We start from the raw sequence: 144,179 nt of genomic DNA on the forward strand, positions 1-144,179 counted from the left end.
TTGATGGAAGCCCTGAGTCTGTCCCATCTACATTCAGACACTGTCTGAAGTATTGTGAGGATTGCAAAGATAAGGATTGGTAAACTTCTGTACATGGCCAAAGGGCAAATATTTTAGATCTTAAGTCGCAACTCCTTAACTCTGCCACAGTAGCATGACAGCAGCCACAGATGACGTTCAGATATGTACATGAGCACGGCCAGGTCCCATAAATACTTCACTTAAAAAATCAGGCAATGGGGTGGTACCCGTAGCTCAGTGGGTAGGGCGCTGGTCCTGTACACGGAGGCTGGTGGGTTCGAACCCAGCCCAGACCAGCTAAACCAATGGCAAAAAAAATAGCCAGGCATTGTGGCAGGCGCCTGTAGTCCCAGCTTCCTGGGAGGCTGAGGCAAGAGAATTGCTTAAGCCCAAGTATTTGAGGTTGCTGTGAGCTGTGATGCCATAGCACTCTACCCAGGGCGACAGCTTGAGACTGTCTCAAAAAAAAAAAAAAATCAGGCAGTGGGCAGGATTTGGCCTGGGGGGTATAGCCTGCCGACCTCTGGCACAGATGGCCTCTCTGTTAAGATAGAGAGGGTACAGAGGAAACTCAGGGCAGGGCTAAGCTGAAGACTCACACACAGCACTTGCTAAGTGCATCTGCCGAGGCACAGAGCCCTACAGGAGCCCAGAAGAGGTGGGTTTTGGCTGGGGCAGGCAGAGAAGGCTTCACTGACAGGCTTTTGAAGTTGGCCTTGAAATGACAGAAGAATTTGTACAAGTAAAGGAAAGGCGCACCCAGGAGCACACAGAGACTGGTGGTGCGTGTGGGGAGTGGGGCACATTCAGAGGATGAGGATGAAGTGAACCTTGAACCCAGATAAGGGAGAAGAGAGGTGGAAAGCTGTGCTTCTCTCATGCTGTGAAGAAGGGTTAACTATGGGTATTTTTTTCCCCATCTTTTAATTTGACAGATGTCTACAAGGCACAGTTCTAGGCCTGACAGGACAGATCTAACATTCATACTTGCATTTTTATTAAACCGTCAACACAAAGAGCTTTAGGAGCTACGACTATCTCATTCTCAGAAATAGAGGTTCAGTGATTTGCCGAACTTGTACCGTCAATTAACAGCAGGTGCTCACGATTCCAGACACAAACTGCTCTGCAGAGCGCTGAGCCCTGGTTTCTAGTCGTTTACTGAGCATCTCCACCAGCTGTGGGAAGCTCTGTCCTGTACTTCCCCACTATCAGGGTGCTCAGACTGCTGTACCCTACTGCCTCAAACTGGGTGGCCTGGAAAAGACACAGATTTTTCCGGAAGCTAGAAGTCCAAGACCACGATGCCAGCAGGGTTGGCTCCTTCAGGGCTGAGGAAGCGCTGGCTTCACACGGCTCCCCTTGCTGGTGGTTTGCTGGATTTCTTTGGTGACCCCCAATTTCGGCCTTCAATTTCACATGGCATTCTCCCTGTCTGTTTGTCTCCCTGTTTGTCTGCGTCAAAATTTCTTTTTATAAAGACTTCAGTCATTGAATTAGGGTTCCCACTAATAACCTCATTTTAACTTGATTATCTCTGTAAAGACCCTTTTTACAAATTAAGGTCACATTCTGGGCGGCGCCTGTGGCTCAGTCAGTAAGGCGCGGGCCCCATATACCGAGGGTGGCGGGTTCAGACCCAGCCCCGGCCAAACTGCAACCAAAAAATAGCCGGGCGTTGTGGCGGGCGCCTGTAGTCCAGCTGCTCGGGAGGCTGAGGCAGGAGAATCGCATAAGCCGAGGAGTTGGAGGTTGCTGTGAGCTGTGTGATGCCATGGCACTCTACCGAGGGCCATAAAGTGAGACTGTCTCAATAAAAAAAAAAAAAAGGTCACATTCTGAGGTACTTTTTGGTGGGACAAGATAAAACCTATAACACCTCCCCCAAGACTCGGGGCCCATATTCCATTGCTGCTAAAATAAAATCCTTGGCTGGGTGTGGTGGCTCACGCCTATACTCCTAGCACTCTGGGAGGCAGGGGCAGGAAGATTGCTTGAACCAGCTCAAGTGAGAGTGAGACTTTGTCTCTGTCTCTACTAAAAATAGAAAAATTAGCCAGAAATAGTGGTACTTAACTGTAGTCTCAGCTACTCAGGAGACTGAGGTAGGAAGATCGCTTGAGCCCAGGAGTTGGAGGTTGCTATGAATATCACAGCACTCTAGCCTGTGGACAACAGAGTGAGACTCTGTCTTAAAAAAATTAAATAAGTAGGGTGGCACCTCTGGCTCAGTGAGGTGAGTGAGGCCCCATATACCGAGGACAGCGGGTTCAAACCCGGCTCTGGCCAAACTGCAACAAAAGAATAGCCAGGAGTTGGAGGTTGCTGTGAGCCACAGCACTCTACTGAGGGCAACAAAGTGAGACTCTGTCTCTAAAAATAAATAAATAAAATCTACTTCTCAAGTTTCTCACAGCCAGTTCTCTTCCTTCACTAGTAGGGCCAGGCAAGGCTACATCCAATGACTCCATCAAAGACAGTCCCGTTACCCTGGAAGGCGGCTGAAGGAGAGTCCAGATTACAGGGTCAGGGGACGTTTAGGGAGGATGTGTGACAATTGCAGGAACCACTGGCTATTAGCAAGGCAACTGCACAGTTAGGGATGTGAGAGGCAGTTGTGGCAGAACGAGTAGTCAGGAAGCAGGTACAAAGTTGGCAGCAAAGAGGGTCTGCGTTGGAAAGCTGTGGTCAAGTTGGAGAGGAGGTGGCAGAGGGAACAAAGTAGCTAGGAATGGGACTGTGCATCTGAGTCGAGTGTGGGAGAAGAGCCCTGAGGCCTGTGAGCCTGCAGACCAGCCCCCGCAGGAAATGAGACGGTGTGAGACAGATACATGGGAGATGGCAAATCTTGGCAGATATGAGCATCAAGAGCTCAGGAGAGAGGCAGGGGCTAGAAGTACATTTTGAGACTCCTGAGGGGTTAGACTGCCCTGGGGAAGTACGCCGTAGAATTGAGTGGAGGCTTGCTGAAGAGCGGGTCACGGGCCAAACCCTAGGAAGAACGATGTTCTAGATGGGGTACAGATGCAAGGAAAAGGAGGTCAAGAAGGGTCCAAGAGGCAGGGGGAGAACCAAGAGAGAAAGGCGGTTCCTGTGAGCAAGAAGGTTCAGCAAGTCCAACAGCAGCGACTGCAGCAGAGGCCCCTGTGCTGCTGCAGGACTGTTGCTCACCAGGGCAAACTGCCGGGCTCCGGTCAGAAGAAAAGTGCAAGCATGCCTCTCTCATCTTTTAACTGTTTATTGTATAATATAAAACTACAAAAGTAAGACTGCTCATTTCCATGTACATTTAATCTGTCCAATTGTTTAGATTACAGCCCAAACCTACATGTGAATACAGCCATCTGGGTTCCGATGTAACGTCTGTAATATTGCATAGAAAAGGCACAGCTCTCAGGTCTGTGGGGAAAAGGTTATACCTCCTTTCTGACAAAAAGCCCTCCTTAAAAACCATGCACCAGACACGGTACTATGTACATCTTTTTCAAAAATCTCGGTCGTTCAAACATATGGTCTGCACTTCTCTTCCAAACTTCTAATCCCCAAAAGAAGTCCAACATTTTTTACTGGCTTTGTCTGCAATAGCATTTGATCCTGGCTAATTTTCAAGAACCATTCAGATTCGCTCTTAGAAACATTGAAAACAATTGTACATAAGCAGGACGCACACAACTCTATGCCTCCAAGTGCAGGGCAGTTACAGGAAGTTAACCATTTACAGCCAGAACAGGTTAAACATACTCTTTTCAATATTTTCAGAAATGTATAAAGATCCAATTTGTAATAGCAAGGTTTTCAAATTAAGACAATTCATATAGAGTAAGAATCGCTGCACAAAGTAGAGTCTCTCTCTCTTTTTTTTTTAACATCTGTCATTTAAGAAGGCCTCCCTGTGGTATTCATAATTCATTGTTTACCACAAAGGTGGTTAATAAATTTAAGCTTTAAAAATGATCTGTAAGTTGATACTTTGGCTTTCTGGAGCTTATTTAGTTAATACATGTACCTTGATTGACCTTAGGGCCATTGGGGCAATCCAAAGGGCTATGGCGATAAAAAGCTCAAATTGATAAAAGACACTCCAGAGGTGCAGAGGAGGCTTGGGCCATTTCTCACCCTTTAGTATGAATGAGGGTGCCCGTGTGGTTGCCCCTTCTGTCATCCAGAAAAAGTGCTACTAAAAAGACTTTTAAAAATATCAACCCTTTGATGATTGGTTTTCTTAAAAATTTGGAGGTATTAAAACATTGCTCATCCATACCTTTTGCATATTTCAAATAGACCCATATTAGAGAAGAGAGTAAAAATGAATGTGGACTGTGCATACGGTGAGAAGACCAGGGGTCCTGGTGTGGACCCCCTTTAAATACAGATTTACATTCCTACAAGAGAATACATTCCTACCATACATTCTGCACATGTTACGATCCAGATGTTGTTAGAGCTCCACAGTAAAATAAATATATTTACACAGAAAAAAAGGAATAAATAACTTATGGGGGAAAAATCACTTCAAATTCAAAGCTCTTATGATTCTGCTCTCATCTTGTCACTTCATTGCACATCACTGTCAATAATTGTCCTCACCCAGCGCCAGCCCCCAGCATGTCTTTCTCATAAAGGCACCTCAAGCTGCCCACCTGGCTTTAGATGCCACGCAATGTCTTTTACAGAGGAGAAGGCACCGCGGCCAGGTGGCATCTGGAAGCACACCCCATACTCAAACTGGGACTTGGAGATCCCACTCTGGCTCCTACGCTTCTTTGTTGGGACATTACTTTGTAAGAACAGGGCACAAAGACAATCTGACCCCTTGATGGTTTTGTTCTTTCTGAAAATGGGCCACTCATTTTCCATGTCTTTCTCGTTAGACTCTGAATCAAGAATTTATAGCAAGGGTATCAGAGTTAAAAAGCATTTGCCTGCTGTTGTTGAGAATTTTTGTTTTGATTTTGAAGCCCAGCCTTACAAATACATGGGAGTCAGAGAACCAAGTTTGGGCAACACTTCTCTGTGCGCATTTGAACTGTTGCCCAACATATGGGATTTGTTTAAACACACAGGATTTGCTAATCCAACGAAAGTACAGTTGTTCTAAGTTACTGTAAATCGGTTTCCACAATGGCAAATCAACTGCTTTACTCGGTTATTGTTCGGAATAATCAACACCATTGTATATGCGTACGTATGTAGACGTGTGCAGCATGTGGTGATTCTCTGGGTACTCCAGTTATAAAAAGCATAGAGTCCGGGCAGACTTGTTCCTACAAGAAAGGGAAGCTCTTAATATGGACAGGCACAGTGACACTGGAAGCATCTACAACAACCCTCACCTTAATTATATGGTCCCTGGTCCTATCAAAGGCAAACAACACATCTGTGGCGGTCAGAAGTGTCTGTGTGGAGGTTGCTTGTAGGAGAACAAGCACAATTTGATCAGTTTCTCAGTGCTCTACTGAGTTGATAATTAGCCATTAAAACACATTCAAGTGGGGTAAAAAAGTAAATCAGAATGTAGAAAGATTTTTATCATATCATACAAGAACCTTTTGCTTTGACGAGCAGTTCCTTCATCACAAACGTATTTGCTTTTGCCATGTGCATTACAAAAATAAGACTATCTATGGCTTGTTTAAAGTGCCATTTTTATAAAGTTGTCTTTTTTAATTAGCCAGAAAGACCCAATTTTATCCATGGCAAGACGTGAGCAGAATTGGTGACTGAATAGTGACAAATGACCAACAACAAAGACAACAACAAGAACAACAACAAAAATCCCATAATTTAAAAATTTTAAATAAATATAAAAGTTATTCCTAGAGAAGCCATCTGCATAACAATATAGGTTGTAACCTGCACTCAACAGCTAAAGTACCATTGGAAGAAAGAAAAAACTGAAACGAAAAGGCCATAAACAATTTCAGCAGTAAGCATGATACACTGCAAACGTTTTAAAATAAATGTACACAGTTAGGAATAAAAAGCTAGTTACTTCTCAAGTGTGTCTTGGGAGTGGGAGGCGGGGGAAGGAGGGGAAACATGCATAGAAAGTCCTGTGTTTGGGGGTAAAGTGTAGTTAAAGCAGTCGATTTAAGAAAGCAACCAGATGACAAGCTGTCACAGAAGGTGAGGAACTCCAGGTTCAAGAGTCAGGGATGTCGTAAGAGTGCATCCCGGGCACGCCGAGGTGAGCAGAGCTCACTGTGGTGATCACAGAGATGCCATTTTCAGCACTTAGCAACAGAGTGAACAAAAGCTCTAGGGAAAGGAAGCTGCAAAAGACAATTTAGCAACATGATGGATGCCTTCTGGGGAGATTTTCTTCTTTAAGAGCCCTGAGCATTGCACTAGGGGCTTAGTTCCATGAAGAGGTTGGTTGCTTATTACAAAATTTTGTTCAGATGTAAATAAAATTTCAGATCATTGTAAAAATTATGCCAAAAAGGAAATATTTGGATTTCCATTTAGAAATTAAGAACAATTAAAAGCGCAAACTTGGCATAAATACACTTAAAGTAAGACTGGTAGCCTTCCCCTCAAAAAAAAAGGGAGTTAGAGAGAACCATCACTTAAACCCCAAGCTCTGAGGCCTTCTCTGCCAACTGCTTAATGCAAGTTTGATGAGCAGACGCGGCTCTGGCTTTGGAAGTCACAGTACTGGCAGGTGTTTGTGCCAGGGGTCAGTGCTTGTGAAATTTGGGTGTGATTATCACCTGGCCCTTTCTTAAAGCGCTGTGTGTGTATATGTATGTGTGGCTGTGTGTGCCTGTGTGTGTTTGCATTTGGGGATATCAACTGCAGATTGATTTGATCCAATTTTTTCTTGCACCATACACATATAAAACATCACAACTCTATATAAAAGTACAAGTGCAACTTGTACATCTGAAGTTTGCAGGAACTATGTGAGCAAATCCTATCAAAATAGCTATCTCATATGTATAAACAGCATTTGTTTTTAGAAAAACAATATCATAAACTGCAGAATCTGTACAAAAATATAAAATAAATTTGGGCAGCAGTTTTCTAAACAGCCATGTAAATGCAACACTTACGAGGAGTAGTTAATGCCTCTAAAAAGGCTGAATTGCCAAGTCAACCTATACAGGGCGAAAATGCCAAAAAAGGTACTGAGATTATCTAAATAATATATATATATTTTTTTCTTTACCTCTTGCAATAAAACTTATAGAAAAAATAGACAAATATGCACATGCAATGTACAGCTTTTCCAACTTAATCCTTGTGCTTCACTTGAACTGTTTATTTTTGTCATTCAACATAGCAACATTGTCTTCAAATATATTCTTTCCTATACCAGGGTAGTAGGTTTCTGAGGAACCACTCAAAAAAGCATATTAAAAGTGGTCGTACTTGGATGAAGGCACTCCAACTCTGCTCAAAGCAAAAACTAGTGTGATCCTTTTGTAAAATTTTCTGTTTCTCTGAAAAAGGCAAGCAAGGGTGCATGCACAGTGCGGAGAACTGTCAGGGTTGTGGGAATACTCCAGGATCCCTGGGTCTTAGGACCCAACAAGCACCTCCATGATGTGGTCCAGCTCTGTGAGGTCCATTTTGAAAGGCTGACTCGGGGTGACAGGCTGACTGCTATAAGGAGCCAGAGTTTTGAGGAGGTCGTCGGCTGACACAGGGGCCATTTTTGAGGCTGCTCCTGATGAGGATGTGCAGGGGTCAAAATCATACATGGACGTATCAATGTCGGCAAATAGGATGTCATCCAGGGTCAAGTCTGTCAGGAAACCCGTGGGTGTGGTTATTTCGAAGTTCCCAGGCAGAGAGTCTATCAGTTTTGCATCCTCTGTGCGGCTCTCTTGGGGCCCCTCGGGTTTCTGGAAGCTGGACTCACTGGAGGACCCTTTCGAGCTGTCAGTCACTGCCGCTGCAGCCTCTGTGGAGGTAGATGTGGGACAGAGCTCCTCTATCTCGTCCAAGGCGGAGGAGAAGCTGTCCTTTTCTGCCGGGAGGGCTGGAGGTGAGAGTTTGGTAGGAGCCGTGGGCTGCACGGTCTGGGAAGTGCAAAAAGTGTCATCGTCATCCTCGAGCAGGGAGGCTGGGGTGAGGCAGGCCTCCAGGGGCGTAGTGCTTCCGAGGTCACAGGGGTGGGCAGAAGGGGACCCAAGGTGACTGAAGGCGGGTGGGGCCTCTCGGTAGCTGTCACTCAGCCCCTCAGCAGGCTGGGAAGAGGGGGTGAATGTGGGCCTCAAGCTGCCTTCCTGTTTGAGTTCCTCCTGAATCCGCCTCAACATGTTGTTAATTAAAACGGTCTTTTGCAAGCTGGGCTCTGTCAGGGGCCTGTGGTTATAGAGTTTCATAAGGGAAATGTTGAAGATAGTCTGGCGCTGTAAGGTGTAAGACACCTTGGATGGACCGTCAGAGGCAGACACGATTTTGCCTTCCAGCCCATCTTCATGCTCATCAAACTTCCGTTTTCCTCCTTTACCCAACATATATCTGCAAAGGAGAGAGGGGAGGAAACAGCATTAATCACATGAAAACTGACTTCTGCCATTGCAAAAAAAGAAAAAAAAGAGGTTAAGACTTTAGTTTCTTGCCCAGGGTTATTTAGAAGAACAGGAGGATTAATTGTGGGGTGGAGGAGACCTTTTAGGAGAAGAGATAATTACCTTTGTATGCCTGTGGAGTAATTTTTTATCACTAGGTAGTCTGGCGAATGTATTTCTTGAGAAATGTGTACAACACAGAGAAGTTAACAGTTACCATGGAAACCATGATTTTGACTTTCTCAGCTCATGTGCTTGCCTTCACATGCAGGTTCAATTCCTTCCCCCAAATGGATTTATTTTTAAAATCCAAGAAAACACAATGCTATGACCTAAACAGATACAGGTGTCATGAATTACAATTTGAACACATCTTGAAGGATTAAAAGAACTAAGTTAAAGGAGGGGGAACATGTATAATTTTGTTAGAACCGCTTGTGTTTTCAAAATCCTTTTTCCTTCCTCATAATGCATGGAGTCTTTCTGCCTGTTTGGTGACATATGGCCTGTGGCACTTGGCCTGTGTTAAATGACCACAGTGACTGCGCCAGCACCGCTTTTCATTTTAGAATCAAGTGGAGGAATACGTATTTTCCAGCCTAAGTTTTTCCTTGGCTCAATCCATCGCACTGTTATGTCTGAATGCAACTGGATTAAAGTAACTTGTTCTGAATATAAGCATTTTTGTTTGTATATTTGATACATTTCATAACAAAATATCTACTGTAATTCCAGAGATACATATGTAATCTAAAGAATTAACCACCTCAGGTCTCAGGCCTTGGGAATTTAGTAATGAGTTGAATTTTAAGACTGCAGTGAAGAACGGGCCCATTTCCCTACGCTCAAGCCCAGGCTGTGTCTTCTCTTGCTCTGGCCTTAGTGAATACTGATCTTCTTCTGGTTGTCACCTTCCGGAGCATGGTCCTTCTGACTCTTGGTCCAAGGTCAGGTTACCTGGTCATCACTTACTTTCAGAATTTCTATTGTTTAAACAAAGCAATTTCAGGTCCACTAGCCCTTCTCTCACAGACTTCACATTCTAACCATTTAATCAAGAAATTTGTCCTTTTGCTGTTCAGACAGGATATGTGGTTCTAATTAAGTCAGGCCTATGTTTGCTCCCTCGCCCCCTCTCTAACACTCTCAGACACATATTACTCCTATCCTCAATGTGGCTCACTATTTCTGGTATTTTCATACATAAGCAATTGCTCTGTAGCAATTTTTCTTCTAATTGCTCCTTACCTTTTACTGAATTGCTTCAGCTGATTGATCACGTCTCATTCAATCCTTTATTAACCCACCCCACGCCTACACTATTAGACACTCTTCCATGCATAGTGGGGAGCCCCACGTGAATAGAGTATGGTCTACAAGAGGCTAAGCATCTTTTCCTATACTTTATCCTAAAGGATGTTGGTCTTTGAATTTCAAGTCTCATCCTAGAGGAATAAGGATAAATGGAATATAAATTTCACAGAACTTTCTTCCAATACTTTGTTAGAAAGAAGGTCATGCTGCCCCTCAAGACACATGTACAGGTGGCCACAGAGCGTGGCACCCAAGTCCTGCTTAAGGTGACTGACTTTACTGCTTCAGTCTCCAGAAGAGATGGCTGAAGAAGCTGCAAACTATCAACGTTATGTGGCGCCTGTAGCTCAGTGGGTGGGGCACTGGCCACATACACAGAGGCTGGTGGGCTCAAGCCTGGCCGGGCCTGCGAACGACAATGATAACTGCAACCAAAAAAACAGCCAGGCATTGTGACAGGTGCCTGTAGTCCCAGCTACTTGGGAGGCTGAGGCAAGAGACACGCTTAAGTCTGAGAGTTTTAGGTTGCTGTGAGCTGTGATGTCACAGCACTCTACTGAGGTTGACATAGGTAAGACTGTCTCAAAAAAATAAAATGACCTCTCGCCTCAGCCTTCAGCGGGTCCGAGCTGAGCTGCCATTTTGTGAGAATTCCTGACTGCGGCAGGGCAGGGCATCCTGGGCACCAAGGGCAGGCAGACTGACAGTCTGTCTCCACAGCCAGATACCTTTTCCCCCTAAAATCCTTTTTTTTTTTAACTCCGTTTGCTCGCTCTCCTCTTCTCCCCTTACCCTTCCCTTGCTCCATTGCCCGCGGCCCGTGCTAATTACACCCAACCACCCACCAGTGTCTGTCTCCCGGGTCTCCCGCCCCAGCCCCGCGGAGGTGTGGGGGGTTCTCGCCCCAATAAGGGCCCTGCGCCAGTGAGCAAGTGACCGCAGGGGCGGGCTGCAGAAACCAGGCAGCAAGCGGCCTGCGGAGGCCTAGGCGGAGCTCCGTGCAGAGGTGATGCCTAATTAAAAAATAAATAAATAAAACAATAAGGCAAACGACCAGTAAACTGTCAAAAATAAATAAATAAAAGTTCCATTATAAAAAAAAACTATCAATGTCAGAACCAGCTTGAGCTTTGTTCATACAAAGAGTGGAGTTACTTGTATGAAACATTTCCTCTCATGTAAACATTAAGTGGCAGTCAATCACTAGGACCAAAGACCAGTCCTGCGACTAACTATTCTCCAAGACAAGGAAAGTATGACAGTTACTGACAACTGGCTTATCTAATACTTCATATGACAAATGTTTCCTGCTGTTTAGTGCTAAAAGTCTCATTTATTTATCTGCTTTGCACGGAACATTTCCCATCTAAAATATTCATACCCATTTAAACTTCAGAGTGAATCAGAGGGAAGGTGGTTTCATTCACATTGAAAAATACTTTCTACTTCACAGATCAGAAGTGTTACTGGACATCTGGATTTTAAACACATAATCATATTCACAATTATAATCTGTATGTGCTTACAATTTGAGCATTTAGATACTTCCAGAAAACTTTCACTTTTCTAAAAAGCTTACTAAGTGCATTAAATTCTATGTGCATTTAATTTTCATATAAAGTTGCTAGATGACCTGATCAATCATGGCAGCACATATACACATGTGTATGAGTACACAAATCCATGTATGCACACTCTAAGGCAGTGTTTCTAAAAGTGTGGTCCATAGATGGTGCCGGTCTGTGAACTGTTACTGGTCCACAAGGAGGTCAGTAGAGATAATGCGCTATTTAGAAACTTCTGCAAATTTGCAGAGTAACTATAAATCTAATTTTTAAAAACTAAACCTCCTATTTTCTATACCTCTGTATTTTAATTTTATTTCTCTAGTAATTATTTTTATTGTTTTTCTAAAGTCCATGAAGGACTCGGGGAGGGAGGAGCCAAAATAAGACAGTCCCTCATCACAGAAAGCTTGAGAAGCACTGTCACAACCAAAGTGTAACTAAAAAGGAATTAGTGAGCTCATGGCCACTTTGAATTCTTACTGGTTCATTGGAGGAGAGGTAACATTTAGTCAAGATGGTATAGACTTTTCTTTGTTATCAAAGTAGAACTGTCTTTTTTAGACTTGTTACCAGAATAAACAGAACTTTTTCAGTAACATATTTTTCTAGAAACAATCACTAACTGCACAGAATTCACTAAGCACACAGGCCATTTGATACTACAGGCATTTAGCAGGATTCCCATAGCTGAAAGAGATCGGTGAGATACTTTCAGAGACATGCCAATGTGAGAAGCACCTAATTTCCAATTAGAATGATCCAGCTGGTCATAGCTGTGTGCTAATCCTAATGATTTAGGGAAAGCCTTATAAGACATCAGTAATGCTGCCTGAAAGGGGAGGGCGAAGGGCTAGTACAGGCAAAATCTGTGAACAGAAACAGAGACACAAACTGAATCTTGGATGTGCTTCAAATGTGTTAAATAAGGAGCCCTAATACAGTATGTCTCAAAGCAGATTTGCCTTCATTTCTCTATTTCATATCATGAGTCAAAACTGAATCCACACACTCGGTAATAACTGAAAAATGCACACAATCCTAATTTTTAATCCTATCTAAATTGTCATAGAAAGGAATAAAATGAAACACAATAAAACTGACTTCACATTTGTACCTAAAAGTTTTCCCAGTTTTCCTACACTGCAGTAACATTACGATTAGCAAGATCAGGAGAGGCCTCCAAATCTAGGAGGGGGGAGGGTGAGAACTTTCACTCTCAGGGCTTTGTGTAACAACCACGTCCTTAAGAAGAATGGGATGTGAAGAAGAAAAGACCAGACAAGCTCTCAAGAACCTGAGGGCAAGAAGCCAGGCCCAGCCTCTCAGGGCCTGGTGCAAGCTGCCCAAGGCCAGGGTCAGCTCAGCTCCTCAGAAGCCTCTTTTTCCTCCGGCAGTTTAAGAAAATAACAATAGCTCTTTAAGCGCCATTGGAGAGGCACGTGACCTTTCAAAAGGCCCCACCAGGCTCTAACTTGAAGATGAAGCAGTAGCAGGAGCTCATTAAGGGCTTCTAGGTAACTCCAGGGAAGGGGGGGAGGTCCTTTGTGGGGGGAGTGCTGGAGCTCCCTGAAAGGAGAGACTTGTGACTCCCTTGCTTCTGAGGCCACCACAAAGTAACCCTGGGCTTTGGCATACCACTTTATCGCCTTCCTTGGCTGTAAAGACAGACCCACGTCTGAGCCTTCTACCCAGTTTTTCAGACAAAGACCCAAAGGGAACCTGAGCCTCAGGGTGGGTTAGACGTCCACGTGGGGGAATGGAGGGCTGCTCCTTCCCTCTGTCTACCCTAATCACAGACACTTCTCTACTGAATATTAGCTGGCTCCTCCTAGGAGGTTTGAGATAAAATACTTTGCTTCCCCAATAAACTTAGAAATAAATTCCTAACGTTCTGGTTTTCTTGAATAAATTTTAGCAACTATGAAATGCAGTAAACTAAGTTTCAAAAACAAAGAAAAAAACTCACTGGTAGCTACATAAACAAAAACTTCTCTCTGGAGTTTTTTTTTTTTTGAGACAGAGTCTCACTTTGTTGCCCTAGTACTGTGGCATCACAGCTCACAGCAACCTCCAGCTCTTGGGTTTAGGCGATTCTCTTGCCTCAACCTCCCCAGTAGCTGGGACTACAGGAGCCCACCACAACATCCAGATATTTTTTGTTGCAGTTTGGCTGGGCTGGGTTTGAACTGCCACCCTTGGTATATGGGGCCGGTGCCCTACTCACTTAGCCACAGGCACCACCCCTCTTTTGGAGTTTTGCAGGAAGTTTAATACTGAATAAAATTCTATAAGCCAAATCTGGCTTTCAATTGTGCAGCTTTTCATTAGGAAGGACCCTAACCTCAAAAGCTACAATCTGTTAGAACAGATGCTCAAATTGAACAAAGGCTGTCAGGGCGTGGTGGTATTTGCCTGTAATCCCAGCTACTTGGGAAGCTGAGGCAGGATGGTTGCTTGAAGCCAGGAGTTGGAGACCCTGCCTTATTATTTTTTTTTTATTAAATTTAAAATCTAAAAAAAAAAAAAAGTAACCAATGCACTAGGAGTTTCCTTGGAAGAGAAAACACACCAAGCTGTGTACATTTTCAAGAGCTTGAGTCAACTTCCTTTTCAACTTGTAAATAGCAACTAGAAATTTTTCACCATTCAGTGACATGTTTTAAAACTCGGTTAACAAGGCAAAACTAAACTACAGTATCTGCAGTTGGGTTAGGGTATTTGCTAGTGGAGCAAACGACTTTGGTGAGCTAGTCATCATGCTCTATTTCCTCACCAGGGTAGAGAATAAACCCAGGAGTTTGCTTTGTGAGAAGTCACTGGCCTGTGCACTTAGGGTCTTGTACATCATTCTCCACATTAGTGAAAAGCCCTCAAGAAAATGGCTCCTAACTGGCATGAGTGGCAAACTCGGGGCCTCGGGGTCACATGTGGCTTTTTGACTGAATCCAAATTTTACAGAATAAATCTCTTTAATAAAGGGATTTGTTTTGTGAAGGTAGGATTTGGTCAATGGGCCACACTTGGTGATCTGAAGGACCACCTGTGGCTCTAGTACTGCAGGTGCCCTACCCCTACATGACTACTGCTGTGACCACTGGTTGCTTATAAGCACAGCAGTGCCGATGCTGACACTAAAATCCATAAAAAAAGGAAGAGCCAAGGTGGCTCATGCCTGTAATCCTAGCATTCTGAGAGGCCAAGGCCGGTGGATTGCCTGAGCTGCCAGGTGTGAGACCAGCCTGAGCTACAGTGAGACCTGGCCTCTTAAAAAATAGCTGGGCTTTGTGGTGGGCGCCTGTAGTCCCAGCTACTTGGGAGGCTGAGGCAAGAGAATCGTTTGGCCCCAAGAGTTTGAGGTTGCTGCGAGGTGTGATGTCACAGCACTCTACTGAGGGTGACAAAGTGAGACTGTCACCAAAATAAAACAAAACAAAAAAACATAAAAAGGGGGCCTTTATTACACTAATGTCCACAATTCAGAGTGTGATCTGTCCTCTTTAGAAGAAAAAGGAAGAGATTTGTGTGGCCAGTGTCTTAAGCAGAAGTTATTCCCTCCCTTGACATTTTGTGCCACCCAAACCCACAGCCTTTGAGTGGAAACACACCCCCTTTCAGTTACTTTCAGTTCTAGTAGAAGAGGAAAGGAATGCCCCTGGCAGAATTAATTGTGTACGTGACAGATCTCTGAGTTGAAAAGGGGCTGGATCAAAGTTGGGCCAGAAATTGTTGAGACAATTTCTAAAACATAGAATATTCCCATTTCTCCTTTCCTCACTCCATACACTTGCCTTAAGATGCATTTCGGATCCTGCCTTTGAGGTGGTCCAAATGGAACCATCTCTAATAAGGACAAAAGGACACTTCCCACTACCCCTGGGGGCCCAGCAGCAGAGACCTGGAGCCCTCTCTCCAGGTTGCCCTCACAGAGACACAGCAGCTCCCAAGCAGGAAGGGGGGCCTATCCTATAGGGGCAGAGGGGCCACCTCTGCTTAGACAACTTTCTACCCTTAAAAACACTCTTGACTAAAGAAATTTGATAACACCTCAGCTTTTAATACCCACTCCCCAACCCCCAAGTAAGGATAACACACACCAGTGAGAACAAAAAGGCTGCCTGGAGAAGGACTGGCAGTTGGTGATGCTGGCAGGGTCAGAAAGGGAAACCCAAAGAAACCGGCAAGCCCTCAGCTGGGCCTCAAGTATCCTGGCCTGCAGCTGGCACAAGAGGAGTGACAGTCCCCTCCTGCAGGGTGTGTGGAGGTGATGGGGTATCCACACATCAAAGGTAGACGTAAGACCCCTAAGCGACTATCTCTGGCCCAGGGAAGTGATAGGAATAAGGGCAAAATTCCAATGGGGAGCAAGCCTCCCATGGCTTATTTCCAGACAGGATAGGGACTCCCAGAAGACATGGGAGAGTGTTCCTAACAGAACCCTTAAAGCTGCCTGGAATAGGAAGCTTTTTTTTTTTTTCTTGAACCAAAGCTCATCCAGGATTTCTGAGGTTCCTGCAGTAACATCCATGTTAATTGCTAAGTAAGACAAAGCCTTCCCTAACAAATCAGCAATGTAATTATAAAGCCAGTTACTAGATCAAGCCAGTTACGAGTGCCCCTGCGATATTCTAAACCTGTAACTTGATACCACTGTTCTCGGTGCCTCCTCCAGGCTCTCCCCTGCTGTGCACAGGGCAGCCGGGCTGCTGTTTGTTCCGGATCACACCCTGCATGGCACCAAGACCCATGGGAACAATCCTCTCTGGGCTTTCCTGACAGTGTCTTGAAGCCTGGAGATAAACCAAATTCTGCCAGGAAGTCAACTTTAAGAAACAACTCTTAAGGTGTGGCGTCATTTTCTAAGTCCACATTTTACAAAATTCTAGCATTCCTTCTCAGATATTTACATGCTCCTACTAAAGACTAGTATTAAAAAATACTGGTGGTTTGACAAATACAATCTTTTCTCCTGGAAAAAGAAAGATTTTAAATGCTGACAACTGCATTTAATAAGCAAAATACAATCAAACTCTGGGAAGTAATGTTTCAAGCAAACATTTCTTTAGAATAAATTATGGCCTTGTTAATAAACATCTGGAAAAAAATAGGCTTTTTAGAATGAATATAAAGGTCAAACAGTATGAAATGTTTCTAATAGCCTTTTTTATTAGTTCCTCCCTCAGCTGAGAATGTTAGGTTTTAATCCTAACTCTTATGAAACTAAGGACACCAGTTACCTCCTTTCAAGGATAACAGAAATGCTAACAATTTTTTATTTTACCTAAGTATTCTGGTTCAAAGTACAGCACACTTAACTTTTTTAAAATATTATTTTGTAAAGTATTTTTTTAATTTGTAAAGAAAAAACATTTAAAAAAAATTTATAAACAAAAAAGGTTTATTTGGGAATGGTATACTTCAAGTAAAAGGCTGAATTTAGTTTTAACAAAAACATACTCATTATAATGTGATGCCTGGAATTTGCTTTAAAAAACTACAAAAAAAAATTGCCCACGTATATGAAACAAGGATCAACAAAGTGATAACTGTTGAAGCCAGGTGATAAGAACAAGGTGGTACTCTTCGTTTTACTTTTGTGTATGTTTGGAATTTTCCATAATAAAATGTTAAAAAAAAAAAACAAACATGCCAATACATAGTTTTTAAATTTCTCAAATTAAAAACATCAATAAGCATGATAAATTACTCACACCCTGAATGAGGATTATTACATTAACTTGACCGGTTTTTTTTCCACACAGAGTAAAGTTATTAATGCTCCATGCCCAATGCAAGTAACAACTTTTAAACTCTGAAAGAAAGCTTTTCACATTCAGCCACAAGAGGGCAGCAGAGAGTAACAAGGAAACCCAGAAAGTCTAATTCTTCGCCGCAAGGCAATTTCTACCTGTAGATACCTGAAATGTGTATAACATTTCCAAGACTGTCCCCAAATTTAGGTATCCACAGATGCAAGCAAGCTGGGAGCTTTGCCAAGCCCAAACTCAATTATATTATGCTATTGTTCAAACTCTGGAAATACTAGGAGTAGAGGAGAGGTTGTTGCCTGTAAGTTAACACTCATGTTTCAAAAACCATCCTTAAAATCCCTGGCCCCTAAAGAACACACACACATCAACAAATACAAACTCAAGTCATGAGATGTGAACTTGGGAGAAACCAATGGTTTAGAATTTCCAGTGGAAGTTCTAACATGGACTCCCAATAAATGACTCTGAGAACATTTAGCATTAAGGATATTACCATCAATCTTTCCATTTGAAAATTAGAAACTATAAATATATATATCATATATTATAATCATTTAAATTATTATGTTACTTCAATAATCTGGAGTCAGGAGTACATTTCAGCATTCTGAATTAAAAACCTCATTAAGGGAAGGAACTCTCAGATTTGAGGAGAAACTAAAGGTTAAGTCAGTCTTGCCCAGCCCCCCATTCCTGTGCATAATGAAAATATTTCTTTGTAGCATTTATAATTGCTTGGATGAGATTCTGGTTTCATCCCTCCTGTAGTATATCTTTTCCCCAAAGATACCTTGTTTTTCCCCTCACACCAGAGAGATTATTAAACAATGTCAGGGGGAAAAAGGCCTAGGGTAGGTAGAAACCAAAGGCTTTGCCAAAAATATAAGACAGTTTTTGTTTACAAAAGAGATATAAAACTCACACTAAAACAGGTAAATGGAATTTTTTTTTTTATTGTTGGGGATTCATTGAGGGTACAATAAGCCAGTTACACTGATTGCAATTGTTAGGTAAAGTCCCTCTTGCAATCATGTCTTGCCCCCATAAAGTGTGACACACACTAAGGCCCCACCCTCCTCCCTCCATCCCTCTTTCTGCTTCCCCCAGGTAAATGGAATTTGAAAAAAGAAATCTGTGAAAAATAAAATTGGATCTTTGTTAAAACCAAAGGTTGCCTTCTAGGTTTTATTAATTAGCCAACTGTTTGCCACTGAATAAAACTAAGGAATGAATAAAAAATATGCTACCTCAGGAAGTTTATTTATAGAATTGTTTCCTAAAAGTTAAACATATAAAGTTAGTCATGCTTTTATATTTGGATGCTTCATTACTATGAAAGAATCACTTAAAATATTCCTCACAAATACAGAGCATATTTCATCTTTTAATTTCCACATGTAGTCTGAAGAGGAAAACCAAAGGAATAAAGGAAATGTTATTCCTTTATTTACTGACTAAACCTGAACATTGTTTTGTATGGCCTAGACCTGAGTTTCTTCAGAAAAATATCACATTTCTACAACATGACATGAGCTCAGAAATTTGAGGTTTAGGATAATGGAAGTATACATACTCACGAGACATGTAAAAGGAAGGAAGTAACTATTCTAATGTGTAAATACCACGAAAGTAACCTACATATTTGGAATATTTATTTTAGGTGCCTCTAAGAATTAGGTAGGCTTATGATAAGGTTTTCATATACTTGAATAATTCACACAATAGAAAAAGGCGAGGAGGATATAAACAAAAGTATAGCGAGTGACACTTTGTCAACGGGGGCACCCATTTTTACAAATAACTACTTTGGGACTATCTTGAGATAACAAAGACTGCTGTGTGTTGATAATGAATGACTCATTGAACTTTAAGCAAAGTCATTTAGTTAAATATAATAAAAATAATCACAGTACCACACTATTATGTAATAAATATTTATTTTCTAAGGAAAATACTTCTTAATGCTTTAATTACCTTTAATTTGTGGAAAGCCTACTCTACCCTGTCCAGCTTGCTACCCCTTAACCTTCTACTCATCCTACCTATCCTTGGGAGCTTTCTAAGGAGGCAGGAATCACCTGAGGAATCACATTTTTTAATTTGTAAGTCAACTACTGTCAAACTACTAAGAATCATTATCAGGTAAAACCTATTTTATATTTCTGTACATGGTAAAACTTTTTTTAAAAAAATTAGTCTGCCTTGGTTGGGTACAGTGGCTCATGCCTGTAATCTAGCACTCTGGTAGGGTGATGCGGGAAGACTGTCAGGCCAGGAGTTTGAGACTAGCCTGGGCAAGTGTGAGAGCCCATCTCCATCAAAAATAGAAAAAAAAAAAAATAGCCGGGGTTTGTGGCAGGTGCCAGTAGTCCCGGCTATTCAGGAGGCTGAGGCAGGAGGACTGCTTGAGCCCAGGAGTTTGAGGTTGTACTGAGCTGTGATGCATGGCACTCTACCCAGAGCAACAGAGTGAGACTCTCTCCAAAAACAAAGTTAGTCTGTTCAGAAAAGGCCATCCACCAGTTTCCTGATTAAAGAAAGAGGGAGAGCAAAAATTCTGCTGCTGCTGAAGATCACAGCACCCAAATTCCTCAGCCAGATTGGTTTTCTCCAACAGCATGGAAGACACAAAAGTAGTACACATGCACAGGGAGACAGACGCTCCCCTCAAAAAAGGGGAAGGAAATCCAAAAAGCAAATGTGTATGCCATAACCACTCAGGGGAGATTTGTTTAAAACAGTTGCCACCTTGTTATCTCATTAGCTCTCATTAGCATGGTTAGGATTTTATGCAAACCTATTCTAGTGTAGAGATGACCTTGGGACTTGCAGATTCCCTGAGTTTAACCCCAGCAATGCTTCTAAACACAAGGGTGGTGTATTCCAGCAGGCCTGCTTCAAGCCCAAGAGCTGCAGTGTATGGTGTGCAAAGATAAGCAGCAGGCCAGAGTAGAGGTGAGCAAAAAAAAAAGGTTGATCTGCAGCAAGGAGTTTCTGCCTGTTTAGGGTTTTTAACTGTAGTCCATTCGAGGGTACGTTTTACTTTTGTTCAACAGGTTCACTTAGCCCACTGTAAACCAGAGTGACTATATACATATGGATAGACATAATATACACGTATATCACGCCCATAAGAGCCTTCACTCTTCCCCTTCAGTATTATGTGAAACTCCTTAGAAGGATAAAAATGCTTGGATTAGCTGCTTTTCAGTAAACTGCCTAAAAAAACAGCTTAGAATTAACTAATAACTCTACAAAGATACAGGGTTTTGCAAAGTGACAAAAAGATAGTAATGCAGACATGGATGAGTTTTAAGACTTCAGTTTGCTGCTACCTGGAGTTCCAAGAGAAACAAAGCTGCCTTTGGGCAACTCAAACTAGTCAGACCTGCTGTAGCAGTTACACAGTTGCTCCAGATCTGTCCTCCAGCCCCCACCCCACGCATCTGCATAGCTCAGTCCACTTGCCACGCAGGGAGGTGTGGGGCCAGGCACACTCACCCCTCATTCTGCCTGGTCCCTGCAGGGAGGCAGGGCCAGCTCTGGCCAGACAGCAAGCCAGCCCAAGAGGAGGCCAGACAAGAGCGTAGATGCCGACTCCATTCTGGGCTGAAAACTGCAATGGGTGCAGAGTAGGCTTAGGTGATCCTGGGTTCCTAAAATAGATCAATCAAATTGTGGTGTCTGCTGCAAGTGAATTCTGGCAGGTATTTCCAATTAAGTTCAGATGAGGGACAAGGGAATCCCAAAACAAATGGGTCTTCCCAGCTTTAGGATCCCTCAGACCACAAAGAAGGCAAAATTTTCCAAAGGGTGTTGGCATTGTCTGTATGTGGTGTTTGTTGAAATTATGAGTATCTGGTTTGTCCTATTAGAAGTTATATATTTTAAAAGACTGTGATGGTTTTATTTTGAATTTTATTTGTATTTCAAAGAAAATTTTTAGACAGCTAACCATGTTTTGTTTGTCCCGTAATCTTCAAGAAAAAAAAAAAACATAAAAAACAAGGCTTCTATTTATTACCCAGAATAGGAATGTCGTCTTGTTGGGCTGACATATGCCATTCACAGATTCATACAAAGAATGAACTGCCACACAGTGCTAATGGAGAAAGACACTGCTCCACACAATGAGTGATGGACGCTCCAGGGGACAGTTCTGTTCATAAGGGTTTTCCAGCATCTGCACACAGGGCAGAAGTTTGCCTTTAATACCAAATGCTTTGGCCATCCGAGACAATAATTTTATAAAAAGATATGCCAGTTTAGTTAGTAGATTGTTTCCTTCCAAAATATTAAAACTAAATATTCACACATTTCTTAAACAGGAGCCTGAGCTTGTGGGTTTCCACCAATTGTTTAAGGAATATTAATGGTAGGTAGAAAATATATAATTTGTGCCTATGTAGTGGCCATAGCATTTTTAGATTTTCATGTTTTGCTAGTCAGTATTAATTAATGGAAAGACCCATGAGAGCTGGTGTTCTTATTGTGAAGCCATGTTCACTTAAATTGGAGATTGCCCTCTGATGCCTTTAGCATACACCTGATCTTTGGACTCAGTAATCAGAGACAGTTTACACACACACACACACACACACCCTCCCCCTTTACTCCCTGCCCTTTCCCTTCCTTTTCTCTCTCTCCTCCCCACCTCCAAGAAAGCATGGCAACTAGAGCTATCTCCTATAGGATAAGCCATGACAGTAAATGCAAAATTTCTTTCACCATAAAGGTTTAAAAATTCTACAAGTAAATTAAAGTTCACATTCTTAAATACTGTTATCTATACATATTTATCTCTGTATATAATATTGAGAATGTAGTTTTTATTCTGAGATAATTGGAATATAAAATAAAACTTCATACTTTTACCAGTGCTCTTTAACGAGAAATCATAACAAAAGAAACTTTTAAAAGTTTCGGTTGTAGCTTTCTTAGTTACTAAAGTGTAAAATATTTTGACTGAGGGTAAACTACTGTAACTGGATACTGATAATTTGTAGAACGCTACTTTATTTATTGACAGAAAAGAGTTTCATATATTTGCATTGGAGCATCTTCAGCATTCCCTCACATTTTTTATTTCATCTGGTTTTTGTGTGCGCATTTCTAAAAGTAGTGTTGTACCTTTTATTCACTGTTTAAAATAGCAGATGCCATTAGCTATCAGTTGCCACACAAATTTGAATGAGTTTTAAAAAGTCAAAATATATGCCATTTTATTATCCTCATTATTAAAAATAATTCAGTGTGTAGAAACTGGGTAAAATTTGTATTTCAGCTTTTCAATTAAATAAAAAAGCTTTAAAAGGGGGCAATGCAGTAATTAGGAGAGTAAAGATTTTCTAAATCTGAGTTAATATCCTTCTCTTAGTTCTTTAAGGGAAACAAGCCTGAGCAGCTGTTACCTAAGAAGCTGTGACATTGGGCTGACAATAAAACTGTTCCCTAGGACACCTCCTGTTATACACTTGGTTGGCAGCATAAAATGTTGTGTCCTCTCCCCTACCTGTCTTAATGAAGTTAAGGAACAGAGCCCAGTGCTTTTTAAAAAAGGCAGGGAGGAGGGGCTGTCAAATCCATTTCGCAACACTTCTCACCTGAGAACAAGATTGTGCACCTTTTAATTATAAGAAGGGAAAGACGTAAAAATTATTTTAAAAGGTTCCAAACTTGGTGATCAATGTAAACAATTTCACATTAACATATACTAACTCTAAGTCAGTCAATGAAGCTAAAGGAAAATTTTTAAGCACGAGTCTCTCTCTCTTTTTTAAATGACAAAAACTTAATAAAATGAACAGGAAAGCATAGATCTACTAACAAGCTATTCTTGCTCATGCCAGAAGCTGGGATCTTAGGAAGGGTATTTTCATCTTCACAGACACCCTAGCACACTCATGTCAGAATAGACTGCTATAAAAAGGGGGAGGGATGAGAGTTGCCAGGGTCAGACATGCCTTTTGCTGACCCAAGCAACTACATACCCCCCAGCAAAAAGGAGGCTCTCAGGTGGACAGTCCTCCAGGGGTTGAGTGGAACCCAAAACCCACTTCACTCTTGTCAGCGACTAGTCTCTAACTTAAAAAGGTACTTTGACCTCAGTAATCCTATTGGTGACTACAACTTCTAGGCTCTGCACACGCATTATGGATATTAACATATATTGGTAAATCAAAAAGCATATTTCATGAACAAAGCTCCAAAACATTTCATCTCTCCCTCAAGATCAAATGGGGCTGCCCAGTTCGATTCAAATAAAAACTGCTGTAGTCTGAGCCTGGATGTCTCAACCCAGCTGACTGCCCTGCGCCATTCAGTGTCCGTGAAAACTTACTTTCTACCTCCTGAAACTGCCCAGTTTACAAGCAAAAAGTTATTTCTAAGAAAAACTTTATCTGATCTTTTTGTGAAACTTAAAACTAAAACTCTGCTCCCATCTCAATCTATTACTACCACTTCTGCTCAAGGTAAGATAATCTAAGGCCAAGAAGGAAAAAAAAGAACACCTTATTTTCTCTCGAAGCAGAGGCCCTCTGTCGACACCCCCTGTCTAACTGGTACAAAGTCTAGCGCTTGGGACAGCTGGCTCCCCTCAGCCCCCTCCCTTTCCGTCACAGGAGGTTACCACGAAGATGACTCGTAGCTTCTTAACTTAAAGACCAACGAGACGTTAAGTATAGTACACATACAGATCCAAAATCAATTCACTCGGGTATGGACGAAAAGAGGGTGGCGAGGGATTTTTTAAAAATCGAAAATAACGAAAAACTCACAAGAACACACCATAACAAGTTGGACGCAAACCCAGCCACGGAACTCAAAAGTGAAGCAGCCTTCGCGCCAGCAATCCGAGCCTTAAAAAAAAGAAAAAGTCTCACACGTTCACAACACCACAACCGTCACAACACGCACACACATCCCAGCTGTGAAAGGCGACAGCTCCAAGCTCCCTCGGCCCCCAGGCTCGGCTCTCGTTAGCTGCGACCCCCTCCTGACCCCGGTCCCAGACCGCCCGCCCCGGCCCTTCCCCCCAGGTCTGCCCGAGGACGCCGGGGTCCCCCCGCCCTGGCCGCGGGGGTCCGAGGGCGCGGGGCCGAGAGCGGCGGACCGAGCGCAGCTCCCGGTACCTGCTCCGGCCGCGGTCCCCTCCTCCGCCCTCCGGGCTCTTCCAACCCGGGCCGAGCCCCAGCACTGTCCTCCACCCCCCGGGAGCTCCGCGCGCCGAGGATCCCCTGCAGCCCCGTGCCGGTCCAACTTACCACATGCAGCTCCACCTGGGAACTAACGCATCGGGAGGGGTTTCCGCCCACTCCTCAAGCTATTCTCGCTCCATGCGGAGCGCCCAGCTCCGGGGGCCCGAGGGTGGCGCCGGGGAGCGGGCGGGAGGCGAGACCGAAGCTAAGACTCGGCCGTCCTCTGCCTGCGCGCCCGGAGCATTATACAATGGTGGAGGAGACGGCAGGCGGCGGCGGCGGAGGAAGCGGGAGGCGGGCGGAGGGGGCGCCCTGACCGAGCGAACGGCAGCCCGTGCTCCAGCACTCGCCGTGCAGGAGTGACGTGCGGCCAGCGAGCCTCCCGCGAGCTCCCGGCCCGGCTCCGAAGGCCCCGCCCCCGGCCCCGCCCCGCCCCGCCCCCGCCCCGGCGGCCGGGAGGCGAGATAAATGCGGCGCCGGGCCGCTGCCGCGGAGGAGCAGGAAGGGGCCGGCGGAGCACGCGAGACGCCGGGTGGCAGCGCCGCCCACAGCTCCCTCTGGCCGGCGCGCCCTTTATTTTCTCTTAAGGAATGGCTTAAAGAGGAGGGAAGAGAAAAAGGAGTCACTCTGGCGAGAGGACCACAACTGCCACCAATCCCCCCCACCCACACACACACACTCTCTCAGCAAATGACGAAGCGGCCAGTGACAAAGACGGCGGCGAGTGCAGCGCGCGCACAGCCTGCTGAGTCTCGCGACCGCAAATATGACAAGCATCTGAGCTATTCGGCAACGTGGGGCGGGTCAGCAGGGTCCCTGCGGGGGCCGCGGGGCGAAGACCCGACCCTCAGGGGCTGCGTCCACGTTGCCTGCGGGGTCCCGGGGCAGGCGTCCTCAGCAGGACACTCCCCCGACGCCCGGGTCTCGGGACGCACCCGGGGCCGGTAAAGATGTCCGAACGACAGGGGTGAGGGCTCTAGCAATAGCCGAGGACAGAAAAGTCCCTCGCGCGTGGTGGCACCAGCCCAACGCTCGAATGGGACACCAAATCGACAGTACTTTGGGAGCCGGACAGAACCGAGTGGCGTCCTTTGTGGCAGCCGGAGCTGCGGTGCAGACCCGGAAGCCGGCGGGAGGGACGCCAGGCTTGGAGACGCAGTCCTCGGCCCTCAACTTTCACATTGTTAGCCTTTTCCCTCTCTGCAAGAAAGCTTATGCTTTGAACTACTTAAGTTTAGCTGGGAAATGTATACTAGTTGGAAGAGGGTGTGTGTATACTCAAATAGTGAGAATTTAAGAGCACTAGGAAAAGAGGCCAGAGAGACAGCTCCAGGGGAAAATTAATTATGTTTAAAATTACATGAGCATTCAGTGTAAAGATGTTAAAAGAGGGATTCGGACACCTTAAAATCTTGGCTGCCACCCCAGTCAATATTATCTCAGATCATTTTGGCGTTTAATGGTCCACAATACTAGCTGTAAGTAAGGGTAATAAAGCTTTAAGACGCAGCATAAAGGTGATTAATAAGTCGTTAACATCAGACAAATTTAGACCTGTTCAAACTGTTCTGTAATAATTTATCAATCAAATTGATGATCTTATTGAAATTAAACTTGGGCTAAAATGTTGGTAGAGGAGATGATGTTTCTTGTTTTATCTTTAAGGGGAAAGGAAAAGGTTTTTACTGGGCCCTCGTATAATTAAAATCTTATGCAGATGTTGCTTTAAATATAACCAATGCCAAAATCTCATTATTTGCAGATATCTTTAGAAAGTTTCATTGCAGTAGCTTTCAAAATTAGGTATCGTGGAAGCAGTGCTCAACGGCCCTCTGCAGGTTTTGCTCAGTTTCGGCCTGAGTGCCACAGCATTCAATTTTGCTATGAAGCCAAGATATTTTTCATTTCCAAAGTTCTGCATTTTAGAGACATTAACTAACAGTTTCCTAACCACCCACTCACTTATGCTTTCAGTGCTCACTTTAAGTAAGGAAAAGCCATTGAAATAGAAGCTGCAATAATCTCTTCCTGTGATATCCTTGTAGTGGAGGCCATAGGCGGCGTTAGTTCTGTTGAAATTTAAAATGAATTTAAACTGCTATTCATGAATTGAAGTAAGCAGAAAGTTAGACTTACAGAATTTTTGTGACACTTGGATAATGTCTAGCAAATGGATTACCAAATGTAGTGTTCCTGTAAAAAGACTAAGGATTAAAATCAAAGTGACAATTTTTATGTCTCCAGAGTGGACACACGATTCTGCTAAATTTCATAAAGTATACATTCTCTGCATGCTCAGTAAAGGTTTGAGCTCTTAGGAGAATAACTTAAGTTTTGGGGTAAAATGGTTTCCACCTCTTCATTCTTTTCAAGACTATAACATCTTATCAATACATATTGTTACACATATGTATTGACTCCCACTTCCCCCACTTCTAGAATCTGGCATCTTTGACAAAGAAGTCAAAGCATGAAGCAGCAGTTTCAACAGCTGCTGATGTGATCCAGCACCAGGTGGTTAACTCTTCCCTGACTCCTTCACCCCAACCTACGCTTAGTCACACACAGGCCAGGGCCACAACCTCTGCCCAGCCCTGGAAATTGAAGTCTATGAGGATAAGGAAAGGCCCTCCTTCCAATTAAAAAAAAAAAAGAAAAAAACGTGCTCTCCCCAGAAAAATACCTCTCTGCCCTTTTGAAGTCAACTCTCTTCAGTACACAATAGCATGATTTAAAAAAAATTATTTATTCCTAGCAAATAAGGAAGAAATGATTAGTGAACATGTAATTTGGTTTTCACTCTTTAGAACATTTAAAAGCCCATTTAAAACAATCTTACTTTCAGGGCCTCATCGAGAATTTAGAGTTTCTTCCTGTCAATTTCACATATCTTTAAAACAGTTGTAAAAATTAGGCTAGTCATCCACATTTAAATATCAGGAACATATGTGTTTAGGGAGAAAAGAAATACTCTTTTTTTATGAGTCTAGAACTGTGATGGTAAATTTAAAAAATGCTCATGATTATAATTTCAGAGGGGAACTTCTCAGCATCACTTTGTAGTTCTGGGGACTAGTTTATAGTCCACTGCTTCTCTTTTGAAAGCTTCTGTGCTATCCCATTTTGCAGACAGTGCACTACTGCAGTAACTGAGCCCTTTTAGCACTTAATTAGCATGCACCAAAGAAACCAGGGAGAAGCTGGATATATAAAACTGAAAAATAAAGACTTGAAAACAGGTTTTGAATTTAATTTTTCTTTTGCTTATATTTACCTTTCGGGTTCCACCTTAAGTACCAGTGATAATCATCCATCTATATACCTTGCAAATATTGGTCAGTTTCACAGCCAAATAAATAAATAAATAAATTCTTTACAGTTATTAAATAAAATGTATAGGCTCAGCGCCTGTAGCTCAGTGGCTAGGGCGCCAACCACATATACCGGAGCTGGCAGGTTTGAATTCAGCCGGGGCCTGCCAAATAACAACTATAACCAAAAAATAGCTGGGTGTTGTGGGGGGGCACCTGGAGTCCCAGCTACTTGGGAGGCTGAGGCAAGAGACTTGCTTAAGCCCAAGAGTTTGAGGTTGCTTTGACACCATGGCACTCTCGCAGGGCGACAGCTTGAGACTCTGTCTCAAAATAAATCAATAAAAATAAAATGTATATAGAGTCATCTGGGCTAAATATTTTCATGGAAAATTGGAGCTACAAACTATGGAGTTACATTTGGATAACTGAAAACTTGGAATAAATCTTCAAAACTAAGTTCTGGAAGCCACATCACCTATTAAGGAATTGATATAGGATACAATGATCAGGACAACTAAATATTCTCACAAAGATGGCAGATAGTTCAGTCCTTTTCAGCTACCAACAATTTATATTTCATTCTACCAAAGGAGCAGGTGAACTCATCTGCTGCTGCAAACTTTTCTCCATCTCTTCTTCCCCCTACTTTTGCAGACTTTTGTCTGCTGCTCTCTGAAGTCACAATTTATATGAACTACAACGCCAGCCAAGGACTCCTTTCATAAAGCTTTCCATATGGTTAGGACACCACTTTCCAATAACCACCCCTTATGTTCTGTGGGAGGTTTCATTTGTTTATTAGAGATATACCTTTTTATCTTGAAAAATATCTGACAATATTTAGATCTTAAGTTGAAACACAATCTTATTGTGGCACTATTTATACAAAATGTTTTTAATATCATTTTCTTTTTTTGTAACTTTTTTGATCAGTCCCCTGTAACCATAACTACAGAAGATGGCTTCTGTTGGGCATGAGCTTCCTTCCTATTCCCTTTGCTACTGTTTTCATTTGAAATCTTCAAAAACTTGTAAAGTCCACTGGGATGTAAACACCTTTCTTGGTGACTACGAACTCCAGTGCTCCCTTTCTGCTGGGATGCTACTCCACTAAAACTGGTGGTTGCTTCTCACAAATGCCTTCCCTCATCCCTATATCCTGATATAGCAGTACCTTTGGTCTCTACAACAACTCTGTGTTTCCTCTTGTCTATGAGCCACCTGTCATTCTTGAGGTGTTCACACTCAAGATGCTTAGTGTTTTTAGCTTTCTCAGAAATTTTCAATGAATGCTAGAAACTGCACAACCTCCAGACCTCTCTTGTCCTTGGGAACCAGCTTGGTGTGATGAAGAGTCCTGGACTAGGAGCTGGAAGATCTTGCACAACTTCATTACTTAACTATGATTAATCTATGACTTTAGTTTCTTTATCTACTAGCTCACAGATTTAAAGCAGGACTAGTTCTGGTAAAAAGAGCATAAGGTTGTTGAGCCAGGTGATTTGGGGTCTAGCTCCTCGGCCATATCCAACAAGGAGGTGGAATCAGACCTTCCGCATGACAGAACCTGCTTCTGTACCTGGCAAAAGGAGAGAAGCTCGGACTTAAGGATTTCTAGACCCCCTTTCTAGAGCTAGTAATCTATGAAATGGTGACTGTCCTCATGGAGTATTAGGGTCCCAATGAGATAAAATGTTTTATGACTTGTTCGGCTTATCTGGAAGAACAAAAAATTAAGTTCACATTTACACATTACTAAATGAAAAGACTAGAAATACCAATAGTGATAATGTACTAAATAGGATGACTTTTTGTCTGCAAGATGGATTTGAGCAGTCCTATCCCTATTCTGCTGGAGAGTCACCAAGCTGTGAAGTCTGGAATAACCCTGTTCCCCAAGATTTGTACTGCACCAGGACAATTTACAAGGCATTTTCATATGAATCCCCTGTCTGTTCTTTATGACACTTTCTCTGTGCCACAGACAAGACAAGAACCACCACTCACATCTCATAGAGTAGTAAACAGAGGCTCTGGGAAAGACCTATCAATTGAACGCTTCCCTATATCAAGCTGACTTCCAAGGACAAAGAAAGTCTGGAGGCTGCAGGATCTACATTCATTGAAATTTTCTGTAGAATCCAGGAGTGCTGAGTATCTAGAGAAGAGAACTTCTCAAAAATGGCAGATGGAGGCTCAGCGCCTGTAGCTCTTGTAAATTGTCCTGTTGCTGTACAAATCTTGGGGGACAGGGTTATTCTAGACTTCACAGCTTGGTGACTCTCCAGCAGAATAGGGATAGGACTGCTCAAATCCATCTTGCAGACATAAACCAAATCCATCTTGCCACATACACCAGAGTTGGTGGGTTCGAATCCAGCCCAGGCCTGCCAAACAACAATGACAATTACAACCAAAAATTAGTCAGGCATTGTGGCGGGCACCTGTAGTCCCAGCTGCTTGGGAAGCTGAGACAAGAGAATCGTTTAAGCCCAAGAGTTTGAGGTTGCTGTGACCTTTGACACCACAGCACTCTACCAAGGGCCACAAAGTGAGACTCTGTCTCAAAAAAAAAAGGCAGGTGGCTTATAGCTAGGAAATACAGAATCATCGTGTAGAGACCAATAGGAAAGCAGTGCTGTGCCACCTAGTTCCATCCCTACACTAGGGTCAAAGAATAACAATTCTATTTCTTACACAAAAACTCCAACCCTGCCTGTTCTTAGCTTTGTTAGCACCACATTTTAACCCACAGAATTAACAACCCACAACCACTACAACAAAAAAGAAATAAACTCCTCACATCCTCTAGCCTTTTACTCATTTCCAGTATGGTTCATGAAACCATCACTCTATTTATCACTCTCTAGCCTCTAAAATAGAACCTATCACATTAGGCATTCAATATGTACCAGTGAATGAATGAATGAATAAATTATTGACAAAATGCTAGAGAGCCAAGCATGGTGACTCATGTCTATAATCCTAGCATTCTGGGAGGCTGAGATGGGTGTAATGTCTTGAGTTCAGGAATTGGAGACCAGCCTGAGTAAAAGTGAGACCCTGTCTCTACTAAAAATAGAAAAACTAGCTGGGCGTTGTGGTGGGTACCTGTAGTCCCAGCTTACTTGGGAGGTTGAAACAAGAAGATCTCTTGAGCCTAAGTGTTTGAAGTTGCTAAGATCCATGGCACTCAACCCCAGGACAACAGAATAAAAGTCTGTCAAAATAAATAAATAAATAAAAAGAAAGAGAAAAGGAAAAAGAAAGGAAGAAATGCTGGAGAGCTTACACCAGCTTCATAAACTCAAGAGGTTAATCTTTCCAGTTAAAAATTTCCTCACAAAGTATATGCCATTCAGAGTTAATCTATACAGCTTCACTATGTCCAGAACAACTTTGTAGGTAAATACCAAATTATTACCATAATTTTACCATTTTGTACCTTTTAAAGATGACTTTTCTCTTCCTACTTAGTCAAAAGTCCCTGTTAGGCTCAGCTCCTGTGGCTCAAGCTGGCGGGTTCGAATCCAGCCCAGGCCTGCCAAACAACTATGACCACTGCAACCAAAAAATAGCCAGGCATGTGGCTGGTGCCTATAGTCCCAGCTACTTGGGAGGCGGAGGCAGGAGAATTGCTTGAGCCCAGGATTTGGAGGTTGCTGTAAGCTGTGACGCTATGGCACTCTACCCAGGGGGACAGGTTGAGGCTCTGTCTCAAAAAAAAAAAGTCCCAGTTAAATCTAATTTAAAAGAAATTTATATTTATGGGTAAAAAAGCCAGGTCGAGGCTAGAGAAAACACAAATATATGCTCAGGCCATCAACCTTAAGATAAAAATTAAAAAAAAAAGACTTCTTATCCATATTTTCAAATGATTGCCTCAGTGTTTCAAACAACCATTTATTACTGTCACATTCATTCTCTCTTGTTCATGAAATACAAAAATATGACAATAATCAAACATGTTAAGACTGTAATCAACCAGCATTAATTCTGAGGAAAACTTGGCAAAACGATGTAGGAAAAAGGAAACACCTTTTTTTCAAATGTATTACTCTAATGCCAGATGTCTTTACGTTTCAAAGTCAAACAAATTTATATGACTGGCTAGACTAAATTCTATTTTCTGGAATATATATTTTTATTTGTGTACTTTAAACTACCTTTGATTGAGTAAAGCAGACTTTTAAGAAAAGTATGGTGATTTTTGTAATATAAACAATATATTTACCATCTTTTGAAATCCCAGCTATAAAAATTCTACTTTAAGAAGTTAAAAAAAAGGCTTGGTGCCCGCAGCTCAGTGAGGAGGGCACCAGCCACATACACCGAGGCTGGCGGGTTCGAGCCCAGCCCGGGCCTGCCAAACAACAATGACAACTGCAACCAAAAAAGTAGCCAGGCTTTGTGGCAGGTGCCTGTAGTCCCAGCTACTCAGGAGGCTGAAGCAAGAGAATCACTTAAGCCCAAGAGTTTGAGGCTGTTGTGAGCTGTGATGCCCTGGCACTCTACCGAGGGTGACATAGTGAGACTCCATCTCAAAAAAAAAAAAAAAGTCAAAAAAAATCCAAAGCTTTAATGTGTATAGATGCCTAGGAAATGCCTTTAAGTTTAGGCTATGGGAATCATTAGTAAACAGTTTAAATGTAAATACAGTATACAACTAAAAATGAATAAACTCTTTGCCACTTTGAATTTTTCTTCATTTTGTGAAGGAAACACTTGCGAAGATAGTGTAGAATTTACTTTTTCTTTTAGTCATCATGTAGAATTGTCTTTTAGAGACCTATTGCTAGAATAAACAGGACTTAAAAATTATCCAACTAATAATAGTAGTTCTTTGCTTTAAATAAAAAAAAATTCTATTTCAAAAGTCATAAATTTTTATTTCTAAAATTTCAGAAATGTACAGAGTAAAGTCAAGTAGGAAGAAAATAAAGCAGGCAGCTCAGATAGACACTAAAACCACATGAGGTACACTTGGGTAACCAGGCAATTTTTTTAAAAAACACACTTTAAATATTGAACAAATGATTTAATCTCGTTAAGTAACATTTGTTTCAAAATTGTTTTCTTCGAGAAGTCTCATTTAGGTTATATGAAATTCCCTACATGGGCAATTATCAGAGAAACTGGCTTTAAGGAGAAAATAATAGTGTGAATGATCTATATGCAACTTCCCTTTTTAAAAACAGAAGTTGAATCTGTAACACCAAATTTAGAAAGGAGAGTGGATGGCAGCAAATACCCTAAGAATATCATCTGTAGCATAGACGCCCACTGCTGTTCTGTTCTCTTACAAATAAATATACACTCTATGATCTTGAATCTGCTCAGACAACGTGCATGTATCTAACTGTCCCTAAAGATGATTCATTTAAAAGAAAACATACATCTGAAAGAGTCATATTGAGTCAAAAATCTCACTCAAAATGTGCCGGATTCCCTCACTATGACTGCAGTGATTCATTTGGCCTCATTACACTGAATGCAGCACAATCCAGTACTGGGGCTGCAGAAAAAAAGCTTTCTCATGATCAATACTGGTGATTTCAACACAATTTATACTTGTTTTACTTCTTTTAAGAATTTAAAGCCTAAGTTGCAAAAAGGCATAAAATATTTTAAATCTGACATTCATGCTGACATGTTGCCCCTTCAAAACGCTGGACATCATGCTTTTAGTTTTTTTTTTTTTTTGTAGAGACAGAGTCTCACTTTATGGCCCTCAGTAGAGTGCCGTGGCCTCACACAGCTCACAGCAACCTCCAACTCCTGGGCCCAAGTGATTCTCTTGCCTCAGCCTCCTGAGTAGCTGGGACTACAGGCGCCCGCCACAACGCCCGGCTATTTTTTGGTTGCAGTTTGGCCGGGGCTGGGTTTGAACCCGCCACTCTCGGCATATGGGGCCAGCGCCTTACTGACTGAGCCACAGGCGCCGCCCTATGCTTTTAGTTTTAATGACAAAAATTAACAGCTGTGAGAATAAAGATTCCAGAATTATTATTTTCGTATTAAAGTCAAAAATGAAAAGTGAGAAAATAAACTCTTTTCCAAAAGTTTATCAGATAAAAAGATTAGAATGAATGGGGAGCTATACCATTGTATAGACCATACTTCATATTATATAAATGGCAGTTCTCCCCCAAACTCTTCAACAAATTAAACGCAATTTAGATCCTAATTTTTTTTTCTTCCCACAGAACTTGGCAATCGAATCCTAAAATTCATCTGGAATAGAAAAAGGCCATGGATAACTGTAATAAATTTAAAAGAACAAGATGGGAGCTGCATCCATCAGATATCAGAGCTTGAAGCTCTGATAATTAAAACAGTGGCATTAGCATAGGTGTAGATAAATAGATCACTAGAACAGATTGAGGATGCAGAAATAGACCCATACATATATGGAAGTGTAATATATGATAGAAGTAAGATCCCAGATCAGTAGGGAAAGAATAGACTCATTCAATGAATAGCTCAGGATCACCTAGTTACCTGCCTGAAAAATAAAATTAGGTGCCTAATATCTACCAAAACACACATTTTAAGTGGTTTAAAATCTGAATATGTAAAACAAAACTTTAAAACGTTTAGGAGAGAATACAGGAAAATATATTTATGGCTTTAGGATAAGGAATGTGTGCTGATTATTGTTCATCTCCTGAGATTCACTCTCTACTTGCCTCTGCTTGGCTTCATGCCTTGAAATATTGACCTCTAGAGACTGCCTCATCCAAGCTCTTTTGCTAACTAGATCCAATTAGATTCAGACAAAGAAAGCACCAGAAGAAGATGGGTGGGTCAGGAGGGAAAGGCTGGGGTAGCTCTTCCCTGGTCCCTCCTGCTTTGGGCCCCCACCTGGCAGTTCCCATCTGTCCACAATCACAGCTTCAGCAGTAGCCCCTTCTCCAGGATCCCAACTCCCTCTGGATTCTAGTAACACTATCTCCTCCCCTTTCCCATTCAGGCATAAGGATAGTAACAGCTTCCAACTATTGTTGGTCTTCCACACCTCAACTTTTGTCACATCTCTATAAAATTCCTTTTATTAAGTCTCTTTAGTTCAACCATTTCAGTGAAATTCTGTTGCTTGCATAGACCAAAACTACTAAGAAACAATACACCCAATGCACAAACCGTAAGGACAAAGATCAATAACTTAGATTATATTAAAATTAAACATCTATTAAACATAATACACTATGAACAATTTATAGGCAAGCTAAAGAGTGTTGAATGATATCTATGAGTCATAGAATCAACAAAAGATTAGTATTCAGAATTAGTAACTCTTCTGAGTCAGGTTTTAAAAAGTCACATAAACCCAAGGAAAATGGATAAGAGAGGAAAAACAAATGCTCAATAAACATGTGAAAAGATACTCAATCTCATCAATAATCAGAAAAATAAGCTGGGTGCAGTGGCTCATGCCTATAATCCCAGCACTTTGGTATGCCAAGGGAGGTGGATTGCTTGAGCTCAGGAGTGAGAGACCAACCTGCTGTGGCAGGTGCCTGTAGTTCCAGCTACTTGGGAGGCTATGGCAAGAGGATTGTTTTGAGGCCAGGAGTTTGAGGTTGCTGTGAGCTATGACCCCACAGCACTCTAGTGGGGGTGGGGGGCAGGGGCAAGGAACTGAGTGAGACTCGGTTTCAAAAAAAAAAAAAACAGAAAAGTGAAAATTATAAAGAGGTAGTTTATAGTTATCAAATTGACAAAAACTAAAGTATGACAATAACGGATCTTTTTTTTTTTTTTTTTTGACACAGAGTCTCACTTCGTTGCCCTCAGTAGAATGTTGTGGCATCATAGCTCACAGCAACCTCAAACTCTTGGGCTCAAGCCATTCTCTGGCCTCAGCATCCTGAGTAGCTGTGACTACAGATGTCTGCTGCAACACCAGGGTATTTTTAGAGATGGGGTCTTGCTCTTGCTTCAGCTGGTCTCGAACTCCTGAGCTCAAACGATCTATCTGCCTCAGCCTCCCAGAGTGCTAGGATTACAGGCATGAGCCACTGCGCCTGGTGACGGTAACAAATCTTGATGAGAATAGATTAAAAAAAGGAATTCTCATAAAACATTGGTGGGTATATAAGTTCCAGCTTTGGTGATAATTTGGCATTATCTAGCAAAGTTGAAGATGCCATACAAACTGCAATCTTTCTCAATTGGGGTTCATGAAAAGATAAGCCCTACAGAAAATGATTCAAAAGACTATTTCCTAAGTTCTTCCAAGGTTGGTATAGAGTTAAAATCAGTGTTGTACTGGCAAATGTTTACCAACTAGCTGGGGGGTGGGGTGGGGAAGGAAGCTCTTACTTATAGCATTTGCTGATTTTTGTGGCATTACCACCCCATGGGTATTTCAAGTCTCTCAACTAAACTCTAGAGTTAGGAAGAGGCACATTCATTTGTAGGAGGTGCCATCAATCTCTAGTTCCAGCCCAATATTTGAACCATTCTAGATTTACAAGACAGAAGTGAATTAATTACCTGCAATGGCTATCTTAGGGTATTGGGGCTTCATTCTCCTCAGGAATTCTGGACTAGAAGTGATAAGTCTAGAATAGAGAAACTCTTGTTTTTATCCGCATGGAGACATAGAAGAAGAGTCCTTGTGGCAGCATGGCTTGTAACAGCAAACTATTGGAAGTAACCTTAAGGTTCACCAAGATAAGAATTAATTGATATACTCAAAGGCTATAGAGGTTCAAAAGAACTAAAGGTAACACATATCAACATGTTGATTTAAAAACATAATGTTAAATCTCAAAAACATAATGTTGAGCAAAACAAAGCACGTTGTAAAGTATATGCAATATAATACCATTTATATAAAATATTTTATTTTTATTTTAATTTTTTTAGAGACAGAGTCTCACTTTGTCACCCTCGGTAGCGTGCCGTGGTGTCACAGCTCACAGGAACCTCCAGCTCTTGGGCTTAGGCAATTCTCTTGCCTCAGCCTCCTGAGTAGCTGGGACTACAGGTGCTGGCCACAATGCCCAGCTATTTTTTTTGTTGCAGTTTGGCCGGGGCTGAGTTCGAACCTGCCACCCTTGGTATATGGGGCCAGCACCCTACTCACTGAGCCACAGGCGCCACAGGCACCTATATAAAATATTTTAAACCTGGGAGGCCAAGGCAGATAAATTGCTCAAGCTCAGGAGTTTGAGACCAGCATGAGAAAGAGTGAGACCACATCTCTAAAAATTAGCACGGTGTTGTGATAGGTGCCTATAGTTCAGGCTACTCAGGAGGCTGAGGCAAGAGAATCGCTTGAGCCCAAGAGTTTGAGGTTTCTGTGAGCTATGACACCTTAGCACTCTACCAAGGGCAACAAAAGTGAGACTCTGTCTCCAAAAAAAAAAAAATTTTTTAAACATATAAAACATGGCTGTGCCTTATTCATAGATACATACATATGCCATCACAGGGAATGATTAGAGATAAAAACCATCCAAGAAAGTAGTTACCTCTAAAAAGGGAGGTGGTAAAAGAATCAGAGGGAGACACACAGGTGGCTTTTATTTTTTTTATTTATTTATTTTTTTTTGTAGAGACAGAGTCTCACTTTATGGCCCTCGGTAGAGTGCCGTGGCCTCACACAGCTCACTGCAACCTCCAACTCCTGGGCTTAAGCGATTCTCTTGCCTCAGCCTCCCGAGTAGGTGGTACTACAGGCACCCGCCACAACGCCTGGCTAAGGTGGCTTTTATTTTATCTAGAATGTTTAATTTCTTTTTAAAAAGTATCAAGTCTGGGTGCCCATAGCTCAGTGGTTAGGGTGCCAGTCACATACTCTGGGGCTGGTGGGTTCAAACCTGGCCAGGGCCTGCTAAACAACAACAACAAAATAGCTAGGTGTCATGGTGGCTGCCTGTAGTCCCAGCTACTAGTAAGGCTGAGGCAAGAGAATCACTTGAGTCCAAGAGTTTCAGGTTGCTGTGAGCTATGACACCACGACACTCTACTGAGGTTGACAAAATGAGACGCTGTCTCGATTAAAAAAAAAAGTATCAAGCAAATAAATATGTTGTAATAAATAATTTTAATTTATTGTTTCCGAATTTATTAGGTTAAATAAATACATTTTCTTTTTTTTCTTCCTTATGGTTCCAGTTCCCATGAAGTAAAACTTTGTAAGATTGTTATTTACAACATTTTGAATCTGTTAATAAATATTCAACAATTATTTTTATTTCAAGCATTCATTTGTTCTCCATGATTCCAGTAATAAAGAATTATCCCCCTCGTTTTCATATATTATCCTTCTTCCCTCCTCTCTTAATATTAGACTGTAAAACTCAATGATAATGCCAAAACAACCTAAACTTCTTAAACAGGAAGAGTACAAAGAAGAGAGTAACTGCTTTAAAGCCTGTGTTTAGGGTATATTTCTTATCTATCAGACTAAGTTCTACCATGCTAGCAGGCATAAAAGTTTCATCACAAAATATGGTACTTACAATACCAAACAACTCATTTAACACTAAAAAGTAAAATCGTGTTTTTTTAAAGAATGAGAAATGGAAGCACACTTTCTCCATAAGCTATCTTTCGCTAAGTGCTCAGGTGACCACCAACTGCTACAGCAAACAGATTTAGGCACTTCCTTATTGTGTCTCTCAGCATTGGAGATCCTGACCTTTGAGTACAAGATGTGGTCTCAGTGCATGCGTAGTGTGACTTCTTTCAAAGAGATTGTCTTGAAATTGGCCTGTGTTTTAAGTATACACTTTTCTGCAAGCTAGCAGGCATTCTGAAGCTAGGTGGTTCTAAATAAAGAACTCTAGTCAACAACAGGAAATAACTCCCACAGAAAAAAGGGGCAGAATACAAACTCTCACCAACTCTTGTACACAGCTCACAACGGCCTTTTGTTCCATGCACATTAAGCCCGAAATCTTTACTTTTCAGAGCATGTTGAGACCTTTGCAGAGAAATTAAACATTGCTTTTCCTTTTGTGAGTGTCCTTGCCTTCTTCCCTCTGAGGAAGTTAACCTTACAACTAACTTCTGACTATGAGATAGCAAATCAGAAAACAGAACCAGTTTCTATTATTTTAACATCTTTTTTCTTAATGGAGCTTCTCAAGAAAAAACAACTTTAAAAACTCACTTTTCCATCTAATACATATGACACCATGAAACACACATAAACATATTCTAAAGGAATTTTTTTGTATAGCGTGTTTGTAAATCTATCAAAAAGGATGCATCCTATTAACCCATAAATGCAGATTTACAGGTTATCAACACTTTACCAGTGACATATCAGCAAATCAATGTAACCAGAGACAAAGTTATTATACTTTTCAAAGAATCCCACCTACAGTCTTTAGAAAAAAAGGAAGAAATATCTAATCCCAAACCAACCAAACAGACATCTGGATGGTGGTTTTGAAAGCGACCCCTACTAGAATGAACTGGTGCCATTCAACTATGATACAGAACAGGTACTCCTGACAGGACAGTGGGACTCAGAAAAAAAGCTTAACTATAACTCCAGATTGGTATTTCTTACTCTCTTGCGAATGCAGCCTTGCCCTCTCTACTGGCTCCCTCCTGCAGGCAATACATTAATTAGGCTCACTGTGCTCCATCTTCACTTCTGAAAGAGGATGCAATCCTCCCCACCTCAGTGCTGCAGGAATGCCGGTGGTTACTTGCATCTACCTTTCACAGCTTTAATCTTCCTCCGCCTACTACAGGACAACTGTATTGGCCACCCGAGAAAAGGGCAGCAGTGCCTCCTAAATGCCATGGTCAATGGCACCCCTCAGTTCCCCATATTACTCAGCCTCTCTGCAGCATTCCACGTTGCTGACCACTTCCACCGGTTTCTTTTAAGTTGAACTGTAGTCTCCTGGTTCTTATCTCTCTGGCCACTTGTAGTTTCCTTTGTTAGCAGCTCTTCCTCTGGCCTCCCTATAAACCTGTAGTTTAAGATTTTTAAAAAATCGCTTCCGGCTGCATTTTGGGGCCAGAAAGGGTTACAGTACCTGGGGTGGGGTGGGCTGAGAGACAGGGATGGTTGGTTGGAGGATGAAGGAGATGTGGGAATGGTTAGTTAAGGATATCAAAATCTTCAGGAAAGTTTGGGGATACGAGTACTTTGAAAAATACTTTCTTATTTGATAATTACTACATAAATGTTAGCATTCCCTATGGTTTTGTCTTGCCCCTATTCTCTTCTCCTTATCCTGTAAACTCTTCCTAGGTAACTTTCCCCACTCTCTGAGCACCTATAAGCTAATAATTCATAAATCATTAACTACATTCCAGACCTTTCTCTTTGAGCTTCAGATCTGATCTTCATATAGGAAGACTATAAAGCCCAGTTAGTTTGCGTCATTCCTGGTTTATGTTTGTTGTCCAGGCATAATTTTTTTTTTTTTTGTAGAGACAGAGTCTCACTCTGTTGCCCTCCGTAGAGTGCCGTGGCGTTACACAGCTCACAGCAACCTCCAACACCTGGGCTTACGCAATTCTCTTGCCTCAGCCTCCCGAGTAGCTAGGACTACAGGCACCCACCACAACACCCGGCTATTTTTGCTTTTGTTTTTTTTTTTGCAGTTTTTGGCCAGGGCTAGGTTTGAACCCGCCACCTCCAGCATATGGGGCCGGCGCTCTACTCCTTTGAGCCACAAGGCGCTGCCTGCCTGGCTATTTTTTTGTTGCAGTTTGGCTGGGGCTGGGTTTGGACCTGCCATCCTCTGTATATGGGGCCGGTGCCCTACCCGCTGAGCCCCAGGCGCTGCCTCAGGCACAATTATTAACAATGCCTCTTTAATTCTCAAAAAGCTCCTGCTTTGAACAATAAAAATGTATAATAACCTATTTATATCACATTACCTATTAGACATCACCACTGAGTATCATAAAGACATGTCCATCTCATAGCACATCTAAAATTGTCCTAGTTACAATTCTCCTTAAATCTGCCCCTCCCCAAATGTCTAAATATGATTCAGGCATTAACATCCCCTTGGTGTCTAAGTTGGAAATCTAAGATCGAAAGCATATTCTTTCTCTCTTACCCTCACATTCATCAAGACACAAAGCCCTGTCAATTTTCCAAACATATCCCATTTCTCCCACCACTGCTGTAGTCAAGACACTAATTATCATTCACTTTGATTACTGCAAAAATCTATTTCCCTATTTCCAGTCTTGAATATTCTCCTCTAATCCATCCACACCACCTACTGTATGACCCGTACTAGATACTAGTAGATACTAGAAATACAAAATGAGTAAGAGATGCTCCTACTGAGATCGCTGGAAGGATTAACTCATCACTGCTCTGCAATGGGTTCTATGGTGAAAGAGACATATACATTAGTGGCCACAGAGCCTGGTCAGTGTGAAAGTAGGCTAGGAGGTGGCAATAAATTTTTAGGGTCAATAGGAATTAATTAAGGCCATAATCTAATCAAAGGTAATTAAAGGCAGATGGAAAGGTGAGAAATAGCATATGATATGGGTGCAGACCGGAAGTGTAAATTTTAAGCAGGGAGCAGCACTACGTAAGACTAGAAGTTTGGCTGGGGCAGGTCTAGAAAGGCTTTGGAGGTGACATTAAGGAGTGTGGCCTTTATATGCTGAAGCCGTGAGGAGTCATTACAAGTTTCCATGGGATAGTGGCATGATCTGACTTTCATTTTAGGAAGTTAACTCCCCATCTATTCTAGAATTTGACAGAATGATCCTAAAATTTATTTAGAATAACCAACAAATGAGGAAAAATTAAAAGGAGATATAAAAACATTAAAATGCTATAATAATTAAGAATTGGATTCTAGCGAAAAATATGTACTTAAGTGAATCGGAATTGAAAACTTTGGAATAGACCTTAGTAAAACATAAACATTAGAAAACACTAAAACTAAATTTTAAAAATAAGCAAAGGACACAAGCTAGTCAATACTGAAGGAAGAAATGAATGAAAAAAACAAATACAAATTCACTTAATAGGGTCAGGTGAGGTAGTGGCTCATACCTGTAATTCCAGTACTTTGGGAGGATTGTGTGAGCCTAAGAGTTCAAGACCAGCTTGGGCAATACAGCAAGATCCTATCTCTGCAAAAAAATTTTTACAATAATTATCTAGGTTGTGGTGGCCCATAGTACCAGCTACTTGGGAGGCTGAAGTGGGAGTATCATTTGAACCCAGGAGTTTGAGGTTACAGTGAGCTACAACAGAGTTATTACGCTACCGCCTACGTGACAAAGCAAGGTCCAGTCTCTAAATAAATACATAAACATATTAATTAATCGATTCACTTAAAGCAATACAAATTTGAAAAAATTTTAATTTTCACATATCAAGCTGGCTAACATTTCCAAACTGAAAACAACATGAAGGTACAGTGGACAGGGCTGTCTCGTAGCTACTGGTAGGAGTATAAACTGATTCAACCTTGGGAAGGACAAGGTTTAAGGTCATGTGTATCACTTTAAAAAATCCATATCATAGAACCCAAATCTTCTGATTCAAGATCAGAAGATTTCATTTTCGAATTTATATTATTATAAATATCATTTAATTGTCAAATGAAGACTCTTTGCCAAAGCCCATTTCTAAAAACAAACTCAGATGGGAAAAAATTTAAGTACGGTGCTCTCTTTATTTTACCTATGAAGCAGCAGGAATCAGAAAAATTTCAATATATATTTTAATATACCCTATTTTTTTCTTTTTAATGTGCCCATACGCTCAGTTTCTAAAAACAGCTTTAGCTTAGAGTAAAATTTATGACTGAATCTTAAACACTTAAATAGAAAATGCTAAGATGATGGTCTTAGCTAGTAAACAAAAGCATTAGCTCTAAAAACAAAAAGCTCAAAATGTAAAGACATCAGGAGCATTTGCTGTTCTATGAAAAACTACAGGTATTCCAATGGTTTATTTTACTTTTATGTATATTTCTAGAGGACTATGATGCTTCTGTGTTAGTTCAACCCACACGCATTGCTGACATGTGCAGGGCCTAAAATACCACGACTCATGCAAGGCTGCCATAGCTGAGCAGCACAGAACTGCACCCATCAGATGTGAGGCTGCACGCGTGCAACGCATTCACGCTCTTCTGCCCCCATCACGCACCGCAAACAACTCCAGCAAAACATTCTCACCCACTTCTGACCCCCCGACCTTGAGGGAGACTGAAGTAAATAAAAAAGGTACTCTCAGTCAGGAATCAGCTTTCCTACGCTAACAGTATGTTAGCTTTTCTAACATTTACTGAATGTCCACTGTGTCAGGCCCTGGGCTCAGCTTAAGAAAAGATTCTCTCAAAAATAACTAAAAGAGTGTTAAACCTCTGGATTGTTAATTATCTGTGATTCACTCTTCCTTGTCCCCTTGATGTAATTATATTCTGATGAGATAATATAATAAAGATTGGGAAAGATCAGCTACTTTCTTCAATGACTTTATAACACAAGTAACGGGAGCAATTGGCATTCCTCTTCCTACTTTCATTTTTATAATTGGGCCACAATACTTTTTATGCCACCTTAAAAAAAAAAAAAATGCCAGCAATGAGTCTACAATCCCAGCTACTTATGAAGCTGAGGTGGCAGGATCACTTGACCCTGTGAGTTTGAGTTCAGGCCGGGCAACACAGTGAGACCCTGTCTCAAAAAAAAAAAAAAAAGAAAAGAAAAAGTCAGTATGTTTGCCGAGTGAACCCAAATAAACAGAATGTTTGCAAAAAAAAAAAAGTAGGGGGTTTTAAGCTTCATTTGGAGTAGAAGAACCCATCTTCCTTTAGTTAGTAGCCTCAAATCTTAGTCTCTGAGTTGCTCTGAAAAATACTGGTGCCAATCACAGATACAAATATTTCCTTTAGCCCCAGGATGATGGCTTAGGGGGCTTGAATGGTATATCAGGATTTACATTTGGCTATGAGTAAAGAAATAATGACTAACTTTAGCTTAAATTTTTATTTTTTCTCTTTGTGTCCCACACTGTCTCACAAAGTGTCTGAAATAGAGAAGAAGATGCCCAATAAATGTTGGTTGAATGAAAAAAAAAATGTTTTTTTCCACACAAAATAAGAAGTATGGGGTCAAGCAGTCTAGGACCAGAAAGTGGCTCAAAGGTACCTGTTCCATCATCCTCATTATCCTCAAGGCCATAAGAAGGCTGCTACCCACCAGGTGTTTCATCTACATTCCAGGTAACAATAAAGCCAAAAGTATTGTCTTTGTGAGACTTGTTTTTTTGTTTTTTAATTCAAGAAAGAATGTCCACCATCATAGGCCAAAACAGAGTGAGAATGTAGTCACTTCAGCTATAAGAGTGTTAGGAAGTCACATTTTTTAGCTTAGTACAAAGCTATCCCAAATAAAATCAAGGTTGTCTTAAAACAGGATGGAATAACTGGGAGAACAGATATAACATGGATAGTTAATAGAATTTGCTGTATGTGGTAAGAGACTGTGGCTTGAATTTATGATTTTATGGTGGAAAAAATGAATTAGGATGTTAGATGACTACTAGCAATTGAAATGGCTTAGTATTAGCTGGTAATTAATAGTAATAACCACAGAGGCATCCTGGACTTGCAGCACTTTTTTTATTTTTATTTTTTTTGAGACAGAGTCTTACTACATCACCCTCGGTAGCATGCCAGGACATCACAGCTCATAGCAACCTCAAACTCTTGGGTTTAAGTGATTCTCTTGCCTCAGCCTCCCAAGTAGCTGGGACTAAAGGCACCCGCCACAATGCTCAGCTGTTTTTCTGCTGTTGTTTTGTTTTGCTGGTTCGGGCCGGGTTCAAACCTACCAGCCCTGGTGCATGTGGCTGGCACACTAACCCTGAGTTATGGGTGCGGAGCCAACTTGCAGCACTTTTCTCTGAGGTGTTCCATATGCTTTCTACACATTCCAACTTCTCTCACAAAGACTAAATATTGCGTAAGGTCAAGGGAAGAAACAGGGTGTCCCAAGGGTCACCCATACAGTCACCATACATAGGAAAAAATGGGAAATTGTAGCTAAATGTACCTTTATTCACAAAATATTCATTATGAAATTTCATTGCAAAATATTTACAAAACATTCTCTATGTGTTGGCCTCCTCTTTGTAAAATTTTGTAGTGAGTATATTACAAATATAATAGGAACTGTAAGTTCCTATTTTCCCCATGTATGTGACTTTACGGTTGACCTTTGGGACACCCTGTAGATATGGAACTACAGAAGGAACGCTCATGCCAAAGACTGTGCTCCTGTACACTCTGCAAGCTGTGTCACCTACACTGCCTCCTATCCCTCCAGCTGCCCTGTGAGGACAACACTTGGGCTCTCCCTGAGCAGGGGTGAAAGGCCCCACACTGACCCTCTTTTCACTATCTGTTCTTAACATCTCTTTCAAGATAGATAAGGGTCAGATCTCTGGTAGAAAAAGAAGTAAAATGGACCCGAAGAATTACATAAATTCAGAGATTATGGAAGGTTCAATAAGCTTTTAAAGGCTGTTCAAGAGAAAGGCAATCTGAGTCACTAGTCAGGTTTACAAAACTGAACCTAGTGCGCTGAACCTAGCAGACTCTTCTTTAACCCAATGCTCACCTCTTATCAAAGAGGTTTATAAGAACAGCCCTGAGAGTAGCGTGCACAGTCTAACGAAAGAGAGGCCGCAATATTTAGGTCAATGTGGACAAGCTATTACCGTGAGACCAAAAGAGGAATGGAAGGACAACAGAAGGGAGGGAGAGGTTTGATCACTATGAAATATTTTAGAGGAAGTCAAACCATGTCCCCTGAGATATTATTGATATCATTCCACTATATCAATTATATTGATATAATTCCAACATAACTCACAGGTAGCTCTGCACCAAGGAAACTGAAATTTCAGAGAACATGTATGCAATATATGTATATTTAAGCCCAGAATATAGTCAAACCCAGTAGCCATTAATTAACATTATAATTTGCTCTTGAATGTATACAATTTCTAATTCAGAGTTTATTTCCAAATCTTTAACCATTCTATAGACTTTTTAAAAAACCAGTAATACAACATTATTACTAAGCAAAACACCTAATATATTAAAACACAATGGTAACTATTCTCTAAGCACGTATACAACTCCCATTGTTACTACGAGAGGTGAACATATAAAAATTTGGAAGGGAAAAAATACTGTGTGATGCCTCAGAGCTATTGAAAGTGATGCATTAGCTTCTCCTAAGACTAAACAAAAGCAGCAAAAGCAGCAACTGGTTAGATTTACAATTTTCAAATATGTATAAATCCAATAATTACTTATTTTGTGTTAATTTTAATGAAAAAAAATCACCTCACATGAAATGGTTGCATCACTGATGAATTAGATCATAACACTCTTCTCAGAAAAGCAAAGATAAGTTTAGTAAGTGTAAATAATATACTAAATAAAGGTTCCTTTTCTCAGATGAGAAAACACGTGAATTGAAATCTAGTATGGGGAGTTCTGATGTCAGTTTCATAACTACTTATGATGCCACAAGTAGTTGGAGCAAAAATCCTTTATAGGAACATTAAAAAAAAGTTCACAGTTATGTGGTTGGGTACATATTTACTTACCACTAGCTATGCAGATCATAAGGTCTTAAAAACAAATAAGTGTACTCTCTCTGTGTTGAGACTTCTGTCTTTCCTCAGAAAAGAATGGGCGTGGCTGTGGTGAAGAAGGGAGAACTTTAAAGTTGGAAGAGGCCAGGAAAGCTCCTCTAAGACATTCGTTTTAAGAAAGATAAACAAACAAACATTGTTCTACTTATTGAGGAATATTGGCCTGGCTGCAATAATGAAAGTGCTTCTTTTACTGTGGTATGGATGTTGGGGAAGCTGACCAGATTTTCAGTTGTATGTTACTGAAATAGGTTTAAAATACTTTTTTTTTGTTTGTTTTAAAACTAAACCCTCCTCCTCCCCACAAAAAGCAAAACTTTTTTCCTCCAGTGGACAAAGACTTGGGCCCTCTAATGGCTTCATGTGAGTTGGTCTTTTAAAACCTGGAAACTGATTGGGTGACATTTAATCTCTGAGATTAAAATCACTTGGTGAATATTGTATTGTTCCACTGTTCTCACTGTCATTTTGGCATTTGGGGCCTCGCTCTGCTGCTTCTGCTGGCGCACTTACCAGCTAATGAAACCTAGCCCAGGAGCAGCTGCCTGAATCTATGTCAAACTGCATCTGGCACCCATCTATCTTCCAGCCATCTAAATTCACCTCGGAAATCATACAAAAGCAGCCACACCAACACACCAGTCTTTGTTTCATCAAGGCTGTAAAGCAATTTCAGACCTTTAAAAAAAATATTTCTTTTGTTTTTACTACATATTTTAGAGTGGCAGCTTTTCAAAAAAAATAAGAGAAAGTATTTTTTAAATCCTGAGAATATCAAGACTTAAAAATATCCTGTAAAAATCTGGTAGGCCATCATTAGCATGGTTTTGGCTGAAACAGTATATTTAGGAGCTGCCAGTAGAGACACAATGCTGCCGACAGATCCCAGACAGGGAGGCAAGTCTGCTTAAAATTCTAGAGTTGTCACGGTTATTAAATATGCCGCACCACAAAACCTTCCAGTACTCAAGGTTTCTCCATATCAGCTCTGTAGAATTATCAATAACACTGGTTTTAACAGGAGAATTATTTACATGTGCATTCAAGAAACATTATTTTCAAGAACTATTATATAAGAGAAAATGATTTTCCTGAATGAGTATGTGTGTGGATACACATACATATAATCTTTTAAATGTATAACTTAAAAGATGTACTCTTTTCCAAAAATTATAATTAATTGGATCACTCTGTAGTAACTTTTCTCCTGCCCTTTTGATGATAATGACCTCTATATGGGGATACTGTTCTTTCTTTTTTAAACAGCAATGGCTAAGGCTTGAACCTTTAAGAAAGAAGTATAACAAACATGAACAAAAGTATCTACAAGGAAAGCCAAGTCACAGATAATGTCTAAAGCAAACTTAGTTCTTAGATCAGCAATAAGTGAAAGCTTTCCTTTTACTCATTCATTGATTTTAGTTCTAATACCTGTTATCCATTTCCCCGCACCTAGACAATGTTTCACCTGCATCCTATACTTTTTTTTATTGTGGTATTTACACTTACCAATTTTACTTTTTACTTTTTTTAGTTGCCTAGGCTAGAGTGCAGTGGCATCATCCCAACTCACAACAACCTCAGACTTCTGGGTTCAAGTGACCCTCCTGCCTCAGCCTCCTGAGTAGCTGGGATTAAAGGCACCCACTCTTGCTTGGGCTGATCTCAAAGTTCTGAGCTCAAGGGATCCACCTGCCTTCACCTTCCAGAGTGCTAGGATTATAGGCATGAGCCACAGCATCTGGTCCCATTTTAACTTTTTTCAAGTATCCAATTCAGTGGCATTGAATTCCTTCACAATGTTGTACAACTATCACTATTATTATTATTATTATTATTATTATTATTATTATTATTTGCAGTTTTTGGCCCAGGTTGTGTTGGAACCTGCCACCTCTGGCATATGGGGCCAGCGCCCTACTGCGTTGAGCCACAGGCGCCGCCCACTATTACCATTATTCATTTCCAGAATTTTTTCAATACCCAAACAGAAACTCTATACCCATTAAAAGATTCTTCATTCCCTTCTGCCCCACTCTTTGGTAATTGCTATTATACATTTTGTTTGGCTTGGTGCCTGTAGCTCAGTGGTTAGGGCACTGGCCACAGACACCGGGGCTGGCAGGTTTGAATGTGGCGCAGGCCTGCTAAACAACAGTGACAACTACAACAACAAGAAAAAAAATAGCTGGGGGCTCGGCACCTATAGCTCAGCGGCTAGGGCGCCTGTCACATACAATGGAGCTGACGAGTTCAAACTCGGCTGCGCCTGCCAAACAACAATGACAACTACAACTACAGGCGCTGTGGTGGGTGCCTGTAGTCCCAGCTACTTGGGAGGATGAGGCAAGAGAATTGCTAATGTCCAAGAGTTTGAGGTTGCTATGAGCTGTGATGCCACCGCACCCTACCAAGGGCAACATAGTGAGACTCTTGTCTCAAAAAAAAAAAAAATAATAATAATAGCTAGGCATTGTGATTAGTGCCTGTAGTCCCAGCTACTTAGAAGGCTGAAGCAAGGAATCACTTAAGCCCAGCCTTTGAGGTTGCTGTGAGCACTCTACCAAGGGCAACATAGTGAGACTCAGTCTCCAAAAAAAAAAAAAAAATACATTTTGCTTCTATGAATTTGAGTATTCTAGGGATCTGACATAAATGAATCATACAATACAGTAGAACCTCCATAGCTGACCACCTCCCTACATTGCCCACCTTCTTAAGTTGACCTAATTTTCACAGACTGGACACGCACCACCTGCATGTATCAGTACAGTAGTCCTGGCTCCTTATGTTGACCACCTCCATACACTGACCAGCTTGTTACACAGTCCCCTGGGTGGTCGACTTACAGAGGTTCTACTGTATTTGTTCTTTTGTATCTGGATTATTTCACCGGATTTCAAGGTCCACATGTGTTGCAGCATGTTTTGTTCTTTTTCAAGGCTACTGTCCTACTCCAGGTATATGCCACATTTTGTCTGCCCACTCCTCTGCTGATGCACATGGGGTTGTTTCTATCTTTTGGCTACTGTGAATCATGTTCCTATGAACACTGGCACACAAGTATGTATCTATTTGAGCTCCTGTTTTTGACTCTTTTGGGTATATACCTAGAATTGCTGGATCATAACAGTAATTTTATGTTTAGGTTGTTTTTAGTTTTTCTTCTTTGAGACAAGGTCTCACTCTGTCACCTGGGCCAGAGTACAGTGGCATCATCATAGCTCACTGCAACCTTAAATTCCCGAGCTCAAGCAATTCTCCTTCCAAGAAGCAAATCATGGGTACAGGTGAAACTTACTAAAGGCAGAATACAAATGCCTACATACGATAACTTAGAAAATGCCATGAAGGCTACGTTGAACAGTTTGATGAGAATATTTCAGATTGTATATGAAACCAGCACATTGTACCCCTTGATTGCACTAATGTACACAGCTATGATTTAACAATTAAAAAAAAAAAAAAAAGAAGAAGCAAATCAACCTTCCCGGTAGCTAGGACTAAAGGCATGTGCCACCACACCCAACTAATTTTTCTAATTTTGTAGAGATAGCCTCTCATACTCAGGCTATTCTTGAACTTCTGGCCTCAGGCAATCCTCTGGTCTTGGCCTCCCAAAGTGCTAGGATTACAGATGTGAGCCATTGTGCCTGTGTTTAACTTTTTGAGGAATTAAAAAATAGATCTTTAAAAAATATTTTTAAAAATCATGATTAAAAAACTTAATTATGTTCTTGTAATGAGCCATACATTGGTTTAATGACTAAAATTCTTTCTCTCTGATATGTCAATGTTACCAATTATCTCCACATTGCTAAATTCAATGGTCAATTCTCAGACCTTACTTGATCTACACAGTTGATTAGCTCACAACTCCCTCCTCTGGGGAATACTTTGTTCACATGGCTTCCAGGACCCTGAGAGGTTTCTTCTTCTCCCACTAGAATGGCTCTCTGTCTCTCTCAGCTGATTCCCCACTCTCTCCTTACCCTCCAAATTCTAAAGTGTACCCTGGGCACAGTCCCTGGGCTTCTTTACCATACTCCTTCCTTGGAGATCTTATCTAGTTTCACAGCTTTAAACACCATATAAGTGTTGAAAACTTCCAGATTTACATGTCCCACCTGTAGTTCTCTCCTTTGAACTTCAGATTTCAATCTCTAACTGCCTTCTGTATCTCCAAGTAAATATCTCAAATTCAACATGCACTCCTCAACTTCCCCCAAAGCTGTTCCTCTGCAGTATTCTCCACATCAGTTAACGGTAACATCATTTTTCTAAGTCCTCACCTCCAAAGTCTTGAAGTTATCTTCAATTCCTCACCTCCAATCTGGCAGGAAAACCTGCTGGCTCTGCCTCAAACCTAAACACACATTGGTGACTTCTTAGGATTCTAGTGCTACCAACCCAGCCCAAATTACCATTGCCTCTTAGGCCCAGAGCACCGCAACAGCTTCTGACATTTTCTTCCTTGCTTTTACATGTGTTCCTCTACTGTCTATTCTCCACACAGCAGCCAGAGTGACCCTTTTAAAATGTAAGCTGTCAGGCCACTGCTGCACTCCCAATCCTCCAGTGACTCCCACTTTACTCAGAGCAGAAGCCAAAAACTTCTACACCGTCTGCCCTCAGCGCCCCTCCAACCTCATCACCAACCTCTCTCCCTCACTGTTCTTGTTCCACCAACACTGGCTTCATTCCCTCACCAGTCCTTGAACATGCTGGACACCTTTCTACCTCAAAGCCTTTATACCGGCTGTTCCTTCTGTCTGGAACTTTCTTTCTCCATATATCTGCAAGTCTGCATAATTTTCTCCCTCATTTCCTTCAAGATTTTGTTCAAATGACACTCTTTGTCCTCAAATTCTGTTTAAAATTGCAACCCACCCACTCTTGCAGTCCTTTCAATATACTCAAGACCTAAATACAGCTTTAAAATTTGTTTCCATAACTCTTATCACCTCCTAACATATGGTATAATTTATGTATTATGTTATCATCATCTGCCCCAGTTAAACTGTAAGCTCTATGAGAGCCAGGACTTTCCCCTGACCCCAGTTTTGTTCACTGCTGTATGTCTAGCTGCTGTGGCCTGAATGTTTGCATCCCCCTCTAAATTCTTAGGTTGAAGCCCTAATTCCCAGGGTGATGGTATTGGGAGATGAGCCTTCAGGAGGGAATTAGATTTAGATGAGGTCATAAGGGTGGAGCATCCATGATGGGATTACTACCCTTATAAAAAGAGAAAGCGACCCAAGATCTCCCTGTCCACATGATCAAACCAAGGAAAAGGCCATGTGAGGATGTAACTGTGAAGAGGGCCTTCATCAGGAACCTAACCACGCTAGAACCCTGATCTCACACTTGTGGCCTCCAGAACGGTGCAGATATAAATGTGTATTATTATTATTATTATTTTTTTTATTGTTGGGGATTCATTGAGGGTACAATAAGCCAGGTTACACTGATTGCAATTGTTAGGTAAAGTCCCTCTTGCAATCATATCTTGCCCCCATAAAGTGTGACACACACCAAGGCCCCACCCCCTCCCTCAAATGTGTATTATTTAAGCCACCCAGTCTATGGTAATCTGTTAAAGCAGCCCAAACTGACTAAGACACTATAGCTCTTGAAACCATGTCTACTGTAAGGTAGGTGCTCAATAGATATTTTATTTTATTATTTATGTATTTATTTCTTGAGACAGAGTCTCACTCTGTTGCCCTGGGTAAAGTGCCGTGGCATCAGAGCTCACAGCAACCTCAAACTCTTGGGCTCAAGAGATTCTCTTCCCTCAATCTCCCAAGCAGCTGGAACTACAGTGTCCGCAATAACACCTGGCTAGTTTTTCTATTTTTAGTAGAGACGGGGATCTCGCTTTTGTTCAGGCTGCTCTCAAACTCCTGAGCTCAAGCAATCTACCTTCCTTGGTCTCCCAGGGAGCTAGGACTACGGGCGTGAGCCTCCACACCCAGCAGTAGATAGTTTTTAAACGAATGGGTCAGCAAAGAGATGCCTTTCATTTGGGGAGGTACAGTCAGCTATGGGAGCTTAATATGGTTACAGTCAAATGTTTAGCCTCTTTTATTTACGACAACTCACAAACATTTTTTAAGCATCTTCTACAAGTGAGGCACTGTACTAGCTGTGGGAAAAAACAGATATCCCCCATGGAGCTCACAGCCCAGTGTAGTTTTAAGGAACCTTTTTATTTTGAGATAAATGTATTTTCATACATTTTTTAAGTAACCTTTTTATTTTGAGATAAATGTATTTTCATATGTAGTTGTAAGAAAAATCCTAAGAGATACTATGCACCCCTTTCTTCAGTTTCCTCCAAGGGTAACATCTTGCAAAGTACAGGATGTTGACATTAACAGAGACAAGCTACAAAATTCTGCCATCACCACACAAATCCCTTGCGTTGCCTTTTTACAACTACACCCACTACCTTCCCTCCTGCTCCCTTCTCCCCTATATTCCTTGACTCCTAGAAACCACTACTGTATTTTCCATTTCTACTTGTCATTTCAAGATGCTATGTACACGAAATCATATAGTATGCAACCTTTTGGGACTGGTCTTTTCAATCAGCACAATTCATCCAGTTTGTAATATGAACCATTAGCTGGCTGAGTAAGGAAGGACTCCTGGGTTGTTTCCAGTTTGGAGCTATTATAAATTAAACTACTACATATAAAAACATTAGTGTACAGGGTTGTTTCTTTTTTTTAGGCTTTTATTTCTCTGGAATAAATACCTGGGCATATAATTGCTGGGTCATGTGTTTTGTCATAAAAAAACATACTTTGTTATTTTAGTTTGTATTTCCCTAATGATGTTGAAAGAGTAAATGATGCCCTTTACCCATTTTTTAATTGGATTGTATGGTTGCTTTTACCAGTGAATGTTAAGAGTTCTTTATATATCCTAGATAGTAGTCCTTTTTTAGATGTATGGTTTAAAAATATTTTCCCCAGGTCGTTAGCTTATCTTTCCAGCCTATTAACATGGTCTTTCATAGAATAAACTTTTAAACTTTTGATTGTATCTTTGAATATCACTAATATTTTCAGAAGATGACATAAATTCTTAGTAAACAAATGAATTCCAAATTGAAATATATTTTACATAGCATCTTCGAGAGGAATTTTGTTACAGGCAGCCTCTAAGATGATCTCAGAGATACCTGCCTCCTCTTTTTCCCATCTTTGTGAAATTATTCCTCTTCCTTGAATAGAGGCTAATTTAGTGACTCGCTTCTAACAAAGAGATACAGTAAAGGTTATGGGATGCCACTATTAAGATTAGGTTTACAAAAAGGCTGTAAACCTTTCATCTCACTCATCCTTTCTTGCTTGCTTGCTTGCTCTGATGACAGCCAGGTGCCATGAGCTACTCTAGACAGAAGTCCATATGTCAAAGAATGCCATCCAATAGCCCTTCATTCCAACAGTCTGCAAGGAACCGAATGCCATCCCCAACTATGTGAGTGAGCTTAGAAGTAGATACTCCGTCCTTTGAACCTTCATATGAGACCGTGGCCCTGCCTGACACTGAGACACCCTGTGGCAGAGGCACTCAACTAGTCTGTACTTGGATTCTCAATTCCCAGAAACCAACATAATAAAAGCTCATAGTCTTAATCTGATAAATTTTGAGATAATTTATTAGGCAGCAATAGCCAACAAATATAGATGTTTTAAAACATAAATATTCATGATAAGAAACTATATCTTTTTGTTTTAAGAAACCATAACCTTTAAAAGGCATACATACCTTTCATAATCTTGTTGTTTTTTTTTTTTGTGGTTTTTGGCCAGGGCTAGGTTTGAACCCGCCACCTCCGGCATATGGAACCAGCGCCCTACTCCTTGAGCCACAGGCGCCGCCATAATCTTGTTGTTTTTATACGTACTAGAAACTTGTAGGTAATGATTATGTGAAAACAAAAGGAATACATTATCCAGACTATAAAAATAACTTTGTTTATAGCTATAATTTGGACACTAACTTTGAAAGTACCACAATAATTAATTTTATTTAAATCTTTTAGGACTAATGATTTCATATCAAAGTAATAATCTATACTATAATATAGCCACAAAGATTTCTTATTCTTTTCCATTGAGATAAAATAGTAACTTGATTATATAACTCAGGATGGAATTCTATCTGTGAGATTTATAACATGTTATAAAATTCATGAGGTATCAATAAAAACAAGCAAATTTCTAAATACTCATATTTGGAAATGCTTAAGTATTACTAATTTAAATATTCATACTTCAGTAATTTCAACCTCCAAATAGAGTCTCTCTTACATAGAGAACAACCTTTTTTGTTTTCTTCAGGTTTATGTTTTTAAAACTCAAATACAACAGAGAAAAAATGATTTTTTTTTTTTTTTTTTTAGTTTTTGGCTGAGGCTGGATTGGAACCCACCACCTCCAGCACATGGGGCCGGCACCCTACTCCTTGAGCCACCAGCGCCACCCAGTAGAGAAAAATTTTTAACAGCTTTATTGAGATAGAAGTCACATGACATAAAACTCAATCACTTAAAGTGTACAGTTTGGGGGGCGCCTCTGGCTCAGTGGGCAGGGCACCGGCCCCATATACCGAGGGTGATGGGTTCAAACCCAGCCCCGGACAAACTGCAACAAAAAAATAGCCGGGCTTTGTGGTGGACTCCTGTAGCCCCAGCTACTGGGAGGCTGAGGCAAGAGAATCTCCTAAGCCCAAGAGCTGGAGGTTGCTGTGAGCTGTGTGACGTCATCGCACTCTACTGTGGGCCATAAAGTGAAACTTTGTCTCTAAAAAAAAAAGTGTACAATTCAATGTCTTTTAGTATAAACACAGAGTTATAAAAACCCAACTGCTTTTTGCACTTGGTGTTTTGAGAGGCCAGCATGGAAAGAAAGTAGAAAGGAGGGACTTTTATAGAAACTACCACACTTTCAGAGATTTAAGTCCCATCTTCCAAAGCTAACCTGCAGGATTTTTTTCAAAGCTTACTGTCCTTTGGACAACTGGTTAAAATCCTGAGATTCCTTTCTAGTCTTCATTCTCAAATGACTGTATAGCTTTGCACTCACTCTTGCCCACTGCTCTTTCCTGTTCACTCCAACTATAATCTTCAGATCCACAGACCTCCAAAGCATATGGTTCTCTTTAGTACAGAGCTTCTGCACAGTATGCAAAGTGTCACCAACAGGTGACAGGTATGCTGAGATGCTGATCCTCCAGACTGCAGGGAAGCTACAGAGGGCCTAGGCAGCACCTCTACAGGACCTCTTCAGTACTTTTTAAGGGTCATAACATATAAAAGGCTAGGCAGCATTATTCTAGTTTGATTTACTCAGTGAACAAACATATCGTGACACCAGCTATGTTCCAGTCATTCTGCTAGGCACTGAGATAATGCATATACAAAGATGGTCCCTTACAATCTGTGAAAACCGGACATGTAAGTAATTGCAACATACTGTGATTGGCGCTCTGAGATAATGATGCAACAGAATTTAACAGAGTTTAAGAAAACTCCTGGACTTAGTTTGAGAAATAAAAGAGAAAAGCAACAGGAAAGCAGATGAGAAATGGCTGCCTCTATCTAAGGAACAGCTTTCTCAGGGAACCTGGAAGGCTAGTGTCACAAAGATAGAGACAACTTCTACCCTGATTATACCATATCCCAGCACCAGCACAGTCCCTCATTTATCCAGATTTTAAACACATTCTGTCAAGCGAACAGAGTTTACACTCCTCCTCTTATGCAATGTGACCCAGTAACCAAGTGTTTGCTTCTGTCAGTCTCTGCAGAATTACAAAACCATTGGGAACATTGATCTTTGTCTTTAGTCTGCTGGGATTAATTGATCCCTCTCTGGGGACTCTGATAATCTGGTATTTCTCCATTCTAAATTAAACCTAAACATAAAAATTCATTTAATCAAGTCAATATATATTTATTCTGTGCCCACTATGATAGAAAGATTTTATTATATTTCATAGTATTAATTTAAAAATGCTATCTGCCAAATAAACTCTGGTAAGAAAAGTGAGATTCCAGAAAAGTCATGCCTTTTAAAAGAAAAAAAAAAAAGAAAGAAAGAAAAGACCCAGTTCTCAGAAGAAATAATTAAGAACTGCCTATCCTAGAAAGAGATATATAAATAATAATAAGGAAACAAAGAAAGCTTAAGTTGAGAAGTTGAGCTTAGAAAAGGGAAAAACTCATAATAGCAAATCAAAAGAAAAAAGCAAAGCAAGTGCAGATGGTCACAATTCATTTTATATCTTTCTGATAACATGTGATGGCTTTAGACCTTACCTTCTGCAACAATCAGTCTTAGAATTCATATTTTCCTGGTGTTTTATTTCCTGCTACATTATAAATACAGCTCAAGACAAACAAAAACAAACCTCATACTAGAGAGTAAAAAGAGAGAAAACTATAGAAAACAGAGTTACAGCTTAGCACCTTCAATTTACGTTGAACTATAAAAATGCCACTGACACACAGCTGTCCAATGTAGCAAACTCCAGAAATGTGGAAGGAGGATAAATGTATAGGAAACAAGAGCGCAAACAATACCCAACAAAAGGGTATAATGTTTACCTGTCACACTTACTCCCAGAGATTCATATCCAGAATTCCTGGTAGCTGAAACAATACTCACACAGAAAGAATGCTACTCCTATCCTTAAAACAGGCTCTCTTCCCCTAATCAGAAGTCTCCTTCTTTATGAGCATTGCATCCCATCTAATCAAACCAGCAAAATTCCCTGAATATTTATAAAGTTTTCGTCATGCCTAACCTATATTAGTCTATTAACTCTAAATCTTTTGCTTGGAGTGAAAATTCATACTTCAGAAGGAAGAAAATCAAAAGCAGAAAGAAATGCTTCTTGAGAGGCAGGTGGGCAAGCGTACTACAAACTATGAGGTGACTAAACAAAGCCAAAAATTAGAATTTGAAATTGAATTTCATCTATCATCTAAAAATCCTAATTTTAGTCATTTAATCATTTATATCCTTCCTCCACCTCCACGCTCAACCCTACATGACGAAAGCTCTTAAAAGAACTATTTGAATATAGCAGAACTGACTGGTTTAGTTTTAAGTATTTCTCCCTGTATCTGGGAGGCTCATAATTGGTGAAGTGTTTCAAAAGATGAAAAGCAAAAGGAAATTGAATGAGGGGGCTGGATTATGTTATTTGATTCTAAGATTTTATAAGCAAACAGGACATATGTGTAGTCTATGCACTAAATAATCAGCTAGTGAATCAGCAAGAAAGAATATAAATTTACCAAAATATTCTAGTGATTAAGAGAATTTTAATGAATTTCACTTTTTCCTTGGGCTTGTATTCAGTATTTGTTGAATTGTACAATTAGGTAATTTATTATCTTTTTTTTTTGGCCAGGGCCAGGTTTGAACCCACCACCTCTGGTATATGGGGCCGGTGCCCTACTCACTGAGCCAGGTAATTTATTATCTTACAATTATCTGAATATTTGAGATCACTTTCATTAAGAACAAAATTACTCCTTATACAAACACATTTACTTCACTTCATCTTTATTACAAAATTCTGTCACTGTGATAACACTCAGATAGTGGCACAGATTATCAAGGGGATTGATAACTGAAGAGATCAACTATTAAAATTGTACATGATGGGCAGCAACTGTGGCTCAAAGGAGTAGGGCACCAACCCCATATGCCGGAGGTGGTGGGTTCAAACCCAGGCCTGGCCAAAAACTGCAAAAAAAAAAAAAAAAAAAAAAAAAAAATTGTACATGATTACTTGATATTTTTGTAGTTTTGTCTCTGTACAGTTTTATTTCTTTGGCAGGTAATTTTTTTTTTATAACCAATGGTATCTGAATGACACCTTGAAGTAAATGTTGTGTGTTATGAAAATATGTTTCTCACAAATGGAATCTACAAATGCCCAATATGTTTTTCAACATCTTTAACTGGATTTCCTGGAACATATATTTGCTCATGATCTCAAACTTTTCACTGTCTGCTTTACATACCTTTTTTGTTCAAAACTGAAGACAAAATAGAGAACACAGAAATTGTAGGGCTTTTATTCCAAATACTATTTTTCTATGAGTATAACTATCCTTCAGAGGAAACTTTCTGAAATATTTGGACAAAAATACATACAATTTTCATAACTAAACTTGTAACTGACCCTCGCTTAAGTAAGTTGGTTGTTTTTTTTAACTTAAATAAGTTCTACCATAGCTCAATGCCCCTATCTCAAAACAAGGCCGTGAGTTTCAAAGCACAATTACGGATTCAGTTTGTTGGCTTTCAAAAAGTCATTTTGACAGTGTATAGTGTTTTAAGGGTGCAAAAAGAAATCAGATTCCCTTATTCAATTGTATTATTCTTTGCAAAGAAATAATTTTTGGTTTCATAAGCTTTTTAAAAATATTGGTTGCTCTTTTCTTCTTTTACATATTTCTCTTCATTATTTTCTTCCTTCTACTTACTTTACATTTAATCTGCTCTTCTTTTCCTACTTTCTAAAGGTAAAAACTTAAATCATTGATTTCAAATCTTTTTTCCCTTTTAACATGAGCATTTAAAATTACAAATTTCCCTCAAGTACTGCTTTAACTCCATCCCACAAATTTTGATATGTTGTGATGTAATTTTCATTTAGTTCAAAATATTTTCTATTTTCCTGTGTGATTTCTTCTTTAAAGTATGTCTTATTACAAAAGCATGAAGTTTAATTTCCAAACATTTGGAGAATTTCTTCCATATAGTTCTGTTACTGATTTCTAGTTTGCTTCTACTGTAGTCACAAAACATACTCTCCATGATTTCAATCTTTTTAAATTTACTGAGACTTTTCCTACAGGCCAGAATATGGCCTATTTTGGCAAATGTTCCAAACACACTTTAACAGAATAGATTTTCTGCTACTAAGAGTAGTCTGTAAAAAATCAGTTCAGTCGGGTTGGTTGATACCGTTTTTTAAATCTTCCAATTCCTTTCCAATTTTTTCCTATTCTATCAATTCTGAGCGATGAGAAGTAATGAAATCTTCTACTTCATTATGGATTTATCTATTTGTTTTTAGTTCTTTTATGTTTTGCATTACATATTTTGAAGCTGTTAAGTCTGCACTGATTTAAGATCTGAATGTCCTCTTGATTAATTGACACTTTTAGTGCCATCCCTAAGCCATAGCCACAGACCTGTACGTCTGTGGCCTGTTAAGAACTGGGCCGCACGGCAGGAGATGAGCAGCAGGCAGATGAGTGAAGCTGCACCTATATTTACAGCTGCTCCCCATTGCTAGCATCACCACCTGAGCTCCGCCTACTGTCTCATCACCTGTAGTGTTAGATTCTCATAGCATTGTGAATCCTACTGTAAACTATAGATTCGAGGGATCTAGGTCGCATGCTCATTATGAGAATCTAATGTACCCCCACATCCCCAGACTATGAAAAATTGTCTTCTACGAAACCGGTCTCTGGTGCCATAAAGGTTGGGAGCCAGTGAGCATAGTGGCTCACACCTATAATCCTAGTAGGAAGGCAAAAGCAGGAAGATCACTTGTGCTCAGGAGTTAGAGACCAGCTTCAGCAAAGTGAGAACCTGTCTCTACTAAAAATAGAACAATTAGCTGGGCATTGTGGCCGGTGCCTGTAGTCCCAGCTACTCAGGAGGCCAAGGAAGCAGGATCATTTAAGCCCAGGAGTTTGAGGTTGCTGCGAGCTAGGCTAACACCATGGCACTCTAGCCTAGGGCAAAAGACCGAGACTCTGTCTCCAAAAATAAATAAATAAAAAGTTTGGGGACCATTGCTCTATTAGATATCTACTGCTGTGTATCAAATTACTCCAAAACACAGCAGTTGAAAAAGAACAAAGATTGGGTGGCGTCTGTGGCTCAGCGAGTAGGACACCAGCCCCATAGGGTGGAAGGTTCAAACCCAGCCCCGGTCAAACTGCTACAAAAAAATAGCCAGGCATTGTGGCGGGCACCTGTAGTCCCAGCTACTCGGGAGGTTGAGGCAAGAGAATTGCCTAAGAGCTGGAGGTTGCCGTGAGCTGTAACGCCATGGCATTCTACCGAGGGCGACAGAGTGAGACTCTGTCTCTAAAGAAAAAAAAAGAAAGAAAGAAAAAGAAAAAAGAACAAAGATTTATTGATTCTGAGGGTCAGAAAATTAGGAGTAGCTTAACTGGGCGGTCTGCCTCAGAGTTTCTCATGAGGGGGCCATTAACACATTTGCTGGGGCTGCAGTATCTGCTCCCAAGATGGCTAACACACCGGCTCCAGGTCCGAGGTCTCAGTTCCTCACCATGTGGACCTCTCTTCATGAGATGGCAGCTCACTTCTCCCAGAGCTAATGGCTGAATAAAGAGCAACTAAGTCAGAAGCCACAATATCTTTTATCTCTTCCACCATATTCTGTTCCTGAGTTACAAAGCCCAATCCACATTCAAGGGGAGAAGAATTAGACTCCGTATCTTAAAGAAAAATCAAACTATTTAAACACATGCTTTAAAATCACCACAACCATCATGAAATGCCATCTTTAATGCTGGTTATATTTCTTGCTCTCAAGCTACTTTGTCTGATATTGATACAACCACTAGCCACTACAGCTTCCTTTTAATTAGTATTTGCATAGTTTATGTTTCTTTATCCCTTTAGTTTTAACCTATGTCTTTATATTTTAAATGCATAGGTACCATATAATCGTAGGTGGCAAATAGTTGGGTCCTGCTTGTAGATGGCATAGATAGTTTATTTTTTCCATCCTGACTCCTTTAAATGGATTGGTCAAACCATTTATACTTAACATAAAATTACTGATGAGATAAGCTCAAGTATAGTACCTTGATATTTTTTATTTGTCTCATTTCCCCCTCCTCCCCCATTTTCCCTTGCTCCCTCTCTTCTTTGGGCTGAATATTTTATTATTTCATTTATCCATTTGTGTTTTAAATATACCCCTTGATTTCTCTACTAGTATTTACAATATGCATTTCTAATTTAACACAGTGTATAGGGTGAGCATCCCTAATATAAAGATCCAAAATACTAAATACTCCAAGGTCCAAAACTTTTTGATACCAACTGATTCTCAAAGGAAATGCTCAATGAGGCATTTCAGATTTTGGACTTCAAATTAGGAATGCTCATTTGCTAAGTATACCACAAATATTCCAAAATGCAAAAAAAAAAAAAAAAAAAAATATATATATATATATATATATATACACAAAATCCCAAACACTTCTGGTCCCAAACATTTTGGATAAGGGATGCTTAACTTGTATCTTCAAATAATATAAGATCACTTCACACATATTGCAAGAAATAAGGGGAACCTCCAGGCTTAAGGTAAAACATGGCCTTCTGGGTCCCGAAGTGTGGTCTTTTGACTAAATCAAAATTTTACAGAACAAATCCTTTTATTAAAACGGGTGCAGGAGAGAAAGATGAAGCTTTTCTTGCCTCCTTTGGTGCTTAAAAAAAAGAATCTTGACATCAAAAGGCCATAGGTTCTTTCCTGATGAATAGGGAAAGAAGTCTTTTGTATTTACCCATATATTCACCACTTCCAATGTTCATTATTCCTTTGTATATATCTAAGTTTCCATCTGGGACCTTTTTTCTTCAGCCTAAAAATTTTCCCATTACATTTCTTGGTAGGAAGGTCTGCTGGCCATGAATTCTCTCAGCTTTTATTAGTTTGTAGAGATCTTGGTTCTGTCTTCATCCGGTATATTACTTTATATCAGCTGTTTTTTCCCTTAGCATCTTAAACATGTTATTCCACAGGCTTCTGCCTGTCAAATAATCATGGGAAAATAACATTTATTGAACACTACCTTTATCTGTTACTTAATCCTTGTAGCAAACCCACAAACTAGAAACTATTATTATATCCATTTTACAAATAAGGAAACTGAATACTTGAAGGTTTACAGTATTATCCAAAGTCATTCAGCTGCTATACAGCTAAGATCTAAACCCAGGCAATCTAATTCCAGAGCAATAGAGATTTGCTGGCTCACCATAGCATAGTGGTAAAAAGCCTAAGCTCTGGAATCACAAAAGGAAACACCATTAATTCTGCCTACTGAGGCCAAGGAAGAGATAACATTTGGGTTATGCTTAAAGGATGAATAAAATTTCTCCACGCAGAAATGGGGAAAAGCAACCATGAAATGACCTAATTAAGACAGGGGAATGAAATGGCAATGTGTGTTCAGGGTGCTGAGACTTTCGTGATGAGGTTATAACATAAAATCACTGGAAGCCTGGGAGGGATGAAGCTAGAAGTCAGTTGGGGTCATTTCTAGCACGACCTTCATGGGAATATATATTTTATACTGTATTATAATACTTTCCAAACTTTTTCATGTTATAGCACACAAAGAAAATAATGTTTGTATAGCATACTACAGTGAATAGATGCACCTGCTTGCTGTTGGAGTCTACTGGGGTCTGGAGGAGCCCTCTGGGGATGGAGGAAGCCCAGGATCTAAGCCCAGGATTGGCTATGGAGTGTGATGAAGACAGCAGGGGTTGCAGTTTAGACGTATAAAGGATGAGGAGAGATGCCGTGACAGGAGATGACAGGAGATAGAGAACTGAAGCTAGGGGCTGGGGAGAGAGAATGAGTTTAACACCAGATATGCTGCGTCAGGGGCCTGCAAGACATTTGTAACACTTTGTAATACCTTACTGGAAAGCAGGGGGAAGGTCTTACCTATTACCCGACTCATCAACCCACACTGTCCAAAATCCTTGTTTCCTTATCTTACTTATTACCCCTACTGTTGTTTTCAAGCCATATGCCCAGTATCTTTTGGATGCATGAAAAAGAAACACTGTTGAACATGTCTGGGGAAATGTATCTATAAGTATGGGGAGAAAGTAGAAGGATTAGAAGAAGCTGGAGTGGAAATTATCAAATTTTTATAAAAGGTGACAAGAGGTGCTTCTGGTTGACCTTTATATAAAGCAGTTTTTAAAAGTTAAAGGGAATAGATAGTAGCCAAATAATTGGATTTATGAGGTATTAGGGAAGGTAGAATGCAATTGTGCAACACTGGAATTTGACCAGGCCATTGCAGTCAAGCAGATAAATGTACAAGGCGCTTGCAACTACCTGGAATGTAAAAATGTCTGTTTTCTTGTGCATTAAAGCAGAACTTCAAATCACATTGACTTTCATTTCTCCTATTCCTTAATTCTGAATGTAATCCATTATGACACTTAAGTAAGTGGTACAAGTGGAGGAGAGAAAAGATAATATCCACTAAGTATATAAGAGAAAAATCTTTTAATTAGTGATTTTGAAATAGTTTAACATGTGTATTTACAACTGCAGCTTTGTAAAAAGAAAGCATGTTGAGAATATACCGTTTAGTTTATGTTTTCACAAATATAATCTGACTATCTCATAATTAAGTACACAGAGCTCAAAACAGCCAGCACTACAGAGAGCTTCGCTGACTGTTAAACATTATAGCAGAGGTTGAGAGATATTTGCTAATGACTACCATAAAAGGAGCAGATGACTAAGAACAGAGAGGATGTGTGACTAAAAAGTCCCTCTACGGTTCTTTGAAAATTCCCTGAATAACTAGGCATGCCAAATGTGGTCTGTCATAAAATTATTCAATGTTAAACTCTAGTTAGACAACAAATATCTGCTTTGCCCAAAGGATAAAGCCTTTGTATAAATCATTCAGTTGCAAAGTGCCAAAACAAGACCGTCAATAAGCAAAAGTGTTAATTAAATTAAAGTGTGGCCCAGAGTTCAAACACTGCTGGCTGGATTGGGCTCACTCCACCAATAAATTCAATTCCTAGGAGTAAGATGGCTATGCAGGGACCAGACACACTGAGCCACTACTGTTCCCTCTTACCCTTGAAAATGTACAGAAAGCACCATTTCTCATACATCCTTGGACACTGTGGAATAATCCCAGGTAGCACCTCACAGCCTATCTTTGGCAAATCTGCCTTGTCACGCCACAGGCCAGTAATTCTCAACCAGTGTGCCATGAGAGGATCTTAGGTTGCCCCCAAAATTTTTAAATATCACTGATTAAATTATTTTTGAAAGAAGTTCAAAGCACAGTTAAGTATATTCTTTTTTTAACTCTTTTTTTTTTTTTTGACCAACATACTTTAAGTGTGCCATGCAAGTTTAACTATAGGTTCAAGTGTGCCATAAGATAAAAAAGGTTGAAAAACACTGCCATAGGCTTATCACAGCTACACCAAAACTGCTAGAAAAAGTCTCAGTACACATTTAGAAATGTATCAGACTTCTCTTATATACACAACTGTCTCTGAATCTGCTAACTGGCACAATCGATCTTCCAAAAGTATATTACTTTTCCTCCAAATAGTAATTCCAAATTATGTAATAATGGTAATAGTTACCATAGTTACATAAACAACATCATTTAATCCTCAAACTCCCTTAAGCTCATGAGGTAGGTTTCATTTCAGATGGGGAAATGTAGCAAAGTCAAACCCTTTTATTCATTTATTTTTTGTTTAGGTAAGGTCTCACTCTGTCTCCTTGGCTAGAATGCAGGGGTATCATCATAGCTCACTGCAATGTCAAACTCCTAGGCTTAAGTGATCCTTCTGCCTCAGCCTTCCCAGTAGCTGGGAGTATAGGTCCCCATCACTATGCCCAGCTAATTTTTCTATTTTTTTGTAAAGGTTGGGAGGGGCGGATCTTGCTCTTGTTCAGGTTGGTCTGAAACTCCTGGCCTCAAGCAATCCTCATACTTCAGCCTCCTCGAGTGCTAGTATCACAGGTGTGAGTCACCACATCCAGACCTAAGGTCAAATTCTTTAAGCTCAGATTGAAATTCAAGTTTGTCTAATTCCAAAACCCATGTTTGTTTCACTACACTACATTGTTTTTTGATATTTTTCTGTTTGCTAAAAGATACATTACTGTCATTCGTGGGAGAAAAATGTATTGAGCAACTAGTGACTCAAATGGGGAAACAGTTTTGAATGACTCTAGGACTGTCTCCTAACACATAGCCATGACTTTTTATCCCATGTGACTGAAGGTTGGATTTTTTTTTTTTTTTTTTTTTTTAGTTTTATATTTTTGGCTTTCCTAGTGTATGCTACTATCTAGACCTCTAAGTATGTCTACAACACTCTATCAGATTCCCCAATATATAGTCTCCTTTGTAAAATATACATCTTTACCATGCATGAATCTTGCATACTTTAAGAACCCATGTTCCATGTATATTCAGTCAAAAAGAAACAACTCTTTATTCCTCTATACGGCTTGCTTTAATTCAAGATCATTGAGTTAAAAATGAAGAATGGGTTTGATAACTGTAGCTCAGAGGCTAGGGCACCAGCCACGTACACCAGAACTGGTGGGTTCGAACCCAGCCCAGGCCTGCCAAACAACAACAACTACAACCCCAAAATAGCCAGGTGTTGTGGCAGGCGCCTGTAGTCCCAGCTACTTGGGAGGCTGAGCCAAAAGAATCGCTTAAGCCCAAGAGTTTGAGGTCACTGTGAGCTGTGACGCCACAGCAATCTACCGAGGCCAACATAGACTCTGTCTCAAAAAATAAATAAATAAATACATAAAATAAAATGAAGAATGAAACTTACTTTCCTTATTGGGATTTTATTATTTCTTCTGATATAGTGACTGATATACAGTGAGAAAGAACAGATTAACTAAAAAGGCATTTTAATTTTCTGAAATAATAAAATTAAAAATGGCATTCTGCTTTAGTGAAAGAATGCAGAATCCATTTATATACCATGACCACAGAGGCTTTTGTTCCATCTATTCCCCATTTTTCATACTTTTCTTTGAGGACCAGCCCTCCCTTTTTTCTCAGTACAGATGATTCCATTCTCAGTGCCAGAAATGGCCACATGACCTAGGCCTGGCCAATCAAAGTACTCCATCCCCCTTGCCACAGTGATTGGTTCATAGATATATACACATCCCAGGACAGGCCAATGAGATTCAATGCCAACACTTTGCACAAACTATTAGGGAGGAAGTGCCTTCTTTCTGCCTGGGATGCTAAAACTGTGAGACTATTGAGTCCAGCTGTCTTTGGTACCACATAGGGACAATGCATCTAAGAACGAAGATACCACAGAGTAAACCACGAAGAAAAGTGGGGAAACAACATATTCCTGATACTATCATTTGAGCAGCAGCAGGTTCAGGGACCAGTAAGGTCTTACCAGCCTATCCCTGCCATGTGGCCTTACTTTGACATAAGCCACCCAGCTCCCTTGACTCGTGGTTTCCAGACTTCCTGACAGTGCTGGGAGCATTTGATATCTTTTCTGGTTTAAGAACACCACAGTCAGCTCCTGATTTTGCAAACAAGAACTGTAGCTAGTCTAATGGGCAAATAATTTTAAGATCTTCCAGTGGAGAAGGTCTGCCTAGAAAAAAGATACATCTTTTTTCAAAATAGTAACAAATTAAGAAAAAATAAATTATAGAAATATGAGTATATGAATATATAATTCACTAAAGAAGACTAATAGTCAACATGTACATAAAGGTATTGAAATTAATGAGAGAAAATCAAAATAAAAAACCAAACAACATAGAAAGATACAGCTTCCTAAAACATGGGAAGGCAAAACCATTTCTGTAATGTCTGCCATTAAAACCTTAGCACCTGGTATGTAGTAGACGCTCCATTACTAAATAAATGAGTGAATCAGACCAGGAAAAACAAACAGAACTTCTCATGAATTGTTGGTAGGAGCACACAGTAGCAGGGACATTGGAGAGCAATGCACTTAACCTCCTATAGATACATGTGCAAAGATGTAAATTTACCTGATGTCTCCAGAAGCATACTGCTTAGAAGAGTACAAATGAAAAACAAGACAAATACCAGCAATAATGACTTGTTGAATAAACTATTATACATCCATTCACACTGGAATAATATGCTACCATTTAAAAAGACAATCCATATTAACATGGAAAGATCTCCATGACCGAAAATAACAGAAAGCAAAACAGCATCTAAAGTATGATTTGGTTTATGTGAAGTTATTTCTATATAATCCTAGGAGGCAGTGGGGTCTAGATTCTTGTTCATTATGATTGATGCCAATGGATTCTGAGTGGAGGGGAGGGTTCATACTTATATGGTTTGAATCTGTTGCACAAACATGTATTATCTTTATAATCAGACAGAATCATAATGAAGACCACACAGACACACGCACATGTACATACACAGAGTAAGTGCAATTTCCAAAGGAATTAAATTTAATATGAAGTCAGTTAAGACATAAAATAATTATAAGCTTATTATTATGTCAATATAAGCCTAAAAATTTATAAATTTGACCTAAGAGGGAATAAAATCCCCCCTTTTTATCTCAGAGATGTAAGACCCAAGGGAAAGGCCTAGGCTAGACCAGCAACCAACATGAAGCATCCTAAGAAAATAACTTGTTTTGTATTATAATTGCTGCTTTTCTGAATTTAACCCCAAAAGCAAAAGTATATGAAGAACTATGAGAGCATGAACTAAGGCCATCAAGAATTGTTCAGATGGCTGTTACATCAATTCTAACCAGTCAGAAAAGCTACGCTTGAAAACACATTCAAAATGCAATGGGATTCTTTTTCCAAAATCACTATAATATCTTATTTTGATACACACTCAAACATACTCATCTACTACTTATCCCCAAATCCTCAAACATATAATCGATTTTAAAAGTAGCAAGCCAAATGCTCGGCATGTACAATGAAAGGCTAGACTGATACCAGGAAGAGGTAATGTAATACAAGCTGTCAGTCTAGTACAGTAAATAGTTCAACCAGGGCATTTGAAAGTCTTGTTTCAATGGCCCGTAACATTCTGAGATATTTAAATTGTTAAGCATTCTATCTTTGAAACAGAAACCTCTCTCTCGGATATCATACCGAATACAATTAATTAAGTCTAAGTTAACTTTGTAAATTCTCCTACTTCTTTAAAAATTAAGATATATGGGACTCTAAGCATGTTAAATCCCAATTCAAAAATTACATATTCAGGTATAAACAATCTAGCCTAGTGGTTAAGGCCCTGGAGGAAGAAGGTATGAATACCAATCCTGGCTCTGCCACCTACTAGCTATGAAGTCCCAGGCAAGTGACTTAACCACTCTGTGCCTCAGTTTCTTCACCCATAAAACAGAGGTAATAATAAGACCTACTTCATAGAGTTGTAATAATTAATCTATGTAAGGCACTTAGAACTGGTCCTACCATAAAAAATGCTCTATAAACATCAGCTATGATTTCAGGGCATGGATGTGTCTAGTACTCTAATGCTATGGGACAGCCCCAGAACTAACCAAACTAAGTTTAAATTTTAAGGCACTTATTTTTCAACTCATTGTTGTTCTAACATTTTTTTTTTAAAAAGTAACAAAAAAATGAATTTCACTTCTTTGATGTACTATTAAACTAAGCCCTAAGTAAGTATTATCCATAAGGTTATATAGTACGATTATTTCAAAGAGCTCAGAAGCTTAATCTAGTTACTTATTTTCTGAGCCAAAATGTGGTAATTTTTTTCAGATAGATAATTTCTAAATGTGAACATGTTTATCAGCTGCAAGTTCTGTTCTAAAAAAAAAAAAAAATCTTTGCAAACATGACAGATACACTTCAAAGAAGTGGTAATGAGAAGTTTATGCCAGTAATTACTACAAATTTGAAAGGGACCACTGAAAAATTTGAATACAAAAATTCCAGTAAAGGTTCAGCACCTGTAGCTCAAGCGGCTAAGGCACTAGCTACATATACCAGAGCTGGTGGGTTCGAATCCAGCCCAGGCCTGCCGAACAACAATGACAACTACAACCAAAAAATAGCCAGGCATTGTGGCAGACGCCTGTAGTCCCCGCTAGTTGGAAGGCTGAGGCAAGAGAATCACTTAAACCCAGGAGTTTGAGGTTGCTATGAGCTGTGATGCGACAGCACTCTACCCAGGGCGATAGCTTGAGGCTCTGTCTCAAAAATAAAAAAATAAAAAAATAATAAAAAAATTCCAGTATGAAAAATTGACCACTTTTCAGATGCATTGGTTTTTTGCCCCTACTCTATCAAAATGAAGCTTCTTTCTTCTCATCACTTTATCATCCCATTTTTATTTTTATTTATTTATTTTTTGAGACAGAGTGTCACTCTATCACCCTGTGCGGAGTGTGGGAGCTCAGAGCAACCTCAACTCTTGGGTTCAAGCATTCCTATTGCCTCAGCCTCCTGAATACCTGGGACTACAGGTGCCCACCACAAATGCCTGGCCATTTTTTTAGTAGAAACAGGGTCTCACTCTTGCTCAGGCTGGTCTCCAGCTCCTGAGCGCAAGTAATCCACCTGCCTTGGCCTCCCAGAGAGTTTGCAGAGATTGCAGGCGTTAGCCACCATACTGGGCCTATCACTCCATTTTTAGCCACTGTTTAGTTTCATCGACATACCATCAAATTTCCTTTCATTACACCTTTGAATAGGAATGGTCTTTTAAAACAAATGTCTCTCTCTGTCCCTTTCTACAAAAAATTATGAGGCCTAAAATCTGACAAACTCATGAGAGTCTGCCTTTAACACATTCAGCGCCATTGATTTTGGTAGAGACAATTCACGTAACTTACATTTACTAGGCATCTACCACATCCCAACATATTTACCATTTATCTTAGCCCACAGACCATGATTTTGTGTCTTGATAGGTGCATTTGTTTTGATCTGTGCTTTGAGAGAGACTCCTTTTGGGCAGGCTCATTTTTTTTTTTTTTTTTGCAGTAAAATTTTTAAACAAACAAGCAACTCTTTCATCTGGTCCTTGATTTGAAAGTCAACTAAGGGCTTGGCCTGGTGAATCACAGCTGTAATCCCAGCACTCCGGGAAGCCAAGGCAGGAGGATCCCTTGAGCTCAGGAGTTTAAGACCAGCCTGAGCAAGAGCAAGAATAAGAGCAAGGCCCCATGTCTATTAAAAAAGAAAAAAATTAGGGCGGCGCCTGTGGCTCAGTGAGTAGGGCGCTGGCCCCATTTACCGAGGGTGGCGAGTTCAAACCTGACCCTGACCAAACTGCAACAAAAAATAGCCAGGAGTTGTGGCAGGCACCTGTGGTCTCAGCTACTCGGGAGGCTGAGGCTAGAGAATCGCCTAAGTCCAAGAGCTGGAGGTTGCTGTGAGCTGTGACACCACAACACTCTACCAATGGTGACAAAGTGAGACTCTGTCTCTAGAAAAAAAAAAAGAAAAAGAAAAAAACTTAACTGGGGGTTGTGGTGGGTACCAGTAGTCCCAGCGACTTGAGAGGCTGAGGCAGGAGGATCACTTAAACCTAGGAGTTTTAGGTTGCTGTGAGCTAGGCTGATGCCATGGTACTCTAGCCTGGGCAACAGAGTGAGACTTTGTTGGAGAGGAAAAAAAAAATATATAGTCAATCAAGATCATCTACGGGGCCACAGCCTAAGCTCTAGTAAAAGTTTGACCTTGTGATATAAGTTGTAGTCTAACATATCACATTTGGGATTCATTACAATAACTTCTAACAGTACTGACAAAACTATGAGGTGGACACTATTTTCATGCTGACTTTGCAGATGGGAATTGGAGGAAAAGAGAGAGTTTAAGTAACATGACCAATACAGATATTATTTAAACCGGAGTGGTCTGAGCCAGGTCCATACTGCTAACAACTGAATTATAATTATATTCACTCAAAGATAATTTTGGGCAAGCAAGAAATAACAATACAGTGGTATAAGCTGCACCATCATGCATTTCATTTACTCAAATTCAATTATATGTGCTCAGTTTAAAAAGGAACACTAGAAAATAACAATTTAGCTAGTATATGCCATTTCTTGTTTTATTCATTGTATGCCTACAAGGACAGAGATGGAAAAGTAATTCTTTTGCACCCTCACTCGTTTCAGTACTTAAGTACCCCTCCTTAATGACCCGAGTACTTTTCCTTAATGAGAGTATTTAATTAAGCTGAGTGTGGCTTTAGTGTTTAGCGTCACATTTTTCATATAACATTAATTGTATACAAGTCAACTATTTCATCTAGTGCTCAATTGAAGAAGATTATTGCACTGCTGCCGGGGAAAACTGGCTCTCCGTGGAGATGGAATGTCATTCCCCACTGTGCACCTTCCTAAGAGATTTATAAGAGCAATTTTGACCAAATGCTATTTTTGCCTTACATGCTAAGTTCAAAACCTATCTCAGTCCTTAGAAGCAGCTCCACTGCATGCATCAGCATTACACACGTTACTCCAATAACAGTGAGTAATGGAGACCACATAATTACAGAATGCAGTTCACGCTCTTCTAGGCCATCGCTGTGGCCTTGCAGTCTCTTGTTTTCCTCTTATCAACTCTTCATTTTACCTCCACTCTCCACAAAGTCTCAAATAGACGCATGTCCTATTCATAGCTAACAGATGACAATACCACTTGCTGTATTTTGCCAGATATAATGTGCTCCCATGTATAATGTGCATACACATTTTTGGCCCAAACTTTCAGGAAAAAGGCCCTCAAGAAAGTGGCCAGTTCTCAGCTGGGAGAGACACTTCTGGGGAGTGCTAATGTTTCCCTGGTAAACATACAGATCGCACCACCCTCCCACAGCCACTGGCTCTATGAAGGCTGCTCCTTCCCTCTCTTCTGGGAGCCCTTCCCTCCCTGCAATGTTGGGGGCTGTGGCCTAGATGGCCATGAGTTTGGTCAGTGGGACTGGAGCTTCTGGGGCTGCTGAGCCTATGGACAGGCAGGTGGGCTCCTGAGGTCTCTGCAGGGTTCCTGGTCCCCGCACATAGCTGGGCCTCAGGCCTTTGTCCTTTCCCCACATGTCCATGACCCACCTCACTAGAAAAACCATCATCCTTTCCCCTGAACATGATGCTTGGTAGAGGCTGCTCCAGCCCACTCCCACTGGATCTCAGATCCTCCTAGACTAGAACTTGGTGTATCCTGCAGGCCCAGATGGTAGTGCGTGATGGCCCTAGGAGGCCTGCTGGGCTTCCCAGCTCCCAAGCCATACTAGCCATGTATAATATGCATCCTTATTTTTCCCTCAAAAATTTGGGCAAAAATGTGCATATTATACACAGCAGAAATGTGGTAACTTTATAAGATAGGGGGCGTGCAACATCAGTTCTATTTACTTCATTTTCATCACAAAACCCTGTATCTTTATCCAGCCCCTCCTGCTATAAATTGAAATCTAGTCACCTCTTTACTAAAACTGATTTCTCAAAAGCTACTGATAACCTGCATGCTAGATTCAGTCACTTCTTAGTCTTCATCATTCTCTCCCCCCACCCGCCCCACCCCCCACAGTGATTCTCAACTTTGGCTCCAAATTAGTAAAAGAATTTTACAAAGAAAAATACTGATGCCAGGACCCCATCCACAGATTCCAGTTTAACTGGTCTTAGGCTGGCAGAGGCACAGACACTTGCCTAAAGCTCCCAGAGTGATTCTGATGTGCAGAAGGTCAAGAACCACCACTCTGCAACATGGACTCTACTCATGAACTCACCCGTTCTATTTGAAATTCTTGGTTGCTGTGATACCTCATTTGCTGGGTATTTCTATTTCTTCTTACTGTTCCTCTTCAGTACCCTTGTTGAGAGTCTCCTTCTCTAATTCCACGTGTTCTGTCAGTTGTTCATTTTCCACTCAACCATTAATTAAGGTTTCTAGTAATCCAAATCTTTGCATCTAATCTTGAGCTCACGTGTTGGTGAGGTGTTCTCTCTCTGGAATTCAAATTCCATGCATCCAAAATTATCATACTATGCTAGTTGCTTTTCTCCCCATTCCCCACAGTAGCTATTTCAAACTTTCTGTATTTTTCTCAAATCCCTCATTCTATCACATCTCTGTTTGCAGCAGAAACCCTGCTCTTAGTTCACAGAGAAAACAGAAGCCTCAACTCCATCCCGACCTGACAAAGTTCCTACACATGCACTTTCTCTGTGCCTCAACCCCTTTGGGGCTCTTGTTTTCAGCCTTCCAAGGGACGGGGACTTATCAGTTATTACTTTTCCTCTTCTGGATCCTTCCCATCAATACCTAAGCACGTTGAGGCCTTTCTCTTCTTCAAAAAAGAGACAGAAAACTGTTCAACTCTACATATTCTCTCAAGTGCCACATCTCTCTTTTCATTGTAGCCAAAATTTCTTAACAAGTTGTCTACATTCACTCTTTCCCCTTCTCAGTCTCTGTTTGTTTATTTATTTTTGAGACACAGTCTCACTTTGTTACCCTCTGTAGAGAGTGGTGGCATCACAGCTCACACCAACCTCAAACTCTTGGGCTCATGCGATCCTCTTGTCTCAGCTTCCCAAGTAACTGGGACTACAGGCACCTCCCACAATACCTAGCTATTTTTTAGAGACAGGGTCTTGCTCAAGCTCAGGCTGGTCCCGAACTCATGAGTTCAGGCAATCTACCACCTCGGCCTTCCAGAGTGCTGGGATTACAGGCGTGAGTCACCGCACCCGGCCTTCTTCTCAGTCTCTTGTGGAGGCTCCTGACCCTCAGGTATTCCTAGGGATGCTGTCTGCACCCAGTCACTTACACGCTCTCCCTGTACTCTACTTCTGTGATGCCAACTATGGGCTGTATGCTGATACTGCAGGAATCTACCTCCACTCAGATCTTTCATGAGATTATCAGATTTACAACTTCAAATGCCTAACTCTACTTCTTCTCTGAGAAGTCTTATGAGTATTTTTTTTTTTTTTTGAGACAGAGTTTCACTTTCTCACCCTTAGTAGTGTGCCATGGCATCACATCTCCCAGCAACTTTAAACTCTTGGGCTTAAGTGATCCTCCTGCCTCAACCTCCTAAGCAGCTGGGACTATAGGCATCCACCACAATGCCTGGCTATTTTTTTAGAGATGGAGGGTCTCACTGTTGCTCAGGCTGGTCTTGAACTCCTGAGCTAAAGCAATCCCCCTGCTTCATCCTCCCAGAATGCTAGGATTACAGGTGTGAGCCACTGTGTTCAGCCTCTTAAGAGTAACTCTTTAAATTCAACATGTCTAAACCAAGATTCATCTTCTTCTCCACATCTCTCCTCAAACCTGGTCTGGGTCTTCTCTCTCAGTGAAAGGCATCATCATCATCCAGTTTCCCAAGTCAGAAACAGGACCACATCCTCATCGCCTCCTCTTTACAGACCTATCACATGCCAGCGAGCACCGAGGTCCGCCCACTCCCCCCAACCTGCTTCATTCAGTTCAGGCTGAGAGGATCTCTTACTTGAATTTTCCTGGAACAGAATCCTAACTGGCCAGTGCAACTGCTCTATAGATGCAAATCTGATTATGTCATGCAGCTGCTTAAGACCATGCAAGGCACCGCATTTAACAAAGACAAAAGAATAGACAGATTTATGGACAGAACAGAGTCCAGAAACATAATTTTATATATGATGACATTTAGAGCTGCATTTAAAATCAGTGGGAGAGGATTCAATTAACAGAGTTGGGACGAGAAGCTATTTAGTTAGGAAAAAGAAAAGCTGCATCCTTACCTCATAATGAAAAGTATCAATTCCAAATAAGTCAAAGATCTAAATGTATTTTTTAAAAAAGCATAAAAGAATGTTGAAGAAAATATAAGAGAGTATTTTTACTAATCTGGGATGAATACAGCACTTCGACAGAGGTCTACTCTCTTTCACAGGCACAGGAGGTGTGACTGTCCCCTGCCTCTTTAACATCATCTCTTCACTGCCCCACTCATGCTTTCCAGGCACAGGTATTTCTTGCTCCAAGAGACACTCCAAACATGCCCACTTACCCAAGTCCTTTGCAACGTTATCTTTGTTCTCTCCAATTAACCGAACAGTCTTCTGATTTTAAATGTCGTATTTATCACATATTAAATTTGGTTCTAAGTCTTTTTTCTTCTGAGTTCTATTCTGTTTCAATGATTTGTTTATCTATTTTTATACCAAGGCCATAACGTTTTAGATTTAAGGAATTGCTTTTATATTTGGTAGGACTATTACTCTCATTCTTCTTTATTCAAATTTTGAGGAACCTTGGAATCAGCTTATCAGATCCTATTAAAATTTCACAGAAACTTTTGGTTGGAATTGGACTAAATCTATATGCGTAGATCCCTATAGAAGAACTGATTTTTGTCTTTCTGGGAATATGTATTCCTCTATGACATTAGTCCTTCAGCAAATTTTTTTTTGTAATATATATTTTAAAGAATTATTAAGTGTTTTTTCTTGGTTATATTTTTTAATATATTAAATTTATAATTTACTTTTATTTTAAAATTTTAATTTTAATTGCAAAATTATAATTTTAATTGCTATGATGTTGAGACTTATTTCCTTACATTTTCAAAGTACTTTGGTTTGGCGCCTGATTAGGGTGCCAGTCACACGGACCGGTGTTGGTGGGTTCAAACCCGGCCAGGGCCTGCTAAACGATGACAACAATACCAAAAAAATAGTGTTGTGGTGGGCGTCTGTAATCCCAGCTCCTGGGAGACGGAGGCAAGAGAATCGCTTAAGCCCAAGAGTTCAAGGTTGCTGTGAGCTGTGATGTCACAGCACTCTACCGAGGGTGACATAGTGAGACTCTGTCTCAAAATAACAACAAAAAAAGTACTCACTGACAATACATAGGAAAGCTACTGACTTCTGTATATTTACTTTGCATCTGGCCACTTTTCTGTATTCTCTTATTAGTTCTAATAGTACTACAGGAGAATAAAAGAGTATTTACTAATTTCCACTGGAAATAAAAAAATAGGCAGTTGAAGCGGGTTTGCAGCAAGATAATGAAGTTCATTTAAGCAGGCTGAGTTAGCCAAAGACGTCCTAAAAGGGTACAGAAATACAGAACTTGAGCAGAGGGGAGAGGTGAGGGCTAGGGAGATGTAGAAGTCACAGACATGCAGGTAAGAATTGAAAACACTCATTAAGAGCAATGTCATTCCAGGATTAAGGAAGAAAAAATGTTTTCCTATTTCAAAACCTCCTATTAAAAAGAGAAAAAGACATCTTTATATTGTGTGCTAGTTTCATATTACAGTGATGGAGTACATTTACAGACCTGTAAAATGTACTTTTCCAAGAAGAATTTCTAGAGAGCAAGGGTGGGGTCTCCTGATTGCAGATCTGACTGCTACATTACTGCCATGGGACGCACGTGAAAAAAAGATTCTGATGATCAAAAGTAAAGGTAGGAAACGGGTGGAGGGAAGGGGAAATGCTGAACTACAGGGTCATGGTCAGGAAACCAATTTGGCAAGGCATGTGGAAAACCAAGGCATATAGAATCAAATACCACATACAGTAGTACATAGCCCAAAGCCAGCTTTGTTTTCAGTGCAGGACTCAAATGGCAGGCTGAAGGCCAGCCTGCTATCCACAGAGGAAACCACCTCAGAATTCCGTGTCAAGCTAATTTTCTCTTAGCCACTCTTACCACTGAGACAAAATTCTATATGGAGCTTGGAAAGTGTGCTTAGGTTCTAAGACATGTATTCGTAATAAATACCTAATGTTGACTGTCAGCAACACACGCAAAATCTGCCTTTCATTCATTTCCATTATTTTTTAAACAAGTTAAAGAATAATACTTGTAAATCACACAATAAAAGACAATTAAGATATAGTATGAACAACTGGATTCTAATTTTATGAAGGATAGTTGCATGTGTGTGTTCATTGGAAAAAATATAAGGACGTTTATCAAAATGTTGAAAGTGAATATCACTAAGGAGTGAAATGCAGCATAGTTCTTATTTTTTAACATTCCTTTCTACATTTTTACAAAGTTTTCTACAATGAATTCATGTGGTAATAAGAAAAATACAAAAGTGTTATCAAAACAAAATCAAAATTTTAATATCAAAGAAAAAATCATAACTGTAATATAGTTTCAGATTACTGAAGGAAATAGAAATTCTAATCAAATCTCAGAATATATTTTCAGAATATAAGCAATAAAATAAAGTAAATAATAAAATAAAGCAACAAAATATAAGCAATAAAAAATATAAATATAAAAAATATAAATAAAAATATAAGCAATAAAATAAAGGAAGATGTGCACCTAAGTTTCCCTTTTGGAGAAAGTGAGAATAAAAGGATCTTTTAAGGAGTAAGTGTGAAATCCATAGAAGTGTGTATAACAGCATGAAAAGAGGAGGGGACTGACACTCTGACAATGCCAGGAGAATAAAGAGGAGGCCAGGAGACAGCTCAGAAATGAGTCTTTGAAAACAGCAAATCAAACATTTGGGAAATGAACACAACACTTCTCTGAAATGATGAGGCCTACAGGGGTAGGTACAAGAGAGCCTAGGAGGTGAGGTTTCTTCCCAGCTCAGTCACAAGGGAAGGGTAACATGGACAGAGGCTAGACCTGCCTCCCCTGAGAGGGCTGTTTCCTCTTACCTTCCATTGCAGCTGACCAGGCTGCCTGGTACTTCCAGAGCATCCCTACCAAATCTTGTGATCCAGTCTCCCCTCTCTCAGAACACAGACTTTTAAAGCTGGGCGGGAAGAAGCTCCTAAAAGCAGTTAAGTGAGCCAATCAGAGTCCTCTAATCTGAGGCTGGAAGATGGTCTGCCAGAAGACAGCTGCCTAGAAAGGGAAAGCCAATACAGGAAGAACACCCAGAACTCAAAAATCCAAAATGCTCCAAAATCTGAAACTTCTTGGATGCCAATAGAACGCTCAAAGGAAAGGCTCACTGCAGTATTTCCAATTTGGGATGTTTGACCAGTAAATACTGTCAGATACACAGAAACTATAATGTAAACATTCCGAAATCCAAAAAAATCCAAAACCTGAAACACTTCTCTCCCAACCATTTCAAATGAGGGATACTCAACCTGTAGTAGTTTACTTGTGACCAGATGTGATAATTACACTTAATTGAGAACATATTTGCTAAGTGTCTTCCACGTATGAAGCATTTGCCAGGTGCTGTAGGGGCTATGAAGAATTACCCACAGGCTTAAGGGAGCTTGTGTTGACAGGAGTGGAAGTGGGGAAATAAAATAAGGTAAGAATGGGCTTTGGGTCTTAGGACTGGCTCCATCTATGGCTTTTTAGCTGTATGACCTTGAGCAAGTCACTTAACTTCTGTTGTCTTAGTTTCTTCATCTGTAAAATAATGATAATAGTGATACTACCTCATAGCATTGATGGGAAGAATAGTTAAAATATAAAGAATGTAGGACAGTGCCTGGCACATATTAAAACATTTGCTATAATTCCATGCCTACTATCTATGTAGTAATATGTTGATATTTTATGTTTTGCATTAAATAACTATTAGCCCTATTTGTAGATAAGGAAACTGAGGGTCAAAGAATTAGGCAATTTGGATGAGGATGGCGGTTTTCAACTGTGGGTCGCGACCCCTTTTTAACAATGAAAATACATCGCAGTATTAGGAAGGTTGAGAACCAAGAGGAGGAAAAGAGTGATTTGAACCTCCATCTGCCTAAACACTAAGTTTACAACTGACTTTTATTACTACTATCACTACGGAACAGTAGCAGCTAACATTTACTTTAGTGCTTGAACCCTGTACCAATTATTATTTGATGCCTAAGTACAATTATTCTCCTAAGATACCATTTGATTCCATTTTATAGAAGGAAGAAGCCTTCAGAGGCCTGCACCCATGCTGGGCATGACTGAGGGGTAAGTGGCAATGCCATTTTGTGAGCCTGTGCTTACATGTTCCCAGTGCCAGAGCTTGGAGCTTTGAAAAAAGACAGAGATTCCAGGGAGTCCTACCCCTGCAGGCTTGTGACTAGGTGATCGCCCCATCAGTGGTACTCATGAGCTTCCAAAAGTATGCTTTCTTAAATACCAAGGTGAAAAGTTTATGCTCAATTCATCTAGAAATGGGGAGTCAATTAAGGTTCGTCAGTAAAGTTTTTCAGTGACCAGAGTTTTAGAAAAAGTAGTCTGGGAGTAATGAATAGGATAGACTAGAGGGGAAAGAAAAGTGTGGCAGAAACCAACTGGCTAGAAAACTATTCTCAGCCACAAAGCTTATTTTAGCCTTAACAAAGCTATGTGTATCAGATACACAGAAAAATGAATCCTTGGAAAAAGACCCACCTGAACACAAAACGATTTGTAGCCTTAGAAAAATGTAATTTAATGTTCCAAATCTATATATACTGGCTCAAATAAAAATCAGCTTGTTCCTTTTCAAAATTCATAAAAGTAACATACGTATGTGTATGTACAAACATCAGATTTTATGTAGTTAACTCTGAGACATATCAGATGTGTAAATATGATTGAATTGACCTAGTATATACTATGAAAAAAAGAACAATTAGAATTTTATAGGCATTTATAGCTTTAACAAACTAGTGATATATTGAAGAGAATGTGTGGGTTTTTAAAAAAAACATATAAAGGACATAGCTTGTGTAGATTATATATTGATGAAGTGAATTTATTTTTAATTCAAATTACAGGTGTCTGTGTATTTATGAAATACTAAATTTAAGGGATAACTGTTTTTGTCAATTTGGTATTAAAAAACTAAAATCAGGCCAGGTACAGTGGCTCATGCCTGTAATCCTAGCACTCTGGCAGGCAGAGGCAGGTTGATTGACTGAGCACACAGGTTCGAGACCATCCTGAGCCACAGCAAGACCACGTCTCTAAAAAAATAGCCAGGTGTTGTGGCAGGTGCCTGTAGTCCCAGCTACTTGGGAAGCTGAGGCAAGAGAATCACTTGAGCCCAAGTGCTTGAGGTTGCTGTGAGCTATGATGCAATGGCACTCTATCAAGGGCGACAAAGTGAGACTCTGTCTCCAAAACAAAACAAAATTGTGGTAAAATAAGAAAGCTTCATAGTTTCTAGGTTTATTATCACTGGAGTATTGAGCAGATAAAGTACTCATTTTCAGAAAGGAACTAAAACAAGCACCATAGAGATATTAATACCCTTGACTGAATAAATCCACTCCTAGGAATCTATTCTAGAGAAATAATTGAATAAAGGTAAAAGGCAAATGTAGAAGGTACCCAAGATAGAGTTTCTCTAGTACCTAAAACTAATTTAAAAAATAATCTGGCAAAAAAAAAAATAAATAAATAATCTGGCAGAGAAATGCTTGATAAATTATGATTTATAAATAGAATATTTATGTGATTAGTAAATTTCTAATATAAAATGATATAGAAAGACAAGAAAATTACTATTATAAATGTTTATTCTAGAATACAGCATTATGTGTATATTATTTATACCTCTATAACACATGTATGCAATGCTTCCATAGGATCTGTTAAACAGAGAAAAAAGCCTTACATTCATGGAATAAGGCAAATGGCAAATATAAAAATAGTAGTTCTGCCTTTATCTGTATTGGGACTAAAACAAATAGTTATTTGATGATTGTAACTGACTTTTTTAAAGTAAAAGTTTTAAATTTATTTTTCATTTATATACTTTTTATTTTTTTGAGACATCTTTGATGCCACGGCATAGTGGCATCCTTGGGCTCACAGCACCTAGGGCTTGGGCTTAAGCGACTCTTGGGTGATGCAACTCTTGGGCTTAAGAGATTCTCTTGCCTCAACCTCCTAAGTAGCTGGGACTACAGGCACCGGCCACAATGCCCAGCTATTTTTTTTTTTTTTTTGCACTTGTCATTGTTTAGTAGACCTGGGCTGGGCTTGAACCCACCAGCCTCGGTGTATGTGGCTGGCACCCTAGTCACTGAGCTATGGGCACCAGCCAAAGTAAAGTTTTAAATAACGTTTAAATAATGTTTTCCTTTTTTTTCTTCTTTTTTTTTTAGAGACAGTCTCACTTTGTCACCCTCAGTAGAGTGCCATAGCATCACAGCTCACAGCAACCTCCAGCTCTTAGGCTTAGGCAATTCTCTTGCCTCAGCCTCCCGAGTAGCTGGGACTACAGGTGCCCGCCACAATGCCCAGCTATCTTTTTATTGCAGTTTGGCCGGGGCTGGGTTCAAACCTGCCACCCTCGGTATATGGGGCTGGCACCCTACTCGCTGAGCCCCAGGAGCCACCCTAAATAATGTTTTTCTATTGTCTTTGTATCTGTATCAATTTTTAAATTTCTTTAAAAGTGGAGAAAACTTCAAAAGGTAAAGCCACCTCCCTACCTCTACAGTGATTGTAACTTCAACCATGTATTATTCAGCCTAATAAGTCTCATTTCTGAGGCAGCACTAACAGTAGCCATTCTTCTCACCCTTAACATTTACATTAATTAACTGGAAAGAATATAAATAGCTGTCCCTTCCCAAACCTCTGAGTCCAGGGCTAAGCTGGGTAAAGACAGGGAGACAGTCCCACTGCCACACTTCTTCCCTTTGTTTTTTTTTTTGTTTTTTTTTTTCATTTTTTTAAACTTTCTTTCTTTCTTTTTGAGACAGAGTCTCAAGCTGTTGCCTTGGGTAGAGTGCAGTGGCGTCACAGTTCACAGCAACCTCAAACTCTTGGGCTTAAGCGATTCTCTTGCCTCAGCCTTCCAAGTAGCTGGGACTATAGGCGCCCACACAACACCCAGGTATTTTTTTGTTGTAGTTGTCATTTTTGTTTGGCAGGCCTGGGCTGGATTCGAACCCGCCAGCACTGGTGTATGTGGCTGGTGCCCTAGGCGCTTGAGCTACAGGTGCCGAGCCTTTCCCTCATTTCTGGACAAGAGAATTCTGCAGCTGCGTGGCCTGGCTTATGACAAAACTCATATTTCTAAATAAAGTATGTCTCTGTGTTTATAAGTGGAAATGCACTCAGATTCTCCCAAAGAGTTCACTCTATCTAGGCCACTAGATAAAGAATGCCTGACAAAGGGAAAATGAGGTTCAGGGAAGAGCTGAGGATGGTTTTCCAGGGAAGTCTTCCTATTGCCAGGATTTTAGAAATAATCTGGGAGAAATCAGCAATTATGAGCAGGTTGCAGTGGAAACACCTTAAGCAATTTTTCCAGTTCTAGACTCAGTTCTAGAAAAAGGATTTTTCAGGAAAAACAAAAGGCAGTTTTCAAAAATCTATTCCAGCTTTTTTCTGCACCTTTGCATTTCTAGGAATACCTCAGAAAGAAGTTTGTAATGGGCCAACCCAGATCTTACAGAATAACACGCAGACAGTGGACAGCAGCAGGTCGTGAAAGAATGCGTGTCCTCTCCCTGGATGCAGCCGCCTCCCCTCCCGTTTCCCATCCTCACCATGTCACCTCAGCCACCATTGTTCATTGTTCAGCACGCACTGTTCCCTCACTCCTTCACACAGCCGCTTTTCTTCAGAAAAGACATATGGCCCTGAAAACACATCCGCTTCCAGTCCTCTCCACCCCCCTCTCTACCATCAGATTCAGCTTCCTAAAAGATAGCTCTATCCACATCACCCTCCTCTTCAAGACCTGCACCAACTTGCCACATTCCTCAGCATGAACTCTTCATCTCTCTCATCTGGTCCATCTATAGTCCCCCCTTTATATTTAGAATTTCTCCCCTTAACTCTCTGTTTCGCCTCCCCACCCCCACCACCACCACAAGGAATTCTTTTCTACACAGGCTTCAAGCTCTGCCATCACCAAGGCTTTCCCTGGACATGCCCTCTCTTCTGATAGGCCTTTCCCCACTTCAGCCTCACTGTCCAAAACTCTACCTCCCCTTAAGACCTAGTTCATATGGCACTTTCTTCAAAAAAAGCCTTCCCTGCTAGCACTGATGAGATACTTTGTCCTTCCTCTGAATGGTCATCCTAATTTGTACCTCTATTCAGCATTCATGATGTCTTGGAAATTTCATAGTTAATTGTAAATAAATCTTATCTCTCTACCTTAAAACAGTAAAAATAGCATCTCTTTCTGTACTCCTCATGATAGTCAAATCAATGAAGGACTAAGTTTTGGTGAAGTTAGGAGTCCATATGCACATACCTGTGTGTGTGTGTGTGTGTGTGTGTGTGTGTGTGTGTGTGTGTGTGTGTGTGTGTGTGTGAGAGAGAGAGAGAGAGAGTTCCCACTTGTCTGAAGTTGGAATGGGTAGCTTTCAGATGAACTTTCAAAAATGTGCATAGCTTACATAGCTCAAGGGCTTCCCCCCGACCCCCACAACTCCGTTTGCCCACTCAGTTAACTCTGCTGTGGTGCTGCTGGGTCTCATCTCCTAGAGATTGAGATTTGTGGAACTGAGGCAGGACCCAAGCATGGGTATCTGTTTTATGCTTTACAAGTGACTGAATGCACAGCCAAAGGACAGACACAGCAGTAGTAGTCCAGGCCTGAGTTTGGGGTCCCAGCAACAATGAGTGTGTGGTTCAACTGCAGGAAGAATGCACTTACTGCTAGTTTCTACAATTCCCCTCCCTGCTTCCCAGGTTCATATGATGTTCTGATTCTCCTGAGTTCCCCATCTTGCCTTGTCACTTTCCTTAGCATCTTTGTGCTAAAAGTTCCCTATCATCCCATCCTGCTCAAAATGTCAGCGCCTCTGAGGAGAGTTCAATTAGATATTTGGAATAAAGCCCTGAATCTGAAAAATAAAAATAATTTATGCTTTTAGATCATGAATAAACCTTTTAGTTTTGGCCAGGCGCAGTGGCTCACATCTGTAATCCTAGCACTCTGGGAGGCCAAGCTGGGTGGACTGCCTGAGCTCACAGACTTTGAGACCAGCCTGAGCCAGAGTCAGACCCCACGTCTAAAAATTAGCCAGACGGTGTGGTGGGCACCTGTAGTCTCAGCTACTTGGGAGGCTGAGGTAAGAGAATCACTTTAGCCCAAGAATTGGAGGTTGCCGTGAGCTGTGATGCCACAGCACTCTACTGAGGGTGACAAAGCAAGACTCTGTCTCCAAAAAAAAAAAAAATTAATTAAAATAAACCTTTTAGTTTTTTATATATAGGCTAAGAGCTTACTACATCCTAGGCATGGTGTTATGTACACTGTATGTATACAGATCTTAATTTAATTGATAAAGGAACCCTGGGAGGTAGGTGCAATTATTCCCCTTCCCAGAAGACAAAATAGATTTGACAGACAAGGTGAAGTAACGTGCGCAAAGGTCACACAGCCAGGAGCTGGTAACACCCAATTTCAAGTCTGAAGTGTCAGACTCCAAAGCTCATGCTCTTAACTTCAATATACATTAAAGAAGATGCTGTTACCCCAAACTTGTTATTCTGTTCAGTGGCACTTAATAAGGATAAATAAGAAAAAGAATGCTGAGAGCAACAAGAGAACAGGCAAGCACCATCATAGGTCCACATGGGCTCTGTTCCTGGGATCTGCTCCCCTGGTTACTGTTTCCGTAACTTTTCTTCCTTTTTCCACTCTGACCCTCTGATTCTCTGCAAGCACTGACAATGCCTTGTGTGGCGGCAGCATCTGGTGCTGGTTAGAAGGGGAAAACTGGGGTAAGAACAGCAGCCATCTGTATGTAGGGGACGCTTATAATTAGAGTCTGTGCTATTTGAAATGCATCAGGAAAAATGCAATTAACAGATTCATTTATTAGATTTCTGCTATATTTCACTTATGAAACACTTAGATTAAGACCTTATGCCTTACAAATAATATCCTGCAGGATAAAATGAGAAAAGTACAATATTACTGAATCTGGATCCGAGTTGTGACATGTTCTTATTTACTCAGAGACACCAACATTTAACAAAGGTAAATCTTACTTAAAAAAAAAAAAATTAGCCTGGACAAACTATAAAAAGAGCCTTAATTCTCTAATTACCTCACTCTGTTGCCAGAGATTCTTGGGTGCTTTTGTGAGGACCTTGCATGTCCGTTTAAATCAGAGTGAGTCTGTGAGGAAACTGTCCATGTACACTGCAGAGCCCAGGACATCTTTGCCTAATCTGTTGCAACCAAACTAGAATAATTCTTTTCTCTTAGTGCATATGCTCACTTAGTACACCATACAGACCCCAAGTTTGTGAACCAACGCCAAGGAACAAGAGTACGCTACTGTTGGGACATCAGGTAGGTCTGAAAGTCAATTGCTTTTATCCACAGCCCAAGTCCACACTTTCAGTCAAATCTGGACAGCTGATAGATAGAATAAATACTTCTCTTACTTACAGCAGCTGAGTTCATGGTGATGGCTATGCTTGTAGCATGGAATGTACATCTCAAAAGGACTCACTTTCCAACAGACAAAAGTTCAATTTAATTTAGTCTGTGGCCTTCTGAACGTTCTCATTCCAAGTCTCAGATTGTAAGGAAGCATGGTAGTTGATGCTGACGCATACACAGAACAGACTAATGTTCCTGACTGCAAGTGGGAGCCTGGCTTGCAGCAAGGACAAAAATGTCCCCATTTTGATGACTATCTTGAATTGCTTGCAATTAAAATAGCTTTGCGGAGCTAAACAACAACAACAACTGCAACAAAAAAATAGCCAGGTGCCTGTAGTTCCAGCTACTTGGGAGGCTGAGACGAGAGAATCACTTAAGCCCAAGAGTTGGAGGTTGTTGTGAGCTGCGACGTCACGGCCCTCTACCAAGGGCAACATAGTGAGACTCTGTCTCAAAAAAAAAAAAAAAAAAAAAGCTTTGTGGGAAAAGCAAATTCTAGAAGTCCTAATATCTAGACTCGTCCTGGCTTTGCTAGTGAATTAGTTATATGTAAGTCACCGACCTTTTCTGTGCCTCAGGCTTTTTATCTATGAAATGGAAATATTAGTACTTGTTATTGTTAATTCACAGTGCTATAGAGATGAAATGAGACAACTAAAGTGAAAGTGTTATAAAATTCTGAAAGTATGACCATAGCTAAGATAATACAGTAGTGCCAAAATCTTATTACTATTTTTTATTTCACTTAAAAAGCCACCATAGTTTTATGATTTAAGGAAAGTTATTTAAGGAAATTGGAAATGGTTTTATTCTGCATTTGGGTTTTTATTCATCATTTTCCATTTTGTTCCCCTTCCAGAAAATAATGACATAGGAATAGCTTCTATGGTTTCTAAATCTCAAGTAACTAAGTATAATATAGTTTTGGATTTTAACAAAGGCTTACTATTCATAATTTTCATTGCCTTAGTCATGTCAGCAACTATGAAGGGGAAAAGTATGCATAAAAGTACTTAAATTCCCACCTCAATTATAATATAACCAAAGGAACAACAGCCCCCAGAGCAGAAAAGATTCAACAAATAAATCCCACACACAATACAAACAGGGAATCGTCAGAGATTGGTTCTTTTTTTCTCAACCCCACTTACATCACTAAACCAGAGGCTAACAACCAAAGTAGTTTAAAAACTTAATGCACAGGCTGTGTGTGGGGGTGGGTGGATGAGGGGCAAATTAAAAAAAAAAAAACCTTAAAAGGTAACAAAAGTAATACAGACTTCTAGAAAAGTGTATAAATATAAATAGTTAGATTCACACAATATGGAACAAATGCTTCTACCTGGGTACACTATCAGCATCCCAGAAGCACCCTCTGCCCCCGTCATGTACCTCTCCTTGTTCAGACCCGCTCCTCACCCCTACTCTCATGCACAAGTCCTGGTGCACAGGAGCCACGCATGCTCTCTAGGGCACTGGTTCTAAAATGTCCTGGCAGGAGGGGAGCAGGACCTTTGGGGATCTACAGACTCTTTCAGAGGGTCCACAAAGTTAAAAAAAATTTCATAGTAAGTATTTATTTATGTTTTTGGAAACAGACTCTTGCTTTGTTGCCCCAGCTAGAGTGCAGTGCCATCCCCCTAGGTCACTACAACTTCAAATTCCGAGCTCAAGCAATCCTCCCGTGCTTAAGCGATCCTCCTGCCTCAGCCTCCCGAGTAGCTGGAACTACTCCGGCAGACACCTGGATAATTGTTGTATTTTTTGTAGACATGGGGTCTCTTGCTCATGCTGGTCTCCAGCTCCTGGGCTCAAGCAATCTTCCTGCATCAGCTTCCCAGAGTGTTAGGATTACAGGCATGAGCCACCAAACCCAAACTCATTTTCATAATTCTAAGTCACTGCTAGCTACTACTTGCCTTTTTCACTGTTGACATTTGGGTGGGTAGAACTGCAGGTGCCTTAACATGAACAAAAGCATTAGCACTAAATCCTACCAGCAGCCATTGTGTTCTCCACCTCTACAGACTAAAGAACATATGCCAGTTTCATTTTAAAATGTCCTCGATGAGGCAGTAGATACATTCCTTTTATTAAATCTCTACCCTTGAGTACATGTCTTTTTAATATTCTGTGTGACAAAATGGGAGTGCATGCACAAAGCACTTCTGCTGCATACCAGGATAGGAAGGTTGCCTAGAGGAAAAGCACTTGGGCAGTTGTTTGCCTTTGAGCTGACAGAGCTGCTTTTATCATGGAACACCATTTTTACTTGAAGGACATAGTCAGACATAGTCAGACAAACTATGGTTAGTCAGACAAACTATGGTTATTCAGACTTGAATATCTAGCAAACAAGTGAACCTATGGCTTGGAGAAAAACAATCTACAATTTTGGTGCAAGTGATAAAATTCCAGCTTTCAAGTAAAAATTAGTTTTGGAAAATGCATCTGCCTCTATGAGCACGACAGCTTCTCAATACTTACACAGTTTTCTGATGAGATCAGTGGTAAAGTTAAAGAATGTAACATTTTAAGATTGTATAATGAAATGTGTCAACAATGGAAAGATCTATTAAATATATAACTCAGAAAACCAACATTTCCCAAATAATCAATGTATGATATTACAAAATCATGCAAGAGTAAAAATGTACTCAATGTGCAAGGCAAACAGAAGATTTTAATGCAACAAATAATTAAAAATTCACTGATACGGATTCAGATTTCACAATGCCACCCATAGTTCAAACTACCATTTATCAAGTTTCAGTTAAGTATCAAAGAGGAATGTCCACAGTTATTTGAAAAGACTATTAAAATACTCTTCCTTTTCCCCACAACGTACCTGTGTGAGGCCATATTTTCTTTATACACGTCAACAAAACACCATATCACAACAGCTTGAATGCAAAAGCAGATATGAGAATATAGCTGTCTTCTATTAATCCAGACTTTAAACAGATTTGCAAAGCTACAAAACAATGCCACTGTTTCCCTTATTTTTTATGTTTTAGTAAAATGTCATTATTTTTCCTTAAAAAATACACTACATTAACATAGAGTGAGTTTTTTAAGTGAATAATATTTTAAATGTATTATATAATATGGTAGATATCAATTGATATAATCCATTCAAACAAAAGTTCTTTGAGGTCCTCCATAATTTTTAAAAGTGTAAAGGAGACCAAGTGTAAAGTGAGATCAAAAGGTTTGAGGAACTGATACTTTAGGACACAAAGCTAGAAGTACAGCTGCTGGGTGGTAGGGCTACCTTAGCTCCAGCTTTACAAAACGCTGCCAAACATGGTTGTACCAATCCACGCTCCCACCAGTAGTTCTTTATGTATTCTGAATATGAGCCATTTGTCTGTTGTATGTGTTCTAAGTGCTTTCCCCAATCTGTCCTTTAGTGCATAGAAGTGCACCAACAGTAGTCACATTTGTCAGTCTTTCCCTCTTTTTGTGTCTTGTTTATGAAATCTTTCTCTATTCCTAACTTTACAGGCCCCCTATGCTTTTCTAAAAGTTTCGTTGCTTAACATTTCACAATCAGACCCATGGCACCATATGCACATCAGTTATTTAGGATCTCTGTGAGCTTCTGACTAAGGTAGGGAATTCTACCATTCCTCTCTCACTCAGGAGTCATTCCGCACTACTGTTATTAAGTTTCCATTGCATCTTTCAATGCAACTTAAGAGAAAGAAGGCCAGAGATTCAAATGTTTCAACAGAAGATAAAAAATCAGAGATGTCAGAGTTTTTCAACTAATTCCTGGATAGGTAAGGGTATCATCCATCCTTTTATGGCATTACCATAATCAGGGAAAGTAGCCCTTCCTGCTGCCACAGTAAAGCTTTTAAGAAAGCTGTGTTGATGTTTTGTTTTAAGAGAGAACTGAAAGCACTTTGGGAAATTTTCCATGTGTACAGCATTTCAGTACTTCTCAGGAAAAGGTAAATCCAAAACAGAGGGGAGTGCAGCTAATACCATACAGCACTTTTTAAAAACTTACTTGACTTTACAAAGGGCGGGGCAGTGGCTCCAGAATATTCCTCAGTAGGAAAGGTGCTGTGGTGTCCACCATGGGAACTGGAAAGGGCATTCATGTCACATATTTGTCACCCTCTGAGTCACTAGCATCTTTCTACATTCTTATACAAGACTCAGTAAATATCGATACCCAGATATTTGTTGACACATGGACTTAACATCTAGCACAATTATTTTTCAAACTACAGATCATTATCCATTAATGAGTCATGAAATCAATTAGGTAGGTTACAAGCAGCATTGTAAAAATGAACTACTGTGAATACAATGGAGAATATCACAATGCCTTGCACACAGTGATGGTGAGTTTTAAGAAACTGTTTTTCAATTAAACGTGTGTGCACACACGCACACGCGCACGCCTCAATGGGAAAGGCATTTTTTATTGTGGGTTTCTGCCCTAAAATTTGAAAAGCACCAGGCTGGCATGCTGTAGTGAACACACCTGCTGGGAAATTTCCTCCCAGCAACCACCTCTTATCCCGGGAAATACCCACCCAGCCAGTTGCAGTCATATGGGCAAACACACATGTCACCCTGTCTCTACATGACCCCCTTGAGTCCCTGACCCCTGCTGAGTGATCCAAGGATGGACGGCTGATCCATACTGATCTGGTGAATTCCTTGCTTATGACTTTTCTTTAACCCAGCACCCAGAGAACTTCTCAGTGATGGAAGCTACATAGGATAAACCGCTAGTGGCCATGTTTCTAGCCTTGTGGAGAAAAAAGTCTGCTATGAGAAGGAATAAAACATCCAGAAAGAGGCAGAGATGAATTATGGAGAGCGTTCTGGCCATATCGTGCCCAGCTATGTTACTGCCCTTCCCATAGTTTGGCGGCCTAACCTTTTCTTAGATCCTATAAGCCAATAAGTATCTATTTTCTCCCAAATTACTTTGCTAGATTTCTGACACTTCAAATCAAACAGATAAACAATCCGTGTTTTCCTCCTGAAATCCTGGGAACTGAAATGATGAATTGAAAATTTCTCTAAAATCCATGGAAACCCCCCATTTATCATGAATCGGGGGAAATTGGCAAAATTTATTAAAAAACTACAAATACAAAAAGATTATTACTGAAATTCAAATTTAGTCTTCACTACCGTAATGAAATAAAGAACATTTTGGAGTAAACATGGTGAGTGGAAGTGGGATCCTCAAAGCCTTTCTGGCGAAGTTCATACATGCACTGCTTATAATATTTTGCCTGTCTTTGGCCTGATTGGAAGCTGGTGAGACACATTATTTGTCTGGTACTGCATAACCTTTGTTAAAAGGGTTTCTGAAAAAAGGGAGCTCTTGTTTGTTTTTTAAAACCCTAAAATCATTCTACCAAGTTTTGAAGCTCTGGACAACCAAGTGTGGGCAAAATCACCTGATTATAGCCAAATACTATTGACTGACAGGCAGGAGAATGAAAAGAGTTTGGCTAAAAAGTAAAACGGCAGCTGACACAGGTGATTATGATCCAAGCCAAGAGACTAGGAAATGAACACAGGTTTATAAATTAAAGAGAAACTTCTCTTCCTGTAAAAATGTAACATAGCTTCCTTCCATACCTGCTTTACTAGAGGCTAGTTTGCCCTTGAAATTTATAATGTAACTGCCCTTGTGTATACCTGAACATTTCATGCAAAATACTGCAGAAACTGACCCATTTACGCAATGGAGTGTGTTCAGCTTTGGAAAGAAAGGCAAGTTTAATTCTGGTGCTATTTAGGTCTACAAAGTCATTCTCTGAATGTTTGCTGGCAAAGTGATCTCCTTTATATAATGATTATTCCAATCAATTCTGTATTCCCTATCAATTCACCTTGATTTAGAGACTGCCCAAATTATCAGGGGCACATTCAGAGAGGCTCTCTAGGTTCTCGGCTGACTAGTGCTCACAGACGGCCACAGAGCATGCGGCTTGCTCTCCATCAGGTCTTAGAAAATAGACATCAAGGAGTTCAAAGTCACCAGCAGAGCTTCACAATAAGGCATGAGTAATATGTGACTGTCTCAGATAGAACTTGTAAGGGTGATGCCTAAAGAGAAAGGTGGTGCTCACAATCATATTAACATTTGCTTTTAACATTTATACTTCAGCTGCTCAGGAATGGGCAGCATCATTCTAAAAATTCCAAAGTGGCCAGAGTTGTCATTGTGCGTACAAATAGGAGGACAAAGAAGAACATGTAAAAAAGAGTTTTTTCATAAATGTTTCCAGAGGACTGTTAACCAAATTTGGGTTATCTACGACATTTTTAACCTTTTAAAGGGCTGAACACTTAGTACTAGGTGCAATTTCCCCTGGATTAGGTCTCCCCCACTAGATCCTAAACGCCTGCAAAGCAGGTTCTGCACAGGGCTCCCCACAGGGCATAGGCTCAGGAATGTCTGCTAGAAGCTCAAGTCAGATTAGCTCCTGGGACAAGAACTATAGCCTGTTGACAGAGGTACCCTTTGAAAGAAAGAACACACTGGTCTGAGTTTGAGGAACTAGGCCCATTATTTGCAATTAACTGGAGTTTCACTTTCTTTATGAAGGCCTTTACTCTAGATTTAAAACTCAAAACGGTCCCTGAATAGCATGATCCTAAATAAGAAATAACAGGCTCCTCTTCTTTTATTTAATTATTAACTTCAAAGTCAATCAAGAAGCTGCCCTTTGATAATATAAATGTTCACATTTGTGAGCAACATGAAATGGTCACTAAGCTAGATTTTCAGAGTGTGGTTTTCTGTACAGATATGAGAGTTACAGGTGGGGAGGACCAGGAAGGTAGATGTTATCAAAGTGCTGGTCCCCAGTATGGCGCAGGAAACACTAAGCAGGAGGGCTCTACTGCAGCATAGTAGGCTTGTGCCCTAGGACAAGCAGTACACTCACAAAATTGTTTTTTCATTCGTAAAGTGGGAAAGAAAACACGTCACAAGGCAGTCATGGCCGTGGGTGTTAAATGGAATAATACTCATGAGAATGCTTATAAATTGCAATGCACCACACAAATCTAAGTGGTATTACTACTTGCAGCAAACCTGCCAGAATGGTATTTTTCAACAAATTCTGAAGTGTTCAAATAAAAAGGTAATGTTTTCCTGAAGGATTAAAATTCAAATTCTATCTTGTTTTCCGTAAGGGGGGAAAGAGAGGTAAGCAATATATCTGGTCTACCACTGACTTTGGTTATCTAACATCTGGCCTCTGCCCTTACTATTTGTTTACAATTAAAAACAATCTCATGGGGCGGCACCTGTGGCTCAGCGGGTAGGGCGCCGGCCCCATATGCCAAGGGTGGTGGGTTCAAACCCAGCCCCGGCCAAACTGCAACAAAAAAAATAGCCGGATGTTGTGGTGGGCGCCTGTAGTCCCAGCTACTTGGGAGGCTGAGTCAAGAGAATCGCCTAAGCCCAAGGATTTGGAGGTTGCTGTGAGCTGTGCGATGCCACGGCACTCTACCAAGGGCGATAAGGTGAGATTCTGTCTCTACAAAAAAAAAAAAAAAAAAACAATCTCATGCAGTGATGAGAAACTCCACTGCCTATTACACGATAAGCCAGGACACTCTAGTTTTTTGGGTTTCTTTTTGTTGTTGTTGTTGTTGCAGTTTTGGCCTGGGCCAGGCTTGAACCCACCACCCCTGGTATATGGGGCCGGCGCCCTATTCCTTGAGCCACAGGCACCACCCTAGGTTTCTTTTTTTTAACTTAAAGCTGGTCTGGTTTGGGCAGACCCCCTGCTGCCATTCCTGTAAGAAGTAGGTGTGGGTTTCCCCCAAGGCGCCAGTGTTGGGGAAGACCCAGCCGGCCAGGGCTGTGCACGCTACACTGGTGGCTTCCTGCACTGCATTCCACAGGGGGCTCGCTGCACTGCAGGGGCACTCTCCTGCCCAGCTGCTCTCTGCACAGCCAGCTCCCTGCAGAGCTCACACCGCACCCTGCATGGGCTGCCCTCCTCCCACAGCAGCCCCAGACGTTGAGACTCCACTGCAGAACACAAGTGAGAGGCTTTGGCCAGTAGCTGGTACTTGTTTTTTCTTCGTCGTCACTCACAGAAAGATGGTGAGAAGGCAGTGACTTGCCTTCTTTGTTAAAGTAGGTTTTATGTACTTTATCTCTCTGCAGCCTGCTATACTTTTTAAAACTGGTAGTGTCATCTTTTAAAGGCAAAACTTTTTTTCCATTCACGAAATTAAATGCAAAATAAACAGCCCTTTTGGTTTGTTTTAAGTTTTTCAAGATATGTTGTATTTAAAATGCATTTCTTTCACCCAAAATGCACTTTTTCCCCCTTGGGTATATTTTAGTCAACTATTGTTTACAGAGAAGATGCTAGCTTACTGAGATCACTAATATAGCTAACTTTTGATGATCACAGTTTTATTTAATATTCATTTCCGAGTGCCTACTGTATGCCAAAGTACATTTTTTAAATCCAGTTTATTTTTTAAAACTATATTCACTTTTTTAATGTACATATTTTTAACTTATTTTCTGTCAGGGCTCAGCTAAAGTTAACATTAATTTGTATTCCCTAAATATATACTTCAAAATCAGGTGAGCTATCTCTGAGTTCTGGGTATTCAGCAGAGAGAAGTTAAGGTCCATGTAATTTACGGTGGATACTATGTAATCCACATGCATCTTAACGCCCTTCCTGCCTATTCTAAATGTCAGCTGGAAAACGGTCAGAAACAGAAAAGCAAGGGCTACCTACACTCTAAAGTATTCCCAAATCATATATGCAACTATATAAATCATGGAAGGTAATTGGTTTTGTTCCACTTTTTGTAACTGCCTGAAAACTGAAAACAAAGTATTATAGAAGAGGGCACGTGAGAAAGACAACTATTTTATGTAACAAATAAGATACATTATAACCAGTGGCTATTCAACTCTCTCCTCCTTCCCCATAAAATTTTGATTTCTAACTAATAGAGCAGTCCTTTCATGTTGATTTTGTCTCTTGCAGTTAACAACACAAAAGAATTACTATCACTCATCCTTTCAATTTTAAGTAGCTTTCAGTGGCCAAATGAGCAACAGGATCATTTTGTTAATAAATCTTTCCAATTACATTGCTGAGTGTAGATTTTTCAAAGGCTCTCTCAGAGGCAGGGGAGTGGGTTACCTTATTGTCTAGGAGTTCTCAAATGCAACAAGACTGTATCTAATTTTAAAGCACAGATGTCCTGACTGGAAACAACTCATAAATCATCACCCCATACATTAGATGCAACAGAAGAGAACAATTAACAACTACTAAAGAAGTTATTTAACACAGTGGGTTTGGAAAGCCTAAACTTCAACCTCTCTACCACCTCAGTCACTAACTTTTTAATTCTGTGGACTTCAGCTAGTGTATTTCTAAAATAAGAATAACCACAATTCTCTTGCTGATCACATAGGTTTGTTGCTAGGAGTACATGTGAAAATTCAAGGATAAGTACTTTAGAAAACAGTTTTAAAGGGCTATCCCAGTATTTCTGATTTAAAAATTTTCTTTGCGTTGCATTTACGCAAGTGTGACTGGAGATGATCAAAGTCAGGCCTTCCGCAGTGCTGGCAACTGAGAATCTTCCAAAGTGGGTCCACTATCACCACGGCATGGGATGACGTCAGGCTGTTGTTTACAGGAGAAGAAAGGCTGCCAACTTCCACCCAGCCAGAGACCGCAGTGGCCAGCCTCCTTCGGCTGCATGTGAGCAAGAATGGACTCTTTATGTGTGGCGTGTGTGTACATGCACTCACTCACGTGCAGGGGCACTGAAACAGGGGAACTGCTCAGTGTGTGCACACTGGCACGCACTGTGGGGCTCACATTTTCACTGAGAACTAAGCAAAATTGGTCAAAAACAACTTTCGCTTTTGTTACTCTGAAGGGGGGGGAACTATCACTCAGAAACTTCATCCTTAGTTTAATTTTCTAAAAGCATTTTGGGGTGGCGCCTGTGGCTCAGTGGGTAGGCTGCCGGCCCCAAGGGTGTAGGGTTCAAACCCAGCCCCGGCCAAACTGCAAAAAAAATAGCCGGGTGTTGTAGCGGGCACTTGTAGTCCCAGCTACTCAGGAGGCTGAGGCAAGAGAATCGCCTAAGCCCAGGAGTTGGAGGTTGCTGTAAGCTGTGACGCCACCCACTCTACCGAGGGCAATAAAGTGAAACTCTGTTTCCAATAAATTTATAATAATAAAAAATAATAAACACATAAAAAGCATTTTGAAAGCAGAACAGGCAATTCTTCTAGTTTTTTTAGATCCCTCCCCAAGTTCTACAAATACAAACAAAGAGACCATGGACAATATATTTCAAAGCATAAAATATATTCAGACTGCAGCAATCAGATTTTATAGGAACAACTCATTTTCTGAGTAGCTGGTGTTGCTTCCTCCTATGCCAGTGGTTCTCCACCTTCCTGATGCCACGGCCCTTTAATACAGTTCCTGTGGGTCACGACCCACAGGTTGAGAACCACTGTCCTATACATTTAGGAAGTACTCAACTATTAACTAATTCACTGTGGGGAGATCTTTGTTAGGTTTATTACTATAAAGGGGAAAAAACGAGCTTATTAACATTTGCCCATTCATGAAATTTCCTGGCAAAAAGCAACCTGTTAAATCAAATTTCAAAGGGCAAAGAGAAAATAGGGGCTACGTTCATTACAATCTTTCTTCCAACTATCCCTCACCCTCTGAGATAGCAGTAAAATCAGAACTAACATAGGAACAGATCATGTTTATAACTGGCGGTGTAACTTTACTTCAGACAATAAATCTAGTGTAAATCCTAACACTGGACCACTGAGGAAGAGAGACATGGGGAATGTTTTAAGTACCTAGAAACATATTCCTTTGGTCCTGTTGTAAGTGTGGCTGAAAAGGAGAGAAACTACGGCTCAGTAACAGAATGACACTGAGGAAGAATCCCAAGTTCTGTTTTTGGCTCTGAGGCTGTTTATATATAATTGTAGGTCAAATACTTAATCAAGAGGGATCTTATTCTCAGTGTCCGAGAAATGGGGATTATAAGAGCAAATATTATTTGCCAGTTTTTAGGAGATCATAAAAGAAAAAAGGAGATAACAAGTGAGAATTTTGTGCAACATGACATTACAGGAGTTAGAAAAGAATAGAAACAGGAGCTGGGAATCCAGCCTGATATTGGCCAACTCCTTTGAGAGCTGGGGAGGAAAACGTGCTAAAAAAGTAGGAAGTGTTATTAGCACTTCCTTCATTTTACAGTTAGACAAAACAGTAGCATGAAAAATATGGCATCGGTTCAACTTTTCCAGGGTCTGTTCCAGCATGCAACACTGGCCAAATATGTTTAAACACATCAAGGAACCTAAGGGGCCATCCCTGGGCTCCTCCTCAACATGAGTGCCAAAAAAAACTTTATGGAAAAATATAGAAGTAGTTTTAGATGATACTTGAAAACGGCTGTTGGAGCTTCCTTCCTACATATGGTAAAGGACACCTGAACACAAGTCGATGACAACATGAAGCAAAGATAACAAAACAGCATCAGGTAAGCACATTAATAGTCCTACAGCTAGGGGTGTTTTAAATGTGCAGAAATGTTACTGACTGAACAGCGATGCTTAGAGCAGATCTTTGCACATACTATGCCAGTACAAAGTTCATGAACTTTATCTTTAAAAGGAATAAAACTTTATATAAAGTAAAGCATTCAACTTGTCAATCAAGGCAATCTGCAAGTGGAATGGTAAGAGAAACCAAATTGATGGAATCTTCATTCTTACTATTTCCTTAATCCAACTTAATTTAAAATTCTAAAACTGACTATGTTGACTTAATTTTTGTTACCCTTTCTGTTTGTCAAATTGACAGGATCACTATAAGCAATTATAAATGAACACAGAGAAAACAGGATGACATGGGAAGAGTAGAAATTTATAACTGGATTGGGAAATGCCTGCGTTTCTGCTTGAAGCCTCCTGGCTTAATTGCTTGCTGCACTTCAGTATATCAAAACATCATCTTCTCTCTGGTATGCCATTAAGAAAGTCATAATATACTTGCTCACTACACATTTGCTACTTAAGCTGCCGCCTGGGGAGCACAAAGGGTTCTAAGAACTTACTATATTAAGGCTCCTGGGTGACTATACGCATTGAGTCATTTCAACTTCATAGACACACCTAATAAGAGAAGATTCAGTTCCTTTTCAGTAACTTACTGAACAGGACAAAACTTTTCTATGCCAAAAACTTTTTCATAGTCATAAAAATGCCTATATATTTTTCCTCATCACATAATGGTATAATGAGTTTGCACTGACACTTTCTTCCTGTATTCAAAAGTTAAGAGTTACATATTCCAAAGTACATCTTATTTTGTATGGTAGGACACTGCTAGTTGGAATGGCAACAATTTGAACTGAAAAACAATCTGCAAGCTTTTATTCGATTTATTTTTTTACTTTTCTGAGATAGAGTCTCACTTTGTCACCCTCGGTTTAATGCCGTGGCGTCATAGCTCAAGGCAACCTCAAACTCTTGGGCTTAAAGCCATTCACTTGCCTCAGCTGCTCAAGTAGCTGGGACTACAGGCATCTGCCACACTGCCTGGCTATTTTTAGAGATGAGGTCTCCCTGTGGCTCAGGCTGGTCTCGACCCTGTGAGCTCAGGCAATCCACCCGCCTTGGCCTCCCAGAGTGCTAGGATTACAGGCATGAACCATAGTGCCCAGCCAATCTATAAGCTTTTAAAGAGTAATTCCTGGCCTGGTGAGGTTCCTCGTGCATATAATACTAGCCCTCTGGGAGGCAGGCAGGAGAATTGGTTGAGGCCAGGAGCTCAAGACCAGCCTTAGCAAAATCGAGACCCTGTCTCTAAAACTAGATGGGCCTTGTGGCGGGCACCAGTAGTTCCAGCTACTCAGGAGGCTGAGGCAAGAGAGTGAGGCCAAGCATTTGAGGTTGCTGTGAGCTGGGACACCACCGCACTTAACTCCAGGGCAACTGAATGAGACTATGTCTCAAAAAAAAAAAAAAAAACTCTCTCTCTCTATAAATGACAGGCATGCTGGCATGTATCTACAGTCCCAGCTGCTTAGACTGAGGAGTCTGAGGCTGCAGTACACTACAATGATACCACTGCACGCTAGACCAGACAACAGAGTGAAACCTTTTGGTTAGAGGAGCCTCTCTCTCTCTTTTTTTTTTTTTTATAGAGACAAAGTCTCACTTTATGGCCCTCGGTAGAGTGCCATGGCATCACACAGCTCACAGCAACCTCCAACTCCTGGGCTTAGGCGATTCTCTTGCCTCAGCCTCCAGAGCAGCTGGGACTACAGGCACCCACCACAACGCCCAGCTATTTTTTGGTTGCAGTTCAGCCGGGGCCAGGTTTGAACCCACCACCCTCGGTATATGGGGCCAGCGCCTTACCGACTGAGCCACAGGTGCCGCCCAACAGAGTGAAACCTTGTCTCAAAAAAAAAAAAGAAGTCATTCTCACACCAACAAAAACTGGTGTATAAATGGCTAGCATAATAGGAAGCAGATAAACCAAAGAAAAGGCCTCCACTTAATTTAAAGAAAATAGAAAAGCCATTTTTTTTTTCAAAAAAACGTTCTCATTCATATACATATTCAATAATAAAAGTCACAGGTCAGCTGTGGTGGCTCTTGTCCCTAATTCTAGCTCTTTGGAATACTGAGGTGGGAGAATTGCTTGAAGAATAGGAGTTTGAGACTAACTGGAACAACATAGCAAGACCCCATCTCTATAAATTTTTTTTTTTTTAAATTAGTCAGGCATGGTGGCACAGGTCTGTTAGTCTTAGCTACTTGGGAGGCTGACGGAGGCAGATTGCTTGAGGCCAGGAGTTTAAGGTTGCTGTGAGCTATGATGATGACACTGCGCTCTTCCTGGGCAAAAGACTGAGACCCCATCTCAAAAAGAACAAAAATGTCACAATGGTCCAAAAGATGTGAATCCAAGGTCACCAGAACCTAGGTCAGAAGCTATATTAAATGATTCATAGATTACACAGACAAACAAAAAGTAGTAGTCCCTCTCCTGCATCACGAAAGCAATCTCTTTTATATCATGTGAGAATAAAACAGAAAAAAAGCCTGGTCAAATGCCTTCATAACTCTAATAGTAATCTTAAATTAGCCCAAATACAAAATGCTCCCATTTTCATCCTAAAAGCATTATCCTTATGTTTGTTCTTAGTATGCATATGTACTGCACAAAATAAAATCAAAAGTTCATGACCGGTATCAGTATAGTGAACTCACCATTAGTAATCACTATAGTAGTGATAATACATAAATATAATCACAGTGGAAGACAACAGGGCTGAGAAGACAGGAGCGCCTCTGTACCACAGATAGGAAAAAATGGCAATGACTTGGTCCACAGTAAAATTAAATTTATGTCTTGGAACTATGCCAAATTACAAACAAATTTTCTGACAATCAAAATTTTCGAACGTAATAGTTTTAATAGTATTTTCACGTTATCATTTATTTTTGCCCAACTGCAATTAAAAAAAAAAAAAAAAAGAATTACTCAAGGGCAGCGCCTGTGACTCAAAGGAGTAGGGTGCCAGCCCAATATGCCAGAGGTGGCGGGTTCAAACCCAGCTCCTGCCAGAAACTGAAAAAAAAAAAAAAAAAAAAAATTACTCAAAACTCAAGTTGACCAGTAAAGTGTCAGTCACATAGCTACTTGAATGGCAAAATGGACTCATGGCCCTATGCTTTCCCCAGGTTATTTGGATCTTTCAGAAATAGCAACAAATATTCTCCAAGCATAATCTCTTTTCCAAATAATTATTTTAAAAGCTACTATAAATATATTTTTATTAGCTGGTCAACAATTTTTCATAGGTCATGCTGCAATTTTCAGTGTGCACAAGAATTCCTCAGAGAAAAATGAAAACAATAAATGACCCGGGACAAAAGCAGTTTGCCCTCAAAATCCAGTGCCCACAATTTGAGGTTGCAGACCTTGCCTGTGAGAAGCTCCAAGACAGAACACATAGGAATCAAGAAAGCAAAGACGAAGCTCTGGCAATTACTCTATGATTCAAGCATAAATTTGTAGTAATAAGAGGCAGATAACACACTCTGGACTCTTTGTGGCTCTCCAATCCACTGTCACTTAGACTTTTGTTCCATTCTCTCAGGTAGTCTAAGAAGTGGGGGCAAAAAGTTCAGTTGAAATACTTCTCATGGAGGGGGGTTAAATCAGTCTAATTGCTTAGTCTTGGTCGGTTTTTACCTGCTTGATTGAGTGTCTGGGATAAGAACATTTCTTTTTTTTTTTTTTTTTTTATTGTTGGGGATTCATTGAGGGTACAATAAGCCAGTTACACTGATTGCAATTGTTAGGTAAAGTCCCTCTTGCAATCATGTCTTGCCCCCATAAAGTGTGACACACACTAAGGCCCCACCCTCCTCCCTCCATCCCTCTTTCTGCTCCCCCCCCCATAAACTTAATTGTCATTAATTGTCCTCATATCAAGATTGAGTACATAGGATTCATGCTTCTTCATTTTTGTGATGCTTTACTAAGAATAATGTCTTCCACTTCCATCCAGGTTAATACGAAGGATGTAAAGTCTCCATTTTTTTTAATAGCTGAATAGTATTCCATGGTATACATATACCACAGCTTGTTAATCCATTCCTGGGTTGGTGGGCATTTAGGCTGTTTCCACATTTTGGCAATGGTAAATTGAGCTGCAATAAACAGTCTAGTACAAGTGTCCTTATGATAAAAGGATTTTTTTCCTTCTGGGTAGATGCCCAGAAATGGGATTGCAGGATCGAATGGGAGGTCTAGCTTGAGTGCTTTGAGGTTTCTCCATACTTCCTTCCAGAAAGGTTGTACTAGTTTGCAGTCCCACCAGCAGTGTAAAAGTGTTCCCTTCTCTCCACATCCACGCCAGCATCTGCAGTTTTGAGATTTTGTGATGTGGGCCATTCTCACTGGGGTTAGATGATATCTCAGGGTTGTTTTGATGGGATAAGAACATTTCTAAAGATAAGAACATATCTGGGATCCAACCACTGATCCCAGTCATCAGTATGGTCAACTGTATAGCTATGAATGGTGGCTCTCACACAGAACTTTTCACATCATGACAAAACTAGCCTATTCTAGTTAGGAAATTAAATTTTAGGTTGTTTGAGCTTTTGGATCTTGATCTTCACTTTCTTTCATTTCTTTTTTTTAACATTAGGTAGTGGAAATAAAAATAAAATCCAGTTATTAGAGCAAAACAACAGCCATTTCACTTTTCATTTCAGCCTCTGAGCCATCAGTAGCAAACCTTAGCTAAACAGTGAAAGCATTTGTTTCACAGCAAAGGAGATATTGTCCAGAAAACTTTTCTGCAAGGCATTATTAACATTAAGAATTTGCTCAAACAAAACCAAGCTTCACAAGTTATAATTATATTTTATCCTTCTTAAACATAACCAATAGCACTTCAAGGAAATGCAATATGAATTTCAAACGTTTTTGTTCTCAAAACTCTAGCACTTTTAACTAAAATTATGGCCACAGTGTTCCTTCTCTGGCTTCTTTAATAATAAAATTATAATTTATTTCAGAATTTTGCTTTCATCGTTCCCCATTATACTTTAATGTTTACAGAACCCGCATTTGAGATGTTTAAGAAACATCAACACACACTTAAAAAGTTCCTTAAAAAAAACACCTCTCTGGCTGAAATAATTCATGCCAGCAGAAGCTCTGAATTATGGATGCAACCATTTAAAATCTGAGTAAGAATTTTCAGTATTCAGAGCTTACCAGATCAATGGATACCTCATCAACACTAAATCTAAAAATTAAAGATAAAGTAAAAAAAAAAAAAGCATAACTGAAAAGCAACAAGACAGGGTTCAGCACCTTTGGAAACAAGAGAGACACCAGGCTCCATCTTTCTTCTATTCCCTTGCCAGGGAGGATGGCGGGAATTAAACCTTCTATTTAGAGGAGTCAGGAAGGATCCTGTTGTTTTGGAAGAAAATCCAGAAAAAAAAAAAAAGATGATGATCTTCCCAAGTAATTGGGTTATGACAATTTTGAAAGGACATCACAGTTGTTTCATGAGGGCTTTAGAGAGGCCATAGGGAAAAAAGGATGACAATCCTTCTCTCCCTATTTTGAAAAGGGCATGCCTGAACAAAGACCCTCCACTGTTCATACATGCAGTACTGGAAAACATGTCTTTGGAAGATGACTTTCTCACAGTGGAAGTCAGAGAGTTCAAGACCAAATAATCCAAAAATGATTTGCTGGTAAATTAGATACAATCTATTTTAAAAAGGAAATTCCAGAGAAACTACAGCAGTTAAACTACTGTGGCAAACCTAGATTTTCCCCAAATATCAAATACCTAGTCTATCCTGGACAAATAAGATACTACATTTCCAACAACATTTTATTTTGCTGACATTTCATGGGTCACGGTGCTTTCCTTTTAATAAAGAGGGGAAATCTATTGCAACTCTATTGTTTTTATAGATAGTAAAGTTGAAGGGATTTTTGTTTAAATTTGATATAGATTTTTTTTTTTTTTTAAGAGACAGAGTCTCACTTTATCGCTCTCAGTTAGAGTGCCATGATGTCACAGCTCACAGCAACCTCCAACTCCTGGGCTCAGGCAATTCTCTTGCCTCAGCCTCCTGAGTAGCTGGGACTACAAACACCCAACACAACGCCCAGCTATTTTTTTGTTATTGTTGCAGTTTGGCTGGGGCTGGGTTTGAAACTGCCACACTAGATATATGGGGCTGGCGCCCTACTCACTGAGCCACAGGCACCGCCCCTTGATATGGATCTTGATAAATGTGTGGACATTGTTGACAGTTTTCCTTCCCTAGCTTTGGAATAATACAAGGTGAAGTTTAAATATATAAGGAAAAATAAGATGGACCAAGACAGGTTAATGGAAAGTATGTAACCAATTTGCAAAGTTCACATCAAATGCTGTGCCCTAGATACTGAAGGGAGAGAACAGGTAAGTGATCCGCTAAAGGACAGTCACTTACACGTGGTTACTAGGCACTGTCAAAGGAAAACTGCATTTTCTTTAAGACAGAAAGGAAAGAAGAAAGAATAGGAATTAGCATTTATTAAACATTAGCTTTGTGTTTCTTGATAATCATTCCCATTTTACAAAAAAGAAAATGGAGACTTAGGAGTAATAAACACTGTTAGAGGTATACCCAGTGTGCATTCCTCCCTTCCTCTTCCTCAGACAACCCTGTCCCCAGTTCTAGGGGGAATACAGGTTAGGCCACACCAGTCATGGCAGAATGCTCTTCTGAGGACAGTTAACAGCACCAAGGACGACAGAGAAGCCCAGTCAGACAGAAAGACTGACAGTCCACACCTGTGAAGAGGCTTCTGCCTTCTCTAAACACAGTATAACGTATGGACATGAATCAGCTGAAGAAAGGAGCCAAAACAGAAGTTGGCGCCAACAAAGAGCCTCACGCAGCAGAAAGATGCTAAGAACCCGAACTAACCCACCCGGAGGTCTCCTCTTCCTCCGAATTTCTTGTGAAATAATAAATTTCCTGTTGATTCCAGCAAGCCTGAGGACAATTTCTAAAAACATCTTAACCGATAATAAGAATTTAACTTTCCCAAGGTCACTTTGGGCAAGTATTTGAACCAACATCATTCTAGCTCAAAACCGAGCTTTTTCTACTAAATCACATGTGGCATAAACTTTGCTAAATGTTTCTCCTCATGACATAATCATGCAATGTTAGAGCTAGAAAGGATCTCACCTCACCATACATTAAAAAAAAATACACTTACCTCATAGAAAGGTTTGAAATAGTGGCTTTACTTGCAAACACAGAAAAGAAACACATCTTTATCAAAATTTCCAGAGTTCTGCAGAACTTCTTGCCTCATATGCATTTAATTTTTAGTAGAATATGGATTCGTATGCTTTTAATAAATGGAATCAAACTTTTGAAAAGTATTCCAAGTTATTACTAATTTTCTTAGGAGTGGTAATGGCATTGTGGTTTTAGTGTAGTATATCCTTATACTCAGGAGATGCATGTCAGAAATTTACTTACACTTGTTACAGAAAAAATATACATACAGACAAAGAAGGAGTCATAAAGCAAATATGGCCAAAGGTTAATCACTGGATCTAGGGAGAGGGAATATGGGTATTTGTCAAATTATTCTTCCAGATTTTCTACATGCTTGAAAAGTACTACAACAGAAAGCTTTGGTGTGGGATAATAGGGTGGGAGACAGCATTGTGGAGCACGGTGTGGTTTCACATTATAATAACCTGGAGACTTTAACTTACTGAAGCCAGGCCTCACCCAGGGTTGTGGCTTGGGCTCATGTCCTGCTGGTGTAGCAGAAAGAGCTTGCTCTTCCAGGTCACAACTCATTAATACTCTGAGAGTCTAGGCTATCTTATTCATGAAAATTTGCCAATATTTTAAACTTAAAAGGACGAATGTATAGTAGAAGCATTAAGCTATTTACTTCTTGAAAAAAAAAAAAGAAAAGAAAAGCCTTACTAAAATCATGCTCTTTACTCCTTTCCAAAGATTAGTCATAATCTGTTAAGCTATAAGGAAAGGATTCCTTGAAGAATACCCAACTCCAATTCTCCAAATCCAAATTTGTGCAAATTACTTAAAGATATTCCAGTGAGTCTTACAAATGGTAAAAGCTCTCTAAGGTCCTGTATCTAAATTTCAGTTGGCACAAGGGCCCTCAGTTCTATTTGTCTTTCTTACTCGAAATATATATGTGTGGGATATGGGACAGATAAAATAAAGAAATAAAAAATAGCAAATATTAAATATATAATTCTTATAATAGGGATTTTATCTTGAAAATATACCTTATAACCCAGGTAGCTTTTTAAAAAGTTTTATTGATGTTCAGTAAGTGCATATATTTAAAATGTACAATTTGATAAGTTTTGACATATGTACACACCCTTGAAATCATCACAACAATCAAGATAACTAAGATAATTACCCTAGGTGGCCTTTTGAATCAAATAGATTAAGTGATGATGGTTCCAGCAGAGATACAGTATTCAGGAAAAGAAATGCTTCACAAAGATTGTTATTTAAAAAAATAAAAAACCAAGGAAATTTCCATACAATTATCCAAATGCTTTCATTAACAGATAAAATTAATATTGACTCTTTATATATTTTTCACCTGAATTTAAATCTAAGAGACAAGCACTCATAGTCTACTATCTTAGATTTAGGTCCAAATAAACAAACATCTATACTCTAAAAACAGATATTCTTTTTTTTTTTTTGAGACGGAGTCTCACTTTGTCCCCCTCAGTAGAGTGCTGGGGCATCACAGCTCACAGCAACCTCAAACTCTTGGGCTTAAGTGATTCTCTTGCCGCAGCCTCCCAAGTAGCTAGGACTACAGGTGCCCGCCACAATGCCCGGCTATAAAAACAGATATTCTTAATATTTTCAAATATCTAGGAAAATAAAAACAAAAGCCAAAGTCATATAGTATTTATGTTTGAGAATTTAAATACACACAAACATCAAGAATTTAAGTTAATTCCAAAGCAAAACAATTTAGAAATATCACATCCACAATTATAGCAGTATGGACAGACTTCCTAAGTTTGTCATACTAGGACCAAAGTATACCCATTTTGCAGGCAGGGCTGCCTGGGGCAAAAGTGAGAAAGAAAACATTTTTAATAACCGTCAAAAGCCTCCAATTCTCTTCCATCCTCCCCTTCAGGTGCTTCTTCCATTTTTCAGGAAACTCCCCTCAGGCTCAGGACACCAGGCTTTTCAAAGCTACTGAACAATTTTTATTTCCAAGAACCTCCATGCTGCGTCCACATGTGCAGTTTTTGCTTCCCAAGGGGATAGTTAGTGACCGTCATAAATGGGTAGGGTGTGTGTTCCACTCCTTTTCCTCCCCTTCATTCCTGAGCCACCACAATAGTCACTACACGTACCCTTCACCATCTGGGGCACAAAGAAGGACTAGTAACCACCTTTGCCCAGACTTAAAAAGAGCAGATTCCCAGAAAGGCCACCCAGAACTTCTAGAAGGCTAGTCCACTTAACCTGAACTAGACTTACTATAGTAGCCTACCCTAGACTTCCCAGTAAGCTAATCCACATATTGCCTAAGACAAGAGATTTAATTATCACGTGGAGATCTTTTGTCATCAACTGGACTATGAATATCATTATACAAGGTCTGACAATTAAGTTCACAAACTTGTCCTAGAAAAAGTGCTACATATCTCACTGCTGAGTATCATTACAGTTACTTTTGAAGTACTCCCCTTGGGAAGCAATGCACCGACACCGGCACCTCGTCCATCCTTCAGAGCAATTTGGAACTCTTTTTTGGAATGGACATCAGAGATCTCTGATATTGCCCTTGATGTCCTGAATGTCATCAAAATATCTTCCATTCAGTATTTCTTTTATCTTCAGGTAAAGAAAAAAGTCACTGGGGGCCACATCAGGTGAGGAGGGAGGGTGTTCCAATACAGTTATTTGCTTGCTGGCTAAAAGACAATGCCATGTAAGCAAAGCTGGTGTATTGTCTTGATGCAAGAGCCATACCTTTCTCATGCTAAGATTTTCAGTTAAGATTTTCCTAACTGTTTCTCTATCAATAGTTACTTGGTCTGCCATGCTTCTCACAATCAGCCAATGATTCTGACACACAATTTAACAAATTCTTGCAATATTTTTATCAGTTCTACCAGTTACTGGCTACCCCAACCTCTCTTCATCAATGACCCTTTCTCTCCCCTCAGAAAATTGTTTAATCCAGCTCGACGCCCGTGCACAGTGGTTACCATGCCAGCCACATACACCAAAGCTGGCGGGTTCAATCCTGGCCCAGGCCAGCTAAACAATGAGAACTACAACAAAAATAGCTGGGCATTGTGGTGGGCGCCTGTACTCCGAGCTACTCGGGAGGCTGAGGCAAGAGAATCACTTAAGCCTAAGAGTTTGAGGTTGCTGTGAGCTATGACACCACAGCACTCTACCAAGGGTGACATAGTGACTCTGTCTCAAAAAACAAAGAAAAAATGTTTAATCCATTTGTATACTGCTGTTTTCTTCAAGGCATTATCCCCATAAACTTAAGACGAACATGTCCCTGATTTCACTTCCATTTGCCAAATTTAACAAGAAATTTACAGATGTTCGTTCATTGCTGTAAATCAAGTTCCGACATTCTTGTGATGGCACACAAAACACACAACAATAATAATGAATGCCATTCAGCAAGATAGTGCCAGATGGTGACATGAACACAGCTGTGAGACACTGATATACCAAGATTGTGAAACCTGCATATACAGTGCTGCCAACATAAGCATACAGTGGCCAGTATTAATCTCTGACATCCTAGAGCACTTGGTGGTATTAAGTATGTATGAAAATCATTATACATTATGTTTTCTTGTATTAATGTTATTTGTACTCCATACACACATAGTATGTCTGAAATGAAAATGAACACTAGGGCGACGCCTGTGGCTCAAGGAGTAGGGCGCTGGTCCCATATGCTGGAGGTGGCAGGTTCAAACCCAGACCCGGCCAAAAAAAAAGAAAAGAAAATGAACACTAAGGGCTTTATTTGTTTAAGAAATTATAGCACAATCATAGCAACAAAAAATTAAGTTCTCAATGTACATTAGACATAACAAACTTAATGTTTTCTTTTTAATTGTGCAATATGGCAGAGATGAGTACTTTTCCATGTTCAATTTTCAGTGTTACCCATTTTCTTCAGGATCTGTCACAAAGAAAACAAAGGAACAGGAGGAAACAACTTAAGAAGTATAAAGAAAAACCTATGAGAAATTTCAGAACACATCCACTAGAAGATCTTCCAGGGTTCGAAAATGAGGATGATTCATGATTTCTGTTGGAAACTACCAACAATATTATGGTTTTTTAATATTTCAAACAAACTCAAATAAAAGTTGTTCACCCAAGTGGGATCCTGTTTTAGGATTTAGGATTCCTTTTATAACAAGTCAAAGGAATAAAATGCATATAAAGAATTCTTACTTCACGTCATTATTGCACAATGTATCATTATGACTACTCTAAATAGGAGATAAAAGGCTCTATACACCCTGAAATATTTTGGAATAAAATTTCCACAAGGGCAGGAATAGTTATCATTCTTCGTCATAGCTGTATCATAGTAAAAGTACCTAGTAAAAGTACCTGGCCCATAGGAAGTACTCCATAAATACCTGCTGAGTGACCTGAATGAGTAAAGGCATGGAAGCCAAAAATGGGATACAGGTATAGAAAAACAATGGTACTTCTTCAGTGAGGCACAGATTTTATAAAGTACAATTTCTAGCAAATCTCTAATTTAATCAACTCCAAAATGCAGTGTATCTAACTTTATATTTGAATTGTTTAAAAAAAAAAAGCAGCAGTGGACATTAAGGACTAAATCAAAAAGGGGATTCATTTTGTTTAATCAAATTTAAAGGTCTTCTTTTTTTCTTTCTTTTTGTTTTGTTTTGTTTTGTTTTGTTTTGAGACAAGAGTCTCACAACTTTAATCTCTTGGGCTCAAGAGATCCTCCTGCATCAGCCTCCCAAGCAGCTGGGACTACAGGCGCTGGCCACAACTCCCTGGCTATTTTTTTAAGAGACGGATCTTTCTTGTTCAGAAGTGTCTGGAACTCCTGAGCTCAGGCAATCTACCTGCCTAGGCCTCCCAGAGTGCTAGGATTACAGGCGTGAGTCACCACGCCCATCCCGTAAAGCAGGGGTCCTCAAACTGCGGCCCACAGGCCACATGAAGCAGTGTGAATTGTATTTGTTCCCATTTTGTTTTTTACTTCAAAATAAGATATGTGCAGTGTGCATAGGAATTTGTTCATGGTTGCTTTTTTTAAACTATAGTCCGGCCCTCCAACGGTCTGAGGGACAGTGAATTGGCCCCCTGTTTAAAAAGTTTGAGGACACCTGCCGTGAAGGTTTACTCTTACCAATGTCTGAAAAATGTCAGGTATTTTGAGAAATTATTAAAATTTTTCTCTAGATCAATAGATTTTGGTCCTTAGAAAAACTTTTTACTCACAGGATTTTTATGTAAATCTTTTATTTTTAAAAACACATATTTATTTTCATAGGCTTTGTTTTTTCTAGGTAAAAAGAATTCTTAAAATCATAACAAAAGTTAACTCGAAGGAATACATTTCATTTGAGTTGAAGCCATGGAAGACAATAAACCTGATGGTTACGTCACTAGGAACTATTAATCATTCAACAATGGTGAACACTGCAAAATAGTCTGAAGTTCTGTTGATTTCAAGGAGTTAAAAACAAAACAAAGGAGCTGCTCATTCTACCTGATGATAGATAGTGATGCTCTTAGGCAAGCCATTCCCCACATGGTCAGGTGACAAGTGGTTATCACAGAAAGTTTACAAAGCTTGCCAGAGCACTGGGCATGGAGCAAAGCAAAGCTTGGATGTTGCCAGGCACGGTGGCTCATGCCTATAATCCCAGCACTTGGGAGGCCGAGGTGGGTGGATTGCCTGAGCTCACAGGTTTGAGACCAATCTGAGCCAGAGCCAGACCTCGTCTCTAAAAACTAGCCAGGCATTCTGGCAGGTGCCGGTAGTCCCAGCTTGAACCCAAAAGTTTGAGGTTGCTATGAGCTATGACATCATAGTAGTCTACCAAGGGTGACCAAGTGAGACTCTGTCTCAAAAAAAAAGCTTGGATGTCTGAGACATTTCAAGGTAATGTGAACAGAAAAAAATTCCATGAGTCTCCTCACATAAAATAGATGAACAGAAAATCAGTAAACAATAAACATGCTACATTTCTCCCTTATCACCACCTCATATTTGCTAAAACTTGGTCTTAAGTTATAAAGTGCTCCCTTATGTTTTGTGTAGATAAGACTGAGAATTCATCTTTTGAGATAAGGTAAAGCAAATTTTCCATATAGAAGATCTTTTCATCAGTCTCATAAAGAAGACTGAAATAAATGAAAACCCTTATTTCATACTTTAGACAGAGGCGAACACAAAAGGAGCTAAAAAACAAAACAAAACAAACACTATGATCAGGAGAAAAGAATTCCAGCAACTCATAGAAAGAAGATAAAACAAAATATTAATAAGAAAGATGCTGGCCCGGCCTCAGTGGCTAAGGCGCCAGCCACATACACTGGAGCTGGTGGATTTGAACCCAGCCTGGGCCTGCCAAACAATGACAACTACAACCAAAACCAGGCATTGTGGCGGGCGCCTATAGTCCCAGCTACTTGGGAGGCTGAGGCAAGAGAATTGCTTAAACCCAAAAGTTTGAGGTTGCTGTGAGCTGTGATGCCACAACACTCTACCTGGGGTGACACAGTGAGATATATATATATGTAAAAGATGCTGCATTAAAAGAAAAGACAAACTCGGGCAGCGCCTGTGGCTCAGTGAGTAGGGCGCCGGCCCCATATGCCGAGGGTGGCGGGTTCAAGCCCAGCCCCGGCCAAAAACTGCAACCAAAAATAGCCGGGCGTTGTGGCGGGCGCCTGTAGTCCCAGCTGCTTGGGAGGCTGAGGCAAGAGAATCGCGTAAGCCCAAGAATTAGAGGTTGCTGTGAGCTGTGTCACGCCACGGCACTCTACCGAGGGCGGTACAGTGAAACTCTGTCTCTACAAAAAAAAAAAAAAAAAAAGAAAAGACAAACTCATGTAAGAATATTAAGAAAACTGAAAAACAATTTTACAACAAAAAGAAGATGGCTGGGCACGGTGGCTCACACCTGTAATCCTAGCACTCTGGGAGGCTGAAGCCAGTGGATAGCTTAAGCTCATAAGTTCAAGACCAGCCTGAGCAAAACACAAGACCCTGTCTCTACTAAAAATAGAAAAACCAAGGAAGAGGAACCCGAGTTGGAGGTTGCTGTGAGCTATGATGCCATAGCACTCTATCCAGGGTGACAGCTTGAGACTGTGTCTCAAAAAAAAAAGAAGATGATGATGGTTGTGAAAACCAGGTAAAATTTAAATTAAAGGTGGATTATTTTGGTCATTTTATTTAATATATTAAAAGTAAACAATACTAAAGAGAATTTTACATACCACCACCAAACATCATAAACATTAACAGGGACTTTAAATTCAAAATTCAAAACAAAATTAGATTTGTTTTTAGTTTTTGTGGGCTCTTGAATAGTAAGGACAAAAGGACAGTGTGTGTGTGTGTGTATATATATATATATATATATTTTTTTTTTTTTTTTTTAAGACAAGAGTTTCACTATGTTGCCCTCAGTAGAGTGCTGTGGCATCCCAGCTCATAGCAACCTCAAACTCTTGGGCTGAACCCAGTGGTTCTCAACTTTCCTAATGCTGTGACCCTTTAATACAGTTCCTGTGGTGTGACCCACAGGTTGAGAATCGCTGGCTTAAACAATTCTCTTGCCTCAGCCTCCCAAGTAGCTGAGACTACAGGCACCAGCCACAACACCTAGCTATTTTTTGTTGCAGTTGTCACCGTTGTTTAGCTGGCCCAGGCCGGGTTCGAACCCATCAATTTCGGTGTATGTGGCTGGTGCCGTAACCACTGCGCTACGGGTGCCGAGCCAGGACAATATATTTTTACAAGTTGCTTACTCAGCGGTGCCTATGGCTCAAGGAGTAGGGTGCCGGCCCCATATACACGGGGTGGCGGGTTCAAGTCTGGCCCCAGCCAAAACTGCAAAAAAAATAAAAAAGAAAGAAAAAATAGGGCGGCACCTGTGGCTCAAAGGAATAGGGCGCCCAGCCCCATATACCAGAGGTGAGGGGTTCAAACCTAACCCTGGCCAAAAACTGCAAAAAAATAAAAAATAAATAAAAGTTGCTTTCTGCTTAGAAACCTCACATTTGAGAATTACTATTTACTATTCTTAGTATCCGTTAGAATAAATATTTCTTTATATGGCTTACTTGTTTTAATTGTTATTATTCTGACTACACTGGAATATCATTTCCACTTAAAATAACATCATGAGTTTGTGACAATTCTGCTAATAATTAGAGAAAAATAAGACTGAATTCAAAGAAACCTAAAGAATGTGATAATTCTAGGCCTTTGACTTTAAAATTTTTAAAACTCCTAATTCATTTTTAGGAGCAAGAGAAAAAAAAAGTAGTTTCTTAAAATACAGTCTTTCAGCCAGCGCCTGTGGCTAAGTGGGTGGGGAGCCAGCCCCATATTCGGAGGGTGGCAGGTTCAAACCTGGCCCCAGCCAGTTAAAACAGCAATGAGAATTGCAACAAAAAATAGCCAGGCATTGTGACGAGCGCCTGTAGTTCCAGCTACTCGAGAAGCTGAGGCCAGACAGTCACTTAAGCCTAAGAGTTGGAGGTTGCTGTGAGCTATGATGCTACTGCACTCTACCAAGGGAGACAAAGTGAGACTCTGTCTCAAAAAAAAAAAACCAAAAAACAAAAAAACAGTCTTTCCACATAAGCCTTTATTCACCTTCCTAAAAAAAAAAAAAATTAACTATTTCAAGCCATTGTACTCTGTGTATATTTCACTGGGATCCTATAGCCAAGTAATCTTTTTGAAATTTAAAAGTAGATAATATGTGGCCGGGTGTGGTGGCCCATGCCTATAATCCTAGCACTCTAGGAGGCCAAGGCAAGTGGATTGCCTGAGCTCAGGAGTTGGAGACCAGCCTCAGCCAGAGTGTGACCCCCATCTCTAAAAATAGCTGGGCGTTGTAGCAGCCACCTATCATGCCTGGGGAGGCTGAGGCAAGAGAATCACTTGAGCCCAAGAGTTTGAGGTTGCTATGAGCTATGTTGACATGGCACTCAACCCCAGGGCGACTGGGTGCATCTCTGTTTCAAAAATAAATAAATAGTGGCCAGGCACCGTGGCTCAGGCCTGTAATCCTAGCACTCTGGGAGGCCAAAGCTTAAGCAGGTAGCTCAAGCTCACGGGTTTAAGAACAGCCTGAGCAAAAAGTGAGACCCCATCTCTAGCAAAATTAGAAAAACAGAGGCAAGAGAATCGCTTGTGCCTAAGAGCTAGAGGTTGCTGTGAGCTACGATGCCACAGCACTCTATCCAGGGCGACAGCTTGAGGCTCTGTCTCAAAAATAAATAAATAAATAAGGATCTACTTGAAGGATCCTACGGCTAAGTAATCTTTTTTAAAGTTAAAAGTAGATAATATAATTAATTTTTCTCTTCTAATGGAATCTGAGAAGTCTGAATATTTTTTCCTGCAATCGAATACAAGTTTTACAAACTGTAACTAAATAAAAGGTATTCTCTCTCAGATATCTAAAATTTGTTCTCAAAATATAAACACCTGCTATAACCCTGGAGGTACCAAAACTCAGTGTTATTTAAACCCCCATTGAATTAAAGTTCCTTACTTCTATAAAAGTTATCTTAGATATTTCTGTGAACACATCAATAAGAAGTCTCTTCAAATATAAAATTAAAAGGAAAAATACAGGGCGGCGCCTGTGGCTCAAGGAGTAGGGCGCCGGTCCCATATGCCAGAGGTGGCAGGTTCAAACCTAGCCCTGGCCAAAATCAAAAAAAAAAAAGGAAAAATACATGTTAGATAAAAAATCTGAGAGGTTAACAATTTTCAAATAATGATGAACAAGTATTCATTTCTGAATGCTAATGTTTACTTTGTATTTGCTTACATTTTGTCCTTCTCGAATGCTTTTAAAAAGCACTTACATCTGACCCCTACAACTTCCTCTATGAGTGAACACAGGGTAACTGCTTTCACACATGGAGAGTGGTGGTGAAGTATAAAATTCAAGGTCACGTGGTGAACTGTAGCATCATGCAGTATAGAACTTCATGGACTTTAATTCTGAGTTTATGTCATTACATAATGTGTATGTTATTTTCCTCTTCTTTTGATGATTGACAGACTTTATGCATAATTATTCATTTTCCTAATATCAGAAGACAAGGATGAACAACATAAGCCTCAAAAGTTATGTCTACCCCTTCTTGCTCTTCTTTCCAAATAATTATTCATAACAAACTTTGCTTTTTTTAAAGTTGGAGATATTGTATATGACTGTAAAATACTAACCAATACCCAAATGCCTTCGCAAAAAAGGTTAAGAGATGTGAGCTATGGAATAAATGCCATGTTAAAATGTGTCAAGTGAAAAAAAAAAGGGACCTTCCATTTTCCAGACACTTAAGTGTACTTTCTAAGTGCTTATAAATTATTACTTTTTAAAGTTTCACTTTAGATTAGCTGCTTTGAAAACATGTGAAGATAGCTGCTTTGTAAACATGTGAAGAAAAAAGCGACAAGTTTTCTGAATTAATTGTTTTAGCCAATGAGAATGCAATGTATTCAACAAACTGGATAACAGATGATTTGGTTAAACAAAGGATTATGTACATAAAATTGCTCACATTATAAATATAGGTATTTCATATGCACATTTGAAAAGTTTTAACAATGTTATGGAATCCTGTAATACTTTTGAGTAGATTAGTATTCAGATTTTGTTACTAAGATTGCTCATAAAAGATAATTTTGGCAGTTTATGACTTCAAAGGGCACAGTAATTAAACTGAAGTTATTGACAAGTAAAATAGAATGATTATATAAATTAAGCAGGTGGCAGGCCCCATCAATTTTATTTTAAAAACAATATTCTCTAATTGTGTAACACCTGTTAAGTGTGTGAAGTTTAAAGTGTAAGTGCTTTATTTACTAATTACATATAGTTCCTTTATGATCTCTATCATATATATAGTGCAGCTATTTCAATAGCTAATTATGCATTAAGACTGCTCAAGAGGAAGAGCTTCACTTTTCTATTTTTTTTTTTTTTGGGGGGGGTCAAAACCCAGGCTTTATTATCCTACACATACGTGGCCACAGACCCAGGTGTTCAGGCACTTGTGGACCCTGTAAGGGCCTTGTGGGTCCTCCGTGGGCAGGGCAATAGGGATCCCCCTCTCCCAGGTGGAGTGGACTCTGGGGTTGGGGCTGCTGTCTATCTATGTATGTATTTATTTATTTTTTGAAGAGCTTCACTTTTGAATGGAAAGAGAAATAAGGCTTTGTTCCCCAAGAACATGATGCCATTTTATTTTCATAGTAGTTAGTTGATAAATTCTCTTTATAATTATTAATTCTGAAGCAGATAGTAGTATGTGGGTCACTACAAATGTTTTGAGACAGACTGTGTTACAGTCCATTGTTTCACTTCCAAGTAACAGTCAACAGCACCTGAATCACCTAAGTAAGTTTCGACTTACTTGGCTTATTGGTGTCTCTGAGAGAGCTTCATTAGTTTCTATCTGTGTAGATTTTACATTTCCTGATTTTTATGTGCTCAAAACTTTCCATAATGACCCACATACATGTATCATATTATGTGGGACATTCCAAATCTAATTTGTATAATTCATATTGATTAATGACAACGTCCAATTTGATGACAAAAAGTGTGTCAGAAAGTTGTATGATTTAAAAAATGGACATGTCAGATACCAAAGTAAGATACCTGATATCTATTTTGGATACTAATTTCTATTTAATATCCAAAATGAAAAGTGATTAGCATAGTAACCATTTTTCAATAAATGGATTAAATAGTAAAAGGTAAATTATACTGTGACTTCCCTCAGCTATTCTCTATTTGTAAAATAATAATGGAGAAAGTGAAAATTCAATTCAACAATACAAATAATAATATTCTCCACAATATCACTTATAATGTTAATTCAAATACTCAAGCAACTGAATAATAACATTATTTAATTAATTCCACAAGCATTCATTAATCTTCTTTATTACCAGGTACTCTGTTAGGCATTGGAGATTAAATTATGAATGAAACACTATTCTTACCTTCAAGGAGCTTTCTGCTTAGAAGAAAACCACAGACAATAGCAAACGTCTCATACGTGCTATACTTAGAAGTATATATATTCTATTATGCAAGGTTAAAGGAAAGAGGGGTCAACTCAACTCACTCAATAACTAAGTTTCTTAAAGACTTACACAGACTCTAGTTGGAAAGTATAAATCTCATAAAACATCAAGTATATTGATAAAATTCTCCTTATTCTCCAACAATTCCTTATAAAATTTACTTTTAAAAATACAGTCACCCAGATTTCAAGATATACAAGGAAAATACCAGAGTTAAACTTGAAAAAAGATGTACCAAACACTAGTCAAGTATATGTTTTTTTTTTTTTTTTGGCCGGGGCTGGGTTTGAACCCGCCACCTCTGGCATATGGGACCGGCACCCTACCCGCTGAGCCACAGGTGCCGCCCTAGTCAAGTATATGTTAACTCATTCTGTTCTCAAGATAACCCTATGAATTTCGTTTTACTATTTTTCCCATTTTACAGATAAATCTGAGGTTAACTTGACCAGTCTTGGTCAACCAAGAAAAGCTAGGACTTGAACCTATAGAAAGAATCTGGTTCCAGGGGCCCTACTCTTAATCACTATACCAGACACCATTTCTGTGACTGGAGATGATGATGGGGCAGTTAAATAGAGCTCTCTGTGACAGGTAAACTCATTTATCCTTAAAAGGATGCCTGGAGAAGCTGTCCTCATTTAAACGCAAAACCCCACACAGGCAGGTGAGAAATTTGCCCAAGGTCACACACAGCCAGTGAGGGAAGGTGGTAATATTCAAACTCAAGCAGCAGGGTTCCCCTGTGCTATGAGGCCTTTCAATGATTCCATTTTATGCTCATGAAAAAGGTCACATGATAAAATGTATTAAACAACTCAAAAGGCTTTGTGTAAGTCTTCCTGAAACACTTTGAAAGGTTTGAGAACTAATGACAAATATTTAAGACATTTTCAACTTTACTACTTTGAGCTGATCATAAACACATTTTTGCTCTTTAAAAAGAAATCTTTTGTAGCAACTTGGCAGATTTCAGTACAGGAACAGTCTATTCTTTAAAATTAAATTTAGTAACAACTTATTCTGGTTAGTCTGAAAAAGAAGGAGAGAATGAACTACTAAGAGGCCTTTCCTGTACTTTAATATTTCAAAACATGTTTGCTTTGGCCTGAATTTGAATCTTGTGGACAACTAGCCCAGAACTTGATTCAAAAAGAGTAATAACATTATAAAACCGGTGAATTCTAAAAAGCAGCCTCAGAAGCAAACTCAGAGCAACTATTTCTCCTAATTTTTACTTTTATCTCACACTAAATACTAAAGATATATAAGGCAACATTCTTATAAAGCACATACTGGCAAATATTTAGAAACCAAGTAAAAATTTTACAAAATTCTATAGAATGACACTGTTTAAAGAGCAATCAAGTACACAATGATGGATATCAAAAGAAAAGTAATCCGTATTTCTCTGATATCCTTAACATACTCCTTCTACTGTATCTAGTGAGTGAGACTTAAAAAATTTTGTGTTCTAAGGCCTTCCTAGAACAGAGATGAAGTAAAGATGAAGTGTCAAACTGGATTTCCATCTTACCTTGCTTTCCTCCAACAGGTTCGAAGAATTCATAACCTTTAATACTGAATTTATATTTTTTCAAAAGGAAACCCATAAAACTATTTCAAAATAAAAATACTAAACAATGCCTGTAGGCAACCCGTCTGCCCTTGCTCTATCACAGGTGTTCAAATTAAAGATATCTTTTGCTTTGCCTTTACTGAATAAAAGTTTAACTTTGATTTAGAGGAAAATGCACCCATCAGCCGTTTTACACTTTTTGCAGGTCATAAAGTCTATGAGATCACATTGCTGACTATTACCGCTCACTAAGCATCCTACAGACAGAAAGCATGCCATCACTGATTATTTTATAAGCGTTATAACGCCCCGATGGTGAAAGTCTGGCAATACCTAGAAACACAGCAAGGCTCGTGTATAAGGAGTCGAGAGGCGGGGGAAGAGGGAGCGAGGGAAGGAGGGAGGGAGCGAGGTAGGGAGGGAGGGAGCGAGGTGGGGAGGGAGGGAGCGAGGTGGGAAGGGAGGGAGGAAGCGAGGGAGGGAGTCGCCACCTCAAATCCACGCCGGACCAGGAGCCTCCAGCCCACATCCTGATCCCTGCCCTTCCCCAAAGTGGACTGGCCGCCACGTTTCCCCAGATACCCCCATAACCCAATACGGTACTCACCCCTCTGCGAAGAAGTCGGCACCTGGTCCAGCTCCCAGACGGGTCAGGGTGGCAGCAAGGGAGGGGACGTCTGGGCTGTGGGCTGGGGGTGTCTGTGCGTCACTCGAGCGCAGGACGGTGTGAGTTCGAAGGGTGGGAGCCGAGAGCAGCAGGGAAATCAAGTCACGGCCGACAAGGAAGGAGAAACGGGGGGAGGGAGAGGGTGGAATGCCTTCTCCCTAAAATAAACCCACTGGCCCCTACGAGCCCTTGCCCCAGGCAGGGAAAATAAAATCAGGGGAAACAGCAGACTGACAAATCTCTAAAACGACGAGGAGCGAGGAACAGACTTTAATTTAAAGGAGGGGAATGGAGCGAGGACTGTAGGGGAGACAGAGAGAAGTGGCTCTGGGTCTATCCCATGCCTTTGCAGTCCTCAAGCAGAGAAGGAGGCTGGCTGAGGGGAAGTTGCCGCGGCTCCCAAAGAGGAGGAGGAGGATGTTACTCCGTAACAAGTACAGACAGACAGCCATGGATCAGAGGGGCGCTGCGAGCAGGGCGGCCGCGGCGGGGCAACCGGCGGCGGGCGGCAGCACAGCCTGCTCGGCTCGCTCAAGACATGTAATTGGATTGATGGGTTGTGCAGTGACTCACAGACTTTACAGAGTCGTACAGCAGTCCCCGCCCAACTGGACAGGGGAGAAGCTGCGGGGACGGGCGGGGTAAGGGGGTCGAGGGAGAGCCGGGAGGGGAGGTGGCGACCGGAGGGCGAGGCGCCGAGGGGCGGGAACGCAGCGAAGTACCCAATGGGGAGACTCGCTGTTCCGACGGACGTGGCTGTTGGCCAATGGCGGCGCGGCTCGATAGGCGGCTGGCTTCCCCCCTGGCCCAATGAGTCTTCTAAGGACACTGCCGCTAACGGGGCGGGGGAAGTGGAGTAGGGGGGTGGGGAGAGGTGGGTGGACGTTGAAATTGGGGGGTGGAGGGAAAGGCGAGGCACCAGAGCCCGGTGGAGTCTCTCTGTCCTCCTCGCTCCAGAAGTGCGCCTTCTGCCAATCGGAGCGCCGCGTGGGAGTGATAGACGCAGGCGACTAACCAATGAAGAAGAGAAGATTGCGGCAGCGAGCCCGAGGGGCAGGAGCGGGCGGGCGCACGCCCTCCCCCTCCTTGCCGGCCCTCCCTTCCTCCCTCCCTCCCGCCCGGCTTGGGTCAGTCACGCAAATAACAGTGTGAGGGCCGGGCCGCGCGGGGAGGGGCACGGGCCGCGCTGCTGGCTGCGTGACAGCTGTAGGGACTAGCTGTGCTGCCGACTTCGTGCCGGCAGGAGGAGGAGGCGGCGGAGGCTGGCTTCTTAGCCTACAACAGGCTGCTGCTGCTGCTCAGCCTCTGCCTGGCGCTGCCGAGGAGCCCTGCGGCCAAACCCCACTTCCGGAGGACAGACCAGGTTGGGAGAAAAGCATCTGAACTTGGCCCCACGTCCAATCAGTGCCCACTCTTGGAGAAAGCTCCTAGTGAAGTCTAGTGGGGCTGTGCTCTGGAAGCTGAGAGGCTGAAAGCCAGAGACGGGAGGATTGGCAATGACATTTGCCTCCTTGCTTTCCTGGATTGTGGGGAAGTCAGGGTAGGGTGTGGAGGGGTTGAAACAGCTCCTGAATACATACCGTTTCTTTATTGAGTTTCTGGAAAAGGCACTTCTTAACCTGGTATGGGCGGGCGAGTATAAATACACGTATAGACCTTAGCTTCCTCCCAACCTCCCTCCAGCACCGTGGCTCTTTCTCCCACTTGCTCACCTTGAACCCTGAAGGCAATGCTCAGGAGCGCCCACTACTACTACGTCTTCCCACAGCTGACTCCGGGAGCTGTAGCTTTTCTCAATTTCTTGGCTACTGTCCAGTAATCAATTTACAGACCTTAACCCTTTCCACATCCTTGTGCTTAGAAGTACTATAACTGTAGTCGCTAATAAACCTGACTAGAAATGCCCACTAAAGCAGTTACACTGGCAAAAACCCACCAGTGCATTCGGGCACATTATTTGAGACTTAAGACAATTGTTTCCTGTCAAGAGAAATCAAGGAAAGGCAAATCACACATTGTATTTCTATTAAAATTCGCTCAGAATACTCAACATCCATTTTCTTTCTTTTTTCTTTTTTTTTTTTTTAAAGTAAGTGTGACATAGTTTATTTTGGAAAGAATTATGCAAGCATATATAACTCACATACAAAACACACTTTCTTATGACATAACTCATTTGAGAGTTCAACATCCATTTTCAGCAAGTCAACAAGAGAGAGCTAGGATTTAATCTACGGTCTTGAAGTGAGCAAGATCATTTTGTTTTTTCATATAGTTGAAATCTACAGTGGTCTGGAATTCAGAAGAGATAGTAAGTGAACAGAAAGGTTTACTCTAGGCATATGGAGGCTCTCCTTGATTATCATTTTTGGATACAGATCCTTCTCCTGAGCTTAGTTATGATCCACGGTCAGACCTTCTTCCCTCTGGGGATTTTAGCCCTACTCCATGATTTCTTTAAAGTCCTAAGTCCACTTATGAAAATGAGCTGTGCCACAAACTTCTTGCAGCGTATATCTTGTGTATGGGTTAACACTCCTATGGAATTCTGCCTTGCAAGGAAGCCAGTGTCCTCACCCCTGCACATGGTGATCTGCAAAAGGTGGACAGTGTTCTTTAGCCAGGTTACCCTGTGATAAGCTAAACCAGGCGTCCTCAAACTTTTTAAACAGAGGGCCAATTCACTGTCCCTCAGACCGTTGGAGGGCCAGACTATAGTTTAAAAAAAAACAAACTATGAACAAATTCCTATGCACACTGCATGAAACGAGAACAAATACAATTCACACCGCTTCATGTGGCCCGCGGGCCGCAGTTTGAGGACCCCTGAGCTAAACAAACTAGATCCCTCACCTGGGAAAAATCTGCTCCATTTCTAATGTAGGTTATTGTACTACATTTAAGGATGTGCTAATGCTACATTTTAGAAAGCCTCTCCCCTCTTTTAAAAATTTCCTCCTCTGCGAGATCATTTTATGACTCAGGTGAATGTAATTGGCTAGAGCATTATTTTACATACCATGGTGGGTGCTAATAACATAGAAGAAGATTTTGAGTCTAGACATACACTAGTATCTTTCAGAAGATACCCAAATAGCCAGGGTTAGCACTGTGTGGCAGAAGTTGCCTCTTTGTCAATTGTTATTGGCATGCCTCCAAACCCCACCATGTGTCACTTTCTAATTCTGTGCTCTCTCCATTTCAGTATTTCTTAAAAGAGTTATCCAAGGCCCACCTATATCCCTGTGTCTGCTCTCAAACCTACTGAATCATCATCTCTGCAGGCTATACCTGGATATCTGCTTTTTAAAACAAATGTTCAAGTGACTTGGATAAACATTAAATTTTTAAAATATTAAAAAAGTAAATATTTGATTTGAGAATCCCTATTTATTCCTTCCTTTCTTTTTTTCTCCTTCTTTCACACATATCTATTTTCTTTCTCCCCATATCTTCCATTTCTCATTTTTGTGATTACCTTCTTTTCTACGTTTCTTGTACACATGCTTGGTGGGGGTGAGGTGGTCTCTAAAAGAGAGGGTGAAGCTGACAAATAGTCTTCCATGAGCGACGTGGACATACCTCAGAGCTACAACACTGAAAAGTGTGAGGAAGTTACATAAAAATTTCATAAGCCTAAAAAAATCACCCTAATTAATGTTATATGTGAATCTATTATATGTGAGATCTGTACACAGAGATAGAATTTTTCCTATGTGGAAGCCACATTTCAAAAGGTAAATTTCAACATACAAATAGTACATTTATAGTGTTACTGTCATTTTTCTTCCAAATGAGTGATGTACTAGGAGACTAGTGACGTACTAGGTCTGTGATGGTTATTTTTAAGTACTATATGAGATTTTTGGTGTCTCAAATAGCTTACAATCTATTTGAGAAGTTCTAAAGCACACATACGCAACATTTAAATAGGAACCCAAAGAAATATCCAGGGAGACTTTTATGGGTGTTTGTCAGAAATAAGCAGGAATTGGCTTATTTCTATCTAGTTTTCTTTTTATTAATCTGTATTTCTAATCTGTTATGATTATGAATTACATGTATAATTGAAAATCTAAAATAAAAATATAAGCAGTATGTGATAAAAGATTTTCTTTTTATTGTTATTTAGTTATTTATATGGTTGTAGCTGATCTTTTTAGTTAGATTTTAAGCTCCTTATAAAACAGGTTTGAACATATACTATCCACATGTCCTGAGAAACAAAAGCAAATCCTCACCCACATGGCTCACATCTATAATCCTAGCACTCTGAGAAGATGAGGAGGGAAAGTTGCTTGAGGCCAGGAGTTCAAGACCAGTTTGAGCAAGAGTGAGACCCTGTCTCTACAAAAAATGCAAAGAGGCTCAGCACCTATAGCTCAGTGGTTAGGGCACTGGCCACATACAACAGGGCTGGTGGGTTTGAACCGGGCCTGGCTCTACTAAACAACAATGACAACTACAATAAAAAATAATAATAACTAGGCGTTGTGGCAGGGGCTATAGTTTCAAGTACTTGGGAGGCTGAGGCAAGAGAATTGCTTAAGCCCAAGAGTTTGAGGTTGTTGTGAGCTGTGATGTCACAGCACTCTACCATGGACTCTATCTCAAAAAAAAAAATACAAAGATTAGCCAGGTGTGGTATTATGTGCCTGTAATCCCACTTACTAGTGAGGGTGAAGCAGGAAGATTGCTTGAACCTAGGAGTTTTGAGGTCGCAGTGAGCTATGATGACACCACTAAACTCTAGCCCAGGAAATAGACTAAGACTGTCGCAAAAGAAAAAAGAAATCAAATCCTCTGTCAAGGATAAGTGATTCAACCCAGACCTTATAGAATTCCCACATATAAACTTAGGCAAATATGAGTTCACAATCCAAATTACAAAACAAATGAAAAAAGTCTTTGTGAGCAAGAGGAAGCAGAGGAAAACACACACATACACAGAGCAGATAAACCTGAAAAAGGACAGTTCAGAAATAGGCCTATTTCACTTACGAACATAAATGCAAAGGTTTTAGATAAAATATTCATCCACTAAATCCAACTGCTTACTTCAGTGAGCTAGGTGAAACATTAAAACTCATTTCCTTGTCTTTCATTTAGAATACATTTATTTGCCTAGTGACCTATTTAGTTATCTATCATGAAAACATAAATTGAGCAGAGTTTATTCCAGAAATTCAAATATGATTTAATATCTGAAAACCCATCAATGTAATTTATCTCAAAAAGACTAAGAGAGTGCATCACTTACGAATGATAGAAAAACTTTCACAAAATGGAGACCAGAAGGAAATTTACTTAACTTTATTATAAAGAACCAAAAATGTACAGGAAGAATATTACTTAGTGAATTAATTTTAAACACATTTAGTGTAGGATTGGGATCAAGACAAGGCTGCCACTACTATATAAGATGATATTGAATGTCCTGGCTAATGGAATAATATTTTTAAAAGGAAGAGGAAATTATAAGAATCAGAAGGAAGGAAACAAAATTGGGGTTTGTTTGCAGTAATATGATCAACCACACAAAACGTCTAATAGAAACAACAAGCTACTAGAAATTATGAGAGAGTTCAGCAAAGTGACAGAGACACTGTTCTCCCCTTCTTCCATAGCACTCGGTTTGACACAAGTCCAATCAGAATAAAGACAACATTTGCCAGCCTCCCTTGCAGCTAACCATTGCCATGGTCCAGGCAATGAATTATAAGTAGAAGTGGTGCATATATCCTTACAGGGAGAAGTGTGCACTCAGCCTCTTTCCTGCCAGCTGGAAAACAGACATAATGGCTGGAGAGTCAACAGTCATCTTAAACCACGAGTTGAACTTGAGTAGGAAAGCCACACATGGCAGAGCAACCAGACAAAAGACACCTGCTATACCTGTACAAGCCTTTAAGTATCTATCACCAATCTTCTTGAATGTCTTGAATAAACTTCTATCTCATCATGACACTGTTATCTTAGTTTATGTTTATGTGTTTCTGTTATTAGTCAAATGTAATCCCAACTAATACAGCAAGATTCCCAAATATAAAATCAATTCATGAAAACCAAAAGTATTCCTTCACAGTAGCACCAACAAACTAGAAAATAAGACACTATCTATAATAGCAACAAAACTACAAAGTCTCCAGGAATTAACCTAAAAAAATATACAAAATCTTCATGGAAAAAAAATTTAAGTTCACTAAAGGACTTCAAAGGAGAAGCCAAATAGAAGTTTATGGACAGGATGATGTAGCATTGAGATATCAGTTATCTCTAAATTTATTCATAAATAACACAAATAAAGCTTATAGCAGGATTTGAGGAATTCATTTTAAAATGCACATAGGGGCCAGGTGCAGTGGCTCATGCCTATAATCCTAGCCCAAGGTGGGTGGATTGCTTGAGCTCGGGAGTTCAAGACCAGCCTGAGCAAGAGTGAGACCTCGTCTCTACTAAAAATGGAAAAAAACTAGCCAGGTGTGGTGGACACATGCCTGTATACAGTCCCAGCTACTCAGGAGGCCAAGGCAAGAGGATCACTTGAGCCCAGGAGTTTGAGGTTGCTGTGTGCTATGATGCCAGGGCACCCTACTCAGGGTGACAGAGTGATACTCGTCTCAAAAAAAAAAAAAAATGCATAGGGAAGACTAAGTTCCATTATAACCTGATAATTTTTGAAAAAGAAAATGAGATAAGAGGGACTTGTACTCCTAGATATTGAGACACATTATAAAGTGCAGAAACAGATACATAGAATAGTGGAATAGGAGAACGCAAACCATTTTCCTATGAGAACTTGGTATGTGATAATATGAACACCATGGTCCATGAGGAAAGCATTCTTTTTTTTTTTTTTTTTGAGACAAAGTCTCACTCTGTTGCCCTGGGGTCGAGTGCCGTGGCTTATAGTTCACAGCAACCTCAAACTCAAGAGATCCTCATGCCTCAGCTTCCCAAGTAGCTGAGACTACAGGCCCCCCGCTAATTTTTCTATTTTTAGTAAAGATGGGGGTCTTGCTCTTACTCAGGCTGGTGTCGAACTTCTGAGCTCAAGCAATCCTCCCGTATCAGCCTCCCAGAGCTAGGATTAGAGGTGTGAGCCACCATGCCTGACCTAGGGAAGCCTGTTGATAGTCAGCCTTTGCTTGCTTCTGCAATAATACTTCTATATAAATGACAATCCCAAAATATCAGGAGCTTCTAGCAACCACTTATTTTTCTCCCTCAGGGGTTGGAATGAGAACTGAGATTCAACTAATCTCACCCAGACTCCTCAAGATTTGGTTTGACTCAGTTGAATTCAGCTAGATTTGGCTCTAGGGCACCGGTCAGGTTCAAGTGTTCACTGCAGGTCTCATTCTGGCAAGCGACAGAAGTTCAGTAAGTAGAATCAAATCATTCAAAAACATTAATGCCTCTTCCTCTTTTCCCGTCATATCCACTAACATTTTATTGGTAGTCATATGGCCAAGTTGAACATCAATAGTGAAAGGTACTACAAAATCGCATGACAAAGGGTAATTCCATAGCCAAGAGCACATGAAGGATTGGGAACGCTAATCCAATCTAACCCAGAAATCTGGTTTCAGAGATAATGTTGGAAAAATTGTTTCACCAAAAAAAAAGGAAGATGAGTCCATATTTCACACCATATGCAAAGGTGACCTCTGAATGAAGTAAAACCCCAAAAGCCAAAGTAAAACTATAATGCTAATAGAAATGTAAAATAGTCTTCTAATGTTAGAATAGCTTTATAATCTTAAGATGGAAAAGGACTTTTTTTTTCTTAAACAAGACTCTAAAAGCATAAACCATAAAACCAAAAGAACGATGAACTTGATAACATCAAATTAAAGTTTTCTGTTCAGTGAAGAACATCATAGACACGTTAAGAGAAAGTTGATAGACTGGAAGGTATTTCCAAAGGCTAAAACCAACAAAAGATTATTAGCTAGAATATATAGTACTAGGAATTCCTGCAAATCACTGAGGAAAAAAAAACAAACAAACAGGAAATGCAAAAGAAAAATAGCCAAAGGATACAAACAGGCAAATTTACAGAAGGGAACCTGGAGAGCCTAACAAGTAGATTAGGAGATATTCAACCTCAGTTATAATCAGATAAATGTACATTAAAACAACAAGACACTTCTTTTTTTTTTTTTTTTTTTTAGAGACAGAGTCTCTTTGTCACCCTCGGTGGAGTGCTGTGCCGTCACAGCTCATAGCAACCTCCAGCTCTTGGGCTTAGGCGATTCTCTTGCCTTAGCCTCCCAAGTAGCTGGGACTACAGGCGCCCGCCACAATGCCCAGCTATTTTTTTGTTGCAGTTTGGCTAGGGCCAGGTTCTAACCCACCACCATCAGTATATGGGGCCAGTGCCCTACTCACTGAACCACAGGTGCTGCCCACTTTTTATTTATTTTTTTAGTTTTTGAGACAGAATCTCACTTTGTTGCCCTCAGACAAAGAGCTGTAGAGCTGTGCCATGGCATCACAGCTCACAGCAACCTCAAACTCTTGGGCTTAAGCGATTCTCTTGCCTCAACCTCCCAAGTAGCTGGGACTACAGGTGCCTGCCACAATGCTCGGCTAGTTTTAGAAATGGGGGTCTTGCTCTAGCTCAGGCTGGTCTTCAACCTGTGAGCTCAGGCAATCTACCCATCTCTGCCTCCCAGAGTAGTAGTATTACAGGCATGAGCCTTGCCCTAACAAGACCCTTCTTTACATTTATTAAATAGGTAAAAATGTTAAAGTTGGACAGTGTTGCCTAGGATGGGAGGAAGCATGAACCCTCATGCTCTGCTATTGGGATTTAAGCCCTGGTATAGTTATTTTGGAGCATTAACCAGCAATATTTGATGAAATACAGAATGTGTTTTTCCTGGTGACCAGTAGTTCCATTCCTGGGAATACATAACCCTAAGAAACTCTTGCATAGTCCATAAGTAGGCACAAATGAAGTTGTTCATCACAGCAGCACTTGAGGTAGTCACATATTGGAGGCAATCTTAGTATATACATCACTATTGCAATGGGCAAATACAAAGTAGCAGATGCAAATAAATGCAAATAACAGTTAAAAAATGTAGTGGATGCTATGGAATAACATTTAATCGTTGGAAGTAATGCACTAAATGTACGTTTTGCAACATGAGTAAATTTTTAAAATGTTTTATGAGTGGGAGGAAAGGTAAGAAACAGAACTAGCTCATGTAATCCTCTTGGATATCTTTCATTATGGGGACATGTCTCTGTTTTTCATTTCCGCTCTTACTGGGGCACTTTGGAGGACGCATAAGGTAGGTGCTGTAGCAACTCACTTCCAACTCAAATATTTTCTTCCAGAACTCACATGAGGTCGTGGCAGGTTTTCACACAGCTCCCTACTCCCCCCAGCTGTTATTCTGCAGGCCCTCACAGTGCCTACCAGCATGGCATCTCCCATCACCTTCCTGCTTCCTCTTTGCCTCTTTAATAGACATTTATCAGATTATGAGTTTCCTTCCCAGGCTGGTAGGAGATGAGTGATGGCTCTTGAGAAGTGGGCCATAGTCCAAGATGTAGAAAATTATCCTGCCATTCTGCTATTCCCATATGCCCACTTCCCTATTTCCAAGTTAGAAACACCCAAACAGGGCAGAGCTTATGGCTCAGTAAGTAGGGCGCTGGCCCCATATACCAAGGGTGGCGGGTTCAAACCCGGTTCATACTGCAACAAAAAAGTAGCCGAGGATTATGGCGGGCGCCTGTGGTCCCAGCTACTCAGGAGGCTGAGGCAAGAGAATCACCTAAGCCCAGGAGTTGGAGGTTGCTGTGACCTGTGACACCACAGTACTCTACTGAGGGCAACAAAGTGAGACTCTGTCTCTAAGAAAAAAAAAGAAAGAAAAGAAATGAAACACCCAAACATTCCTGGATTGTAAAGTTTCAGTAATGCAATGGTTCACATCTGTAATCTAGCACTTTGGGAGGCCAAGGTGGGAGGATCCCTTTAGGGAGTTGGAGACCAGCTTAGGCAACATAGTAAGACTCTGCCTTTATTTATTTATTTTTTTTAAGTTCAAGACTGACCTAAAGATAAGTTTGTTTATATATTTTTATATGCCTCTCAGTGTGTTGGCAGTACTAATAATAACCGTAAAGATGAAACAATAACAGCAATTGTAAGATCAGCCCTGTGTGATGAAGCAAACAGGAGACACAAAGACCTTTTAAAGGTGAGAGGCCTGAGAGGAAAAAAGAGAATTAGCTGTAGAGATTTAGGTTAAGCATCAGAAATAGCTCCCTAAAATCAGGATTGATAAACCAGTGAAGGAGTTACCAAAAGGTTTTGGGACAGATGAGTAGTTTTCTCAAAAGATTTGGGGAATGAACAACATGGTTTTCAAAGTTTCTCCCAGCTCCGTTAGATTGAGTCTCCTCCTGAGCAGGCATATTGAAAATGCAATCATTTCCCACAACGGTACTCTTAGAATAACCCCCGCCTAGATCAGACTGCTTTAAAAGCCTGTCTCTGCCTGAATCTTTCCTTAATGGCTCATTACTAGCACACTAAATTCTGACCCTTAGTAATGGCCATGATTTCATGGCCCTGAAACTACCATGTGCAGGAGCTTGCCTAAGCCCAGGTAGGGAGCTCTGCAGGAAGGCAGCTGATGTGAGGCCCAGCTGCCCATACCCCTTCCTGGTGAACTAAGCAGCAGCTGCAGGCAACTGTCCAACTAGTTTTGGGTCCCTGAATTCTGCAGAAGCTGCAATATGATCCTACAGAGGTGACTGTTCTCAGGATCACATTACTTATGGTTCCCAAGTAGGGTGTGTAACCCTCATCGCTAGCTCTCAATACTGGGGCCTTAATGTTAGCTTACATCTATTTCATAACCCTAATCCTAACATGTCTAATGATTTATCCAACTGTAGTTTCTATAACTCCTAGGAGCTATGTGATCAGGCATTCCATATTTGCCGAATAATTACTTACTGAGTTCTAGAGAGTCTTGGGAGCTATATTTGGAAAAGTAGACATAGCCCAGATTATAGAGCCTTAAATGCCTGGTTAAGAGTTTCAACTTATGGGATAAGACAATAGGAACCCTCTAATGGTATCTGAGAACTGGTCAAGCACAATGAAGAGTGTTTTAAATTTAATTGAACAAACACTTATTGAGGAAAGGACAAACAAATATTAAATCCCTATTACAAGAAATAAAACATTATGGTAAGCCCCAGAGGGAGGGAAAAAGTCTTTGCTTTCAAGGGATTTACATTTGCTAGATTTCGTTCTGTTTGTGTTTTTAATACCAGGTTGCGGGGGGGGGGGGTAAGGGTAGTATTTTGAGGTATCAACCAATGTGGTTTTCCTGCATTTCCTATACCCTCGTCCATTTCCTTGGGGTATAGATATAGCACAGCAGAGATTTAGAAAGAAAGAAGAGTCAATACTTGACTTCCAGTTTTCAAAATGAACTTTAAGAACACACAGCAGAGACAACACTCTCAGACAAAAGGTATGGGTCTTCATAAGCTACAATGAAACAGAAATAACAGATATGGAAGCAGGGCCAGATACACAATGTGTAGAGCCCAGGAAAAAAAGTGCTGTTAAAATAGTAGAATATAGGGGCGGTGCCTGTGGCTTAGTCGGTAAGGTGCAGGCCCCATATACCGAGGGTGGCAGGTTCAAACCCAAAAATAGCCGGGCGTTGTGGCGGGCGCCTGTAGTCCCAGCTACTTGGGAGGCTGAGGCAAGAGAATCGCCTAAGCCCAGTAGTTAGAGGCTGCTGTGAGCTGTGTGATGCCACAGCACTCTGCCGAGGGCGATAAAGTGAGACTCTGTCTCTACAAAAAAAAAAAGAAACTAGAATATAAAAGTTTTTCCTTCAAAAATTAATTTAATGCCATTCTAATTAAACAAACATTGAGATTTTAAATCATTAGCCTGAATTTTATTGTTTATTTTTATATCATGCAATATCAGTTTTAATATAAAGCAAATATAATACCATTTCTCTTATATGTGGAATCACTGAAATTATCCAATTTGTATTTCCTAGTTTGTATGTGCTTATGTATTTTGTTCTTACCAGAGCTGTGGAAACACTGCACAACTAACTCCCCTGTTTTTATTTCATTTCTTCATGTGTACACATTTTACGAATGCTCTGTGTTTAACTGTGTTGCCTTATGTTTCACATTTTTTTCAGTCTTCCTTCTCAGCCTGTGTGATTAGCTAATACGTAGTGTGTATTTGATTAGCTAATACCACAAGTGAGAAAGGATATGATAGGATTCCCCGGTCATTCATATTTCTTAGACTGTCACTGCCTTTTTTTACATTCAAAACAAGCTCTAGTTGGAATGGAAAGCATGGCCTCTCAGCTTTCAGCACCCCCACTAACTCAGTCAAAGATGAAACACAAGGGCCGGCGCAGGTGGGCTCATGCCTGTAATCCTAGTACTCTGGGAGGCCAAGGTGAGTGGGTGGACTGAGCTCACAAGTTCGAGACCAGTTTAAGCCGGAGCCAGACCTCATCTCTAAAAATAGCTGGGCGTTATGGCGAGTGCCTATAATCCCAGCTACTTGGGAGGCTGAGGCAAGAGAATCACTTGAGCCCAGGAGTTAGAGGTTGCTGCAAGCTATGATGCCATGGCACTCTACCAAGGGTGACAAAGTGAGATTCTGTCTCAAAGAAAAAAAAAAAAAAAGGATGAAACACATATCTCACTGAACTCTCAAGTACCATGGTACAACTAGAATTCTGAGCTCGTAGAGCCCCAAGGAACAGCAGACGTACATGTGGTGCATATCTCCTCTGATCATGCTGTACTGTCCCAGTGGACTTCACCTATGAACCATAGATTCAAAAGTAAAACTAAGCCTTTCAAAACAGCACAGCACAGTGTTGTAGGCCTTCTGAGTGTGATGCCCCTTCTGAGTGTGCACAGTGGCACATCTGTGATTCTGGCCATGTTTGGCAGAATGGATGAAGGACTAGGCTACTCTGATGCAGACAGGATAATGATACTCTGGCCTAAGGGTGGAAGAGAAAGCCAGGGCTCTAGATATTAATGTCTTTGAGAAAAGGCATTCTGAGTTCTGATCTTGTATCTAACACTCCCATCACCCTACCAGGTCATACCCCAGAAACTCATGAAAGGCATGAAATAATAGCAAGGAAGACCTGTATCTCACTTCCAAGGCTTCCTATAATCTACTGAAAACTGGAAAATACAGAAAATCACAAAGAAAAAAAACTGAACTATCTATAATCCTATTGTCCAGAGAGAGCCACTGTAAAATTTGGTTCATAAATGATTTGAAATATCTGTGTACAAAATTTGTAAATATAACAATATAAGGCAAACATCTCTCATGCTACTGCATATGCTTCTAGAAGGTGAATTCTAATTCAACTTTGCTTTTTAAGGTGAATATTTGGTGGTGGTTTGCACAATGAATTCTGGAGGGAAGACTCTGTCAACAGAGAGCCTGGTCAGGAGATAAACATAAGAATCCAAGAGGGACCTGGGGAGGTTTGCAATGGAAAGAGGAAGGAAGGGACTGAATGGGGCTCAAGAAGATAATGTTGAGCAGAAAAAAGCAAGTCACCAAAGATTCCTTCTATATATAGCTCAGAAGCAGACAAAATTAAACACCATGTTGTTCAGTAATACATGCATAGGCATTAAAACTATGAAGAAAGATCCAATTCAGGAAAGCAGTTTCTGAGCTGCAGCCTGGGAGGCAAATGTGTTCAGAAATGGTCACACAGTGGCTTCTGAGGGGCAAGTAATACTCTATTTCTTAAGCTGAGTGGCAGACATGAGTGTCAATTTATGATTACTTTTTAATCTGTACACTTTCATGTTATATACTCTCTTTGCTTACATAATATAACAGAGGCCTATATATCTTAGGCCAGTGCAAAAGATAAGGTTTTCCCCAGCCTCACTCTTCAATATCCTGAGATTTTGCCAGACAGGATACACAGACTGAGGCTTTTTCTCCCCCAAACACCCAACTTCTTCACTGCCCGCAGAATTTAATCTTGTTGCTCATAAGTAGCTAACTGGAGTATATTTAGCCAAAAGGTTATGTGTGAGCTGAGACCAGCACCAATGCAGGCATATACTAGAATACAGATACACAGATGTACATGAATATACAGTAGGTCTAATCATGCATGGCCGAGAGCTGGAAAAGCTTTCTGCTCTCAAAGTGTTTCCCTTGTAACATGAACAGCAGGTATATAGCATCCTTTTCCAGCTTCCAGGAAGCCATCTCAAACCAAATCTAGGGTGTTGAAAGGGAGCAGTAGCTGCCTAATACCTTACAGGGTCCCCTCCAAGTTATGTCAGTATCTTCAAGGTCAGTTACATTGTATCACAACTGGGCAAGCACACTACCTGAGATTCTTTCAGCAGGTTGACAAACATTTCTTATTCTAATATTACATACTTATTTTATTCTAATATATATGAATATTATATTAAATATATATCACTGATACCTAACAGCCATGATTATTGGTTAGAGCATAGCTAAGCTCAAGTAGAGACAAAGTTAGCCTGAACTAATATTTTCAAATCTCTCAAAAATAAAAAACTCTCTACAAGTAATAGTATAGCTGGTGCATAGAGAGAATACAGATCAGGAAGGGGGTTCACTTTGGTGGTACTTGAAGAGGAAAACTTTGCAGGGACTGTGGTTCCTAAGAAAGTGGAACAAACACAACCTATGACCCAAGAGGCCATTGTAAATGTCTCCTGATTCCAGTAATAATTCTATTTTGAGATGCTTTCATCTGCCAGACTCTGGCAAAGTGCTCTATGTACATTAGCCCATATATATATCTATATAACATATATAATATTTATATAATTAATATTATATATAATATATTAATATATTATATGTGTTGTGTTATAGTAATATATTAATATATAACATAGTAATATAATATACAACATATTAATTAATACATAACATTAACATATAACATATTAATATATAACATATGACATATTGATTAATATATAACATGTATAATTAATTACACTTAATCCTACACTTAATCCTAAACACTAATTACAATTAATGTTGATATTAATATAATATATAACATGTAATATCATATAATGTATATTTATATATTATATATAATATTAATTATATATGTATTATATATGGGCTAATGTACATAGAGCACTTGTATATTATATATACTAGTATATATAGTATATAATGTAATATAAAAGTTATTTTATATATATATATTTCATCTGCCAGACTCTGGAAAAGTGCTCTAGGTACATTAGCCCATATGTATACATAGTATATCTACTACTATATATATGAAATTGGACTATTTCATATCTATCTACATATATAGTACATATACTACTCTACATATATACTAGTATATATAGCATATAGACTACTATTTATAATATATATGGCATATATATATGAAATAGTCTGATTTGATCACAGATACACAAATTCCTCCTCCTCCTCTGTATCTTCATCTTCTTCTCATAGCAGGGCATTAGGGCTGAGCCCTGTGAAGGAAACCACCTAGGCAATATCAATCCCATACCTACTGCTGTTGTGTTTCTACAACACAAACTTTTATAAATCTACATAAGAAACATGATGGAACTGAAAACATCATTTGGCTTATTTCTGGCACTACCACTGTGAGAGCAGTCCTTTTCCATCTCCCTGCTTGTGTTTTTTCACTTTCGTAACAGAGGCAGGAGCACTCTATACACATTACCTCACTGGAATCTTTTGAAATCTAACCATTTGACCCCTAGAAAGAAAGTCATTGTAGGAAATATGAGTTCTGATAAACAAGCCTTTGTTTTAGGTTATAGTTAAGTGCAACATAAAATGGATGAGTTCTAAATCTCTTCACACAATTATGCTATACTGGATACTCGTTAGACCTTTACCTCTGCCATTCTCCCTTTCATAACATACCAAAAAAAAAAAAAAGAGAGAAAAAAATAAAAACAACAGGCTCGGCACCCGTAGCTCAGTGAGTAGTGCAGCGGCCACATACACCGAGGCTGGCAGGTTCGAGCCCGGCCCCGGCCTGCTAAACAACAATGACAATTGCAACCAAAAAATAGCTGGGCATTGTGGCAGGCACCTGTAGTCCCAGCTACTTGTGAGACTGAGGCAGGAGAATCGCTTAAGCCCAAGAGTTTGAGGTTGCTGTGAGCAATGACACCATGACACTCTACCGAGGGTGACATAGTGACACTCTGTCTCAAAAAAAAAGAACAACAGAGTGCCTTCTTTAAAAATGCTGATAGCATGGTTCTGCCACCTTTGGACAACACATTTCTTTTCTTTTCTTTTTTTTTTCTGTAGAGACAGAGTCTCACTGTACCGCCCTCAGGTAGAGGGCCGTGGCGTCACACGGCTCACAGCAACCTCTAACTCTTGGGCATACGCGATTCTCTTGCCTCAGCCTCCCGAGCAGCTGGGACTACAGGCGCCCGCCACAACGCCCGGCTATTTTTTTGTTGTTGTTGCAGTTTGGCTGGGGCTGGGTTTGAACCCGCCACCCTCGGCATATGGGGCCAGTGCCCTACTCACTGAGCCACAGGCGCCGCCCGGACAACACATTTCTATGATGATTCAGAGATTGGGTCCAGCTGAATTATAAGAGTACTGAGGATGCTAGCTTTTGTTTGTTTGTTCCCCAGTAAATTTCTCTAAAAGAACAATAATCCTAAACACAAAACTACAAATAGTGAGCATCTACTTGTGCCCTCCAGCCCTCACAGTCAAACAAAGGAAGAAATCAAAGATTTCCCTCTAAAGATTGACTCGCTTATAAATTAAAAGAGATCTACCATACATGGATAAATTTAGAAAGAAATTCAAAGGTATTTTTAGTTAAAAACTTTTTAATAGATGGTACGTATTCATGGAACAAAATCCAAAGATACTAAAAGACAGATAACAGAAAATAAGTCTCCCTCTGATCCTACCCTCCCAGTTACCTCTCAGGAGGCAAACATTGTCACCAGTTTCATATACATACATATATTTGAACATATGTACAAGTTAATACATAACAAGTATATTTTTCTAATGTCAATGATAGAAATTTATTCTTTCTGAACCTTCTTTTTTCCACTTAACTGTGTATTTTTTTTTTTTTTTGAGACAGAGTCTCATTATGTTGCCCTTAGTAGAGTGCCATGGCATCACAGCTCACAGAAACATCAAACTCTTGGTCTTAAGCGATTCTCTTGCCTCAGCCTCCCAGTAGCTGGGACTACAGGTGCCCGCCACAATGCCCGGCCCGGCTGTTTTTTTGTTATTGTTGTCATTGTTGTTTAGCAGGCCCTGGCTGGGTTCGAACCCACCAACCCCAATGCATGTGGTTGGCACCCTAACCACAGAGCTATAGGCACCAAGCCTTAACAGTGTATTGTGTAGATTCTTTTCTTTTCTTCTCTTTTCTTTTCTTTTTTCTTTCTTACAGACAGTCTCACTTTATGGCCCTTGGTAGAGCGCTGTGCCATCACAGCTCACAGCAACCTCCAACTCCTGGGCTTAAGTGATTCTCCTGCCTCCGCCTCCCAGGTAGCTGGGACTATAGGCGCCCACCACAACGCCGGCTATTTTTTATGTTGTAGTTTGGCCGGGGCTGGGTTCAAACCTGCCACTCTTGGTATATGGGGCTGGCACCCTACTCACTGAGCCACAGGCGCTGCCCTGGAGATGCTTTTCTATCATACCAAAAGGGGCTGCCTTAATCTTCTTCAAGGCTACATAAAAGTCTGTTATATGGATGTACCGTAATTGGATGAGATGTATTTTGTTTCTCACCCTTTGTTAATACAAGCATTGCAACAAACAATGACTTCACGTGTGTGTGCTATAGCTGTAGCAGAAACTTCCATGAATTGAATTACTGGGTCTTATGGCACAGGCATTTTAAAATGTGATAGCTATTGCCAAATCATCTTTTACTGAGGTCCTACCATCAAACAGGCATTGTATAATTCATTGTAACAATTGCTATTGTGATTCTTCTTTAATTTTAAGTATCTATACAGCGTTAGGGCACACTACTCTCCACAGCAAACCATGTCATACTACTGTTATTATAGACACCCCTCTTCATAGAGGAGGTGTTAGCAAGAACAGCATTGTGTATGGTACTCTGCTTTCATTTTTCAGTCCTAAAATTATCCATATGGTAACCAAGCTGTAGTTAATTAGGCAGGCTTTTAAAGACAAACCTATATCTATGTATGTATAGCCAATCCTTTTTCCTAATAAATCTAAAGGGCAGTAGTCTCTGGAACTTTGGAGTTTAGAAAATGAAACTGAACAGAAACAAGATGAAAGATAATCATCAGGCTTCCTCCTTAGTGTTGACTACAGCACAAACAACCAACTTATGAGAAATAAATTACAGTTTTTGAAAATTCCCTCTTTTAATTACTGCAAATGTTAATGTGACTAGGTAAGAATTATTTTTAATCACCTATAATTACATGGAAAGTGTACATCTCAAAACATGAAGTCAGTGTCTAAAACCACAATAAAAAAAAAAAAACCAGCAACCCCAAGACAAACTTTGCTTTTGTTTGAAACGTGCCATATTTTTCCTTTGCACGCTCCCTCTTCCTAACAAATTCTATGTTTAGAATTGCTGAGGTTTAGCAAATACAGAAAGCCAGCTAGAAACACCCTTTCCCTGAATTCAACGGGTTTGCGTCTTACTCAGCTTGAGCAAATTCTTGGCTAATATTTCAGGAACTCACAAGAGACAAATTTATTTGACATATTTAGAAGGGATGTAAAATACAGTCGTGTGAGTTTTAAAGCTTTAGAAAAATGAGGAATTCCCTGGGCCAGAAAGCGATCATTAGGTCTGCCATTAATACTTGGAATTGTACAGGGGTGCACCAAACAGAATTCCTCCTCCTCGTGGTGTATGAGCATCTTCCACTCTAGGTGGGATTTTTCATTCTCCATGGAGGCGAGGGGAGCGAGGGCGAGCTGGGGCTGCGGTCGGAGGAGTGTCTATAAATAGAAGGTGAAGTGTTCTAATACCGAGAGGGTGCGTCATAGCGTCCCTCCCCCGAGCCCGGAGCGCCCAGGCGGCCCGCGGGAGCCACTGCGCGGCTCCTGGACGCCCGCCCGGCTTCCCGCTGCCGGCCCGGCCCGCACCCGGATCCCGCTCGGGAGCAGGAGGCGGGCAGGGGCGGGGGCCGGGACCGGGCACCGGGTGGACTCGCTCCCGGGCTCTGCAGCGAGGGGCGTGGGGAGAAGGACCGAGGCGCCCCCGCTCGGGTGCAGCCGACCGCTGCCGCCTGCGTCTTCTGGCTGCTTTTCCCACCCGGTCCCCCTCCTCCTTCAGCAAAGGGAACAATAACCCCGAGCGCACCCGGGAAGCGGGGACACTGGGGCAGACCGACGGCGCGAGGGCGGTGCGGGTGGGCAGCCCGCGCACCGCGTGTTCCTGCGGGTCTCCGGGTTGGGTCCCAGACGCGGCCTGGGGCCAGAGGGCGGCAGGGGCCCAGTAGGAGGCCACGTGGAAGACCATGTAGGACCGTTGAAATCTAAAATCTGAAAGTGCCTCTTTCAGGCCGCGGAGAGTTTCTTCTAGTCTACATAGAGCATGAGCAGTTGGTTAAAATATTCACAGACTTGTGTATTTGGGTCCTTTTCTATTTTGGATATGAATCTCTGAAGTCATGTTTGGAATATCCCTAGGCCCGTCTTTTTGTAAACGTTGTTGTGGGTTCCCTCAGCCTGACTCCTGACTTCTCTGCCTGTTCTGCGCGTGTCCCTATCTCGGTATCTCTCCCTGTCTCCCTCTGTCCCCTGTGTCTGTGCAATTTGGGTACGTTTGGTCCTGCGACGCTTTCTAACTTCGGATTGCCACCTCCTTTGGTTCCCCCTGCCCTTTTGTATGTGCTGGTTTTATTTCGATTTCTTTTATAATCTGTGCCCTCCAGTCCCTTCTTTCCTTTGTTTTTCTGCATGGTTTTTTCTTCCTGCTGCCTGAAGTTCTGTCCCCTTAAGGACTCAAGCTTCCTGGAAACAACAACAAACCCCCCCACCCCCACCCCCACATACAAACCCCAAGAGGATTTCATGGCATTTTATCTTGGGGAAATATACTATGGTTCCCCTCTCGGAGAGTCCCGCCTGGCTGGGATTTGATACTTGTATATAGGTCAAGCCATCTCTTGTGAAGAAATCACAAGCCTCTGTGAAGTTTGGGGTGCCTGCTTGCAATAAAAATGTGTGCAGGAAAAGCAGGGGAGAAAAGTATCTCCAAATTAGGTCTTCAAATGGAGATTGTACAATCTCCACTTATTTCAAAGCAAAATTTTGATCATATAATAACGTCAGGATGCTGGCCTCTTTCCTTTACCCATGAAGAGCCATCTTGTCGGTTATCTTGTTATAGAATATCATTTTGCTCTGGAGTGTGGCCCAGAGTACTAAGCACAGCCCTTTATCAATCACATAACCTGTTTGTAGACTTGGAGCCTGAGAAAAAGTAGGCCCCAAATTTTAACAGAAAGCATACATTTTGTGGTTAAAATATTTGGAAGTGAGAATGGAGGGGCGTGGCCAGGGTGAGAGGAGTAGGGGGTTGCGTAACTATTACTAATTCCTAGGAAACAGGTTGGACAGGGCCTGGACATAGCTCAGAGGGTGTTTCTCTGCCGGGTGATACCAGATAGAAATGAACATGGAGCAGCTGTGACAAAACCCAGACAGACAAACAGTGGCAACAATGACATGCAGAGAGGAAGAGGCATTTGATTGACAGGGAAGTGGAGGGTCACTGGCAGCTTTGTAGTGTGGACACCAGCTGTGGCTAGAGGGCTTCTCCTCCATTCTGCTTCCCCTTCCATCTGCCTGAGTTGCCAAACCTGCCTTCTGCCAGCCAGGGCCTTGACCTATCAGCAATTCACAGGTCAGGAGCAATTCTATTACCATAAACCATCCTCACACCCTTTAAGAAACTGTGAAGGTCTGGGGTCCAAAGGTTAGGTTTCCAGCTACCAGGGTTAAGACTCTAATATAAAGGCCAGGTGGCTCATATCTGTAATCCTAGCACTCTGGGATGCTGAGGCCGGGAGATTGCCTGAGCTCAGTGAAACTCCCATCTCTACTAAAAAAAAAAAAAAAAAAAAAAGGAACTAGCCAGGTGTTGTGGTGGGCTTCTGTAGTCCCAGCTATTCTGGAGGCTGATATAAGAGAAGGACTTGAGTTTGAGGTTACTGTGAGCCATGATGCCACAGTTCTCTACCCAGGGCAACAGTAAGACCCTGTCTCAAAAGAAACAAAAAACTCCAATAACAAAAAAGACCCTAACATAATCCTTATCCTTTATTGAAATTTATTTTATGCTAGGCACTCAGTTCTGAGCATTCTGTTTAATCTTCACAATAAGACTTTGAGGTGGATATGTCAAAGCACAAAGTAGTGACTAAAAGCTTAGTTCCCCAAGGTCGCAAGGCTGGTGAGTAGTAGACCAGGACTCAAACCCTTGCCTGCCTCCAAAGCCTATACTTCCAGTCTCTCTGAGCAAGTGGAAGAGATGAAGGCTATCACCAACAATGAGGACCTCGGAGCACATCCTGAAGTGAGAGACAGTTGACTTTCTTTCATTTGTGTATCACTTAGGGGCCCTGGGCTGTGTTTACGGAGGTAGAGGGGGTCCTATACAAGTCTTCAAAGAGGGCATGATGGCAATCTCCTTTGTTCCTTTGGGACTTCATTCAGGTCTTTTTAAGGAGAACCTGTAATCCAGAAGAGCAGGTCTTCTTTGAGAGGACCTTAAACTATCCAAAACTATGGCATCATTTTGGGGAGCAAAACCTTCATCCACAAGGAGCAGAGCAGTTGGCTCTTCCCCAATAGCAAGTGGGCAGCTCCATCAGTAGGAGCTGCCACAGTGCAGCAGCATCCGTCCACATGAGGAGGTGGGCAGGAGCAAGATGCTGCAGGGGCTGAAGAGCAGAGCGGGGAGCAGCAAGGATGCAGTGGGAGGGCTTTCATCAGAGCCAGGTTGCAGTAGCACCAGAGATGAGCCAAACCTCAGGTCAGTAGGCATCCCCAGAGTCCCACACCCTTCTAGGGCTTACAGGCAGCCACAGGCTGGAGGTGTTTGCTTAGGACAGAGCAGTAGAATCGTAGTATTTAAGAAAAATTGCAGTTTTTAAGAGCAAGGCCTCAGAAGCCAGGCTAGGTTCAAACCCTGCCCCCACCCCTTCCTAACTCTATTACTCTATTACAACTCTTCTTTGTACCTCAGTTTTCTTACCTGCAAAATGGGGACAATAATGCTACTAATACCTCCCTCATGGGACTGTTGAGAGGGTTAAATGAGGGAATGCACACAAAACATGTAGGATGGTGTTGGCCACTCTGGGTGTGAGCTGTTGTTATGATAATCATCCCACTTGACAGGGGTGAGTCCCCTGGGACTGATGGGGGAGGAGGGGAACAGGGGGATTCCCACTTGCGGTATACATTTCCTCATAAGAAAATAAAGCAAAGCCTGACAACAGAGAGACTGGTGGAGTCAGAACTCCAGTAAATGATGGGATTAGAAGTTTAAGCACAGCACAAGACGGTAATTCCTCTCCACACTACTCCATCCTATCCACAGCCTGTCCTCTGGCTGAACAGCCTGAAGTGAGGACGCTGCAGAATGAGCAGCAGTGTAGGGAGGGAGCCAAGCATTAGATGAGGTGCCAGAAGAGTTGAGTTTAAGTACAAGTTGTACCCTTGAGTAAGTCCCTGAACTTCTTTGAGCTTAAATAGCCACATTTCTATGAGTTAGGGTGAACTTTTGGGGGGAGGGGGAAGGGGTCTTCCTATTATCTTCCTCCTCTGGGAATTGTTTCTCTCCAAATCCCTAACTAGTCAGACCACCATTTTCTTACACAACTCCACTTCCCTGGCCACAGACATTAAGTCCCTGAGTTGGCACCTGGCCCAAGCTGGGCCAATCAGACTTCTTCCTTAGGATTATTTATTTATTTAATTATTTATTTTGGGCTTGGTACTGAGGAAAAAGAGCATCTCTATGGTGTTCTGTATAAAGTGGGTACAATGGGGCTTAGGGTCGATTGGCAGCCCAGTTTTCACCATCTGAAATCTTAGAAACTAACATGGAGAGAAATGCAGAGACCAGACAAAAATCATTCTGGTGGCATTTGGACCAGGTATCTCTGAGACTCTGAGACCCACACATACCCTTGCCTTGGCTGCAGTAAATATGACACTGACATATTTTCCCAACTTATTCACTCTTTCTACTTAAGCTGGAACAAGTTTGTTTTCTGTCACTTGTAACCTCTAAGGCCCTGATTAATACAGACTAGTTTATTTCTTTTTTTTGTACCTCAGTAGAATGCCCTGGCATCATATAGCTCATAGCAACCTCCAACTCCTGGGCTTAGGTGATTCTCTTGCCTCAGCCTCCTGTAGCTGGGACTACAGGTGCCCACCACAATGCCCGGCTATTTTTTTTGTTGTTGTTGTTGCAGTTTGGCCGGGGCTGGGTTTGAACCCACCACCCTCAGTATATGGGGCCGGTGCCCTGCCCACTGAGCCATAGGTGCTGCCCAAGACTAGTTTATTTCTAAGATCCCTTTATGTGTCTATGTAGGGCCGTGTCTCTGCACTGTGGATAGTTGTGTGGAATAATAAAAAAAAAATTTGTTTTGGCCAAGGCATGTGGATAGCCTGAGCTCAGGAGTTTAAGATCAGCAAGAGCTAGACCCCCATCTCTACTAAAAATAGAAAAAACAGCCAAGTATGGTGGCGGTCACTTGTAGGCCCAGCTACTCAGGAGGATGAGGCAAGGGAATCACTTGAGCTCAGGAGTTTGAGGTTGCTGTGAGCTGTGATGCCAAGGCATTCTACCCAGGGTGAGACTCTGTCTCAAAAAAAAAAAAAATTTTTTTTTTAACCCTTATTTTACTCATTTAAAAGAGTAGACTAGGTTTAAGACTCTTTATAGCCCTTTCTTATACCTAAATGAAAGAAATAAATAGGTCCAGAGCTGGTGTTTTGGTGACCTCAGCCATTAGATTATAAAAATTGATTTTAAAACTGTTGACGTGGTGACCTGGTTTTAAAATTGAATCCATTTTTTTCTGTGGCTGATACAATACAAGAGGGAGATTAGTAACTTTGGCTTGATGAATACCAATAATTTAGAAGGGCTGGGTCACAATGTGAGTATTTTGGCCTGAATTCCCTACTTTATCTATATTACCTAGTTAGTAATGAGTGTGTAAAACCTTTCTTTCAGTTTAAATAGATAACATAAATAGTTATCTAAGTCTCTTTCTTCTGGTTTCTACTCTCATCTGTCTGCATATTATTTAAAATAACTTACATTCTAGCTTTCTATAAATAGTAATTTTTATTTAGGATTGTTGAGCATTTGCAGATCCCAATATATAAAATTTACATTTTTTCCCATGGTAAAATAACTCAGAAATATCTGGTAGCAATAAACCTTTCTATTTCCAATGACCTATTCTCAATATTAAATTTGAAGTATATACACATGTATCTATATTTGTATCTGTAATTGTATTTCAGTCTTCTCATCCTACTATGGTTAATTCTTGATAAATAAGTTAGTAGAAGATGGTGCCTTTATAGATAGAGTTAATTGAAATCCACAGGAAATTATAAATTGTCTGTTTTTTTTTTTTTTTGCTGTTACTGTCATTTTAATCTCCTCCCCAGAAAAAAAGAATCTTCACATGTGTAGTAGTAAAAAAAGAAAAAACTTACATGTGTAGTAGTAAAATTAGCTATTTTGAGTTTGATAAACTCTTAGCATATTTTTCTTAGAGGACAATCTCCCAAGATGTACAACTGTAGGTAAGTGAGAAGAAGTGGGAAGGGGGGAGGAGGCTGGAGCATGTACAAATCACTACTAGATGTTAATACATTTGAATAACAAAATATTGGTGATGTGGGATAGACCCAGGGTAAGTGGTACCTGCTGACCAGCCTCGGACTCCCTGGATCTTCATCTGGCGCTGTGCAGAAGTCCAGCTATCAACATCACCCTTAGTTGAAAGTCAGAGCCCTACTCAGGAGGTTGAGGTGGGAAGATCGCTTGAACCCAGGAGTTTGAGGTTACAGTGAGCTATGATTGCAACATTGCCATCCAACCTATGGGACAGAGTGAGATCCTGTCTTAAATCAATGAAGGAATGAATGTGGGAGAGCCTGGATCTAGAACTACTTTCACTGTCTTCCACTTGTATGTCTGACTCTTGTATAATCCTTCCAGTCTGGGAATTCCTACCCAGCAGCTCATTGCTCTCAGCAATCTAATCTATATATGATACAACC

At 40.5% G+C, this 144,179-nt stretch overlaps 1 protein-coding gene across 2 annotated transcripts; it reads right to left on the reverse strand.

The window, feature by feature from the left end:
* Positions 1-3,243: 3,243 nt before the first annotated feature.
* SERTAD2 (SERTA domain containing 2) lies at positions 3,244-119,329 on the reverse strand. Of its 2 annotated transcripts, none has more exons than XM_053588566.1 (2): positions 118,724-119,329; positions 3,244-8,493 (listed from the first exon to the last, which is right to left on the reverse strand). In XM_053588566.1, the coding sequence occupies exon 2, from the start codon at positions 8,487-8,489 to the stop codon at positions 7,545-7,547; it is 945 nt and encodes a 314-aa protein (XP_053444541.1). In that variant the 5' UTR covers positions 8,490-8,493; positions 118,724-119,329; the 3' UTR covers positions 3,244-7,544. The 2 variants fall into 2 exon arrangements, with proteins under 2 accessions (XP_053444541.1, XP_053444540.1); XM_053588565.1 differs by lacking the exon at positions 118,724-119,329 and adding an exon at positions 24,459-24,753.
* Positions 119,330-144,179: the final 24,850 nt, after the last annotated feature.

Source organism: Nycticebus coucang, chromosome 4, assembly GCF_027406575.1.
Source record: "Nycticebus coucang isolate mNycCou1 chromosome 4, mNycCou1.pri, whole genome shotgun sequence".
Lineage (NCBI taxonomy): Eukaryota > Metazoa > Chordata > Mammalia > Primates > Lorisidae > Nycticebus > Nycticebus coucang.

Excerpts from the sequence above, each read along its gene's own strand:
- SERTAD2 (XM_053588566.1), bottom strand. The coding sequence starts at position 8,489 with ATGTTGGGTAAAGGAGGAAAACGGAAGTTTGATGAGCATGAAGATGGG.